Source organism: Nelumbo nucifera, chromosome 5 (genome assembly GCF_055504915.1).
Source record: "Nelumbo nucifera cultivar China Antique chromosome 5, China Antique-T2T, whole genome shotgun sequence".
Classification (NCBI taxonomy): Eukaryota; Viridiplantae; Streptophyta; class Magnoliopsida; order Proteales; family Nelumbonaceae; genus Nelumbo; species Nelumbo nucifera.
The window spans coordinates 76,956,852-77,098,259 of record NC_142653.1 but is presented as its reverse complement, the minus strand read 5'-3'; the positions used below and the strand labels follow the sequence as shown (position 1 = coordinate 77,098,259).

At 37.0% G+C, this 141,408-nt stretch overlaps 3 protein-coding genes across 4 annotated transcripts; all 3 read right to left on the bottom strand.

Moving 5' to 3' along the window:
* Positions 1–13,213: 13,213 nt before the first annotated feature.
* LOC104593919 (uncharacterized) lies at positions 13,214–20,016 on the bottom strand. Its single transcript, XM_010254013.3, has 2 exons — positions 19,715–20,016; positions 13,214–13,703 (listed from the first exon to the last, which is right to left on the bottom strand). Exons 1-2 carry the CDS (start codon positions 19,954–19,956, stop codon positions 13,499–13,501), a joined length of 447 nt encoding a protein of 148 aa, XP_010252315.1. The 5' UTR covers positions 19,957–20,016; the 3' UTR covers positions 13,214–13,498.
* Positions 20,017–54,701: 34,685 nt separating this feature from the next.
* LOC104593920 (P-loop containing nucleoside triphosphate hydrolases superfamily protein) lies at positions 54,702–83,116 on the bottom strand. 2 transcript variants are annotated; one of them, XM_010254014.3, is made up of 9 exons: positions 82,811–83,116; positions 79,745–79,807; positions 79,512–79,589; positions 79,063–79,283; positions 67,538–67,610; positions 67,161–67,445; positions 65,070–65,213; positions 57,618–57,668; positions 54,702–54,880 (listed from the first exon to the last, which is right to left on the bottom strand). In XM_010254014.3, exons 1-9 carry the CDS (start codon positions 83,009–83,011, stop codon positions 54,809–54,811), a joined length of 1,188 nt encoding a protein of 395 aa, XP_010252316.1. In that variant the 5' UTR covers positions 83,012–83,116; the 3' UTR covers positions 54,702–54,808. The 2 variants fall into 2 exon arrangements, with proteins under 2 accessions (XP_010252316.1, XP_010252317.1); XM_010254015.3 differs by lacking the exon at positions 65,070–65,213.
* Positions 83,117–91,173: 8,057 nt separating this feature from the next.
* On the bottom strand, positions 91,174–116,622 carry LOC104593921 (Got1/Sft2-like vescicle transport protein family). Its single transcript, XM_010254016.3, has 6 exons — positions 116,035–116,622; positions 113,153–113,206; positions 107,195–107,268; positions 106,274–106,391; positions 106,120–106,178; positions 91,174–91,599 (listed from the first exon to the last, which is right to left on the bottom strand). The coding sequence occupies exons 1-6, from the start codon at positions 116,167–116,169 to the stop codon at positions 91,521–91,523; spliced, it is 519 nt and encodes a 172-aa protein (XP_010252318.1). The 5' UTR covers positions 116,170–116,622; the 3' UTR covers positions 91,174–91,520.
* Positions 116,623–141,408: the final 24,786 nt, after the last annotated feature.

Genomic DNA, 141,408 nt, shown 5'->3' with positions numbered 1-141,408 from the left:
CTCTAGGATTACATCCAGCACTTCAACACCGAGGCCCTAGAGATTAAAATCCTCAACCAAGTCATTACTATCATAGTGGCCACAAATGGCTTGAGTTCATCAATCGTCTGCTTTTCTCTCACCAAGAAACCACCTTAGAACATGGTTGGTTCCTATCATTAGCTAAATACATAAATCCTGAAGAGGCCAAAGCTAGTAAATGCTTGATGAAAGATGACCAAACTAATAGGAAGAGGAAGGACAAAGACAAGTTGAGGCCTGGCAGCTCACAGAGTAGAAGGACAGGTCATCCAAGTATGCACCACCTTCATACAAGAACTATACACCTCTTAACACCTCCCAAAGCCATATCTTGATACAAAGCATGAAGCAATATTATGTGCAATGGCCTGCCAAGATGAAGAAAAATGCAAAGAAAGGAAATTAGGACAAGTATTATAAATACCACTGCATTGTTGGACATGACATGGATGAGTGTCATGAACTCAAATATGAGATAGAAACTCTCATTAGTAGGAAGGGGTACCTAAAGGACTTCGACTGAAAGATCAAGAAGTTGGGTCGGCCTCGAAACCGACCAACCCCAACCAAGCTAGGGTCATTAATGTCGTAGTAGATGGCTTAGAAGCAAGCAAAGAGAACTCTTCTTCTAGAAAATCCTATGCTCAACATCTACAAATAAGACATAGGCCATAGATAAAAGCTAAGTTAAAGGAAGTTATCACTTTTTTCAATGAAGACCTATAGGGGTCACCACACTCCATGGCAATGCATTGGTGGTCTCTTTGATGATCGCCAATTATGAGGTAAAGAGGATACTTGTAGATAACAATTCATTAGTTAGCATCGTCTTGTATGATGCCTTTAAGAGAATGCAGCTAGCCCCAAATCAACTCCAGCCCATTGGTATACCATTAATCGTTTCTCCGAGGCAACCATCAAACCAAAAGGTAAGATAACCCTTCCAGTCATTGTGGTACCTAAACCCTCAAGTCACTTAGATGACCAAGTTCTTAGTCATTAAGGTTGGATTGCCTTAATAATGCTCTCGCTAGTTGACCTACTTTGCACTCATTGAAGGCAATGGTATCTTTATACAACCTCGTTACTAAATTTCCAACCGACCATAGCATTAGAGCAGTGAAGGGCGATCAACACCTCACTTGCTAGTGTTACATGGAAGTTCTTAAAGGAAAAATGAAAGAGACCTTACTAGTAGAAGGGATTAACCCTAAAGATGAGCAAAAGACCATTTGAGGCCAAAAAGTAGAGGACCTCATTGCTATGCCCCTAAATGAAGCCAAGCCCGAGAAGGCAGTGTTAATCAAGTCCCTTCTCTTAGAAGATCTATGCTCTGAACTAATAAGTTTCCTCAAAGTCAATGCTAATGTATTTGGTTGGTCTATCATTGATATATCAAGAATTGATCCCTCGATCATGACTCACGAGATAAGCGTAGACCCAAGCTATAAGCCAATAGAAGAAGAGGAACTTTGAACTGGAGTGATGGGAAGTGATTAGTGAGGAGGTGGACAAATTTCTTAAAGCTAACTTCATTTGAAAGGATTGATTGCCTCATCAACACCACCTTAGGATATGAATTCCTTATCTTCATGGACACCTCTAATTACAATTAGATCAGAATGCACTTGAATGATGAAGAACAAACTACCTTGATCATAGAGATCATCAAGTATTATTACAAAATTATATAGTTCAAGTTAAAGAATGTAGGGGCAACCTATCAAAGGATAGTTAATAATGTTTTAAAGGATTAGATAAACCACAATGTCGAAGAATATGTGGATGACATGGTCATGAAGACCCTCTAAGCCAACCAACATATTACTGACATCGATGAAGTCTTGTGTCCTAAGAAGGTATCAGATGAGATTAATCTATCCAAGTGTGTCTTTGGTGTGACATCGAGTAAATTTCTTGGTATTATTATGACATGGTGATGCATCAAGGCAAACACCAAAAAGATCCAATCTGTCCTTGAAATATAACTTCCGAGGTTAGCCAAGAAAGTGTAGAAACTCACAAGTCGAATAGAAACTCTTAGCAAGTTCATGTCTTAGTCAATGATAGTGCCTATCCTTCTTTCGGGTGACCAAGAAATTGAAAAACTTTCAATGGGTGGAAGATTTCCGAAGGGCCTTTAATGAATTGAAAACAAAGATAACTTCTTGCAATTGTCGAGTAAGTTGAACCTAGAAAAAGAGTTATACCTATATCTCTTGGATAGGAGATTAGGTAGTCAGTAATCCTAGTCCAAGAAAACACAAGGGAAAAAACTAGTGTATTATGCTAGCAAGGTCATGAATGACCCCAAGGTAAGGTACTCTAACATAGAGAAGATAGTGTTTCCAAGCCCATACCATAGTTTTCCTAACCAACCCTTAAAGGAGATTCTTTAAAGGCTTGAGGATTAGGGTTGATTGATGAATTGGGCCATTAAGCCAAGAGAGTTTGATATTATATACAAGTTGAGGCTAACCATTAAAGCTCAGGCACTTTCATCATCAAGTGTAGTGCAGTGCAACCAAAAGAACTCTTACCTACTTGGATTCTGCATATAGATGGGCCCTTTAATCTTAAGGAGAGTGGAGTTAGACTCATCATTTTGTGCCCAAACAACACATTAGAGTATGCACTTTGGTTTGGATTTCTAGCATCTAATCACAAGACGAATATGATGCATTTTTAATGAGCTTTTCTTTAGTTGAATTGGGGATAGATCAGGTTGAAGCTTTCAGTGACTCCAAGAATTGGCTATTCACTTTTAGCACTTTGAACTCCAGCAAATCTCATGATTGGAGAACATTTGACTCGATGCCTTATCAAAACTAGCAAGCCCAATTGGATCATATTTTGGAAAGTTGGTATTTGTAGAGGAACTACCCCGTTCTAGCATCAAAGCAATGGACAAAGCTATTTTCCCAATTCAATTTAAACCAAGTTAGATAGATCCTATCATGGAGTACTTGTGCCACAGTTGTCTACTTGAAAATGAAGTTGAATCTTGGAAGACTATAGAGGATGATTGGGTCAGCATACATTGATAGATGATAATTTATATATTAGGTCATTCACCTTGTGGTATGCAAAGTGCATGAAACTGGACAAAGGAGACTATATCCTTAGAGGGACACATGAATGCCTCTATAGCAATCATTTAGGGAACAGGGCCTTGGCTCATAAAGGTTGAGGAAATGCTATTTTTGTTTTTCGATGAAAGAGGACAATTCAATTTGTCCAAAAGTGCAATTGATGCTAAAGGTATGCCAATGTACCACGTTAGCTTACAACCTCCCTCACTTTTATTAGTAGTCAATATCCATTTGCATAATGGGAAATGGACATCCTAGGACATTTTCCCTCGACCTTGAATCAAAGAAAATTCTTGATAGTAGCATTTGATTATTTCATGAAGTGGGTTGAGGTCGAGCCTTTAACATAGATCACAACAAAAAGCATTCAAAACTTGTTCTAGAAGAACATTATCTACCACTCCAGTGTACCTCATACATTGATCACAAATAACGGCTACGAATTTAATGACTTGAAATTCATAAACTTCTGTACTTGCCTCATAGTAGAGCAACAACTCACCTCAGTTTGCTACCCACAAACCAACAACCAAACTAAGGATATTAACAAAACCATACTATGTAGCTTGAAGACTAGATTGGACCAAGCCAAAGGCTTATGAGTTAACAAATTTCCCAACAAGCTTTGGGTATATAGGATGATAGCTCATACCACCACTAGCAAAACACCCTTCAATCTCGCCTTTTGAACTAAGGTCGTCATACTAGTAGAGGTCGACCAACCAACCTTGAGGATTAATTCTTATGATGAGGTGAGGGAACAATGAGGAACTTAGAGTCAATTTAGACTTGTTGGAATAAACCTAAGAACAAGCCCATATCAGAGTTGTGGCATATCAACGAATGGTTTCATGGTACTACAACCCTTGGGTCCAAAGACATCAGTTTTAGGAGGATGACCTCGTCCTTTGAAAAGTCATCGTTCCTAAGCCTAGTGTGGAAAAACTTGTACCCAATTAGGAAGGGCCTTAAAGAATACTCAAGCACTAAGACCCATGGCATATTGGCTTAAATGCCTCAAGGTGAGGAGGCCATACCTTGTACTTGGAACACTGAAAGCTTCCGAATGTATTACCTTTATAATTGACACAGATGTAATCTCTTGCTGTTAAAAAAATTTCCTCTTCTTCCCCACTGTTATGTTTATTTCTTCTAGGTATAAAACCTTAGTTTCCACCAAGGTAGCATTTCGGTTCTTTTAAAGCCCTAATAAGGATGGCAATGAGGCAAGTTTGAGGAGGGTTTTGTAAATTTTAGACCCTACCCACCTCCCTAAACCTGCTTATCCAAACCCTCCTCAACCCTACCCTCCTCGCATTCAAGGGTAGGGCGAATTGTATTTAAAATCCACATCTAATTTCCCACTATTACTTGTTATATATAAGAAATAAATAAGTAAAATAACACAAGCAAACAACAGATCTTCCAATTATCATTCACATAAAATTCAAACTATTATTAAATTCAACTCCTAACTAATACATAAAGTTTATATGCTTCCCAACAATATGTGGGTTGGGTCTAGCCTAATACCATACCCATATGGATTATAGAATCCTAAAACCTGTCTCTACCCCAAAACCCAACATTTAAGCAAAAAAAGAAAAATTACCCCCATAGGGTAGGGTAGAAATTGCAACCCCTAAGCCCTCACCTCAATCGGGCGCAATCGAGACCCAAGGTAGCATCTAGTTATATGCTCAACAAGTTGGCTTGATTGGATGAGGAATGTCGGCATATTGTTGGTTGTGCCCTCCAAGTTAACAACCTATAACACTTAAAGACCCTCTATGGCCTTGGACCGGACACCCTAGTCATACAAGAAGTCTAACTGCGAACAATATAGACCTCATCTAACCGAAGCCAAAAACTCCTTATGTATCACTAAGTCAAAGCACTTTCTACTCTCAACTGACTACTAACTAACGTGCTAGAATAAATAATTGAAAAAGAAAGGAGTGGTTCTCATTACTTCAAAAATAAATTATTTACATGACATGGTGGGGGCACCTTGGCCCCAGTTACAAGAAAAATAAAAAAGAGAAAGAGTTCAAGCAAAACAAAGGCTAGTCAACCCAATAAGCAAACATAAATTTGTCTAATGACAAATATCTTGAAGAAGAAAGTAGACTCGGGCATCCCCATCCCTCCTCTTCACTTCATCATTCTCCATGGCATTGACTTTACCAGGAGCGTCATCACTAGAGCCATTCCCGCCTTTTCCATCTCAGACCTCGACCACCCCTGAGCTATCCTTCTCCTCAGTCTTAGTCTTGTTCCAATTATCATCCTTGACATCAGCATAGATGTTGAGCTTGATAACATCGAAGTCCAAAGAGATGACCAATACTTGCTCTTAATAAATGTGAAACCCTTCAATATACGACTTACTACTATAGTCGACTAAGTCAATCTTGTAACATTTAGAAGCTTGGTACTCGACCACACATAGAACCTTGGCCTCAATCAGCTCCTTCGACCTATTTGATGTAGTCATTTTTCTACTCCAACAACTCCCTAGTTTGGGAGAGCTCAATCTTAGCCTTCATGGCCCTCTCCAATAACTCCCTAGTAGTACTAAACTTTCTTCCTTAAACTTGGTCAACAACTCCTTAAGCCAAGATACCTCATCCTAAAGCTTGGTTTGGAGATCCATGACATGGTTTCTTTCCTCTACAAATCGTTAGACTTCAAACCTTTACTTATCAAACGCATGGTGGCAACGGTAGTCAACTTTTTCCTCTCGAAAATTACATATCTACATGTTGAACAAGCTAAAGCTCCCTCAATAAGGAACTAGAAAATGAAACACTTCCCTAATTGGACTTGGTTCAATAAGTTCTTCCTCCCGGTGTTAAGTATCGAAGCAACCTTCTAAAAGTAGAGATCAAGCTTCCCTTATTCCCTCCTCAAGGGCCAGCCCTCAGCATAAGATGCAAAAAGATAACGACCCTTCCAGTCGTGGATCAAAGACAGGAACCAATCCAAAATCTTCTTTCCCAAATTGGGCCATGAAGAACCACCATCCTTGTTGATAAGTGGGTCCTAATAGAGAACAAACTCCTTAAGAAATTGAGGTTTTAGCTAAATGCCTCTTTGGTGGGTTGTGAAAATGCCCCTAACTATGATCTTAATGGCATTCAAATCTAACAAAACCCAAGTTGTAGTTGATGCTCGTACAAATATATTTTGTCCCTCTCTTTTTTTCTTTTTTCTTTTTTGATATCTTCTAAAGGGCTACATATGAGGGTAGCCCATCCACCAACCCATAACCCCTTAACCCAAGTGCAGGTAGGATGAAATCCTAGGTCTCCACTATGATCAACAGAAGACCTTAAGTGATAAGGTAGAGTCCTTATCTAATCTGTAGATCATGATCACTCCTAATCTGATTAGGAGTTTCTAGTTTTGAATCATATTCAAATCTGGACTCTTACTGAGTGGATAGGGACTTTCCTCCGCCCCATTCAAGCTAATCTAATTAGCCCAGCTCGTATTGGGCTTTTGGCCCATTAAATGTATGTGCTCACTTAAGCCTTCTAAATTGCTACCTAGTTGGACTTTTTCTGTATGGCATGGGACCCAAACGTTGATCTACACATCAGGCACAAGGGTTCGGCCTAGCCTCTATCACAAGGTCTAACCGAATTCATTGGAAAGCCCAGTGAACCCCTTGAGCCCATCATATGGACTCTATGGGCCCAACACTTATACTAAGTGGTCCTTGGGCCAAGCCACCTTGTAACACCCAAGGACTGTGGGCAGATGCAAGATTAGCCCATTAGGTTTAACTCTTAAAGGTCTTACACTTAACCTCTCAGCCCATAATGATCAAATACTGCCCGACAAGAGAGGACCTCTCCCCCGACTACAAGGTACAGTGTTGCACTCTCCTCTTACATGGGCCCCGGGGATTAAAACCTTTTGCAAACTGTTTTGGAAACCTATATATTATATCGCATAAATATATTTTGCAAAACAAAATTTCAACGATTGAAATCAACTGCCGGCAGTTTTGGTTTCCATTAGAGAGAGTGCATTTCCCCGATCATTACCTTTGTTTGACAAAGGGACTGATCTTGTCACTATGATTACCCACTCAGATGGGTTCATGAACTATCTCAACATACCTAGATTTTGACCCCCTCTAAGGGGTCTCACTGATCGACATATCAAAGATGGTCTAATCCGCCACCTAGTGCGGTACTATAATCGAGTCTAGGGGTCAGGTGTAACATTCCAGTTTTGCCCACTAATCTCCAAGGTCTAGGGCAATACTGGAATTCTGGTCCGGTTCAAGGTCTCAAGCTGATCCCACACTTCATGTACCTCGTGTCTCACCTTGGTGGAAGAAACAGGCCACCCCAACCGATTTGGCGGCACATTAGTGTCAGCCTTATCAGAATAAGTCTCCCCAGACCGACCCACTGGCTGTGAACGTTCTAAACCAACACAAGTCTCATAAGTGTCCGATTTTAAGGGTATTACACAGAAACACACCACATAACATGAATCAAATATGCACTTTATTCATTTACAATAAATGTCTTAAGTACATCGAACTGATTGGAGCTAAGGGCATACAAAACTGTCTAACAATGAAAATGCAAAATCCTCCTCAACCCCACCCTCCTTGCATTAAAGCGTAGGGCGAATTGGATTTAGAACCCACATCTAATTTCCCACTATTACTTGTTATATATAAGCAATAAATAAGTAAAATAACACAAACAAACAACAGATCTTCCAATTATCATTCACATAAAATTCAAAATATTATTAAATTCAACACCTAACTAATACATAAAGTTTATATGCCTCCCAACAATATGTGGGTTGGGAAAGGTTGGATTTAGCCTAATACCATACCCATATGGGTTATAGAATCCTAAAACCCATCTCTACCCCAAAATCCGACCTTTAAGCAAAAAAAGAAAAAACTACCCCCACAGGGTAGGGTAGAAATTGTAATCCCTAAGCCCTCACCTCAATCGGGCGCAATCGAGACCCAAGGTAGCATCTAGTTATATGCTCAACAAGTTGGCTTGATTGGATGAGGAATGTCGGCATATTGTTGGTTGTGCCCTCCAAGCTAGTAGCCTATATAACTTAAAGACCCTCTATGGCCTTGGACCAGACACCCTAGTCACACAAGAAGTCCAACTGTGAACAATATAGACCTTACCCAACCGAAGCTTAAAACTCCTTACATATCACTAAGTCAAAGCACTTTCTACTCTCAACTCACTACTAACTAACGTGCTAGAATAGATAATTGAAAAAGAAAGGAGTGGTTCTCATTACTTCAAAAATAAATTATTTACATGACATGGTGGGGGCACCTTGGCCCCGGTTACAAGAAAAAAAAAAAGAGAAAAAGAGTTCAAGCAAAATAAAGGCTAGTCAACCCAATAAGCAAACATTAATTTGTCTAATGACAAATATCTTGAAGAAGAAAGTAGACTCGGGCATCCCCATCCCTCCTCTTCACTTCATCCTTCTCCATGGCAATGACTTTACTAGGAGCATCATCACTAGAGCCATTCCCACCTTTTCCATTTCAAACCACGACCGCTCCTGAGCTATCCTCCTCCTCAGTCTTAGTCCTAGTCCAATTATCATCCTTGACATCAGCATAGATGTTGAGCTTGATAACATCGAAGTCCAAAGCATTGACCAATACTTGCTCTTAATAAATGTGAAACCCTTCAATATACGACTTACTACTATAGTCGACTAAGTCAATCTTGTAACATTTAGAAGCTTGGTACTCGACTACACCCACAACCTTGGCCTCAATCAGTTCCTTCGACCAATTTGATGCAGTCCTTTTCCTACTCCAACAACTCCCTAGTCTGGGAGAGCTCAATCATAGCCTTCCTGGCCCTTTCCAACAACTCCCTAGTAGTGCTAAACTTTCTTCCTTAGACTTGGTCAACAACTCCTTAAGCCAAGATACATCATCCTAAAGCTTGATTTGGAGATCCATGACATGGTTTCTTTTCTCTACAAATCGTTAGACTTCAAACCTTTACTTATCAAACGCATGGTGGCAATGGTAGCCAACTTTTTCCTCTCGAAAATTCCATATCTGCATAGTGAACAAGCAAAAGCCCCCTCAATAAGGATCTGGAAAATGAAACACTTCCCTGGTTCAATAAGTTCTTCCTCCTGGTGTTAAGTGTCGTAGCAACCTTCTAAAAATGGAGATCAAGCTTCCCTTATTCCCTCCTCAAGGGCCAGCCCTCAGCATAAGATGCAAAAAGATAACAACCCTTCCAGTTGTGGATCAAAGACAGAAACCAATCCAAAATCTTCTTTCCCAAATTGGGCCATGAAGAACCACCATCCTTGTTGATAAGTGGGTCCTAATAGAGAACAAACTCCTTAAGAGATTGAGGTTTTAGCAAAATGTCTCTTTGGTGGGTTGTGAAAATGACCCCTACTATGATCCTAATGGCATTCAAATCCAACAAAGCCCAAGTTGTAGTTGATGCTCGTACAAATATATTTTGTCCCTCTCTTTTTTCTTTTTTGATATCTTCTAAAGGGCTACATAATGAGGGCAGCCCATCCACCAACCCATAACCCCCTAACCCAAGTGCAGGTAGGATGAAATCCTAGGTCTCCACTATGCCCAACAGAAGACCTTACCTACTAGCTAGTTGGCCCCTTGCAACAGATTTATCACTCATTGCCTATACATATTCTCTCATTGGCCTTGGGTGTTAGACAATATATGCCCTTAACTCCAATCAGATTGATGTGCATAAACATTTATGAATAATATAAGTAGATTATTGTTTCATGATCACATTTGTATGTTTCTGTGAATTAATCCTTAAACTAGACACTTATGAGAATCATGTTAATTAAGAATATTCTCAACCATTGGATAACTTGGGTGTTTATCTTAATAAGACTGACATTGGTGTGTTGCCGAATTGGTGGAACAACTTCTCTCAACTGCTAGGGTTAGATCTTAAGCACAATTAATGTGTGTTTAGATTAGAAGAAACACTATACATAGACCAATTTCCAATTATGCCCTGGACCTTGGAGATAGATGGACAAAATTGGAAAGTTGCATTTAACCCTATACTTGATTATAATACTACACTAGGTTTTAGACTAAACTATTTTTTATGTGCTAACCAATGAGATTCATCATTAGTCAAATATTTTGGTATGTTGGGAAATTTTAGTAAATTACCTAAGTGGGTGATCAGAATGACAGGATTGATCCTTTTGTTAGACAAAGTGAATATTAAGGTTTACACTCTTTCTAATAAAAATTTAAGCTGTTGGTAGTGGATTTTTACTATAGTTGAAACCTAATTTGCAAAATGTGTCTATGTGTTATATTACTATTTTATAAAAAAATTTTGCAAAAGGTTTTAATCTCAACATCCGAATAGGGAGTGAGTGTGATGCTACATTTTGTAGTCAAGAAGAGATTCTTCCCTATGAGTAGTATTTTGATGATTATGTGTCGAGAAGTTAGGTGTAAGAAACCATTCATCTTACATAAGTTTATTGTCCTTAGGGGTTTCTTTTTAGAGTGGCTGAAGCCAAGGATCTTTTATATATAAACGTTGGGCCAAACTGAGGCCAAACTAATTTGGTCAAGGGTTCACTACCCTTGGGTAGTGAATTCGACCTAACCTCTTAAAGAGGTGAGGCTGAACACTTATGGACTTGTATAAGACCTTTGTAGGTCCCATGCCTTACAATGTTTAGACCCATATGGCCTTGCAATGAATAGGAAAGTAAGCCATTAAAGAAAATGGACCCTAATCCCATTATTAATATGATTAGTTAAGTAAGTATATGACAACTTAGCGAATTTGGGTTATAGATATGGGTATCGAGCACCCATTCTTTTAATGAGATAGAATTAGCTGATAAGGATAAACCCTAATCCAAATATAATTTGAATTCAGCTCCTAGTAGGACTATGAGAGTGCTCTATATAAGGGAAGAGAGGGATGGGCAAACCGAGCTATTCTAAGTTCTCTCCAGCTCTCTCTTTCTCTCTTTCACTTTCCTTGCTCCCATAAAAACTAGTTTATTCCAACCCTAGTAGTGACCGATTTCTTTCAGTTCTTAATTGGTTTTTGAAGAAAAACATTAGTCCTAAGAAGGTTCACACTGCTGCATTGATCCCAAGAATGTTGGAGGTTCGAAATGTAGAAATTGTGTTGCTGAACCGACTTCACTTCACTACTTTGCCATGTTCAGCGAAAGGCCGATTCGGGTTTGACATTGGGTGTGAACTACCTTTGGGAGCTGCGTTTGTGGACTCCATATAAGGTATTATTAGAAATTAATCAAAGTTCCAAATCTGTTTCAATTCAGTGCGAGATCGATCTTGAAATTTTAGATTTCAAAATCATAAAGAAATCGGTTTCCAAATTGGGTTAAAAAATTCTTAAAAATTCAACCAACCACTATATCTGATTCGGCCTTGTCTAATTTGATTTTTAACCCTTCCAACATCAGGGAATCTAGTCATGAATACAATTTGAAATGTAATATTGTTGGCACAAGATGCCAAGATCTTAGGCCTATCTTGGAGCTGTTCTCCTTCGGTGCAACAGACCCATTGTTGTATAGTAATGGCAAACTCTCTATTTACCCCTATCATACACTTCCCAGTCTCATCCAAAAGACATGGTAAAGGGAGAAGAAACTTAATGGGGTTGAGGAGGATGAGGACTTCAAAAGACAAATGCTAAGGGCGAGCTGAGGCAAGCTAGATAAGAACTTAACTAACACACGAAGATGCAAATGACGAGATTTTTAACCCTTCCACTCGATCTCTATCTTTTAGGCTCGTCAGAGTTATCTTGTTATCCATTACCACTCTCTTCTAAGTTCCACCCTATAGGCGCTGTCCTTAACCAATATTAAAGCTTGCCCTTTTAGCTTGTGATCAAGAGCTAGATTTTGTTTTCTTGTCAATGAAATCTATACCTCTAAAATATCAGAGATGATAATTTGGGTATCCCATTTGTGAGATGTAGGAAACTTTCTTTTCTCTCTTTTAAATGGTTCATCAAGCCTTTTATAGTTTTATTTGAGCTGATCACCATCTTGTATAGGTTTTCGAAGGGGTAAGGTATCTAAATCCCCCCCCTCTCCTATGCTTTACACCTTTTGAGAATATTAATAAATTCTACAGTGGCCACTCCACTATGAAAAGAGTGTACATTCATTTCCCTATGAAGGTAGTATTAATCTTTTTTTATCTTATATGGTAAAGAAGTTAGTATTAATCAGGGTTCAAAAATATCGATACCACAAAATGTACAAGTAACGTTAAAAATGGCACTTTGGATAACTTTGGATACACATGGAGATCGTGAAAAAGGTACTCATACACATTGAGCATTAAAACGCTGGCACAAAATCTGAGGTTGAACTAACAACAATAAAGTACCAACACATAAGAAACGTCTTTTAATAATCCATATAAAAAAAATGCATTACAATCAACATATCAAGACATCTGATACAGATAATAACTTTATTAATAATGCATCAATCAGGGATGACAGCATATATAGAGATATTAACACATTAAATTTATCCCTCTCCCTCTGTAAATAAACAAATTAATCTACAAAAGTCCACTAATCTGAATTCTTAAAATGATAGCTAAGCACTACACAATTTCTTAAAAATTTAAAATATGTTATTTATTGTAAATTATAATAGTAATTAATAATTTATAGAATTATATACTCTTAATTAAAAGAACACCAAATCTATTAGAATTTCTAAGATGGAAATCATATTATTTATTAATAAATTTTAATCCTAAGGCGTCAGCTTTTGAAATGAATTGATGATGGATCAATGGATTTGATAGATCCATCTTATAGTTATTTCCTTCCATCAAAACCACTTAAACACTGAAATATGTAGATCCAATGAATATTTCAGGATTACTTAAAAATGCATTATTCTTCTTGATTTCAATGAGTTCTCTTTCTTTTTAATGCAAGATCTCAAGTGTTTCTACAGCAAGAACGCTGACAAGTGTCTAGGATGATAAAGCATTCTCCCAGAACTTGGCCTGTATGCTGTACAGTATATATCAACCAATAACAGGCTTAGTATAGCATGATATGGACAATACCAACCAGCATGTGTGGAAGGAATGGGCACCAACCCTTTCCACCCATGTTACATGCCAGTCTCTGTGGCTATAGAACAGGATACATATTATACCCAATGAAAGTATTGATATCTGATACCTTGTTTAAGTAAAATCTATGTCCTAACCAAATATGTGACTGTAGTTCAAATTACACAGTAGCCTGCTACCAAACTACATTTACAAATATGCAGAAGCAGAACTGAACCTGGACAGTACACTACTATTCAAAGTTATAATGCTTGTCGACAGCCTCAGAGACATCCCAGGTGCACTTCATTCCTTTTGGGAACTCAACCAAATCGCCAGCCCCAAACTCAACAAAGTCATTGTATCCATCAGGATAGACTTTCACCTTACCCTTCAACAGATAGCATGTTTCCTTAGCATCATATGTCCATGGGAATTTGCTTGGAGGGCATCCCCACCTAATCACCAAATTATACATTCCACCATGTCAACTGATTATATTTAATATTTGAAAAAATAGATCCTACATACACATGATAAATGCATACCAACACAACAATGCAAGTATAATACAAATAAACTCATATGTGACAGCTACTTTTAGAAATATAGAGTCATGATTGTACAGACACATATTAAGGTTTAACCCTTTGTGGCACAAATCCAGAGTCGGCCACCAAACCAACAATATTGCAATGGACAACGGATATGGGAATTAGAATCTGACATGTAGCCAAGAGTCTTGACTCAGCAAGATGAAAAAGTATATACTACTAAAACAGTTCATATTTTTTCAATTCTAAAATTATGTACCTACAGAAAAAGGACCTAAAATGTTACCAAGAAGTGTCCCTCGGGAACCCAAGGTATGGTGAATCTGATAAATGCCCCACCTAGACACTGTCTATTTAGGAGAGTTCATGCAATACTGCAAATTCTGCCATTCATCTATCAAGTCCAACTAGATTCTTCTCCAGAACTGTTTCCACAGGTATATGTTCAATTAGTGTGTCTACAACAAGGGCTTGCTTCAGAGATTTGCTCCTCTTCCTTCATTTGGGAGGAACATCTAACTCATTTACTTTCTCGTTCTTTTTAAAACATTTGATATCAATATGTCCTGTTTTGCCACATGTCTAGCAAGCAGATGATTTTGTCTTTCTTTTCCACCTCATATGTTTTAGCTAGTTTTTTTTTTTTTTTTTATGTATATGAAACGGTAACATTCATTGAAGAAAAATAGCCTTATAAGCAAGCCGAAAATGCACCCCAAGTTCCCTTGCTAAGCTAATACTCTCTTTTAGAGGCTAAGTGACCATACTCCCACGTTTCTAGATTGCATCCATCCTATTACCAGCTTGGAGTCTCCTCCACTTCTAAGTGCTGCATTCCCCATTGTTTTGCCAATTTCAGTCCTTGGAGTAAGGCCATGAGTAAAGGGCCAAAACTCTTCCTTCCTCATTCTGAAGACACCCCCAACTCACGACAGGCCTGGATTACCTAAGGAGCTTCCATCAAAGTTTAATTTCAACTTGAACCTGAGATGGTGGTGACCTCTTGAACTATAGGGGAAAAGGGAGAGGATACAGCTATAGAACTCTGATTTCTAACTAAGTCAGCTGAGGAGAAGTCCTTGAACAGTTGCTGCACTTTCATCCAATGCAGAATTACCTAAGGAGCTTCCATCAAAGTTTAATTTCAGCTTGAACCGGAGATGGTGGTGACCTCTTGAACTATAGGGGAAAAGGGAGATGATACAGCTATAGAACTCTGATTTCTAACTAAGTCAGCTGAGGAGAAGTCCTTGAACAGTTGCTGCACTTTCAACCAATGCAGAATCTTGATGGTAATGAACAAGTGCTTCCCTGGACTTTTAAAGCCCTTGGAAAATCCTATTGTTTCTCTCTTCCCAAATCGACCAAAGGATGGCTGACTTGTTAATCTTTTTTTGATATCTTTTGAAGGGCTACACAACAGGTAACCCATCACCCAACCCAAGTGCAGGCGGGATTCGATCCCAAGTCTCTTGTTATTCTCCAGATTATCTTACCTCTTTTCTTTGGTTATTGGAAGAAGCTAGAGTAAAAAAGGTTCAGCACACACAAGGGGGGATTCCATCTACAACCAAAAAGAGAAGAGAAACAATCCACAAATAAGAAGCAAAAGAACAAAAAATCAAAAGATGAGTCGCCGTCTCACCACTCAGCAAAGGCAATAGACATGTGGGGAAAGGCATCAATCTGGCCTTTTTCTTTGAAGTACATCCATAGTGTTGATCTTCTGGAGAGCTACTTCCCAGCAAAAAGCCCTAACCTTTGGTGGAACAGGAGAACACCACACTTCTTTAGCAAGAAAGGAGATAGGCACAATAGAAGGCTAAATTAGGGCATTGAAAAAAGAGGAGCAAGAGAAGACCCCTGAAGAGGATTTTGTCCAAATTCTACTGTCTGGGCAAGACTAATCTAGGAAAACTGAACTTAACACAAAGAACAGTTCATCTACACACAACTTCACAAAACTTAATCTACACACGGAGTGAGAAAACTTCACATCATTAATAAAGTTTTTTTGTTACTGATCAAAAAAAAAAAAAAAAGAAAAGCAGTTCATCTACAGACAAGCCAATTTTGAATCCCTCGACCCTCTTCTCAAACCCAAGCCCCAAGTCCCCTCAGACACATGGAGTGTGGAAATGGCTTTGAATTTATTTAGGTAAAGAGAATACATTACCGGGAATCTGTCCTTAAGGGGGGGTATCCCAAACCAAAGATCCTCCCAAAGGACAATTTTATTACTTGAACAGAGAACAAATCTGGTGAAAGGGTGCGCAAGACTCCAACAATGGCTTTCCAAGGGGAGAAATGAAGCCCTAGGGTTGACACCACCACCAAGTGTCACAAATTGTCCTGCTCTAGGGGAACCTCTACAACCACTTTCCTAATAATGCTACATTTCTTAATCTAATATTGACAATTAACCTAATATTGCCAATGTGTAGACCCCCCCTAAATCCTTTTTCCTAGAAACTGCTTCCCACTTCACTAGATGGTCCATTTTTGAGTCTCCCAGTTCCCATAGAAAATCTCTCATGAGCTTATCTATCTTAATAGCAACTTTGAAAGGTAACTTGAAGGTAAACAAGAAATACATTGGAAGGTTGGTCAAAGTGGACTTGATTAAAGTGATTCTACCCCCTAGTAAGATATAATTTCTCTTCCACCCTGCTAGCTTCTTAGTGAATCTTTCCAATTGGAGAAAGAATTGGTGAGGGTAAAGAGCAAGCATGGCACACTACCTAGTCTGATGTGGTTGAGATTTTTAAAGTCTGCTCCAACTAGCACACCTAAGGATGGGATGTATATTCAATGACTAAAAAGGACAATGTCTAAGTTCAAGATTTTATTGGGCAATGTTGACTTTCTAAGAGTCAAAACTATAGAGAAAGTGATTGAGATTCTAAGCCCTGTTTAGATTGTTTCTCAACAGCTACAACACAACTTCAGCTCAAGATTTGAATATATTGGGAGAGAGAAATGCATTATCTATGGTAAACTCCAATCATTACTTTGAAAGAACAAAAAGATAATAATTTGCATATTGGTAAAGAGAGAAATTTTTGACAATGGTAAAGAGAGTGAGAGAGAGAGAGAGAAAGAGAGAGATGGGCTATCATCACTTTGAGTTGTAGGGTGATGGAATGGTGAGAGTGGTCTTTGAGTTGTAGAGGAGCAACGAGTGTTCAAAATCAAATGCCATATCATCACTTTTTTAGAGGATGATATGTGGCATGGGAATTTGGAAATAAACCATAAAGACCAAGACTCTAATGAGCTTCCAATTTCTGCTTGAGCTAGGGCTATATTAATTTACAAAATGCCAGCGCTTTTCCCAAAAAATTACCACCTTCCTTTTATTGGTCCAATTCTTCCTAGAAATCTTGCCCCAAAACTCCTACATCCACATTCTTCATATAAACTCAATAAATGTTCACCATCATCTTTGGCATGGGTTCAATCCTCCTACATAGGTGTAAAAAAACCATGCGATTAGACACGCCATTAGCAATGCAATAGGATAATAGTGCAGCAACATGAATACAAAACCCATTGCAACTCATAGACTAAGGCACAATGAGAGCCACTCATTGCATAGCACTAGCATGTTAGCCTCTTGACAAAATGGTCTCCCAGTGCAATCCAATCAAGCATGTAAATTGACGCTTATCCCCATTGCACTCAACCTTTAGTTGCATTCTCCTTAAGAACTTAGGAAGGGTTTGTAGCAAGCACTACTAGCATGTTAAGCCTCTTGACAAAATGGTCTCCCAGTGCAATCCAATCAAGCATGTAAATTGACGCTTATCCCCATTGCACTCAACCTTTAGTTGCATTCTCCTTAAGAACTTAGGAAGGGTTTGTAGCAAGCACTAGCATGTTAAGCCTCTTGACAAAATGGTCTCCCAGTGCAATCCAATCAAGCATGTAAATTGACGCTTATCCCCATTGCACTCAACCTTTAGTTGCATTCTCCTTAAGAACTTAGGAAGGGTTTGCAGCAACTAGCTACTTGTGTCCTCACATGCACACGTCGAGAATGGGCAAGAGCCCAAGTACCGACATGAACACGTGACAAGACCCCAACTAGTCCAAGTGTCGCAAATTGAGCAACTCTATAACAAACTCTATTATGAACTTTCCAAAAAAGGAAACTTCCTAAGAAAATTCTATAAATAGGGGTCCCCTGAGGGAATCCCCACATGTACTTGCTGCCACATATTGAGAATTTCCACTTCCCACCAAAGAAACCCTTCTCAGATGTCTAATCTAAGATCTGCAACCTCTCCTGGCAATCTCCCTCTCTTATTACAACCCTCACCCCCACGCCATTTGTGTCTTTCAGGCAGTCAGTCCTCCATAGTGTCTAATTCTTCCCTCCAACAGTTACAACACTTGTGGTTCTCGATCACATAGATCACTTTTAATAAATATGCCTACATCTTAGATTTCAAACTTTCCATTATACAAAATTTAATAACAGGCTTCAAATTTAAGCATGAAAGTTCTTCATGAACAAACACACCATCTTTTGATGATGGAAGGGGGATTAATCATGTGCAAGACTGGTTGGAATATCAACGAGCTCAATAATTCCAAATGCATGGTGCAGTGGTAGCAGCTTTGGCACAGGCCTAAGCCAACTTTAATAAAGTCATAACCATGACCAAAGAAAAGCAAGCATGGCAGCGGCTTTGACAGGACTAAGCAACTGAGTGCATCAACTGAGGGAAAAATCAGAATTTGATTGAGTCTTTCAAGTCATTCATTTCATAGTATTACCACTTCAAGTTAGCAAATACCTACTTTTAGTGGAAAGACTAATACCTTTCTAAAACATGAAAAACCACTGATAGGTTGACAACGGCCACACAAGAAAAGCAAACATGGTGGAAACTGGCTATCATGCAATTGACAATAAACTCAACCAATCCATACCTCAATATTGAACTATAAAAAGTCAATCATCATGAACGAGTCATCTCAAAATTTTCAAGCTGGCTAAAGATTAGATATTCTGTTATTGTAACAAACAATGCTAGAAGGTAATCCCCCCAATGACTATTTGCAGTGACCAAGTCAGTATATACATCCAAGTATACCTAGTATAACGAGTTTTTTTCTAGATTTTAATACTTCTACCCAAAGTTTCAATGGCTTCTTTGATGAAAACAACATTTTCATCCTTGGCTTCATCGTGGCAATGGAAGTACACAGTGAAGGGGAACAGGAAAAGGAAAAACATGGTTCTTTATCATACTACTCCTAATTCCCAAGCCGTGTGGAGCAAATAAATTGTCAACCCTGTAACACCCAGAACGCTTTAGCAGTTTGGCTAGCGAGATCCAAGCACCATTGGCATCTGCGTCAAAAGGCAGGTTTCTACTTGACAGTGACTACTTAGTGACACCAAAAGCATCAACCAACGAAGCCTCCCCTCTTTTCCCCTCTTCTCTAAGTTTTCTCCCACCCCCACCCCGCTATTGTTCTATCTTGATTCTTGAGAGACGTATCTTCCCTCTAATTTTTGCAGATTACAACTTCAACCCTCCAAAATTTTAACTGAAAGATATCGACCAACGGACCAAGTGCGATATAACTCATTAAGCCTTTGTCCTAACAGCAATCAAATGTCGTATTCTGTTAAACTCTTACCATCTAAATCAAAGCCCTAAAAGAAAATGACAATCTCCGCATTGAAAAGGCGAGCCCGCAAATAAATTTAAAAAACAAGAAAAAGCACTTTCTTGAATAATACCAAAAACCTACGTAGATTTCTCAATTTTTCACGCTGAAAAGGTAAATGCAAGCAAAGATTTTCCACCGTATTCCACAAAAGAAAAGAAAATTAAAAAGATTGGTTAGAAATACAGAAGCTACGGACTTAAGAAAAAATTAATAGGGTTTGAACGTACTTGGGCCATGATCTGACTCCAAGTTCAGTGAGTTTGGCTTCAGGAGGGTTCTTTTCGATCTTGATCCCCATCTTCTCGGTCGCCATGGTTTCTGCTCTTATAGTCAGTAAACCGCCTCGACTTTGTTTCTTGTAATTGACTCCGGAAAGAGGAACAGAAACCACTGATGCAGAGCTTTTGGTCTGTGCGTTGCAACGAGAGACAAACCCGGAAGCCTGATTTATAACTGCGAGACTCGCCATTGCAACGTTCCGAAAAAAAGCCGTTACTCACTCACAGTTGGACTGTGACTGTGAGTATTCGATTTCATGAATCCTTCTTATCTTCTTCTTCTAATCTCCTCCATTCATTTTCCTAATGGCCATATTTTATCCGCTTCCTCCTTAATCGTGTGGCAAAGAGAGAGTTTCACTAGGTCCCATCATTCGCAACTCGGATCCACTTTGTTTGGACACGCTGGAATATCCCAGCGAGTCAACACCCATGCATGGTCGCATACATCTGCAAATCTTGTTGACATTTTAGCGCTGCAAACGGTACCGAATAACATCTCGGATCCGGTTTGTACGAGAATTCGAACTCCATCCCATTGATGGTGATCCAAATTCAATCCGCCTAGAGGCCCTAGACCCTTTATAAATTATCATGATTTTCAAAACCGGACCGGAAAAACTGGGAACCGGTTAGGTGATCGGTTTCGATTTTCTCCAAAACCGAAAATTTGCCTAAATTGATTGATTTTGGTCAACAAACCATTAACCCGGATGGTTAATCGTTTGAACAGTTTTAACTGTTTTTTGTTTTTTTAATTTTTTTGTCAGAATGGACTGATCGTTCGAATCAACCCAATAACCGGACCCCAAAGGCCCCTGCGTTGAAGGGGGCAAGTGGAAGGTAAAAGAAAATGAAAAATGAAAATCTTTAAATACTAGGATTGGATCATGAAGGAAAGGAAATAAGGAATCACATGCATACGAGCGAGACTCATTTTCCCAGCTTTATGCCATGATCAAACCCGTGTAACCAGAACCAGTTGGGGAGCGTTCATACTTCATCCCTTTATAAATTAGGGAATTGGACAAGGGATGTAAATGGATAGGATCGGATTCGAACCAGGGTATAGCTGAGTCCGATCCAATTCGAAGATCAGACAAATCTTACAAGTGGCGATTCATTTCATAGTATTACCACTTCAATTTAGCAATAAATACATACTTTTAGTATACCTTTCTAAAACATGAAAAAAAAATACATTGATAGGTTGACAACGGCCATACAAGAAAAGCAAACATGGTGGAAACTGGCCTATACTTCAAGCCTAATTTGATTTGGTGGTTGAAACCAAAGATCACTTACTATTAAGTGTTGGGCCCATACTAAACCTAGTTTGATTGGCTAAGGGGTTCACTAAACTGGCCTATACTTCAAGCCTATGTGTTTCTCTATGGGCCAAACCCCATATGGATTGATATGAGATCTTTGTGAGTTCTACGCCATACAATATTCAAGCTTAATTGACTTTCAACTAATGTAATTAAGTAACCACTTATGCTATAGGCCCATTAACTAGTTACATTAGTCACATGACTCCTCAAGTTTTGATGTGCTTATGGGCTATCTTGGTTGAATTAGTTATGGGATTGGATTTGGACCTCTCTCATTACTAATGCAATTAGGAGTATCACTAATCAGAGAACTTCTAATTAGATTAGAAGTTAGATTTAGAAACTCCTAATGACATCAGAATTGGCAACTCTATAAAAGATAGAATAGGAGAGATCTAGGTAGAGATTCTCTTGCATTCTTTTGGTAGCCAAACCCTAGTTTGACTACACCATACAAGAGACTTTTTCTCCCAAAAAAATTGAAGTGGTTTACAGCAACACATAAACTAAAAAGTTGGTATGCAATTCGGCTTTATCATTTTGATTGATAGTTGCATTTTTGTGGTCTCCGTATCAGATATACTCAGTTTAGTTTCACAAAGAAAATTGGATTGTTTTAGGGTTGGATTGATCATAGGAGAATTGCATTTTCCAATGAAAATTTTGATTTTCTTGTAGTTGGACTTTGAAAAGTTTTAAATTTCAGCCATGAAACCCTAGCAGGTTCAGCCTTTATGGGGCTTTTGCAATCCAAACAATAATGTGGTGGTATGGTCTTGATAAAGGGAGAAAAGTGCAAGGAATTGTATTATCTGGTTGGGAATACGATGGTTCCCAAGACCTCAATAAACTACTGAAAATGGAATATATAAGGTAGTGTAGCTATATGGAGAGTCTTTTTCGCATTTGGGGTGGAGACAAGTGCTACATATTTCTAGGATACAAATGATGGTGAGAGGAATGCTCCTGCTAGGAGATAGAAAGTATTTAAGTCCATCTCTAAAATTAACAAATATTATTAACTCAGGTGTAACTATGTAGATGCATTGGCCGTTTTATTTAAATTAGGTGGTGCAAAGACCAAGTGGTTTAGGTTGTGTGTAACTTTAGTGGTTTCTAAGGCCAATGCATGAATGTTTGCGGTATTTATGAATAGGTGGAGGCACAAATGAAAGATCTCCAACATGGTTGAAAAATATGCCAAGATAGAGATTGTTAGGGTTGTGTCTTATTTTTCAACTATTGGATTAGGTTATAATCTAGTGAGTATAATCCCTCCGTTAGATTAAGGTAGATTTTATGTATAAAAGAGTTCTTTTGTATATAAGGTATTTTAAAGAGAATTTTGCTCTTTTTCTTGTTGGAGAGGAAAAAAGAGAAGTTGATAGATGGAGTGCTCTTGGTGTAAGAGTGAGTTATTTCTCTTGTTTTGTTCTTTGATTGAGAGAGGAAAGGGAGAACAAGTGCAAATGGGTTAAGGGGTGGTTTGGGTTACAAGACACAAGGTACTTATATTGTTTCTTGTTTTCTTTCATAGTCAAGAATGGTTTTTGTCTCTCTCATGGACATAAGCAGCAATGCCAAACCATATAAATCCTTTGCTTTCTTGGTTATTCTTGTTTCTTCTATCTTTGCTTGGATTTCTTTATTTTTGCTTCTATTGGATTTTCTTGGTTACTATTTCATTTCAAGCGCCATTGTGAGCCTAACAATTTTGACTAAAAAGTTAAAAAGAATTAGAGTATATTAATTATTTCAAGAAACTTGAACTCAACTTCATCCTATCCTGCTATTCTAAGCCCATGGTTTAATTGATTATGGGTTTAACCTATCTCAACTTGTATCCATTAGGTGGGATATCTCCAACTATACAACATATGTAGATTCCAAGTTGAAAACACACTTTTTCAGCTACGGAATAGCACTCATGCTTGAGCCCACTTGAACTATTGATTTATCAACAACTTCTATTGATACCGAAATTGTTGTCTATGAAAGATTACACAACTGATTGCTTGCATCATTAACTGAACCAATCCTCTCTCAACCTGTTGGATTAACTTCTCAAGAAAAGCAATTCAGTTAAAACAACTATATGGTTCATAATGTTATATTCCGGAAATCTATCTTCTTAGTCCACTTAGAAAAAAGATGGCTCAACTATGTCCTCGTAACAAATCAAATATCTCTTAGATTTCCTTGCACTATTATAGGAGAACCATTATCTAACTTTAAGATGATCCATTATACCCAAGGTTCAAAATTTTGATATGATACACCCCGTATCAGGTATATCGTATCGTATCTTTGGGGATCTGATACACCTATTTATAGGTGTTTTGGGACCCCACTTTTTTTAATAAAAATATGCTTAAATATCTTCCCAATAACCTAACTTAAAAAAAAAAAAACTAAAAAAAAAGTATTTTGTGTGTATCTAAGTACTGATATGCCTCTGCGGATACACAAATGTGTATCGATACTTTGAACCATTGTTATACCTTAAATGGTCTTAACTCAAAGTATGATGCCTTTGCAACTTCCATAACCACTCAATCTAATAAAATCTCATTTAAGAACCTCCAAGGTAAGTTATTTATACATTCAATTCAACTCTCTCACTATCATTTGTCTACATTGGATGGTGGCTTCTCTACAAATGTTGCAATTTGGCATCACAACTCAGCTACGTCATCTCATAGTCAAAACTCAAAGAACTATAAGGGTCGTCAATCTGACCATGGTGATGATGTCAATCACAATACTAACATTTTTATAAAGGAGTCAAAGTACAATAAGACCCCTTGCCAAATTTGTGGTAGCAAGAACCATTTGGCAAGGTATTGTTGTAAACTTCTCTTTTATTGAGTCCTTGAAGTTATCTGAATGAGAACCATCTACATACTATGCATATTCATCTATGGTTTACAAGTTTGATGATGTGTGGATATTGAATTTCAGAGACACTCATTGGCCATCACCTTACCGTCAACCTTAACAAGTTACATTTGATCTCTCATTATGTTGGCATTGGTGAAATCAAAAGTGCATATGGCAAAGGTCCACAAATTTCTCACTATGGTTCCTCTTCTATTTACTTTAAATCCCACCATTTGATTCTTAAGGATATTGATGTTGTCCGATTCGAGGTGTCCCAAACCAAGATCGCAGTCAGATGTTCCTATCTACTAGCGAAGCTGAGGAGGAAGCATGAAGTTGCACACCAAGAACTGAAACAAGAAAGCGACCAGAGGCCCGAGGAGTTGTTCCCCGGGTAGGTACTCCGATGCTCAAACTAGTCAAGAACGACGGGTGGTCGGGCCGAGCAGTTGAGAGAAGTGCTGGTTCGAGTAGAGGCAGAATAATAGTATGGGTGTTGAAGAGTCAAAAGTCCTTTACCTTGAGTAGGAGTTACCTTTTTATAGCCAAAGATTTGTGTTCTATTCGGATGAGGTTTCCGGGGTTGTTGGGATGAGGTTGTCCGTCGAGGTCTTCGGGATAAGACCTAATCCCCGATAGAGCTGTCCTCCTTAATTGTATGGGGTTCTCCTTTCTTGGTCACGCTTATCCACCTTGCGTGTCTCCGATGTGGCCGAAGAGATAAGACGACCCATAGAGGTGACACGTGTCACTCGAGGCCAGCTCAACCATAACCCAAACACCACTCCCCAAGTTCCAACGTCAATGAGTGTAGTGATCGGTGGTAGCATGGCATGAAAGAGCTTCTTCAGTTCTTGGCTAAGGAACTTGAACTTGAAGTTTGGTTGAGCACGCTATCTGGGCTTAACGGTTTGGGGTTGGGCTGGTTTTTTGGGCGAACCGGCCAACTCGACGCCCGTACCATTTATGAGGTGGGTTGGCTCGAGTTGTCAGAGGGAAGAATTTGACCTATGCCATTGATTTGCCTCGATCTGGGTTGTTGGGAGCCCTATAAAAGGGAGTGAAGGGCATTTCCACTTTGTCATTTGCGAGGGAGTCCTTGTAGAGCTCGGTGAGAAGTAGTCTTCGGCTTGGTGTTGCTTTAGTTCCGTAGTCTAAGCTTTCGTAAATTTGGTAAGATGTCTTCTTCTTCGTCCATTGATTCCTCCCACACATCTTCCTTCTCTTCTTCCTCTTCTTCCTCTAGTAGTGGGTCTGAGTCAGGGTCTCTCATCGAGGCTGCCTCGTTCGTTATCTATGAGGCCGATGGCCAGGGGGCCGAGGCCGAAGAGTTTGAGGCCTTTGATCTTGAGGGGGCCCTGGATTAGGAGGTTGAGGCCGAGGAGGCTGAGGTTGAGGTAGTGTCTGAGGAGGGGGCTGAATTCCACCACAGTATGGCAACCAGTTTTCAACCACTCCATGCAGCCTAAATCCTGGGGACATGGCCCGAATTAGGGCCTTGTACTGAATACCCGAAGAGTTTGAACTTAGGTGTCTAGGTGTTGGTGAGAGAGACACCTCGGCTCAGCCAGGCAAGCTTTGTGTATACAAGCATAGCCTAATAGTCGAGCTAAGGTTTCCTTTGTGTGAGGGGATCATTGAGGTGTTCAAGTGGTACTAGGTCATGCCTGTTCAATTGATGTCAAACTCCTTTAGGTTTGTGGTCAGTCTCCTTTGTTATTGTTTGGTCCACGACATTGAGATTTCCCTGCCGATGTTTGCCTATTTTTTGAAAGTGAAGCATCACCAGCAGCGGTATTATTACTTCTCAGCTCAACAACGTAACAAGGTACTAGTCGGGGGGCCCATCTTCGGTAAAGCACTGGAAAGAGAAGTTCTTCTTTGTGTGCTACCCTGGGGGCTGGTCGCTCCCTATTGAGCTCCAAAAACCGAGGACCAAAGTGAAGGAGCCGAGTGTGACTATGCTCACTAGGTTAATTGAGAGGATCGACGTGATGGAATGCACGCCCTTCTCGATGTTGATCTGTGCTAGGATGGCGAATGAGGTAGCCGATCTGTGTGCTGTTTTGGTTTTTCTGGTTTCTTCTTTTTCTGAGCTCTTTTACTTGGTGACTAAGTTTTTATCTTGCGTAGGTGTTGAGATGGCCAACCGTGAGGAGATGGCTCATCGTATGAGGGCTACGATAGAGAGGACGCGGTTTGGAAGGACCCAGGGGACTCAATCCTGGGTTGTTGAGACGCATCCGAGGTCTGCAAAGTGCATGCCTAACAACAGAAGAGGCCGAGACAAGCCAAGAAAGAAGTGGTGGTGGTCGACCTAGAGGGGGGTGCTCGGGTCGACCACTCCTCTCCCCCTCAAGAGAATGTGCTAGAGAGTGGCCACGTTGCTGTCTACATGCCGTAGTGGAATGTTCGGCCCAAAGATGGGCTCAAGACGGAGGGCGTTCCCGAGCAACTGGTTCGGGGTCTACTAACGCCGACCATTAAGCATGAACTCGTTAGCTCAACAAGAAATTCTCTGGAGAGCACGGCTTTGCATCAGGCCATAGTAGTAAGTCTTCTTGTTCCTTTGGTTACTTTGCTTTGGTTGATTATTGCTTCTGTTGTACTGATAGTTGGTTTCTTTTCGCAGAATGTTTGCTTGGTGGTCGCAAGTAAGTAAATGGTTCCATGATAGAGAGACAAGGATACTATTTCACTTAGATATAAAAAGAGTGCTTGTATTGATAAAAGGATAATGCTTTTACATGTTAACCATCATGAACCCATCAAGTAGTAGGAACCAAAAGTCTCCCATCGTTGTAGGAGTGCCAAAGAAAATGAGTCATGTGCAAGTTAAGGTAGTTAGCTAAAATAAAGTTGGGACAAAATCTCATCCTTTCTATAAGTTGGCTAGTTACTCTTGATGCTTAGATAGTGATTTTGTTGTTGATGATGTACTTGGTTTCTAAACTATTTTTAATCATGCTTGGGTACCATGATTCAAGACATGATCAACGTTAGCACAATCAAGTGAGAAAGTAGTGCTCCTAAACAAAGATTTTAGGTTACTCTCTTGTATGGAATTCTTTAAACTATCTCCTAGTTCCTAGATAAGAGCTTAGTGGTGATATATTTATTCTAGAATTAATTGTTGATTAAACATTAATCACCTAACATGGAATTATTTAACTATATCTCCTAGTTCCCAGATAAAAACCAAGTGGTGATATATTTATTCTATAATTAATTGTTAATTAAAGATTAAGCACCTATCATGATGCAAGATGAGCTCACATCACTAGAAGAGGATGTGAATGTCTTAACTAGTTGAAAGAGAAGTAATTTAACTCTCCTTTTTTTCATAGGATTATATTGAGTAATGAAGCATGTTTGATTTGGAAATGAACATTCAATATGATTGTTGTGTCTAAGTATAAGGTTATTTCAGATTGAAATGATTGATTTGACCATGAAAATCTTCTAGGTGGTTGAACTGCTCGACCCAGAAATTGGTTACCTATTTGGTTCTGTTTTTACCTTGACCCACATTCTACAAAAAAAAAAAAAAACATGAATTGGTCAATAAACCATTGACCTGAATGGTTTGACCGCTGAACCATTTGACCTAGACAATGGTTTGTAGTTAAATATAAAAGAACATTTATTTTTTTTAAGAAATTATAATACCAAAAAAATAAAATTAAAAATTGAATACTAGATCTAAGATTGAAAGGAACCAGGGAGGAGGGAAAAAAGGGATAGGGATTGAGGAAGAATTGGGATCTGAGTGATCTCAGATCTTATATCTCAAGGAAAGAGAGAGATCTGAGAGAAACGAGATCCAAGCCGTTGTAACGCCATCCATTAAGCCACTACAACGCCAATGATAATGAATAATGTAATATGAGAAGTAAAATACAACCACTATCGCCTCAAATCTCATAACATAATCATCATCATCATCATCATCATCATTGTCGTCGTCGTCGTTGTCGTCGTCATCATGATCATTATGATCATCATCTTCTTCTACTACTACTTCCTTCAATCTTTTTCTTTTCTACTTTCCTTTTTCTTTCTCTCTTAGCCATTTATCACTCTCTTCTCTAAATCTCTAATAATAAATAGTATTCTAATATTCTAATATGAGGGGCTAGGATGTAAAATGCATTGGATATTTTATACAATGGTTTGAACTGTTCAACGTGGACAATTGAAGAACTAATCCAAAAACCAGTAGCCAAAGTGGTTCCATTTCTAGGTTGGTTTTTAAAACCTGGGTCCAACATGTGTACCATTAACTATACCCTCTGTTCCAAATAAAAAAAATCATCCCATTCATGTTAGTCATATCTTATTGTGATTGCATTCATCTTTATGCTAGCTACTAATCCACTAAAATGGCTCCCAATGGTCAAACAAGTTGTTACTCAAGTAAAGGGTAGGCTGTCATAACAACAATGTAACAAAATTAGTTAGAGTTGATTACGAATCATTGAAGGTTAGTTGTAGCTGAGTTGTAATAGCTTTTCTCTCTCTAATTGTGTTGTATAAAACCCAATTGAAGTATTGAATTGAACATGCAATAACAATTTCAAAAATTCAAAGATCTCTCTCATGATTTTGGGTCGTACCTAGAGAGCTCGTACCGGCTTTAGGTGTATCTCAAAAATCTCCAAGTTACAGTTCAACTGTAACAAATTGGTATCAAAGATGGGAACCTTGGCCATGGTGATGCTACACAATCGAGAACAAGTGAAGAATCCCTGAAGAAGGTGAATGAAAATCTTGTACATCATCGCAAATTGTGGAATTGGGTTGTAAGGTGGATGCTTGACACTACAAATCATAGAATTAGTGAGGTCCTTGATGATAGACAATCAAAAAGAAGGAAGAGGAGAATCCACCTCTGCCCAAGAAGGTGCCCAATGGTAATTGATGCTCAAGATAGTAATCGAGCCAAGTCCAATTCAGAGGGACGGTGTTCCAAGAAACCTAAGATGGAGTTCCATATGTTTGATGGAGAGAGACCATGGGGTTGGATCCACAAATGTAGAAAGTTCTTCCAAATGAACCCAATGGCAGAGGAAGAAATGGTAGAATATGCTTCATTCTATCTGGAAGGACATGCAAAATGGTGGTATTCGAACTATCAAGAAGGTAAGACTCATATCACATGGCCAAATTTCATTTCAGATCTTTCCGAGAGGTTTGAAATGGGGTATGATAATGTTGTGTGGGAATTTAATAAGATCCAACAACTATCTACAGTGGCTGAATATCAGGAGCGATTTGAAGAATTGAAATGCTATATGATTCTCGAAAACAAGGAGCTTTCTGAGCAATATTTCATTGATAGTTTCTTGAGTGGTTTGAAGGAGTAAATAAGGAGAATGGTCTTGATGTTTAACCCCATTAACCTCTCACAAGCCTTCAATCTAGCAAGATTACAGGAAACCACCATAGATTCCTTAATAGAAGGAACAAGACTTTGTCTCGGGACCAGGGTTCACCACTTGGGCAATTGAATTATCAGCCCCTTTTGAGCTTACCTTCACCTAAAACTTCAAGGTCATCCCTTACTAATGCCAATCAACAACCCAAAAATTCTTTTTCATCCTTTACATTTTAATCCTAATTCTACCTACATCTCTACTGCTCAGTCCAAACCCAACCCACTAAAGTCTCCAAATGAAACTTTGCCTACCAAAAGATTGCACTACTTAGAAATGAAGGCCATAAGTGAGAAAGGCCTATGTTTCTATTGTGATGAAAGGTGGCGGGCTGGCCATAGATGTAAAAAAAGCAGGGACATATGATCATAGCCACAACACATGAGGAAGAAGAAGATGAAGGTCTTGGGGAGTCAATGAGTATAGAGGAAGAAATTGTTACAGATCTAAGGGGACATGGAATTGTTTGTGCATGAACTAGCAAGTAGTATATAGCCCAACACACACTCAAGGTTCAAAGATTGGCCAAGAGGAAGCCAATTACCATTCTCATCGATGGTAGGAGAACCCACTATTTCTTGGATTCAGAGGTAACATAGAAAATCAGATGGCCGATCAAGGAAGAAGGACCGATTTTAGTAATGGTAGTTGATGGTAGCAAGATGGTCATTTGAACCATGTGCCCTAGATTTATTTGGAAGATGCAAGGGATTGAATTCTTAGCAAATGTTAGAACCATTAGTTGGGAAGGATGTGATATGGTCCTTAGAATTGATTAGATGAAAACTCATGGTCTAGTAATTTTTGGTTTCAATAAAAACCAGTTGACCATTACTTAGAAGGGTAAGAAGGTGACATTGAAAGGTCTGATGGAAGAGGCAGAGCTACTATTTATCAATGTTCATTCACTAGGTAAGATGATCAAGATAAAGGCTTATGGGTTTTTCAGACAATTATTCTTAATGAACACCACAATAGAGCAACACCCATAGGTAACACATTCTTACCAAATTTAGGGATTGTTACCAGAATTTTCTATAGTGTTTGAAGAACTAACTACACTACCACCACATAGGCCTCAAGACCATCAAATACACCTTAAGCCAAATGCAACCCCTGTTACCTATAGGCCTTATAGGTATCCATATTACAGAAGGCAAAGGTAGAAAAATTGGTGAAGGAAATGTTGAAAACTGGCATTATCAAACAAAGCACTAGTGCTTTTTTCCTCACTTGTCACCTTAGTAAAAAAAAGGTGGCAGTTGGAGGTTTTATGGTGATTATCAGGCCCTAAATGACATAATGGTTAAGGATAAGTATCCTGTTCCCTTGATTGATGACTTGTTGGATAGGTTGGGGGCACTAAGGTATTCTCCAAACTAGATCTAAGGGCAGGCTACCACCAAATTAGAATGAAGGAGGATGTGCACAAGGCTGTATTCAAAACACATCAAGGCCATTATGAATTTAGAGTGTTGCCCTTTGGTTTCACTAATGCCTCATAAACATTTCAATCTATTATGAATGAGATATTTGTGCCTTACCTTAGACATTTTGTGTTGTTTTTTGACAATATTCTGGTCTATAGCGTGGACTTCCCCACACATATGGAACACCGAAGAGTGGTGCTTATAGTGCTTCAATAGAATCAGTTTTATGTAAAAAGGTCCAAATGATCCTTTGCACAAAGACGGATTGAATATCTTGGCCATATTATAAGATGGGGTGGCCACAAACCCAACTAAGGTGGAAAGCATGGTATCCTGGTCCAAACCAACTAATGTGAATGCTTTGAGAGGATTCTTAGGCCTAACTAGTTATTATAGGAAGTTCATCCAAAACTATGGAGTAATTAGAAAGTCCTTAACAAAACTGCTCAAGAAGGACAATTTTCATTGGATTGAGGCTGCTGATAAAGCCTTTGAGTCTTTGAAAAAAATTATGGTTATAACTCCTGTTCTTGCCTTACCTGATTTCGAAATGGAATTTGTGGTAAAGACTGATGCATGCCACTCAAGCATTAGTTTTGTCCTTATGCAAAATGGAAAGCCATTAGCATATCTTAGCAAGGCATCGAGCCCTAGGAATTTGGGCCTCTCTATCTATGAGAAAGAACTCATGGTAGTCGTTTTGTAGTCACAAGATAGAGGTCTTACCTTTTGGGACAATAGTTTACTATACAAACTGACCATCAAAGCTTAAAATAATTGTTATAATAGAAATTGTCTACTATTCTACAACAAAAGTGGCTTGCTAAGTTGTTGGGATTCAACTAAAGAATTGAATACAAGAAGAGAGTGGAGAATAGAGCTATTGATGTTGTTTCTAAGCTAACTGAAGATCAAGGTTGTTGCAATGTTGTGTCTTGTGTTCAACCATTATGGATGGAAGAAATCAGCAAAAGCTATGAACAAGATGATAAAGCAAGGCAACTCATTGCAACCCTTTGCATCAATAAAGATGTTGAACCCCAGTATCAGTATCGCCAAGGCATTTTGTAGTACCAAGACAAAATTTATGTGGACTTTAACAACACTCTAAAAGCACAAATTCTTAGTAGCCTACACACTTCAGCTGTAGAATGCTATAATAGGATTAAGTCTCTTTTCTATTGGCTTGGCCTAAAAACAGATGTTCAGAAGTTTGTGACCGAGTGAGATGTATGTCAGCAAAACAAAGAAGGAGACTGTCCCTTATCATGGGTTGCTTCAACCACTATCCATACCCGACCAATCATGGAGCCATATTTGCATGGACTTTGTTGAAGGACTTCCTAACTTAGCAAGCAAAAACACCATCATGGTCGTCATTGATAGATTTACTAAGTATGCCCACTTTATTCCCTTAGCACATCCCTTTTCTATTGAGTCCATTGCTTTCTTATTCCTAGATCACACCCACAAACTTCATGGATTACCCCAAAGCATTATTACAAATAGAGACAAAATCTTTTTTAGTGAATTTTGGAGGGAGCTCTTTAAACTATTAGGGACTCAGCTCCATTTCAGTTCAACCTATCATCCTCAAACAGATGGGCAGATTGAGAGACTTAACAATGTTAGACAGTGTATGCCCTTAGCTCCAATCAGATTGATGTACTTGATAACATTTATTGTAAATGAATAAAAGTGCATAATTGATTCATGTGTTTTGGTGTGTTTCTGTGTAATACCCTTAAATTGGACACTTATGAGACTCGTGTTAGTTTAGAATCTTCACAGCCGTTGGATACATCTAGGGAGATTTATCCTACCAAAGCTGACACTGATGTGCCGCCAAGTTGGTTGGGGTGGCTTGTCTCTACTGCCAAGGGGAGACCTGAGGTACATGCAGTGTGGGTTTTCTTGAAACCCTGAACCGAACCAAATACCAGTATTACCTTGTGTTAGACAGTTTTGTATACCCTTAGCTTCAATCAAAATGATGTACTTTATGAGTTTATTGTAAATGAATAAAAGTGCATATTTGATTCATGTTCCCTTGGTATGTTTCTGTGTAATACCCTTAAACTGGACACTTAATGAGACTCGTGTTAGTTTAGAATGTTCACAGCCAGTGGATCGGTCTGGGGAGACCTATCCTGACAAGGTTGACACTGTAGTGCCACCAAGTTGGTTGGGGTGGCGTGTCTCAGCTACCAGGGTGAGACCCTAGGCACATACAGTGTAGGATTAATTGAATCCATGAACTGGACCAGATTTCCAGTATTGCCCTAGACCTTGGAGATTGATGGGCAAAACTGGAAAGTTACACCCGACCCCTAGACTCGATTATGATACTGCACTAGGTGTCGGATCGGGCTGTCTTTGATGTACCAATCAGTGAGATCCTTAGCGGGGGTCAAAACCTGGGTATGTTGGGTCAATCCGAGAATTCATCCGAGTGGATGATCATAGTGACAAGATCAACCCCTTTGTCGGACAGAGGTAATGATCGGGGCTGCACTCTCACTGATGGAAACCAATACTTCCGGCAGCCGATTTCAACCGTTGAGATTTGTTTTGCAAAGTATATTTTATATGAGATATAAAAGTATATATTATGGTTTCTAAAATGTTTGCAAAAAGGTTTTAATTCCCGGGATCCATATAAGTAGAGAGTGCAACACTGTTCCTTGCAGCCGAGGGAGAGGTCCTCTCTTGTTGGGTAGTGTATGATCATTATGGGCTGAGAGGTTAAGTGTAAGACCATTGAGGATAATACCTGATGGGCTAATCTTGCATCTGCCCACAGTCCCTGGGTGTTACAAGGTGGCTTGGCCCAGGGACCACTTAGGGTAAGTGTTGGGCCCATAGAGCCCATTTGATGGGTTTCAGGGGGTGCATTGTCCATAACAGTGTATTCGGCCAGGCCTTGTAACAAAGGCTGGGCCGAACCCATGTGACTGATGTGTAGATCAATTTTTGGGTCCCACGCCATACAAGGAAGCCCAACTGGGCAGCAGTTAGGAAGGTTAAGTGAGCACATAAGCTTAATGGGCCTAAAGCCCATTTCGAACTGGGCTATTTTATTAGTTAATAATGGGGCAAATTCTGAGATGGATTAGCAGATAGGATAGGGTTTTGACCCTATCCACTCATAGAGTCCAGATCTGAATGTGATTCAGATCTAGAAACCTCCTAATGAGATTAGGAGAAAGCTAATCTAATCTGCAGATAAGATAAGGGTTTATCCCTATCACTTAAAAGGGGTCTTATCCAAATATGATTTGGATAAGCAGCTCCTAATTGGATTAGGAGCTGATCTTTTAGGTTAACAAAAGAAGGAGGGGGCGGCAGCCTTTAGGAGAGACACATCAGATTTTCTTTAGTGCTGAAATCAAGGAGAGAGAATTCTGCACCCTGCGAATACTCTCTTGCCGCTTCCTTGTTCTCGCCACCCTGTTTGCCAGTTCAATCTCTAGTTGTGGGAGAAGTCAAGATTCGATCTTGAGATCAGTTCTTTGAGAAAGAATTGACAGGAAGTTGTGCTCACGTGCCATCCTGCTGATTCTTGCGAAGGACAGAGTTCTTGGAGAAGAACACTACTGATTCAGCTCCATCCTGCACTGCGCCATCTTCAGTGGGAGCAGTCTTTGGATCCTTCCTTGGGTGTGAACACCTCCATTGGGAGATACTACTTCTCCGTATCATGTATAATTCTCTCCTACTCCTTTTGGTTCAGATTTGGTTCAGTTTAAGGTTCAAGAATGATCCTTGAAAATATGATTTTCTAAATAGGGAATGTGATTCCCAGTTGAAGGGAGAGAAAAATTTTTGAAATTCACCCTTTATTCCGCAATCTTTGGGCGTCCATGGGATGGATCTCTCATCCCTCACCTTGGACCTTGGAGATAGATGGGCAAAACTAGAATGTTACACCTGACCCCTAGACTCGATTATGATACTGTACTAGGTGTCGGATTAGGCTGTCTTTGATATGCCAATCAGTGAGATCCTTAGAGGGGGTCAAAACCTGGGTATGTTAGGACAGTGCGAGAATTCACCTGAGTGGGTGATCATAGTGACAGGATCAGCCCCTTTGTCAGACAAAGTGAATGATCGGGGAATGCACTCTCTTTGATGGAAACCTAAACTACCGGCAATTGATTTCAAACGTTGAGATTTGTTTTGCAAAATATATTTATATAGAGATATACTTATATATATTATGAATTCAAAATATTTGCAAAAGGCTTTAATTCCCAAGATCCATGTGAGTAGAGAGTGCAACACTGTTCCTTGCAGCCAAGGGAGAGGTCCTCTCTTGTCGGGCAGTGTTTGATAATTATGGGCTGAGAGGTTAAGTGTAAGACCATTGAGGGTAATACCTGATGGGCTAATCTTGTATCTACCCACAGTCCTTGGGTTTTCATAAGGTGGCTGAACCCAATGACCATTTAGTGTAAATGTTGGGCCCATTAAGAGTCCATAGTGATGGACTCAGAGGTTCACTATCTCCTATAGTGAATTCGGCCAGGCCTTGTAACAAAGGCTGGGCTGAACCCATGCGGCTGATGTGCAGATCAATGTTTAGGTCCCTCGCCATACAAAGAGAGCCAACTGGGCAGCAGGTTAAGAGGTTAAGTGAGCACATAAACTTAATGGGCCTAAAGCCCAATTCGAACTGGGCTTAAGTTAGTTAATTAAAAGGAGGCAAGATAGAATTTATAATTTGATTAGGATTGAATGAGGGATAAGATAAGTCTTATCCATTCAAGAGTCCAGATCCAAATATCAGATTTGGATTAAGGGGCGAATTTCAAAGATTGTGGAATAAGGGGCGAATTTCAAAAATTTTATCTCTCCCTTCAACTGGGAATCGTATTCCCCATTTAGAAAATCATATTTTCAAGGATCAATCTTGAACCATAAACTGAACCAGATCTGAACCAAAAGGAGTGGGAGAGGATTATACCTGATACGGAGAAATACTATCTCCCAATGGAGGTGTTCACTCCCAAGGAAGGATCCAAAATCTGCTCCCACTGAAGATGGCGCAGTGCAGGGTGGAGCAGAATCAGCAACGTTCTTCAAAAGAACTTGATCCTTCGTAAGGATCAACTGGACGACTTGAGTACAGCTCCAACCAATCTTTTCACAAAAGATTGAAATCAAGATCCAATCTTGATTGCTCCCAAGAACTGGAGATCGAACTGAAGGAATGGCAATGGCAGGAAGGTGGCGGCAGGAGAGAATTCGCAGTATGCAGGAAATCTCTCAATCTCTCTTTCTTTAAGAGAAGAATGCTGTTGATGATGTAAAAGGCTGCCACCCCCTTCCCCTTTTATAATCTCAAAGGGATCAGCTCCTAATCAGATTAGGAGTTGCTAATCCAAATCATATTTGGGTTAGAAGTCCCTTAGTGATAAGGGATAATCCTTATCTTATCTGCAAATCAGATCAGCTGTCTCCTAATCTAATTAGGAGGTTTCCAGATCTAAATCTTATTTAGATCTTGGACTCTCTGAGTGGATAGGGTCTAAGCCCAATCCTTTTAGCTGACCCACTTCAGAATTCGCCCCCTTTAAATGACTGATCAAATCAGCCCAGTTCGAAATGGGCTTAAGGCCCATTAAGGTTATGTACTCAAAAACCTTCCAAATTGCTGCCCAGTTGGGCTTCCTTGTATGGCGTGGGACCCAAGCATTGATCTACACATCAGCCACATGGGTTCAGCCCAGCCTTTGTTACAAGGCCAAGCCGAATGCACTGCTGAAGACAGTATACCCCCTGAAACCCATCAAATGAGCTCTATGGACCCAATACTTACACTAAGTGGTCCCTGGGCCAAGCCACCTTGTAACACCCAGGGACTGTGGGCAGATGCAAGATTAGCCCATCAGGCATTATCCTCAATGGTCTTACACTTAACCTCTCAGCCCATAATGATCATAAACTGCCCGACAAGAGAGGACCTCTCCCTCGGCTGCAAGGAACAGTGTTGCACTCTCCACTTATATGGATCCCGGGAATTAAAACCTTCTTGCAAACAATTTAGAAACCATACATATATACTTTTATATCTTATATAAAATATATTTTGCAAAACAAATCTCAATGGTTGAAATCGGCTGCCGGCAGTCTTGGTTTCCATCAATGAGAGTGCATCCCCGATCATTACCTTTGTCCGACAAAGGGGCTGATCCTGTCACTATGATCACCCACTCAGATGAATTCTCGGACTGCCCCAACATTCCCAAGTTTTGACCCCCGCTAAGGATCTCACTGATTGGTACATCAAAGACAGCCCAATCCGACACCTAGTGTAGTATCATAATCGAGTCTAGGGGTCGGGTGTAACTTTCCAGTTTTGCCCATCAATCTCCAAGGTCCAGGGCAATACTGGAAATCTGGTCCAGTTCAAAGATTCAATTAATCCTACACTGTATGTGCCTAGGGTCTCACCCTGGCAGCTGAGACAAGCCACCCCAACCGACTTGGTGGCACTACAGTGTCAGCCTTGTCAGGATAGGTCTCCCCAGACCGACCCACTGGCTGTGAACATTCTAAACTAACACGAGTCTCATTAAGTGTCCAGTTTAAGGGTATTATACAGAAACATACCAAGGGAACATGAATCAAATATGTATCTTTATTCATTTACAATAAACTCATAAAGTACATCATTCTGATTGAAGCTAAGGGCATACAAAACTGTCTAACAGACACTACCAATGACAGACTTGGATGGTCAATTACAAGTACAGGCAGTAGCAGTACTACAATGCCGAATGATCAAACGCCCATAATGCTCCAATCACACAAGTATTGATTCAATGGTCACACACAGCTCCAGAGGATGCTACATGGGAAGACTGGAGCTCCATTCACAACCGGTACCCAGATTCCAACCCTTGAGGACAAGGGTTAATTGGTGGAGGGGGGAGGTATTGTCATAACAACAGTGTAACAGAATCAGTTAGAGTTGGTTACAAATCGTTAAAGATTAGCTATAGCTGAGTTGTAATAGCTTTTCCCTCTCTAATTGTGTATTAGAACCCAATTGAGGTATTGAATTGAATAGGCAATAATAGTTTCAAGAATTCAGAGTTTTCTCTCATGATTCTGGGCCATACCTAGAGAGCTCGTATTGGCTCTAGGTGTATCTCAGAAATCTCCAAGTTACAGTTTGACTATGACATAGGCGCTTTGAGAATATACTTAGACCTAGGAAACTCATGGACGTCAGAGCTTAAGTGGCAATGGAAGGTTGTTTTACAAAAATCCCTGAATGCCAAGACTTATTAAGTTGACTAGTACAACTTGATTGCACAAGCAGTAAACTACTTGAATCAAGTAGTCAACTACCAAAGCCAATTGTCTCGAGTAGTCGGCTACTTAGGTCTAGTAGTTGACTACCTCAATGGTAACTAGGAAGACTATTATAGATAGCAATCACACGACCTATGCCTTATATTCAACCCTCTTGCTAAAAAGGGGTCTCTTGCACTAAAGAGCCTTTCTCCTTCTCAAGCCTTCTTGATCAAAACCCCCATCACTCCAGTTGTCTGACTTCATGATGACCACAAGCGGAAGAAGAAAGAGGTTCAATACCTTACAAGGATGACCCAAGTACTCTTTTGAAGAATTTGAACCAAGGTATTTACAATATTTCTCTAATAGGGAAATCCTTGAGGGGCGCATGGTAGATTTTATCTCCCTTCGGCAATAAAGATTTGATGTAGAAATCCCCTTATGCTATCTATGTAGGATGGTAAATTTTGATTTAGTTTCATGTATAAATTTACCCAACTTTGGTGCGCCACTTCTATGCAAATGTTAAAAGGTTTTAGACTAAGACATTTGTCAAAGGAGTAAAAATACAAGTTACTTTAAAAGAGCTAGGAGAAGTTCTATGCATAAGTAGTGAAGGACCAATGATATATGAGAAACGCAAGTGGCCTAACCTTACATTGAAGCATTGCAAATAGTCATTAATGGACTTATTCACGGGTCGGGCCGGGCTAGGTTCGAGCTGAGCTTTGCCTTTACATTAACAAAAAATGTTCAGGCCTGAGCCCGAGCCCAACTAGAAATTTGGAAAAAAAAAAGATTTTTCCTTTTTAATTCAATTAAAAGTTGTTTTATTATACTAAAATACCTCGAAACCTAAAAAAAATGAAAAGTATCATTATTACTTGAAAAAAGAAGAAAAATATATGATATATATGCTTTTTTATTATATAAAATATATTTTTATTAATATAATACATTATCAAATCAGGCTCGGGCTCGGACTAGGCTTTTTTGAGAAATCTCGAGCCCAGACCGAAAAGAAGTCGAGCCTGATGTAAACACCCCGTTTTTGCACTCTTTAGTCTTTCTGCAGCACTTTGAGCTTCAAGCATGCTTCAGCTAACCTCGCGGTCGACCTGGGAGTATTTTTGGAATTTTACAAAAGCTGGGGCCTCGAGGATCCAAGACCATAGGTACGTAGAGCCTAGAAACCTAAACCCATTGACACCAAGATCACCCGAATCTGACACCATTTACCCCATCATCCTAAGACCCGAAGTCGGGACCAATTTCGATCATTCGATCGGAGTCATTTTGATCATAAAACTCATTTCACATCAAAACAGAAATCCGAGACCATAGGTACGTATATCTCGAAAATCCAAATCTGATGATACCAAGATCACCCGAGTCCGACACCATTTACCCCATCATCCTAAGATCCTTAGCCGGAACCGATTCCGATCATCCGATAGGAGCCATTTTGATCCTAAACCTCATTTCACATAAAATCAGAAACCCAACACCATAGGTACGTAGAGCCAAAAAATACAAGTCCGACAACACCAAGATCACTCAAATCTGACACTGCTTACCCTTTCATCTCATGACCCAAAAGCGGAACTGATTCTGATCGTCCGATTGGGATCATCTCTGTTCCTAAATCCTATCCCCCAAAAAATCAGAAATCCAACACCATAGGTACGTAGATCCCAAAAATCCAAGTCCGACAACACCAAGATCACCCAAATCCGGCACCATTTACCCCTTCATCTCAAGACCCGAATTCGGAACCGATTTCGATCGTCTGATCAGGATCATCTCTGATCCTAAATTCTATCCCCCAGAAAATTTGAAATCCAACCCTGTAAATGGATAGATCTCGAAATTCCGAGTCCAACAGTACCAAGATCGTCCAATTCTGACATCATTAGCCCTTCCATCTTGAGACCCGAAGATAGACTCGATCCAGGCCCTCTGTTTAGAATCCTCTTCATAATAACTTCGAACCTAGGGCATTCCACGACCAAAACTTCCTCTCAGCCTCTAGAAGCATCTTAAAAATCCAAGATTTGACCAGCTATAGCTTTCGATCAATCAAACCAATCACCTAAACTTGGAATGTCCAATTTAGGTAAATTGGTAAAATCTTTCACTCTTTGTCTTGGTTGATTGAGAGAATCTCTCACTTGTCTCTCATCAGCCATTAATCTCCCTTGTCTCTCATCTCAACCCTCCATTCCCCTCTCAAAAAGTTTATAAATACCACCCCTTTCTCACATCCTAGACACACAATCTAACCTGACACAAGCTAGCTTAGGGAGAGAGCTCAGCTTCCACAGCCATTACCCATGTCCCAAAGCCTCCCCACTCACTCTTCAGTGTCCATAGAGTCCCCCGTATCAATTTGAAACCAAACAACACCCTTGAGTCCGGCCTCAATTCTCAAGCTTGGGGATCACTTAATCCAAAGAAATGCGGCAAGAGTGGCAATCAAGGTCAATGGTTTTGATTGCATGTTTGAGAAATGTTGAATGTTACGTTTGGAGTAGTAAGGCAACCTTCGCAAGTCATTTCCAAGGTGCGTTTTCTTTATTTGAATGGATATCCTTTGCAGATTTTAGGAGTATGTTGGTTATAGAATTGCTTTTTTATTTTAATCGCAACATGGTTATTCTTCTTCCATTTTCTTCACGATTTCTGATTTATTTTCTTTTTTCTTTCTCTAAATAGAATAATAGATATTACTCCAATCTATTTTCTTGTTTTATGTCTCTTTTTATTATTTTTTTTTGGTTTCAGTTGATTACACTTAATGTCAGTTCATTATATGTCGTTTAGCCCCTTGCACTTATTACTTATGTTTGTGTATTTGTTTATCATAATAAGATGTTAGTGCTCTCATTCACATTCATCAAACATTTATGTCCTTACTTCATGGAAATCCACCACATGGTAGATAACATCTATTAGATGCCCTCACCATTCATACCATGCATGAAACATTTAGTAATAGGACATGCAATCTCACAGGTCAGTGAGTCCATTCCAAATCCCCCCATCCACGGTCACCATTCACGTAGCCATTGCATATTTAGGCATACAATCCACTACATGTTTTAGATTATATGTATATCTACTTTTTTATATTGCTTCTCACAATTCCAACATATGTAGCTATCTAGTTTCAATAGTTTTCAAATCTTTGTCTTAGTTCGTTAGTTAGTCTTTTGTTGATTTAGTCCTTTTTCTTGCAATTTGGTAATTGTTTGGATCATTTGTTTAGTTAAATAATTTATTTTGTCTATTATTTTTTTAATTGTTTTTCTCCTTTCTAGCATCATCTTGTTGTTTATGGATAAACCTTCTTTTTTTCTATTAGTTAGCTAATTTATTTTTTTAAGCCCAAATATATTAAGTTTTCCTTGGAATATTGGTGAAGTAGAGGCCGGTTTAATCGGACGAGTGTGGGGTGCCTAATACCTTCTCACATCGTACCTTGGTCCCCAGACCCTAAGAATCTCATCCTCATTGGGCAATGAGTCACCAAGAAAGCAAAATGTTTTTCTTGAAAAATCTCAGGTTTTCCTAAATTCCCAATTCCAAAAATTTAGGTGGTGACTCCAAACCCCATATCCAAATCTGTCCCCCCTCCAGGTTGGGTAGCCACACCCGATATTTTAGGCCCGAGCCCATGGGCCTGCAATCTTGTCCAAGCCCAACTTAGATCGGGCTGGGCCGGGCTGGCCCGTCGGGCTACCCGGCCCATGAACAGGTCTAGTCATTAATGACCCAATTCTTGACCACACTTACAAACCCAAAGATTAAGGGTATAATTCCAAAGAAAGGCTCTTTTGGTAGTATTTCTCAAATGGAATTCTTCTTTTTCTATTGCATCAGGACCAACATACAAGTCAATCTGCATTTATCATCATGAACCATATGGTTGAAGGATCCATGAACACCTCAAGTCCCTTGCCATATGGAATGACACTCACATAAGTTTTCCATCAATTAGAGGTTAGTCTTACCAAAGAATCAAAGATCACCCATCATGAAAAATTCACAAATATCTATATCCATGTTTTAAAAACTGGATTGGACCGGATGGTCGAACTGGAAAAACTAGGAACCGATCAGGTAAATGGTTCCATTTCACCCCAAAACCGTAGTTAATTTGGTCAACGACCCACTAACCTGAGCGGTCAAACTGTCGAACCATTAACTTGAACAATGGTTTTTGATCATTATTTATTTTTTTAAGTCAGAATGGGCCATCCATTCGAACTGGATGATCGGACCATTTGACATGGGGGCTGGTCCCTAGAACGGTTCCCTGTCTGGTCTAGTTTTAAAAACCTAGACATATGGGTTGATGTTATTGATGGCTCGGATAAGGAAGAGTGTAGTGGCCATAATGCAAATAATGAAGAGGACCCTCAAAGCCCAATTTCGTAGTAAGTAACCACAGGCCTCACTCTTTGGTGGATGCTCATATGGAAAATGTTGAGCTTATATATATTCCATCTTCTCACGGTCCTACAACTTTGCTTGATATGAATGATCTCCTCTCGATGTCTTCACAACATTTCCAGTCGCATCTCATATGTGATGAATAGAGTGGTAAGACTGGATGCTCGAGTTGGTATTTTGGAGGATCATGTAAATGTAATTTATGAGAATGAATGACAAGCTGCTCACTCTGTTGGGATGATACATATTGGAATTTTTGAACTTCAGACCCTTCAGGAAAGAATGGCACCTATCTCTACAGCCCTAGTTGACCAAGTTGTGGAATGTCCCAACCATACAGGGCAAGAGATATAGAGGGAAAGGCAAAAATTTAATGCATGCCTTTCAAGCAAGACTACAAAGGGCAATTGAAGATTTGATTATAATCTCCTTAAAAATCTAAAATCAAGTTAATTGTCACCATCATCACTAATCAACTCAAACCAATTCTTAACTCTTGTACATCCATTATCCCTTTCCTCTCTCAATATGATGAGCAAAAATATGAGAGAAAGTCCATATTTACACCAAGAGCACCATCTTTCTCTCAACCTCATTTTTTTTTTCTCTCCAAGAAGAAAAAAGTAAACTTCTTTCATTCTACTAAACCCTACATAAATAAAACACCTTTTATATATAAAATCCACCTTAACCTAAGGATGGAACACGCCAATTGTTAGATTAAAAGACTAATCCAATAGTTTAAAAGAAAAGTAAGACACAATTCTAACTGAAATAAGTTGGTATTTTCCTTCCAAATTCTAGGACTTCCTTAGCAACTTCTTCACACCTTTGGATTGATTACTTTAACTGTTCCTTTTGCTTAATCATAATAATCACCACTAGAGATGATAATTCTTTACTAATATAAATTTTCAATTGATGATCTTTATCTTTTCCCCCACTTCTATCACAATCACTAATTGTCCTCCCAGTCCAACAAGCCTTTGTCCTATTTAAAATCATGATGAAAATTTTCACGATTAAAATTTGGTATTGCACCTCTATTCATGACTTCATTTACTCTTGCAACGTGACCACCAATTGTCCTGCCAATCATATCATCTCAATGATAGCACCAATTTCAAATCTAAGTTTAGTTAAAAATAACAAATTCATAGCATTTACCCATACTTGATCATTTAAATTTGTTGTATTTGACTAGGCATCTTTGACGTTAATTATTGATTTGAAGGGCTTTGAGTTTTTGCTTAGTTTTTGCTTCTATATTTGTATTTTGGATTCTACATCAACTAAGAAAAGCCATTTTGAGTCTTTGACGAGTGAAATAATGAGATGAAGCCTTTTATTTTTTTTCTCTGTGTCCAGTGAAGCCTATGGGAGTAGTTGTTGACTAATGATATGCGATCTGGTGCTCTCTACTGGCAAATAGCTCGGATGTCGTACTGAGTAGGTCGCCTAGTTGAGTTGCAAAGAAGAGATCAGAGTATCTGGGTTGCTTTATCTAGGTGGCACTCTAGTGCTTAAGTCAGCAATGAGTTGTGAAAATCGAAAAGCTTGAGAGCAAGAGAGTTGTTAGTGCTGAATCACGCACACATTTTCTGAGGAAGGGGATGCCTTTATATAGGCTAACAGTCGTGAGCTCCATGAACCATGTTTGGGATCTCCAGGCTATCTGGTTTGGAGATGATTTCAAGCCTAGAGATCGGCTCCACATAAGCAAGTAGTGCTTATCCGGTCATGCCTGAAACAAGCGGGCAGGTAGTTAGCTCCGTTGATGTGGCTTTGTGATCCCAGGGATGTTGGAGGCAACAACTCGCATGAGGAGGTTGTCTATTGCGTCACACAGGCCGCTAGCTAGGTTGACAGAGGCAAGTTGCCTCTTACGCCGACTTGACATCGGCCAGTCTATCTGTAGTCCGACATGCTGCCAAGGTAGGCTTGAGGGTCTACTAGGTTAGCGGAGGCAGGTCACCTCTTACATCGACCAGACACCGGTCGGTCTATCTACAGTTCGACCTGCCAAGGTGGGGTGAGGAGTCTGTGACGGATGCGAGGTGTCTGTCATGCTCCCGAAGTCTACTTACGTGGAGTTGAGTTGTCGCTTGCTAGGTTTGTGGAGCCACGTGTCATATTGTCACTAAAGGGTTGAATCACCCCTCATCGATTGCCCCCACTCCCGAATCGATGTTGGTTCGGTGAAGGGAGTAGCCCATTGCCAATCCCTGGCTCATGGTGACTTGTCAGGTTAGTTCACAACTCGCTTGACCTGTCTGCCCGGCTCAGCTTAAGGTCAGACTAGCGCATGTGACAAGTTCAAATTTTAAGTTGGGTGCGCATTAAAATCCAAATTTGCCTACAAGCAACATGATCCTCTTGACCATCGATTTTCCTCCGCGACCACCAAGAACCTCCTCTGCCCAGTCGCAGGTGGGAAGGGACTAAGGATATCTATCCCCCATTGTGCAAATGGCCATGGGCTGGCAAGGTAACTCAGGTCGGCAATGGGCTGGTGTTGTATGCTAGTGTGCCGCTAACACTTGTCGCACTTCTAAACTAACTCCACTTCGTCTGCCTTCATTGTGAGCCAATAGTAGCCTTGTCGTAGGGCTTTCTGGGCCAATGCCCTACCCCCAAGTGTCCTCTGCAGAGAGCTTTGTGGATCTCACGTAACACTTGGTTCACTTTTGTGGGGCACAAGCAGTGCAAGTAGGGGAGCGTGAACGATCTGATATATAGCTGCTCGCCAATGATAACATAGCAAGCTGACTGCCACTCTACCCTCCGAGCTTCATTGTGTTCTGGTGGTAGGGTCCGTGATGCAGATAGTCAACAAGCGGAGTTATCTAGTTCAGTTCTATGGCCACGATGGGAGTGACCTCTTATGCCACCCTTTCTATGCTAGGTCATGGCAGGTCTTCAACATAGGTTGTCCTCTTCGTAATATTTGTCGCATCGGCCAGCTTTGAGAGTGTGTCGGCCTTGGTGTTCTCAGGTCTTAGAACTTGTCGGATATACCAAGAGTGGAAGTTGGGAAAGAGCTCTCTATCCTTGGCCAGATAGGTAAACATGGCGGGCTGCTGGGCCTCACACTGCCCATTCACTTGGTTCACTAGATGTGAGTCGCTGAGATGACGAGATGTTTTGTGCTGACCTCCTTTGTCAGCGATAACCTAGCTACCAACGCTTCATACTCGGCTTCATTATTCGATGCTCGGAATGCAAATCAGAGGGCGTACTCCAATTTGACCTCGCTAGGTTCATAGAGAATCAATGTGGCATCACTTCCTCTCTGGTTGGACGCACCATCCACATGGAGGATCTAGGCTCTTCATCCTAGGTCGGGGCAAGTGCCAGACTAGTTGAAGCCTCTGAGGTGCTGATGGGCTCGTCCCCAGGGGTCAGCATGCTGAGCATGTACTTAGTGACGAAGTTAGCTAGGACTAGGGCCTTTATTGCAGGACATGGCTCAAATTGAATGTCGTATTCGCTGAGCTTGATCGCCCACTTTGTCAACCTCCCTGACACCTCAGGCTTTTGCAAAACTTGCCTCAAGGGTCTATCGATGACGAGAATGATAGTGTGCACCTGAAAGTATGGGTGCAACTTGCGAGTTGCTAGCACCAACAATAAGGCCAACTTCTCAATGTTAGAGTACCTGGTCTCAGTGGCGTGGAGGACCTTGTTGACACAATAGATAGGTTTCTGCACTCTGTCCACGTCGCAAATTAAGACCGAGCTGACTACCTCGTCACTCACGGAGAGGTAGAGTTTTAGCTCGTCTTCGAGTTCTGGGCTGGCTAGCAAGGGTGGTGAACTCAAGTACTTTTAGTCTTTGAACTTGGACATAAACCAATCAACTTTGAACCGAAGTACTATTAGTCTTTGAAGTTTTGATTCTTTTTTATGGCTTTTAAGAATGGAAGGCACCGCCTAGTCGACTTGGACATAAACTAGTTTAGGGGGGCTATCTGACCTGTTAGTCTTTGAACTTCTTTAATTGACCTTGGGGGCCTTATGTCTAGGATGGCCTGGATTTTATCTGGGTTAGCTTTGATGCCACGTCGATTTACTATGTACCCAAGGAACTTGCCCAACGTGATTCTGAAGATGCACTTGTTCAGGTTGAACTTCATGTTATATTTTCTTAGAATATCGAAAACACGGTTCAGGTCAAAAATTAAAGAGCTCGAAAATTGGGTTTTAACAACCATATAATCAACATAAAATTCTACTTTATTCCCAATCAGGTCAAAAAATATTTTATTTACAAGGCGTTGGTAGGTCGCCCCAGCGTTTTTTAAACCGAAGAGCATAACTTTGTAACTGTACAAGCCTGTTTTAGTTACAAAGGATATTTTTTCCTGGTCGAATGGATCCATCTAAATTTGGTTGTAGTCAGAGTAAGAATCCATGATGCTCAATAGCTCAAACCCTTAGGTCTCATTTACCAAGTGATCTATCCTTGGGAGTGAGAAGTTGTCCTTTGGGCAGGATTTGTTGAGGTTGGTGTAGTCGATGCACATGCGCCACTTGCCATTGGCTTTCTTCATGAGCACTGGGTTTGCAATCCAACTCTGGTATTGGACCCTCTCTAATGAAGTCTGTTGTGAGGAGCTTCCCTACCTCCTCATATACTACCCTCCATCGCTCCTAGGTGAGGTTCATTTTCCCCTACCAAACTGGTCTTACTAAAACATCTAAATTCTAAATTAAAAAACTTACCAATTTTGATGCAGTAGCTCCTTAAGGAAGGCTCCAATTTGCACTGTCTTCATGGGGTTGGTATCTAAGACCGGCACCAGAACGGTGTCCTCCATGGGGCGAGCTCTCTCGTCACTGTTCTCCAAGGGCGGTTCCAAGTCAATGTCAGTGACCTACTTGCCTTTCCCTTTCAACGCTACCACTCAGCACTTGCGAGACTCGAGTTAGTCACCTCGCACCACTCCAACTCCATAATCTATCAGAAATTTCATCGATAGATGGTAGGTCGACACCACTGCTCTGAGGGCATACAGTATCAGTCTACCGATGGAATTGTAGGGTGAGGGAGTTGCTACCACCAAGAAGTCATGGTCGAACCGTACTTGGTTTGGTGGAGAACCTGCTGTTACTAGAACCTTAATTCGGCCTAAAGACTGTACTGCCTCTCTGCTGAAGGCGACTAGGGGGACGTTGGCTAGGATCAGGTCCTTCCTCTCTAGCTCCATCCTTTTGAATGCCTCTAGGAAAATGATGTCTACTAAATTGCTGGAGTCGACCAGAATTGACTTTATCTCAAAGTCGTTTATCACTAATTTGACCACGAGTGAGTCATCATGTAGATATTAGATCTTCTGAGCATCATCCTCAGTGAAGTAGATCACCTCCTCCACTCAAGGGTGTTTTGTTGGGTTCTCATCCTCGTGCATGAGCTCTCAAACTGACTTCTTCCCGACTGACGTGCTACAACTTGCTATGATGGTCCCGCTCATGGTCATGTTGATTATACCATGGATGGGCCGCTTTGCTGGTGGTGGGTCTTGTAGGGGTTGGTCCCTGTTTTGGTCCCTGCTCGACTATGGCACTTCTCTTGGCTGGTTGACAGGTTGGCTTCGGTCTTCCTGCTAGATGAATTTCTTTTTGTAACCTCAGCGGATTAGCTCCTCGATCTCATCCTTGAGGTTACAACAGTTGTCAGTATAGTGGCTGATGCCCCAGTGGAAGTGGCAATACTTGTTTGGGTTCTTGTTGGCAGGGTCCCCTCTCATCCAAGGTGGCCACTTGACATACTCAGCTGTCTTGATCTGCATAAGGATTTGCCCTCTCTTCACATTCAGTTTGGTGTAGTTCTAGTTCTAAACGGGAGGGGAGCGAGAGCAACGACCTGAAGATCTACTGCTTCTATATGGGGACCTGCTTCTTTAGCGAGGTAACCTTCCTCGCCGATTACGGGGGGACCTGTTGTGCCTCGACTAGACCTGTTCACAGGTTGAGCTTCAGGCCTAGCTTTACACTGTGTTGGATTCAGACTTCGGGCCGAGCCCATTGAAATTTTGGCAAAAGCCAAGCCCGGTCCCAACCCATGAACATGTCTAGCCTTGACGACCTGCTCTTCTTCCTCTGTTTTGTGTTCCCCTATTCATCTTTTAGCCTCTTTGGTTTTTTGCTCAGCTTTAACTGGGATCCGAGTGCTTCCTTAGCCTTCGTGAACTTGGTGGCCCGGTTCGACCTCCTAGTGCAAGTCAAGATGTCAGATGCCGTTAACTGCCACAGTGAGCTGGATGATCGAGTCGAGATTTTGGATCTGTAGCCGCTCTAGGTTGAACCGCTTGATGTAATCCTAGAGCTTCTCATCGAGTCGCTGGATAATGTTCAAGAGTTAGGTCACTGACTTCGGACATCGCTTGCTCGTCACAAAGTGGGTGGTGAAGAGGTCGGTGAACTGGCTCCAACTCCTAATTGAGCCCATGGCCAATCCCAAGTACTACATCTGAGTTGTGCCTCGGAAGGTGGTCGGAAAGGCCATGCAAAGGCTCGCATCATTGGCCCCGTGAAGCTGCATTAAGGCCTGAAAGCTATCAAGGTGGTTGACCGGGTTGATTGTTCCGTCGTAGGACTCTAGGCTGAGGGCCTTGAAATCCTTAGGCCGTGGGGCCATAAGGATTTCAATGGCTAGTGGCAAACTACAGTTCACCGGTTGTGCTGACAAGGTGGTGATCTAACTCACCTCTTTCTTCTCCTCTTCCTTCTTCGTCTCCTCATTATCATTTGGGGCAAGGTGGCTCCTCCCTACGTTATGGTGTGTACGTCTACAATGCCTCTTCTAGATCCCTCAATAGAGTTGGTTACTTCGGCCCCAACCAACACTGTAGCCAGCTCAGCTCCTCAACTTGGACCTGGTTTGGCTCATCGTGATGGCTAGGTGGATCTAGTTCTTGGTTCTGGTCGATGGCCTAGTGCTGATGTTGTTGTTGCGCCCCAGCTATTGCTGCAAAATGGCCCTCCCATGTTCCCTTCTACAAGTCTATCCCGCGGACGAACTGCACTAGCTTTTAAAATTGGCAGCCATCAACCCCAATAGGAACCGTAGAGGGCTTGACCACCAGGAGAGTCATGTTTACGGTGGGCAGAGGAACATTTATGTTCTGTGCAGCGGGGATGCCAAATAAGGTCAAGGGCATGGTGAATTGCCTGATAGTAAAAGAGGGGACCTCAGTGTGCATCGTAGGCTAGTCCCACCCCTTGTGACTACGCTGTCAACACATGCGTTGTTGACGGGGTTATTGCTTGAAGATGCCATTGAGTTTAGGACTCTAGAGACGTGAGAACTGGGCTTTTGCGTAGCAAGTTCCCACAAACGACGCCAATTGATTATACGCGACCTGGTGCTCCCTGCTGGCAAGTAGCTCGGACACCGAATTGAGTAGGTTAGTTGAGTTGCAAAGAAGAGATCAGAGTATTTGGGTTGTTTTTCCCAGGGTGGGCATTTTGATGCTTAAGTTAGTGATGAGTTGTGAAAATCAAAAAGCTTAAGAGCAAGAGAGTTGTTAGTGCTAATTCGCACATACCTTTTTTGATGAAGGGGACACCTTTATGTAGGCTAATAGTCATGAGCTCCATGAAATGCGTCCGGGATCTCTGGCCCATCTGGTTCGGAGGTGGTTTCACACTCAGAGATGGGCTCTGCGTAAGCGGTTAGTGCTTATTCGGTTGCGCCTGAAACGGGCGAGGCGGTAGTTAGCTCCGTCAACATGGAAATTTGATCACGGGGAAATCGAAGGCAACAACTCGTTCAAGGAGGTCACTCGTCATGTCACGTAGGCTGCTAGCTAAATCTCTACTAGGTTGGTAGAGGCAGGTCGCTCTTACGCCGACTTGACATCAGCTAGTCTATCTGCAATCCAACCTATCGAGGTAGGGCCAAGGGTCTACTAGGTCAGCAGAGGCAAGTTGCCTATTATGCTGACTTGACATTAGCTAGTCTATCTGTAGTCCGACTTGCCGAGGTGGGGCCAGGAGTCTACAGTGAATGCGAGGTGTCTGTCGTGCTCCCGGAATCTGCTTACATGGAGTTGAGTTATCGTCCGCCAAGTTTGTGGAGTCACGTGTCGTATTGTCACTAGAGGGCCGAATCACCCCTCATCACCCACAAATGGCGCACTGGCTATAGAGATGATTAATGCTTATGAAGGCTATTATTCAATAATGATTAATATTATTTTGTAATTTCCTGATAACAAGTTTTAGTTTTGAGAGTGAACGAAAACACAACTTGTAATGGTAAGAGGTGACTAGAGCACCATTGGAAGCACTTAGTTTGAGTGATGAGGTGAACTACCGAGGTTCCTACATTCAAAGGTTGAAGGCGATTTAGACAAGTTTTTTTGTGTAATTTGAGTAGAAACCATATAATCCGAAATTTAGCCTTAAGGACATATTAGTCTTTTTCACTCCATCAGAGATAAGACTTGTAGGGGAAGTCTTAGTCCAATTTAAAATGAGATGTATTTTTTTTTTTAATTTGATTATAAATCCATATATTTAATATGAGATTTAAGGCATATTAGTCTTGTTCACTCCTCCATATACATACATACATGTACATACATACATACATACATACATATCATGCATCTCTTTCCTCCCTACCATTGATCTATTTTGTGGTCTTTTTTAAATTTTTATTTTAAAATTGAACAAAATAACTCAACCAATCAACGTTAAGTCTTTAAGACTTTGTTTCTCCTCATTAACTCCATCTTCTCTTTCTTATTAACTCCTTTAATTTTCTCTCCTCATTAATCATTCCATTAACTCTCTCTCCTCCAATAACTCATTCCACTAATTCTCTCTCCTCTCAATTACTTCATTAAATTCTGCTTTTTTTTTCCTTTTTATTTTATATTCTTTCCTCTCTTCATTAATCAAATAAACCAAAAGCAATTTGCTTAAGGATAATCATTTTTGTCTAGCTCGGGCCTTGGCCCCATCAGGCCCACAAATTTTTAATGAGAGAGAGAGAGAATTCTAAGACATAGTTCCCACTCCTTTCATCATTAACCTATTTTAGTATATTTCTTTAGGCCTCTTCCATTATTAGTCTATTGTATTCCAAAGAGAGAATTGTACTCTCATCCAAATTTTTATTTCATACTCAAATTCTTTTTAATTGGTTAATTGTCATAAAATAATAACTTGAAACCTAATAACTTAACTTAATAAAAAACTACTAAAGTTGATAGAAATAATTAGACAGAGAAAGTTTTATCTAGCAACTATTAAAAATTAATAAATTAACAAAAATTAGTAGTTTATACATTAAAAATTAAAATACAATTGAATTCTATTTAAAAATAATTAATATTTATATGATAATTAAAAATTAATAATAGCCTAACTAGAAATATCATAAGACTCCTACTTAGGGATGACCATTTAAACTTATCCCAATACGGCTAGACCTAAAAATTTGCAAGCTCAAATAATTATTTTCTTCTAAGCTAAGTCTAACTCGAATTTGCACTAAGCCACACACAATGCATGTAGTAGGGCTTTAAACGGATTAGATTTAGATTGGATCCAGCTATATTTGTATCTGCATATGCATCCGATTATGACATCCCTAAACACTATTGTGTTTGAAATGACCAAAAAAATTAAAATAGTTAAGAAACTAATTATTTTTAATTAGGTTAGTTTAGGCAATAAAGCAAAGAATAGGTTAATTCTCCTACTTTTAAAGTATATATGTATAACAAATGTATATGAATATAAAATATATACAAAGTATATATGGATTAAATTTGCATCCAACCCAATTATTAATCGGATGCTAGTTCTAACATCCAAATTTGGATTATTGAATTTAGAGTCTAATTGCATATCAAACGTTTGGAGTCCAATGATAGCCCTAGTGGAAGGCCACAAGCTAAGCAACCCCTAAAATAACCTCTAAGTTATATACATATATGGTAAATACTATTATATAATATTTAGATAATAAAATTTATATTAATATATATATAGAAAATTTTATAAATTTTTATAATAGACTAAAATTAAATAAAAATTTTAATTTGTAAAAAAATTATAATTGTATAATTAACACAAGAAAGCCCGTCCTTGTCATAGGCCTAGACAAACATTATTACGCTTGAGGTGTGGGCCAAACTGGGCCAAACAACCTTAAAAATTGTTAATACACTACCAAAATCTGGCTTAAGATCTTTTATTTATTTATTTTTGGTTCATTGGGCTACACAAATGGGGGTAGCCCATCCCCCATAGCTTCTTCAACTTTAATATTATCTAAAAATAGTTAAACATCCAAAAATAATGCATGCATGAGTCATACTCGATTTGTTTTAGTCCAATTACAAATATCACATTGCTCTTAGGGGTGCAACTTGGATGGGTTGGGTCAGGTTGAGGATCAACCCAAGCCAAACCCAAAGTCTTAGATTAAGTTAATTATGACTAAACAATTAATTTATAGATTAATTTAATCATGATTACAAACTAATTTTAAAAATTTACTAATATTTAAGTAATATTTACAAAAAAATGTAACATTTAATCATTAATAAAGTAAAATAAGTAAAATAGAACACTAATAGATAATATGGAAAAATAATTATTTTTAAGTAATTAATAATTTATTTTTTGTTAAAAATTATTAATATAATTAATCCAAATTATTAACTTGTTTTTGTAATAAATTACTAAAATAATGATTAATTATTTTAAACAACATTGCATTCCTTATAATACTTATCAGTTTCTGTCCTTTCATTTTCTCTTGACAAATCCTTTGCATTGCTCTGGTCCTTGCTAATTAGAGATAATAATTGCAGGGGGAAGTCTTAGTCCAATTTAAAAAGAGAGAGGATGTTTAGTATTTAGGAGAAAAAACTCAAACGAGGTTTAAGATTTCTACCCTTTTCATTCATAGTAGTGGGTGAGCAATAATTAAGGAAAAAGACTGCCTTTTCTTGATTTAATCCTTCAATATTCAACAAATCTACATAATTCAGTGTTTGAAATGTAAGGATATATTGACTACAAAAAATATGCAAGGATATATTCAATTATTGTTGGATCTTAATGTTTTTGCTTGTATTAGTAGATCTACGGATTTTCCCCAAAAAATAAAGAAATTAGAAATCCAAAATTTATAAGGAAATATATTTTAAATGATTTTGATGGTATAGGAGAACCATAGGATGGATCTATGAATGATATATCATCCATTGATTCATCAACAATTTATGTAAAGATTTTTTTTTTTTTAATTTTGTTGTAACTACAGAAACAAAAATAATTATTTCCTACAATCTTTCTTCCAAGTTCCAACACTCTGTTCTAACCATTTCGTCTTCATAGTCTCCATATTTTCATTTTATTGATTAATAGGGCCTGATCAAGCTGAAGTTTTAATAGAAATTACTGAATATTGGTTTAGGAGTTTACACAAATAAGATACTGAAGTAAATTACATAAGCGGCAGCTGCATAGCATGTTTTTTTCATAATCAACATATTTTAAAATAAATATACAAATAAAGATGTACATGGAAAAATACATGACAAAATAGCCACTAACCTATGGAATCCATGGAAGCCTATAAGCAAGGTTCAGAGTATCAATACACCCGATACACATGGACATGCATATTGGGTGTTTCCAAGCTACAAAACTTTTTAAATTTTTTTTTTTTTAACACTGATCGGGTGTTCAGTCTTGGATCTGCCTACCCCATGAAAATAGACAAAACCCCAAAAGCTTTGTAAGTTTGTATTTCTTGTGTCAGGTATTTGTCATATAATGCAATATGCCCGATATTGTATCAAGATTTTGAACCTTGCCTGCAAGCTTCAAAGGCATCATGATAGATGGAAAAACATTTCATGTAGCAATTTGTACATAATAAATTATCAATAATATGGACGCCAAGGACCCCATAGGAGTGTAGAGTTATTATCTTTATTCTCTTTTATCCTTTACTAGCTGAGCTGGCAATATTCCTTTAGTTTTCTTTTCTGTCAAGTTTGTTAGTTAGTTAGGGATTATTCTTGTATATAAACACTGCTTTTGTAACCTTTTCGGATGTAGAGTATACTGGAATTCTCTCCATTTTCTTCTTGCTTTTACTTTTGTTCAAGGAGTATACAAGCTTTGAGCCCAGAGGATATTAACCACTTCGGAGCCCCTCTTAGAAATACATTAAATTCCGTCCCCATCATATGCCTTCCATCTTTCAATTACAACCTTGAATTGATCATCCCTCTTCCTAACCTGCAAAGAGCAAAATTGATTATAATTCTAGCCAAAGCTGGAACCTGAGTATAACATAATTAATAGCTGTTATATGTGGTTACACCCTAAATCTTGTTAACAACAAAAATGCCCCAAAACACATGGTAATATTTCCACGCTGAAATTTTCTCCATTAAACTAGTGAAGGATGGACATATGTAACCCACGTACTTTGACTAGGCTTTTTTAGAAACTTTATTCTTGTGTATTTAGTCGGTAGGGTTATATTGGAATTTTTCTTTCTTTTTTGTTTTACTACTTAAACAGGGTCAAAGTTATAATTTTAACATTCTATTGTAAACTAATAAAAGAGGGCGGTAGTTGTGATCAGTTTGTATGATCTCTTCTGCTCTTCAGCCTTGGTTTCTACTCTATTCCTCTCATCTTCTTCTCTTATTCTCCTTTATTTCTGCATTAGTCCAGGTTGATTTCTGGTTGTTTACCAGGTTTTTAAGACCTTATTCTAGGTCTGATCACAGCTTATTTCTTAAACAACCCAATTAGGAAACCATGGAAAAGCCTAAGACCATCCCAACCTGGAGTGGACACAACCTGGGCCAGATGTGTTGCGTCACAACAGGTTTGTGTTTGGACATTCCACATGAATTACAAATACATAAACAGTAGACCTTTTCTAACACCAAGCAGATAAGGGTTGGACCAAGCTTGGGTTGGACTAGGCTACCCAATCCCAACTTAACCTAGTATCAGTAATGAACTTTCAGGTTTAGGGCCAACTTGCAGCAAAAATAATACCAGCTCGACCCTTGGAAAGCTCAAGGTTAAATAAATAGGTTGGGGTTCAAGTTGGTCCCATCCAAGTTTCAGCACTGCATTTTACAAATTTAAACTTGAATGGTAATTGCATCAAGTAGTTAGGTTTACTTGACTAAGCATATTGGAAAATAAATTTTAATACTGTGATTGTATACACTGCAGAGTAATAAAGATAAATACAAAAGAAAAATGGAGAGGATACTTAGAAATTCATGTGCAATAGAAATTACTTTTTTTATTCAAGAGTAAATAGCATCAAATTCAAAAACAAAGAATATTCAGCACTAAATCCTTGAGGAAAAAGGAACTACTGCCAAGAAAATACCTGGGACTTCTAATCATCATGAAACTCAAGCATGCCTAACCAGTGTTCCATTTGAAACCCAAATGTTGGATCTCCATCAAATTTCATTCATAGTACAGTTTAAAGTCCAAGCATCACTGCCGGGACAAATGTTATGGTAGCAATGCTTTCCTAGGAAAGCATTTTGGAACATGGCAGCGCTATTATTACCAGTTTAGTCTGTTCATTATTGCTGGAATCAGTCTTGAGCCTTATTTGTCTCACCCAAAAGCCCCTATCTTCTCTGCGAATCCTTTCCTGCTTGTGGCCCATCTTTTCACCTTAACTAGTAAACAAATGTCCCCACCCAAAGTCCACAATCCAGGTGCAGATTAATTAAGATTTTGGTGGCACCCCTCCACCGGGAGTAAAGTTTAGGATAAGAAAAACCTCTACAATTTGTTTTTTCATAAGTCCTATTATTTGTCAACTAGTTAACCACCCAAAGTTGAACTTATAAGTATTGGTATGTTTAATACATTTATTGAATCAATATTATTGGAAATATTAACTTTTACTTTTCTTCCAATTTTGTATTGGTCCAACTATAGTTGTCTATAATTTATTCTCTTATTTCTTTTAATTACATGAGAAGTTCTTGTCTAGACCTTTTCTTTTGACTGCTTTTGTTTTAGCTGATATACATAAATGGTATATGAGTAGGGGTGAGCAAAATAAACCGAAAAACCAAACCGACCGAAACCGAACCGAAAACTCGGTTAACCGAACTGGTCAGTTTGGTTTCGGTTTGATATTCTTAAAAAATCGACAATTTTGGTTCGGTTTCGGTTAACCTTTAAAAAAAACCGGCGGTTAACCGAACTGACCAGTATATGTATATTAAATATATATTTTATTTTTATATTTTTGAAAATCGAATAGGCTTTTCGGCATTCTCGCTTCTCTTTGTTTTTTCTCTTTTAAATCTGACTTTCTGTTGTTTTCACCTTTTCTAATCTTCCATTCTTCCTCTCTTCGAGTCAACCTTTCCCTTTCTCTCTCACTCTCAGATCTCCACCTCTCATCTCTCTGATTTTCTTCTTCCCCAGATCAACCGACGGCCTCTGAGTCTCCGACCGACGACCTCCGGGCTCCGACCAACGGCCTCCGAGTTCAGTTTCTCATCTCTCATCTTTCTTCTTACCCAATGGGAAAAAATCCCAAATCGACCACCGACCTCTCTTTTTTTTTAATTTTGAGTGCATAAAAAACCAAAAAACCAAACTGTGGTTAACCGGTTGCATCGGTTCGGTTTCGGTTCGAATACTCAAAAAACCGATCAGGTCGGTTCGGTTCACAAAACCGAACCATGAGCATCCCTACATATGAGAGACCAAAGAACTAAAGACCTGAAGACACTTTAAAAATAGTTAAATCATAGACCCCTTTGATTAGAAATATATAGCAGGTATTGGTTTCTAACCCAATTATTTATATAGCAAAAAGGTCTCAAAGACGGAACATGGACATGGTTGGAAAAAATATTGAAGACAAATGGAATCTACCTTCAATCAAAATGCATGGTAAATCAACAAGGCTGCTAACACAAAACTGTTTAAAACACTGAAAAGACAAACTGACGACCAGTGCAATTACCTCAACCAGTGGCCTTTTACCATGAAGCAACATATCCACACTTCTTTCTGTCTGCAAAAGAATAAAATGAAAATTTTAGATGAATTTAGATAGTGTTAACACATCGAGGGCACTCCATCTTTAACATATTTCTACATCAGATTGAAGATCAAGACTCTATCAGGGAATCTGAACCTGCACTTTTAACTTGTTTAGAAATTACTGAACAAAAATTACATTTTATATATTTGTAGACCTTTGCATTTATAATTACTCCTTTAGTAGTTTTACATTAGCCAATTATTTTAACATTACATACATTTCAAATTTCTAGAATTGTTGCCTATATTTCAAAAGGAATGACAGTTAGAATGTAAAAGAGAAGTAGAGGATAAAAGTAGTATTCCAATTATCTAATGTAGCTTGTGAACTTCAAAATTGATGTTTCTTTTACCTTTTTTTTTCTGACAGGGGTTTTCATCTGCTATGGTGAAACTTAACCATAGGTCTTGCTCAGTACTCCCAGACCCAAGTTCCAAGGAGGCCTTTATGTTGAAACCACCAATGTGGCTTGTCCCAGAAAGACTTTTTGGAAAAACAGCTATTGATAACGGATTTTACTGAAACTTCTGGATCTCCAAATCCCTATAACCTCTAATAGGTTACTTTCTGTACATGTTTGAATTTACACCTTTTCATCCATTCCAGCAAGAAAAAGCTCTCAAACCACAGAGATCGAGATCTCTAATTTCCCCATGTATCGGTTAATGGGGGTGGATGCAACAAAATCTCTATAATGAAGGATCATGTCATTTGCTAGAGAACATTCTCAAAAAACTATTATAAATAATGTTCAAAGGTACATTAGCCACTTTCATTTATTAAAATTGTTTTTGGTTGATTGTTGTACCTCAAAAATGACATGTCAATATTGATATATTTGCAACCAAAGGGTGGGTAACTTCGATAAGTGAACGGAGGAGGAAAGTTGACTAACAAAGACTAGTCATAGTCATTGATGATCCAGGACTGCACTAGTGCTTAAAAAAACTTATTTGGTCCCAGTTGATGGTTCTCAGAGGCAAAGGGGAACTACTAAGGACATATGTTGAAGCTTCAAGCAAAGACCGGATGGCATACGAGTAAAGTTTTAACAAATAATATGGTCTTCCAGAGTGAAAAGAAAGCAGGATTTGAGTAGTAAATCCCTAATAGATGGTATATAATTAACATATCAATTTATTACCCTTCTAGGTGATTGAAGAATGTACAGTAGGTGTGACATTATCCCATGATAGTGTACATTCTATTTGCTATATCTATGTCTATTACATGGAAAGAATCAAATCAATTTAATCAAGAATAAGGAAGAAGTAAACAACTGAAAACTTTCCTTTATTTTTTTTTATCAATAACAGTAACTTTTATTAAGAAATAAGATGGAAAATTACAACCAGAATGGAGGGGTAAAAAGTCTTAACCCTCCCTGTTAAAACTGAAAAAACAGATTACAAAAGAGCCCAAAAGAAATTTGCCCTTCCCACCCCCTGTTTAGCCAAGTGTCTGCCATAGAGTTAGCACTCCTCTTGGTCCATTGAACCCTTATATGCATGTTTTGAGTTAACTGATTAATTTTCTTTTTTTTCATTTGAAAACTTTCCTTTATGCTGTGTTTGGTTTGAAAGAAAAGGTTGGGAAACCTATATAAAACTTGTACAGGTTTCTGAAGAAAACTGAAGAGAGGAGAGCTTGAGAGTTTGGATAAAACTTGTACAGGTTTCTGAAGAAAACTGAAGAAAGGAGAGCTTGAGAGTTCGGCAATGAGGGTCTGAGAATGAGAGTTTGGAACCTACTCTCTCTCAGCACCCTAACACTATTTTATTAAGATATATTTGAATAATTACAAGGAGGCCCTTAGTTGGGCAAGAATTTACAAAGAACTTAATATAGATAGGATGGGCCCAGAATAAGGCCCATTACAGAAAAACATAAATAACAAGAAAGAATAAACAACCTATGGGCCTTCTCTACACTCCCCCTCAAGTTGAGCATAGATGTCAATCATGCCAAGCTTGCTGGTATCATGCTGAAGTTTTGCCTTGGGAATGCCTTTGGTGAGAAAATCTGCCAACTGTCCTTCAGATGTGATGAAAGGAAGACACACTTCACCCGAAGAGACCCTTTCCCTAATGAAGTGTCGATCAACTTCAATATGCTTGGTTCTATCATGTTGCACTGGGTTGTGAGCAATGTTGATGGCAGCCTGATTATCACAATACAACATCATTGGCTTGTCATATTCAACTCCAAGTTCTTCCATCAATGATTTTAGCCATAATAATTCAGAAACTCCATGTGCCATGGCCCTGTATTCTGCTTCAGCAGAAGACCGAGCAACAACCGATTGTTTCTTGCTTCTCCAAGAAACAACATTACCAGCCACCAAGCTGCAATACCCAGAAGTAGATCTTCTGTCATCAATATTTCCGGCCCAGTCAGCATCGGTGTAGGCTTCAAGTTTCATATGACCATGCTTGGCAAACAGAATACCCTTTCCTGGGGAGCCCTTCAAATAACATAGGATTCTCTCTATTGCTGCCATATGAATGTCTCGGGGAGCATGCATGAATTGGCTAATGCAACTGACTGCATATGCAATATCTGGCCGAGTCATGCATAGGTACAAAAGTTTCCCAAGAAGTCTCTGAAAGATTCCTTTGTCTTCTAACAATGCCCCTTCTGAGGCTGAGAGTTTATGACTCATCAATAGGAGTAGCAACTGGTCTAGCACCCGTATTTCCAGTTTCAGAGAGCAAGTCAAGAACATACTTCCTTTGGGAGATAAAAATCCCATCCTTGGATCGAGCCACTTCTATGCCAAGAAAGTATCTCAATTCCCCCAAATCTTTAATCTCAAACTCTATATGGAGAAAAGGTTTTAGATCATGAATTCCTGAAACATCATTACCAGTCACTACAATATCATCTACATACACAATGAGGTATACTGCCAGATGTCCACTCCTCTTCACAAAAAGAGTATGATCGGACTATGTCTGCACATAACCAAAGTTAACAAGTGCTGTTCTAAATCTCTCAAACCATTCTCTAGGGGACTGTTTTAGTCCATAAAGAGATTTCTTCAGCCTGCATACCTTCCCTTTCATATTAGTTCCATACATCCCTGGAGGAAGAGACATATAAACCTCCTCATGTAATTCACCATTTAGAAATGCATTCTTCACATCCAATTGATAAAGGGGCCAGTCAAAGTGAGAAGCTAAAGATAGAAGAACCCTCACAGATGTCATCTTGGCAACAGGTGCAAAGGTCTCTAAATAATCAATCCCATATGTCTGTGTATAGCCTTTTGCAACCAGCCTGGCCTTGTACCTTTCAATGGTGCCATCAACTCGGTATTTGATAGTAAAGACCCACTTGCAACCGACTGGATCCTTCCCTTCAGGAAAATCCACCACTTCCCATGTGTCATTCTTGTGTAGGGCATCGATTTCAGATCTCATAGCATCCCTCCATTCTGGAATCTTAAGAGCTTCTGACACAGACCTGGGAATAGGATGAGAAGCAATAGAAGAGAGATAGGCAAAGTATGAAGGTGAAAGCAAACTGTAAGAAAGGTGCTTGGAAATGCAGTGTGCAGTGCACTTCCGTTTTCCTTTCCTAATAGTAATGGGAATATCAAGGTCAGGGAAGGATGACTCCAAAGGTGCTGAAACAGTACCTGTTGTCTCTTCTGTGATTGGAAGTGTATGAGGCTCATATGTTGTAGGAGAAACAACCTGCACATTTCTAGATCTTTGCCTTTGATACACCTTGGGATTGAGGATAGGACGAGAAGGTAGAGTACTGGGACAAGGAGAATGGAACAACTGATCCACCCTTGATACATTTGAAGGAGAAGCAGACACATCAAGAGACTCAACAGGGACAGGAAGAGGACGAGCAAACACCTGTGACAAATCCTCCCCCTGTGGACAATGTGGTCACAGTCAATAAGGAATCACTTGGAGTCCCCTGAACCAGTCTATATTCAGCACCACTTTTGTTTTCAAACTCTGAGAAGTACATCATGTAAACACTCCAAATATGATTTCAGATGACTTCTACAAGTATACTGAATGAGGACAAGCAAGAACAGAGTTCAGCCGACCATAAGAAGGCAACACACTGAGTTCAGCCGACCACAAGAAGGCAATACACTGAGTTCAGCCTTCAAGAAGTAAACAGAAACTTCTAGGCACTCAGCCAAAGTACCTTTTCAAATCTGGACTTCAAGGTAAATACCACTTGGTATTGCTGAAATAGCCCTTTTTACAAACACAGTGTGGGCAATAGAGACAACCCCACTGTCAAAAAGAAAAAAAAAGGCCACAAGAACAGTTCGTACAGCCCCCAAAAACAGCCAAATATAAGTAACAATCCACAGCCTTGTTACAAGGATGTTTCGGCAGTTTTGACAGTCCAAGAAGGAGTGAAAACAGCCCAGAAATTTCTGGGTTAAACCAGATTCAATGGCAGCCGAAGGTAGTACAGAACAACCAGAGTTTTCGGACACTTCAACAGTCCAAATACAGCCGAGAGTAATACAGAACAACCAGAGATTTTCGGACACTTCAACAGTTCAAACACAGTCGAAAATAATACAGAACAACCAGAAAACTGAGCACAACTTACAGTTCGAGCTTCAAAACAGAACTGAGCTGTTCCCCTTCCTTTTTTTTTTTCTCTGATTCTTCCTGGCCACCGAACCACTTCTCCAAGAGATTCTAGTCTTGGGCACTTCCAATGACCTCCAAGAATCAGGCAATATGAGCCTAAGCTTCCAGCCCTAGAATATTGAAGTTCGGGTATGCTCTGATACCATGAAGAAAACTGAAGAGAGGAGAGCTTGAGAGTTCGGCAATGAGGATCTGAGAATGAGATTTTCGAACCTATTCTCTCTCAGAACCCTAACACTATTTTATTAAGATATATTTGAATAATTACAAGGAGGCCCTTAGTTGGGCAAGAATTTACAAAGAACTTAATATAGACAGGATGGGCCCAGACTAAGGCCCATTACAAAAAAACATAAATAAAAAGAAAGAATAAACAACCTATGGGCCATTCGGCCCATCTTCTCTACAGTTTCCCTACCTTTCCCTTCCTTTTCCTACCTTTTCTTTCAAACAGTTGAAAAACAGCCCACTTGGTGTATGAAACTGTTTGAGATTAGATGCAAACCAGAAAATGAACAAACAAGAGAAGAAAAGAAGAGAGAGCTGGCGGCAATGAGTGTTAGAGAGTAAGAGGTTCGAACTTAACCTCTCTCTAACACTCTAAACATCTTATTAATAAGTTAATCTTTGACAAATTACAGAGAGGCCCTTGAGTGAGCAGGAAAATACAAAAAACAGACTATTACAGAGTATGGGCCCAGAATAAGAACCACAACAGAAAGAAACATAACATAACATACAATGACAATCTATGGGCCATTCGGCCCATCTTCTCTACACTCCCCCTCAAGCTGAGCATAGATGTTAATCATGCCCAGCTTGCCAGTGTCATGTTGAAGCCTTGCCTTGGAAATGCCCTTGGTGAGAAAATCTGCCAATTGTCCTTCAGAAGTAATGAATGGAAGACACACTTCACCGGAGGAGACTCTTTCACGAATAAAGTGTCTATCAACCTCAATATGTTTGGTTCTATCATGTTGAACCGGGTTGTGAGCAATGTTGATGGCAGCCTGATTATCACAGTACAACATCATGGGTTTGTCATGATCTACCCCAAGTTCTTCCATTAAGGACCTTAGCCACAACAATTCCGAGACTCCATGTGCCATGGCTCTATATTCTGCTTCTGCGGAGGATCGAGCCACAACTGTTTGTTTCTTACTCCTCCAAGAGACAACATTACCAGCCACCAGACTGCAATACCCTGAAGTAGATCTTCTATCATCAATATTTCCAGCCCAATCAGCATCAATATAGGCTTCAAGTTTCAGATGACCATGTTTGGCAAATAGAATTCCTTTTCCTGGAGAGCCTTTCAGATAGCACAAAATCCGTTCTGCTGCTGCCATATGGGTATCTCTAGGAGCATGCATGAACTGGCTAATGCAACTGACAGCATACGCAATATCTGGCCTAGTCATGCACAGGTACAAAAGCTTCCCAAGAAGTCTCTGAAAGACCCCTTTGTCTTCCAACAAAGTTCCATCCGAAGCTGAAAGTTTGTGACTCATATCAATAGGAGTTGCAGCTGGTCTTGCACCCAATTTGCCAGTTTCAGACAACAAATCAAGGACATATTTCCTCTGGGAAATAAGAATCCCATCCCTGGATCTGGCAACTTCTATGCCAAGGAAATATCTCAATTCCCCCAGATCCTTAATCTCAAATTCTGTACGGAGGAAAGACTTAAGGCCCAGAATGCCTGAGGCATCATCACCAGTCACTATAATGTCATCAACATACACAATGAGATACACTGCTAGAGACCCACTTTTCTTCACAAAAAGAGTATGATCTGACTGTGTCTGAACATAGCCGAATTTAACAAGTGCAGCTCTAAATCTCTCAAACCAGGCTCTAGGAGATTGTTTGAGGCCATAAAGAGATTTCTTCAGTTTACATACCTTTCCTTGCATATCTTTTCCATACATTCCTGGAGGAAGACACATGTAGACCTCCTCATATAAGTCACCATTCAGAAATGCATTCTTTACATCTAACTGATAGAGAGGCCAATCAAAATGAGCTGCCAGAGATAAAAGAACCCTCACAGATGTCATCTTAGCAACAGGGGCAAAAGTCTCCAGATAGTCAATCCCATATGTCTGTGTGTAGCCCTTTGCAACAAGTCTGGCCTTGTACCTCTCAATAGTCCCATCTGCCCTGTATTTAATGGTAAAAACCCACTTGCATCCAACTGGATCCTTCCCTTCAGGCAAATCCACCACCTCCCAAGTACCATTTTCATGTAGTTGGCTGAACTCGGCCCATAGATTGTCACAAGAATAGCTTATTGAATAGCTTATTGAAACTGCAATAGATCATTCTGAATGTAGACATTAGGATGGGAACAGGAACTGGTGCAGATATATGTTAGACAACATCATGCTTCAGTTCATATCAATGATCTTGAAGTCCAAAATCAACCCAATCAGATCCAAACAAACCAATCTATACCTAAACATAAGCAAATCAACTGGTGCATATAAGTATGGGTAAATTACATAAACCTAATTGGGTCAAATCATCCCCAAAAGAGCTCCTTTCAACAACTCCAGTATGTCTGCCATAGACACAGGTTGGACTCAGAGGATGACATGTTTCTTTTAGACAACTGATTCTTTTGCTGATGTTATGTCACATAGAATGCTTCCATGGGTTTTTACATAAGTTTCTGACTTGTGATAGGAAAATAATGAGAACAACAAAGAAAAGAACAGTCTGTACAACATACACGATGAGTAACCCAGTAATGCCTTTCCCTCATCTCAATCAGAAAAGGAAATGTTGGAGGAGCTTTCCTCTCGAGTATGCTTTTCTGGCAACGTCTTGCTCGGGCTTCCTCATCTCCTAGAGTAACAGTTTCTACTCCACCTATCTGGATATTTTGCACGAGGAACAATATCAAAATTTATATGTTATCCAAATTAACAGGCTAAATTCAGCATCTAATTGTCTTATCAAGTCGAAGAAAATCCACCTCAGTCTATAGCAAGCAAAGTTAAGATTAAGAACCAAATCAACTTGATTTTTTCTTTTATGATAAAACATTATTCAAGCTTTATTCAGAGTAAAAGGACTGAGATCTGATCCAAGCAAGAAGCTTTCGACCAGTGACTAGATTTCTGTATATTAATTTCACACCTGGAAGCACATGTCTAGAAAGAAATACAGATGCATAGTTGGAATAGAAAAAAGAACCCAAACACTAGAAGGGTCCATGAAGCATGGTAGAGAAAAAAATAAACACATAAGAAGGCTTTTCAACTGAACTAGAAATAGTAGTGATGTTTATAATCACCTAGTATTTCAGATTAGTCTATGTAACTAGTCCAAGAAACCCACATTTGTCCGTTTCAGACATCATGACAATAAGGTACAGAGATTGAAATTGAGCACATAACATGATAATGTATTTTCATATAAGTGATGTTAATGAATGGTGAATTATTATGTGTTAATAAGTTTGCAGAATCATAAAGTCTTCTCAACAACAAAAAATTCTCTAAAACAGAAAACTTATAAAAGAACTACTTACTAGAAATCAATCTAAGAACACAAAAGTTATTTACCAAAAAAAGAACGCAGAAGTTAAGATAGATAACCCTCCCTATAGCAGTCAGCTATAGAGAAAATTAGAATAACTTCAGAGATTTATTGAATAAACCAGATAATAGAACAACATTTGTAAGGCAAACAGTCTGGACACTAACTTTAGGAGAATATAATTTCCCATAAAGCCTACAAAACTTCTAAGGTAACTCCCTTGCTTCAGTGAGACTAATTAGCGACATTAAAATCTACTAATTTTATCCCCTAAAATACCCTTACATTGAAATAGTAAACCAAAAAGGTAAAATTGGCCCTCTTTCTGTAAATCAAAGACACAACTATAAATAAGTCATGCTTAAACCAAAACAAATGAGACATGAACCAAAAATACTAGACACTTGGGCAACTCAATATGTGGGGTCTACACAGTCAAGCTTTAACTCTGATGGTTGATCACTATTTGCAGTCCACAAATTCCCGTAATTAAAAATATATCCTGAGTTAGGACTGTTGACATGGACAGTCTTTTCTAGCCTCATCTTTTGAGGCTAAGTTACTACTTACTGGAATCCATATTTATCACATCAAATACATGAAAGTTAATCCTTTATTAAGGTTTTTAAAGAATGAAAATTTGGCTATTTTGGCCCCTTGGACAAATGCGATAGTTGAAAATCCAAAATAAATACCTTGAATGACCATTAAGGCCAACTGAAAACCAAAACTTGTTAATGGAAATTTTGGTTATTTTGAAACGTTTCAAAATTTATGTTAATTATTCCAAAATATTCTTACATAACTAATTCTGAAATTTTGGACAAAAAGACATGGGAAAAATATTCAGTAACTTTTCAACATGGCTCACTGAAACCAGGGGCAGAACTACTATGTCCTAACATTAGTGAATAAAGATTCACAGGAAAGACAATTGGTTCATTGATTGTGGATGAGGTAACTAGTCCTAGCCTATGACAAAAGAAGGGTGCTTTGCACACTTTGTATTTTAAAAAAATCATTTTTTAAATCAATGAAATTTTCTGTTGCTGATAAAAAAAGGAAATTGGTTCATTGAGATATTGTCAACCAGCATCTCTAAATAAAATTCATAATTGGGCTTGGAGAACTCTCATTTTGTGATGCCCAGATGTTGTATATGAATCCAAAATAAAAGGTAAAAAAAAACAAATAAAAACATGGCAAGAAAAAAGTAGAAAATATTGTTTGGAGAACAATGTAAAAAATAAAGAAGACAGAAACGGAAAAATAAACAAACCAGATCACAAAGTGTATGGTTCTTTATTATGTTCTCAAGTCGCTCCCCATGAGCTGTACCAATGAGCATGACTCCTCTTTCTGCAATTGAACGACAAGCAAGTGCCTCTGCCTCAGTGCCAATCTCATCAACAATTATTACCTCTGGCATGTGATTCTCTATTGCTTCAATCATGACTTTGTGTTGCATGGATGGTTCTGGAACCTGCATTCTTCGTGCACCACCAATTGCAGCATGTGGAACATCACCATCCCCTCCTATTTCATTGCTAGTGTCAACAATTACCTGTCCAAACCATCAGTACAATTCGATGATGTGTTTGGTAAATTTATAACAGTTAGGAAAGGAGATTATTCATAATCCAATGCTTAACACACCACTCGTTTGTGAAGCTCATCTGCTAATGCACGTGCAATTTCCCGCATGACAGTAGTCTTGCCTACCCCAGGCCTATTACAGTCAAATTCAGAAGTAAAGAAATTGCGGACAAAGGTTTTTGAGTGGTAGGCAAAAGCAGTTTAGTGCACAATAAACAGGTACATTTTTTGTATTTTAAAGTTCGTACAAGTAATGGAAGTAGAGATTGTCAAATAGAAAAATAAAAGAGCAGAAAGTTATAAGTAGCAATTGATAAATAATGATTAAAGAAGAAAATTATAAACTTCTTTACAATAGCAATCTGCTAAAGATCATTCACAATCATAGAGCATGGAAATTGAAGTGAACGTTGAATAATAATATTTCTCTACGAAAAACATCCATATTTGTAAAACAAGCACGCTGATTACTTAGAACAACCTTATTTCTAATCTAAGAGCACAGCCACTTTATGTGAAAGATGCCAAAGGTCAGGTCTGTATCCAGTGCACCCCTCCCAAAACAACATTGGGTAAATGGTCTTTTTATTAGAATTAGGAAACTACCCAATTCTTGACTCAAGTGAAGAACCATCCATAACTCACTTAAGGAGGGAAAAGAAATACTCATTCAACAATGAGGATGTAGAAGGGATTTTTGAAGACCATTTTCAACAAAAGCTATTAAATTGCTAGAACCAAAACGGCCAGGTGATGTCAATAAGACAAAAGATCCAAAATATTGTCCCTATCATAGAATGGTCAGTCATCCCTTAAAAGAGCGTTTTGTCCTTAGAGATATCATTCAAAAAATGATAGATAAAGAGGAAATTGAAATAGCAGAATCTCTTACAAAAGAAACTACTGTAGCTGCAAACAATATATCCCTTGTAGAAGAAGAAAATCCAAATAGTCCCTCTTTGTATGAATTGATGAATGAGCCAAGCATTTTGTGTTTCAATGATTTCTCCACATCAAAAGAGGAAGAAAGTTGGAAGACAGTGGTCAACAAAAAGCCAAAAGGGATAATTGAACCCTTAAAAATAGAAATCTCTCCATCTCCAGGCATTAAGTTCAGGGGTCAAAAAATTCCAAGAAGAAGAAAAGCCAAGAAGAAATCTCTAATGGTTTCAGAGAATGAATATGAGCAGCCCTTGAGATTTCCTATTACTCTAAAAGAGTATATGCCAAAAGAAATACTCAATGAAGGCTTAGAAAAAGTGGAAATAGCCCCAATAACGCCATGCTATATGGTATCTTACAAATAAGAAGAGATACAAGCGAATGAAAAGGAAGTGGACCAAATCACCCTGCAATACATCTGACGTCATGTTCCTCCACAAAAATCATCTTCAAACAAGAAGGCAAATGAAGATGACAATGATCCAAATGAGCAAACGGAAATTGAAGAGGAAGGATCCAAAGAGAATGAGGAGGAATTAAAAGTAGATGGACAAAGTAAGGCAAGAGACCCTAAAACGGATATACCAATAAGAGTTCAGCCTCATGTTCAAAAGGCAGTGCGGGAATCCCGATTACTTATTAAGTATGATATTCTGGCTCACTTAAAATGTATCCCTGCATTTTTAAGTGTTTATGATGCCCTTCATCTTTCCCCATTCAAGCATTACTAAATCCTAAACAATTCAGGAATGAAGTTAGTCAAGTTGAAATACAACCCAATTCCCCTAATGTATGTGCCTCATGTATGGCCTGCATTTCTTTTGATGATGAAGATCTTCAACTTGGGATGGAATATCACAATTGTCCATTATATGTGTCAGGCATAGCAGGGGATACATCCATTAACTGAGTGTTACTTGATTGTGGATTCACAGTAAATCTCCTACCCTTGAAAACTTTGTTAATTATGGTATGACACCCTGCCAACTATCTCCTTCATATCTCACTATTCAAGGGTTCAATCAAGAAGGGCAAAAAGCAATGGGAACCATTGCTTTAAAAGTTAAGATTGGAGAATTATATTCAGATGCTCTATTCCATGTCATTGATGCAAGTACCTCATGCAATGTCCTTCTAGGATGCTCTTGGATGCATGCATATGGAGTAGTTCCATCTACGCTTCACCAATGTTTTAAATTCAGCAGGGATGGAGAGGAAAAGAAAGTTGTTGATCCATTCTAAGGGGACAGGTTCACTATGCAAATGCTAAGTTCTACAAAGCTTCTAATATATCTACACCTGAAGCCATGAGAGACAAAATAAATGCACAATTAAAGTCAGCAATAGATAAGGCTTCGTCGGTGACCCCAAAAGTCAAGATTACTAGGCTTCCTCAAAGTGAAGTAAAAAAGAAACAAGGTTGTCAAATTGACTCAAAACCTAAAGCCATCTTTAGGTATATTCCAAAGAGTCAAAGAAGGCTGGGGGAAAAGACTCTTACATCATTACAAAGCGTCGTGATGTCAACGCTTACAACAAGTTACACTTTCCCATTGAGGAGGATTGATCAATCTATTCCTCAAACTCAATTGATTGTGTCAACTTCATTTCAAGACAGGAATAGAAGGAATAAAAGGATTGTCTTTTGCAAATTTAAGCCATTATCTTTCGCAAATAAAGGCATCGACAATCTTACATGTAGTGATGAGACATCAACTTCAGAGACACCGATCTTTACAGATTGAGAAAAGGCTATACTTAGCCTAAGTGAATTAAAGCCATGAGTTTCTGTGCTCAAACGACTCAAAGGCTTGAAGGATGATGAGCTAAAGAAGCGAGTTTTTGTATTCAACAGACCCACATTTCTATCCCAAAAAATCATAAAAAAAGAAAAGCGACCAGAAATCATCATTAAAAACTTGACAAGGATGGAGAGTCCAAGGTTGAAGTTAACCACATCTCCATTTAAGGAAATCAGAATATAGATCTTCAAGGTCAAGGTATGAGTCTTATTCCAGAATCTTCTGGATATACAAAATCACAAAATCAAAATATGCACCTTAATTTTACAAATTTTGAATAGGTAGAGCCTCTTGAAGAAGCTCCTCAGTTAACTGATCTTCTTGATGTGGATCAAGCAGCTAAAGAAATCAGAGACATTCAGCTAGCTCCACTAAAGCTTGAAGATGGGGGTTAAGAAATTTAAGATAATCTTAGTGAAATCAACCTCGGTACTGTTGAAGGCCCCAAGCCCATCTTTGATAGTGCTTCACTTACTGAAGAAGAATTTAAGGCATATGAAGTATAACTCCGAGAATACAAGGATGTGTTCGCTTGGGGGTATCAGGATATGTCAGGACTTGATCCTAAAATAGTTGTACATAGGTTAGCAATATCTAAGGATAAATGTCCTATAAACAAGCTCAATGCTGCTTTAGGCCTGAGCTTATAGTGCAAATTGAGGTTGAGGTTGATAAATTAATAAATGTTGGCTTTATTAAGGAAGTTAAATATCATTTGGTTGGCTAATATTGTTCCTGTTAAAAAAAAATGGACAAATATGCATATGTATAGATTGTAGGGATCTTAATGAAGCTTGTCCTAAAGATGAGTTTCCACTACCTATCACGGAATTATTAGTTGATGCTACAACAAGCGTTATCCTTCATGGATGGCTTTTTGGGTTATAATCAAATTAAAATGACCCCGGAGGATGAAGACCTTATTGCTTTTTGTACCCCAAAAGGGATATACTATTACATAGTAATTCCCTTCGATTTAAAAAATGCAGGGGCAATCTACCAACAGGCCATGATAGTCATATTTAATGACATGTTGCATAACACTATAGAGTGATAGTTGATGATATGGTTGTGAAAACCAGAAAAAGAAGCCATCATATAGGCAATCTAAGAAGAATCTCCGAAAGACTTCGAAAACATCAACTCAAAATGAATCCTTTGAAATGTGCATTTGGGGTAACATCAGGAAAATTTCTCTGATTCATTGTTCGACACCGAAGAATTGAGATTGACTCCACTAAAGTCAAGGTGATATTGAAGATGCCTCCTCGAAATCTACGATGCTTTGCAAGTTCACATGACTTACAATGAAGACTCGATAAAGACATTCCCTTAAACATATCGAGAAACAAGTGACTCAAAGTAGAAAAAGGTAAATGACCAAACCATAAATGACATAACATGACTATCAATAGACTCTGACAAAAGAGATTCCAAGTCTACTCCATTAGGTGGTCCAAGACTCCTATCAGGTGTGTCTAGCAAGTATATCCCATTCGCCTCATGGCCACTCCCAATCATCCTCTGAGATTTCAAGTCCTGAAAAACACAATGAATAGGAGAAAAGGTTATGCTATAGTTCATGGATTTAGTCAAGCTACTAATAGATAAAAGATTGGTATTAAGCTTGGGGACATGAAGAACAGAAGATAAGACAAGAGTGTCAAGGGCCTTGATATCCCCATTGCCAGAGATGGGAGCAAGAGACCCATTAGCAAGGGATATCTTCTCTCTACTGGAGAGGAGCTGATATGAACAAAAGAGGTTAGATAAACTGGTCCAGTGGTCATATGGTCTGATGCACTAGAATCAATAATCCAAGGGATTTTATGATTACCTGAAACAATAGCATGATTTGCAAAAACACGAGTACCTGAGTGAGCAAATGTGGATGGTGAGGTGTTGCCTAAGGGGTTGGATGTTGAGACAGTGGTCTCCAAGTGGCTAAGTAATCTCCCATACTTTTCAAACCCTTCCTTTATTGTTGAGACTATGACGACATTAGCATTCTTAGGCTTCTTAGTCTGACCATTCTTCTTAAAAATGTTGTTATTGTTGTTGTTCCAAAACCTATCCGGGAGAAGATCTGGATGAAGTTTCCAACATGTATCCTTAGTATGCCTCAGTTTCTTGCAGTATTCATATATCACTTCTTTCTTTTCAATTGGACCCTTCAGCTTTATTCCAGCATGTGCAAAATGTTTTGTAGGTGGTCCCTATAACTGTACTTGCCGCCTACTCTCTTCACTATTTACCATAGCATATGCTTGAGCAAGGGTGACCTCACCTTTGGCCAGAATGTTCTGCCTAGTAATGTCGAACCCAAGGTCGAGTCCTGTAAGAAACTCAAATACCTTGTTTCGTTCCACCAGTTTTCTAAAGGTCTCTGCATCCTTAGTACTCTCCCATACCACCGTCTCCATAACATCAATTTCCTACCATAGTGACTTCAACATGGAGTAGTAAACAGCTACACTTTTCTCCCCCCAATCTCAGATTGTTTACATCACTCTTCAACTTATAGGCTATAACAACATTTAACTTCTGTGAATATGTTTTTGTAACATTGTCCCAAATTTCCTTGGTTGAAGTCATCCAGAGGTAATGCTGACTTATATGGGGCTGCATAGAGTTAACCAACCATCCAATCACTGTGTAGTTCTCATGCATCCATTTCTCAAATGTAAGGTCCGTCTCTGTAGGTTTCACCTTACTACTTGTGAGATACCCTAGTTTACCTCTACTGCAAACAAAAATCCTTATAGACTGTGCCCAAGCTAGATAATTGGTTCCATCTAGTTTAATTGTGGTCACTCCAGTCAAAAGGGAATCTATCGAACTAACCCTGCATACCGGCATCTGCTTCATTTCACTTCCGTATTGCTCCATTGATCAAAAAATAAATAAAAGAACTAGTTTTTCAGTCTTTATAGACCTAACTATTAGACAATGTATGCCCTTAGCTCCAATCAGCATGATGTACATTATGACATTTATTGTAAATGAATAAAGTACATATTTGATTCATGATATTATGGTGTGTTTCTGTGTAATACACATATGAGACTCGTGTTAGTTTAGAATCTTCACAGCCGTTGGATAGATCTGGGGAGATTTATCCTGCCAAGGCTGACACTGATGTACCACCAAGTTGGTTAGGGTGGCTTGTCTCAGCTGCCAGGGTGAGACCTGAGGTACATGCAGTGTGGGTTTTCTTGAAACCCTGAACCGGACCAAAATTCCAATATTGCCCTGAATCTTGGAGATAGATGGGAAAAACTGGAATGTTACACCTGACCCCTAGACTTGATTATGATACTGCACTAGGTGTCGGATTGGGCTGTCTTTGATATGCCAATCATTGAGATCCTTAGAGGGGGTCAAAACCCGGGTATGTTGGGACAGTCCGAGAATTCATCTGAGTGGGTGATCATAGTGACATGATCAACCCCTTTGTCGGACAAAGTGAATGCTCAGTGATGCACTCTCTCTGATGGAAACCTAAACTACCGGCAATCGATTTCAACCGTTGAAATTTATTTTGCAAAATATATTTATATAGAGATATACATATATAGATTATGGTTTCAAAATGTTTGCAAAAGGTTTTAATTCCTGGGATCCATGTGAGTAGAGAGTGCAGCACTGCACCTTGCAGCCGAGAGAGATGTCCTCTCTTGTCGGGCAGTGTTTGATCGTTATGGGTTGAGAGGTGAAGTGTAAGACCATTGAGGGTTATACCTGATGGGCTAATCTTGCATCTGCCCACAGTCCTTGGGCCTTCATAAGATGGCTGGACCCAAGGACCATTTAGTGTAAATGTTGGGCCCATTAAGAGCCCATAGTGATGGATTCAGGGGTTCACTATATTCAACAGTGAATTTGGCCAGGCCTTGTAACAGAAGCTAGGCTTAACCCGTGTGGATGATGTGTAGATCAATGATAGGGTCCCACGCCATACAAAGAGAGCCAAGCTAGCCAGCATTAAAGTGGAAGTGAGCTTGAAAGCTTAATGGGCCTAAAAGCCCATTTCGAACTGGGTTAATTAGATTAATTAAATAGGAGCGGATCTGGGATTTGGATCAGCAGATAAGATAAGGGATTATCCTTATCCACTTAAAGAGTCCAGATCCAAATAAAGATTTGGATCAAAGGAACTCCTAATTTGATTAGGAAAGCTGATCTTTATCTACAGATAAGATAAGGGATTATCCTTATCACTTAAAGAGTCCAGATCCAAATAAAAGATTTGGATTAGGAAACTCCTAAAGGTATTAGGAAGTTTTCTCTTTAAGGCTATAAATAAGAGAGCAGGGCGAACCTCCAAAGACACATTCGCTGAATACAGAGAGAAGACAACACACTTAGACTGCTCATGCCTTCTGCTCTTTTTCTTCTTGCTCTTGCCGCCCCACCCTGTTCGATCTCCAGGTCTTGGATTGGATCAAGATTTGATCTTGAAATTGTTTCTTGCCAGAAGAAACAACTTAGAAGATGTGCACACTGCCCCATTCGATTCTTGTTGAAGAATCACTAGTTCTTGGTGAAGAACTACCTGCTGATCCTGCCTCACCCTAAGTTGGGTCATCTTCAGTGGAGGGAGGATTTGGTACTCTCTTTGGGCGTGAACACCTATGTTGGAAGGAGCATTCTTGCGTAGATTCCGTATCAGGTATATCCCTCCCTTATTTTGGTTTCAGATTTGGTCCAGTTTGGTCACAAGAACGAATCTTGAAAATGCAATTTTCTAAATTGGGAATAGGATTCCCGGATGGGAGTAAAGAAATTTTTGAAATTTCACCCAACCTTCCTGCAGGGTTCGGCCATCCATATGATGGATCTCCCATCCCTTCACTAACTGAGGTCAGTACAGTACTCAGAGACTTGAAAACTAGGGTTTCATTGCATCTGGTTGTCGAGGAGGAAGAGAGAAGAGGTAGCCAGTCCTACCAGAGCTTCCCAACCTCCTTCAAATCTCAACCGCACACTTCTAAGGATCAAAATATACCTCCCAACCCCTGAGCACCACACCCAATCCTTCTCCTTGACCTGTAACTAGAAAACTCTCTAGTCAGCAAGGGTTTTGGGAAGAAAAATTACAGCTTCACTTCTTGGCAAATTTTGACCAGATTCTAACTCTCCAAACCCTCTACCAACTAGGCAAATGGTACTCTGATTTATCAAGAACTCATCTCTCCATACGCTCTTCTGGTCTTCTAATCGAAAGGCGTATGAGAAAAAAGAAAGGAAAAAAGAAAAGTGGAAAACCTTCTCTAATACCAAGATGCAAATCTGACCTTCAAATCTGATATAAAGAATTTGATTAAAACAGAAAAGAATGAGAGAGAAAAGAGGAATACAGCAAAACAAAAGAAGAAGATGGAGAAGAAGAAGAAGAGGAAGGAGAAGAGATTTTGACAACCTCCTCTCTCCCTTCACTAGTCTTTTATTAATCTTCATTAACTAGGCTAATTACAAGTCTACCCTTAAGTGGGAGACCAGCTAAGCAAGAACTTAAAAGAATTTAAAAAAGAGATTAACAGGCACATTAACATACAAAACAAATAGTAACTAGGCTTAAACATAAAACAGATACTAGGGCCCATTCGGCCCAATCTCTCTACAAAGGTATTGGACATGAAATTTACACTAAAGATTGAAGTATCCAACATAGTATGGCACCCTTCTACAGGTATCCGGGTATTATAGATATTAAAGCACCTTGAAGCACTTTTACTTCTATTACAACAATGATCTTAGAATTCATGCCTATGTTGCACTCTTTCATTGATTTTCCATATCATCATCAGAATAATTCCTCCACCTCTAAGGCCCCTCATTATTGGTAATGCACATAAAGAATTCTCCAATTAGGGCAGGATTTTGTGCCTAGGATCAATATGAGGTGTCAATGATGTAGGACTAGCTGGGAAATTTTATCAAACAGGTCATCTAATATTGAGACTCTGTAAAAATTAAGAACTTCAAAAACTCCATTTAGTCCAAAAGTAAGACAAAAGAATAATTTGTAAGTGAACAACTTTGGGATGGAAAACACCAAGAATTCCCTATCTATTGAACATATGAAAATGAAACTTGAGAGTTGACACTTAACTAAATTGATGAATGGTGTCCTGTAATAAAAGGACAGCGAAATAAGAAAATGAGGGGGAATTCTAAAAAAAATTTTGCACTGCACAAAATTAGAGATTCAGATGTAACACTAACCTGCTAAAACTAAAGAAAAATTAGGCATGGACAATATTTAGTTTTCTCATAGATTACTAGTTAGGCCATATACATCTAGGGCACATGCAAAGACCGGTACATAAACAGGAGGTGAAAAAAGAATATGTATATATACAAGTTTTATAAAAATTTAGAAAAAATAATTATTAATTTTAAAAAACTATACAAGGGATATTAATAGGTAAGTTGGAATAAAGGACAGCAATAATTGTGTTCTTACTACATGGATATCAGATGGATGATACCATTAAGATTAAGAAGACTAATGTTGATTTCTGGAACCACAGCAATGAAAGTGAAAGCAATTCATCCAATGAAAAAAGGAAAAGAAAAGAAAAACTGTAGAGAAGATATTGGAGAATATTCATAAATGAAGATGAATATTCAATCTTGTCTTCTAATACAAAGACATCATGAGTTATAGATAAATAGAAAGCCTTCAGCTTCTCACCCTTACTGAACTTATAAATGAAAGACTGGATAAAACCCTATTAATTAGAAAAGTAAAATATAGGAAAAAGATACATGAGAGTAGAATAAATTGGAAGCATTTTATATGATGCTAATGTTATAACTATACTCTAACACTCAAAGCTACAAATAAGATGGCTCATGGACACAATCAGATAATATTGTCTGATTGTGTCTTAAAAGAATTAAAGGATTCCAGTCAATGTATAAGGGGCCATTAGATAATAGCTGAAGTGGGTGAACTGAATGACTTAATGCATTGATTTTAGTGGACAAGCCATAAGTGGGTACTCAGCTCTGCAATGATTGAATGTAATGTTTATTTGAATACTATACCTATCATCATAATCATCATCATCTAAGCTGTATCCTAACCATAGTTGTCAAGGTGACATATTGCTTCTTTGTCTCTACACTTGTAACATATTGCTTCTTACGGGTGCTGTAGGTGCTCTCCCATGATAAAGCCATCTTAGTCTACTTTCTCTCATTATTGGAGCTACTTCCAGTTCCTTCAAATGACTTCTTCTGGTTCTATCCTTTCTAATCTTTCCACTCATCCATCTCAACATACGCATTTCTACCACACCCATTTTTTGGACATGTTGTATTTTGACTGCTCAACACTTTGCTCCATACAGCATAGCTGGTTTTACAATTGTTTTATTGAATTTTCCTTTCAATCTAAGTGGTATTCACCAATACATAAGACTCTAGATGCACCACTCCATTTTGCCCATCCTGCTCTAATTCTATGGAAGACATCCTCCTCAATCTCTCCCTTGTTATGAATTATCAAACCAAGGTAGGTCACATTGAGTTAGCTCTTGAACTTCAAACCCAAGTGTACCCTGATTTGCACTCCTATTATCATTAAACTTACATAGCATATATACTGTTTTAATCATACTTATTTTAAAACCTCTTGTTTCTAAGGTATTTGTCCATTAACTTAATTTCACATTTAAGCCTTCAATAGTTTTATCAATTAAAACAACTTCACATATATTTTATTATATAACTACTCTGTCCACCGAAAGACAAAGCAATAAGCCTTTTAGTTCAGACACTTCAATTGTTATAAAATGGCCCCTAAGTATTAAGGATAATGAGTTTGTTTTTTTCTCCATTAAATCTGACATCAGATTTTCTCTTCAAAATACATTGAGGAATGAGGCAAGGCACTAGGATCTTTCAGTGCACAAGGTCTAAGCCTTGAGGTATCAGGCTTAACCCAAATGAGATCTCATTCTTCCAAGAAAAAGCATGAACTAGGATGAGATAAAGTATAGAACTATGCACAAAAGAACTATAACTTTACATAAGTAGCATGCATCTATGAATTAATCATCATATAAACAAAGGCTACAAAGTTTTATTTTAATCAATTAATATCATTCTTTACTTCAATCAATAAAGTTTTCAGTTATTGATCATAGAAAACAAAGGTTACAAAGCATTAAGTGCTTTAGAAAAAAATAGTTAACCCTCATAAATCTTCTAAGAGAAGGTGGGCCTTGGCGCAAAGGTTGGGTTACTCCAATGTGACCAAGGCTCAAATCTTGGAAACAGCCTTTCAGTGTATCTACAGGGGTAAGGCTGTATCATCTGTCTCTCCCAAGGCCCTGCAATTGCAGGGGCCTTATGCACCAGGATACCCTCAATAAATTTTCTAACTGTTAGAAGCTTCTCAATGTAAATAAAACTTCAAATAGACGTTAAATTTGCTTTTTGACTCAGTCTTGTGATGAGATCCCTAATCCAGTTAATGCATGAAAACATGTTCTTGACATGAGGCATCTGAAGGTGTTGGTATGTTTCTTACATAAGTCTCAAGGTTCTCTTCTAGGTAGGGATCAGGAACAACCTGTGATTACACCCCCACACCCAAATCAAAAATGAAAAAAAAAAAAACAAAACAAAATAAGAAAAGGATCAAGTGGACAAAGATGGAGGAAAAAAAAGAACAGTGCATATATGGAACAAAAATGAAATTAACACATTAGGGAGTTAGATGAGTTTATTTCTTAGTAGCATTGGTATTTTCTGCAAAAACATTTTAATCATGGCACTTTTTTCTATTATGAGACTTTTGTTCAGTGTGAATATAAGAATACTCACCGCCCAAGAAATAAGATGCTTTCCCTATATTGAAGAAGATCGCGGACCATGTCGATATGACCACTAACTGCCCGTCCAACTCTGCATGTCAAACCTACAATCAACCCTTTCCGGCTTCTAATTGCAGAGATCCTGTGCAGGGTACCCTCAATGCCAGCTCTGTTGTCCCCTCCAAATTCTCCAACAGCATTTTGAGCTTCTTCTAATTCTTGCATTGATACCTAAGCTAAAAGATATTATGGTTAAGTAATAAGATCTGTGGAACGAAAATAATTCAGAAGTTGACATGAGGGTACATAAAAGGAAATAAAGAAAAAAATAAAAAACATAATGGTAGATTCAATTGAGGGAGAAATGAATGACTTAGAGTTCCTGACTTATTTATAAAGGTTTAACAATAGAAAGGAGAAACAAATAAATGTATTTGCCACGTGAGTTCAGACCTTTACCTCTGTACTCCTTAAATATTGCCCACCACATTCACCCAAGTAACGTGCTTCTGGCAAGCGACCCAAATCCAATATAACCTATTGATAAGCAGAAGGTTACTTATGTGTAGTAAACAACTCGTCATTTTTCTGAGTGGCATAGATGATGTTAGAGGACATTAAACTCTATAGTGATGCACCACTGCAGGAATTTTACAGAAAACTAAATGATGAGCATTTCCCTGTAGAATCACCTCTAAAAGTTGAGATCTTTTGGGTTCATTGCAAAGATTCTCATGCAAATCTTGTGGCAGAATCTGCAAAATGGACAAGATGGATGCCTTAGTTGATTTAGTATAATGTAAACATGAATTAGTGAAAACTGAAAAGGATATATAATCAATGCTACTTCTCAAGTGACAACCAGAAAAATAAAAACAAAAACCATGTTTCATGGCAAGATACTTGAAAATTAGGAACAAAAAACTGGAGTAAACAGTGGCATACTGCAAACCATGAATAGCATAGTTGTCAAGGTGTCACCTAAGCAACCAGGCGCCCTTGGCTGGGTGCCTTGTCCAAACCCCTTGACTTTTAGCAACTAGGCACCCTTCTAGATGACTGGGCACCCACCTAGGTGACTAAGTGCCTACCTAGGTGACAAAAATGACAAGGCGGACACCTTTTATAATATCATTTATATTGTTGTATCTTATTAATGTATGTGTTTATACATTTTAGGGAAAATTCCCAATTAGTACCCTGTATTTTGGGTCTAGTGTCACTTTGGTCTCCGAACTTTAAAATGTGACAATTCAATACCCGAACTTTCAAAATGTGATAATCCAGTACCTGCCGTTAACTAGCTGTTAATCAGCTGTTAATCAGCTGTTAAGTGACATTTTAAAAAGACACAAATGCCCTTCAAGTGTCATCTATTTTTCTTTATCAAAAAAATTAATAGTCCCAAATCCTTGCCTCTTCTATTCAAGAAAGTTGGGGTCACTAGAATGCCCACTCAAACGTAACCCCAACTTTCTTGAATGGAAGAAGCAAGGATTTGGGACTGTTAATTTTTTGTCAACGTTTAGATGGTTGATAAAGAAAATTAAATGACACTTGAAGGACGTTTGTGTCCTTTTCAAATGTCATTAACGGCAGGTTAACTGCTGATTAATGGCAGGTATTGGGTTGTCACATTTTAAAAGTTCGGGTACTGAATTGTCGCATTTTAAAGTTTGGGGACCAAAGTGGCACTATATATATGCTATAGTGCATATATATATGCTATATATATGCTATATATATCAATATAATATATGCTATATATATATGCTATATATATCGCATTTTTCCCTACATTTTATTATATGCTATATATATCAATATAATTAGTTTTAATGTTTTACTATTGAAATTTAAAAGATCAAAGGGTTTTGAGGAGAGAAAAAGAAAGAAAGAAAGAAAGAAAGAAAGAAAGAAAGAAAGAAAGAGTAGAATTATAAAGAGGTTCTGTTTTTCTCTATTCTCTCTTTCTAATTAAATAAAAAAAAAAAGAAACTCCATCCTTGTTTTTTCTATTTTATTTTCCATCTTGAATATTTATCATATAAAGTTAACCTTCTTTAGCTGCTAATTGATATGAAATTTCTCTATTAAATCCTTCTTATAGCAATATTATTTTTTAAAATAATGAAATTAATATATGTAAAAGATTTTTATCTTTTAGGTGTGATGATTTGCCACATTTTTAGAGGAAATTTAATGTTCTTAATAAAGAGAATTGCTGTTTTTTCAATTAATATGCATGCTGAATGGTATATAAAACTAGGGAACTAGCCAAAAGTTAGATTTTTATATTATAAAATTTTTATCACCTAGGCAACTAGGCGACTAGGCACCCCAGTGTCGCCCAGAATCGTCTAGATGCCTTGAAAACTATGACAAAGTAATAGTAACTAGGCCATGTTTAAATGCACCACTAACCACAGATTTTAAGAAGGTCAAGAACCATGAGTTGCTAAAGTAATCCCTCAGTTCTCTCCTGCATACTTAGAAGCATTCTTTAGTTATTAGTTAGATTATCCCAAAGGCCAATTAGCATCTGACAATGAGAATGTTCTGAAAGCAGCCATGTAGTTACGGATTCTGTACATACCAGCACACTCTTGATCTTATCATCCATATGTAACTGTAAAATGGTTTAAATGTTTAGTGAGATAAAACAATTTGTGGTAGAATGGTCAACCTATTATTCTGCAACTAGGGGCATGTTTAACTGGTAATAATTGAAGCAAGATTGGTTTGAGGCATAGTAGAGCACCAACATGTTTCACTACAATGTCTTTATGGCTAGTCGATACAGAAACATCAAACTGTGAAGAAAACATAAAGTAGTGCTATAGATACAGCAGGGGAACAGTTGAGCACCAATATATTTCACTGCAATGTTTGGATAATTTGCTCTGATCCATAAATATAAACTACTAAGAGAAATTCCCAGTAGTTCTATAAACAATAACATAAGATAGTTCACAGGGAAATTTTAACAAATGAATAAGAAATAAGGGATAACAATAATTAGAACAAAAATAAGACTAAGGTTATGTTTGTAAAATAATAATATGACATAGGCAATTTACTTTCATAATATTAACAGAATAGAGGAAATAATACAAGCTGCCACTGAATAGAGAGATGGCACCAAGACTAAATAAATTAATGATGAAATATTTAATCAAGGACTCAATAAAATTAAGAGACTGTGTTTCCAAAATCATTAACATAATAATCAAACAATAATATAAGAATTTTGCAGAAAATGATTAGACATAAATTTCTAATCAAAATCCTTGGGATTCATAATTCTTTCCTTTCTTAGCTTTTACTCAAGTATAGAAAAATAGAGATAATTCAAAAGGCTAAAGACCACACCCCACACCCATCTTGTTCTTCTTTCAATTGCTTATGGCCGTCAAATGCTTCATCATCCAGCACATAAAGAGATACTAGTTCATCAGGGTTGAGAAACAGTGAAAGATTTTATTTAATCTAAAATGCAAAATAACAACAATAAGAAGAACAACAACAACAATGAGCATACAGTAAAGCATTCACTTAAGACTTCAGATCATGAAATTACCTCCAACAAGGCATGCAGAATGACGAGTAAAAATGACAATATGAACAAACCCGTTACAGTAAAGCATTCAGAAGCTCAAAATATAGGACACGTGGTTGATAAGCAGAGAATTCTGTTGAGAACAAAACGAATCCATCATTTTAAAACATTCACTTAAGACTTCAGATCATGAAATTACCTCCAACAAGGCATGCAGATCGTCTTCCACAACTACAAATCCGTTATCTGATGCTTTTAAAGATGAGAAACTTGGATTTCGCCTAAAATGGAGAGCAGAATTGCTCTGCTGAAGGAATAAGCTCCATTTGAAAGGCTTGGAATGGAAGATAGAGGATGATTTGATAGACACTGCGTAAGATGATACTGCAATTACAGACATATCTTCCTCTCTTCCGTGAAGTCCCCCAAAAGAAGAACAACAACAAATAAGAAATTATTTCATAAAAGATTTCAATATTTTTTGTATTTACAACAGCAAAGAGAAACCCACATAATCGCAGTTGTATTTTCAAATTTAATTGAAAACAACGAAATATCCGTTGCTTAAAGCGTATCAATCGCTAGCACTATCACCAGACTGAAATATCCGAGCTCGGATCTCCTCCTAACAAATCGCGCCGCACACCGACCTCACAGAACGTTTCATCTGTGCATCTGAAACATCTTTCCATGTATTAGATATTTACAAGTCCGAGATGTTTCAGGTGCACGGCCGAAACGTGCCGTGAAGTCGATGTGAGGCGCGCTAGTGAGGAGCAGATCCGAACTCGAAATATCCTGTCTCGATTAGATATGCAACTTATGGGGTCCCAACGGGAGCTTGCCAAAAGGTTGGGCTTGGATTTAGATTGGCTTGGGCCTGGAAACTAGGCTAGGATTTATCAAAACTGGAGAAAGGGCTTTAAATTTATAATTTGCATGAAAATCAAGGCAAAGTACTCATCTTATAGTAAAGATAGATATTATGTATTTGCATTATTATATATATTTTGAGTAGGGGTGGAAACGAATGGAACTATTCAAGTTAATGAAAAGCTTGATTCAGCTAAGTCTAAATCGAGCTTTAAGTCGAGTATAAGCCTAATATATAAATATATATATATATATATATTAATAAATAATTTTTATTATATATATATGATAGTTTTTATAATTCTTAAATGTTTGTATATAAAATAAAAAATATATAATTTTATATATGTATAATTTTTACTTTTATGGGAAACTTGGCTCACGTTCAAGCTCAAGCCAACCAAATTTGAACATATGAGCTTTTGAGCCAAACCAAATTCGAACTCAAGTCTCTAGCTCAAATCGAGCTTGAGCCTCATAGATTTTTGGTGAGCCAAGCTCAAATAATCAAATATTTGGCTTGGCTCAACTCTAATCCACCCCTAATTTTGAATAGATTTACTATATGTACATTAACTAGCGGGGGGCATGCAATGTGTGGGATGGGGCACCCTCCTTGTCCCTCGCCCCCATAAGTCAAAGCACTCTACTCCATCCTCGCCCCAACCCTAGTGGTGGGGTGGGTATGGGGTAAAGCACACATTCCCCATTGAGGATGGGGAATCCCCAAATATTCCCAACCCTAAGGCAGCCACCTAAAAAAATCTAATTTATGGATATTTTACAAATAGGATTGTGGGAATTGGGGAGTATTTTAGGAATTGGATTATGACAATTTGGGGGTATTTTATAATTGAAATTATTGAATCCTAGGGTTATAAGAATATGAGGAAAACTTAGAGATATTTTAAAAATCAATATTAATTTACAAATATTTTACTAATTTACCATCGGGTTTGGGGAATTATATGTAAACCCCATCCCTAATTTGGTGCAAAATTATTTTTTGTGTCCCCATCCCGTCTTTTCCCTATTCGTTTAAGATTTGAGAAAATTTGCCTCGTTTGCGGTGGGGTAAGGTAGGGCCCCAGTTTTATAGGGAAAAATGCCATCCCTACAATTCTAATAATTTTCTATAACTAATTAACTAATAGTAAATTAAATAACAATAAATTAATGTAAATTATTTACTATTAATCAAAGTAAATGTAATTATAGTAAATTAATGTAATTATGATAAATTACATTATTTTTAATTAAAAGTAAACAATTTGTTGTTAATTAATGTAAAACCAGGTATGATCGAAGTTAACCAAGTGGTCTAGATCGGTGTGGATAGACTTAATAATTTCCTAAATTTCCTTATAAATTATTTATTGAAATAATAATAAGGAGTTGTTGTTTAAATAATTATGAAATAATTTTTTGATAGATTAATTTCCTAATTTAATTTTCCTAAACTTTTTAATAATTAATTTAGTTCAATAGTAATGTATTATTATTTAAATAGTTTTGGAGAATATTTTTTTCATAGATTAATTTCTTAGTTTTTTAATTACTTATTTAAAAAATAATTATGGATTATTAGTTAAAGAGTTTCCTTAAATTACTTGAAAATTGTTAACTATAATTATTGATTTTATAGACATTAGTAAATTACGCTAATTAGTAATATCTTTTATCAATAATTATTATTGTAAAAATTTAATGAGAATTTATTAAATTACAATGGTTAATGTAAATTACACTAAACATTGAAATTTTGAACATTTATTAATAACAAAAAAATATTAAATAATGGATTGTTTATTAATTTTTGTTAAATAATGAATTATTTCTAAAATAATTATTTCATAATTTTTGGTAGAATATTTTCCAGAAATTTTTAATAATTTTCATAACTATTGACTTATTTAACAATAAGTTATTATTTAAGAATAAATTATTTAATAATAATAGAAGATACCATGAATATATATAGGAAACATTGAATTCCCCTTATTCCCCTCTCTTTGCTTGAAATCCGTCTATATTGATTGATTTGAAAAACCAAATCTTAATAAATTATGGACCTATTTTTTTATGGGAAAGTGAAGAGAATAGAGGGTAATTAGAGATGGAAGTAAAGGAGGGGATAAAACATATATTGAGCTAATTAAGGAGAGAAGCTAAATTGTTATAAAAAGTGAGAAATGTGAGTTGGGGGAGTGAGAAAACCCAATGGGAAGGGAGAGGAATGAAGAAAGAGGGTGCTGAGATGGTAAATTGGGAGTGGTGGGAAGGGGGAGAGGAGAGAGAGTCAAGGAGAATGTAGAATTGGGGTAATAGAGCAAGAAAAAGCAAGATGACATGGAATTGTGAACCCTCTTGCTATAGATAGATAGATAGATAGATAGATAGATAGATAGATAGATAGATAGATAGATAGATAGATATTTACATTAATTCAGGTCCACACTCACAAACATGTAAGTACTACAAATATGTACATACTAGTAAGACCTGGGCTAGAAGGACAAGCGGAAAACAAAACCTTCTCCATCTAGATCTAGTACTAGCACTACATAAAAAAGTATATATATCGACGAATATTGACAATCAAAATCCAATAATCCAATATGCCTATACCAATGGATTTTTTATCTTTTACCAAGCAGTATGTGGAGAGAGAGAGAGTGATGATTTTTCAAACAGAATTGCGAGATTCTTCTCTTCAACATCCAAACCTTAGAAATCAGCATATTACTTTTTGCAAATGACCAGAAGCAAGGAAACTTAAGATGAATGTAGATGGGAGGTTTTGTGTCCTGGGAATTCAGGTTTTGGTGCAATACTAAGGAATGCTGATGGAATAGTGATAGCAGCAGTTTTTGGCAAATCAACAGCTTTATCTCCCATCAAAGCTGAAGCGATGGCGATTCTCAACAGTTTAGAAGTTTTGACTATGTACAAGGAAGAAGATATATCAATGGAATCTGATTGCCAAACTCTGGTGCAGGGCTTTGAAGACAGGAAACTTTGATATGGCTTTGGACACAAACTTTCTGTGGATGGATATCAAATTACTGACTGATGACTTAACTATCTTTTTTAATCATGTAAATAGATCTTGTAATAGTGTCGCACATATGCTAGCTAGAAAAGGTCTAAAAAAGTCTGAATTGTTTGTCCATATCCACCTAGGTGGGTCCAAGACTTAATTAGACCTTAATTTGTGATGTTTTGTTATACCACTACTTGTTTTCAGGGCATACAGCTTGAGTGACATTTATGTTTTCAGGGCATCTCCCTATCTTTCCTATCAATCCTCATTCAAGAATCATAAGGCTGTTTGGTTGCAGTGCAATTTAATTTGCTTTAATACAAATGCATGGGAGTGCAAATGAAAAAAATGTAAATTTTCATTTAATTTTGTTTTGGGTTTACTTTATTCTGTTTTATGTCTTAATTTACTACATTTGTACTGCAATCAAACAAAAAAAATAAAATTGAAATAAAAATAGATTAAAATTTACACTCAAATCATTTGCATTATCATAATTTTGCATCAGTACAAATTTATTTGCATTGCAACCAAACACAGCTTAATGAACAAAGCTAACTGTGGAGATTTTTGGGTTGATGTTAGACTTCTAATCTCCATGTGAATCACGAACTCAACTCAAGACCGAATCAGCCCCCCACAGCACATCCCCGTCGTGTATTGGGGAACATCTCCCGATGGATGTTCCCAATACATGGCGGGTATGGGCTGTGGGACGTTGTGGGGGGCAGTATCATCGGGAGATGTTCCCAATACATGGTGGGGATGTGCATTGTGGGGGCTGATTTGAACTCAACTCATAATGCATCTCAACTCATCACCTGGGTTCATCTATCACTTTTTCAGTTAAAGAAACATTCATCCTTGATGATGCTTGCTTAACCCATTTCATCACCTTCTCAGCCTCCATTTGAATCTCCTTCTCCTCCTTTTTGGCGTTCTTCTTGCACTGAAAAAGCTATCTGTATTTCTGTTTTCATAAAAAAACTCTGTCATGAGCATATGCTACCGATTCCAAGCATCAACTTCCATACATAGAAATCATAGCATTTGAAACTACAACGTCCAACGTGTACGGAGTTGACGGACCTCTCTAAAACCCTTCAACGACTGAGCTTGAAAGGTAAGTTCTTGGAGAACACTGAACTGAATCTGATTCTTCATTAAATTCAATAATTTCACATGTACCAGAAGATGCACCTAACATGTGGGGAGACCTATTCTCCATTGAAGTTAATTGGGTTTTATTTTAAAAATTTTAAGATAAATCGAGGGCAAATTCAACATTTGCTATTTTTCATTAATGTTTTCTGGCCATGCCAATTATCATAAAAATTAACGAGTATTTAAGTAATTCTTTAAATAGTCGAATAAGTTATTGTCTATTTACTAAACCATGAGAGTAGTAGAGGTTGTAATGAAGTTGTAACTGTAAATTCATTTCTTGTCAAAAAGGGATGATAAATGCAGTTTGGATGAATTGGAGACAAAATTATACACACTTGGCTTAACTACTTATCACGGTTGAACACACCAGTGCTCATTGTGGGCCCCATTTGGGATCCAGATGTACTGAACACTGGCGTGTTCAATCGTGATAAGTAATTCAGCCAGGTGTGTATGTTTTTGTCTCCAGCTAATCCGTCCCCCTGATAAATGATAGTTCTTGTCATGGTTTTCAAAACTGGACTGAACCGGATGGTCGGACTGGAAAAACTAGGAACCGGTTAGGTGACCAGTTTTGGTCTTTCCCAAAACCGAATTTTCTTCAAAAACTGTTGATTTTGGTCAACAAACCGCTGATCCGGGCGGTTAACTGTTCAAACGGTTTTGACCGTTTTTTATTTTTTAAAATTTTTTATTTTTTGTCAGAACAGGCCGATCGTTCGGTTCAAACAGTTGGACTGTTCGACCCAGTAATCGGACCCCTGACCGGTTTGGTCTCGGGGTTGGTTTTAAAAACCATGGTTCTTGTTAGCTTTGTCAGTGCAAGGAAGAGCCAATTGGTTATGCTATTGTGTTTTGTCATTTACCTCGGACTGTTAGATTTGCACTTTTGTGTTCTTAGGTAGTAAAACAGATGTTTCTAATTCTTTGGGTACATGGATCAGACCTCTCTTATTCTAGGTTTAAAACCAATGTGGATGGTGGTTTCAAAGATTCAAGCTTTAGCCTCTTTTGGTGTAGTAGCTTGTGACTGGAATGGGAATTTTATTGGTGCAAAATTAGGAAAATGTCAAGCTTTCTTCGCCCTTGCAAGCTAAAGTTTTTGCTGTCAAGGAAGGTGTATCTGCATCTAGGTTTGGGGTATTTTTTGAAATTGAATTGGTAGTAGTGGTTTTAAAAATCCTTGAACCGAAACAGAACTGAATTAATCAGTAAACTGGTTGATTGGTTTTGATTTTTGACCAGTTCAGTTCTTTGGCTCTTCGGTTTTTTTATACTTATAATATATATTATAAATAGATAATTATAAATATAGTATATATATATATATAGATATATATAGGTCTGTTCAATTAACTGTTGCTTTTTAGTTAATAAAAAATCGAATCAATCCTTCATTTTTTAAAATATCGAACCGAAACCAAATCAATCAGTTCAATTAACCAGCTTTTTTTGTTCGATTTAGTTCGATTTTCTTGGTTTTTCAGCTTTTATGAGCACCCATAGGTTTGGATTGTTAAAATGTTGACATAGAATGTGATAACCAGTCATCAGTTGTTGCTTTTCTGCTTAATCAAAATTCGGGGTGCCCTAATGATTTTTGGTTTGTCGTCCTAGATATTCCTTATTCTCTTTTTGCCATTCCTTTTTTGCTGTTAAACTGTTTTCCCATTTGATAGTGAGTTGGTGTTTCAATAGTCTAGGTCAAATGAGTTAATCAATTATACCATAATTAAACAATACAATTTAAAAAATAGATAAAAGACACAAAAATCTAGAAAAATTGGACACATTTTTAATATCATATATTCATTATTTTAAAATAATTATTGCTAAAATAGAACTATTTTTATTAATGATGAAATGAAATACAAAATTTAAAATTATTTGGAAACGAAATAGTTTTTTTCTTTGGGTGATGGAGGATTAATGGTTCAGTTGTCCGAGTCAAATGAGTGAAGCCATAATGTCATAATTAAATAATAAAAAAATTAAAAGTAGATAAAGATACAAAAAATACAGGAATTTTGTAAAAAAATAGGCCATCTATAATATTATATAGTTATCATATTACACGAAGTAAGTGTGATTAATAAGAATTATTTTTATTTTTTTTGATAAATAAAGAATTATTTTTATTAATGATCTAAATAGAATATAAAAGTTAAAATTAACTCAAAAAAGAATCTGACTTGGAATGAACTTGTCTCAACCATTGCATATAGAATTGAGTATTGACTGATTTAGAAGTTAGAATATATAGGATTAATTAAAATTTTAAATTAAAGTTATAGAGTTTTAGTAGCTTCACAATTTTGTCAGCATCAACTTAAAGTTTGCTTTCTTATTAGAAGTACAATCAAAATGTAATGGATCAAAAAGTTAATTTTTAGAAAATATATTTAGATTTGTCAAATTGTAAAGTGATTGGGAATCTTTAGATGAAGAAAACAAGTCTTTGGAAAATCCATGATGCTTACTCTTATAAAAGAGAATGACAAGATTATTTATAAATATGACATTTCATTATTTTGTGATGCTCAATACTTTCCTTTTTTAAGGGTCAGTTACTAGAACACTCCCTATAGTTTCACATATTTACTTAAACATACTCTATAGTTTGCATTTTACTAAAACACCCCTTATATCTTGCAACCTACTTACTTAATCGACCTTTCATTAAGAACTATTTGTTTTGCCATTTTAAAATAACATGATCACCTAAACTAAGTGGAAAATGTTCAAGGGCATGGACCCATGGTTATTTATTCCAAAAAGTACCCTAGCTGAGTGGAAAATGTTCAAGGATACGGTCCATGGTTTTTTTATTCCAAAAGTACCCCTAACATATTTTTGTATAGAAAATAAAATTGACTAAATAGAGAAAAATAGAATGTCTATGTTTTACTAAGGGCAAAAGTGGAATTTTTGTTTTTTGTTTCTTTCGAGTAAATTTATTTGAATAAATGTTAGGGTTAAAACTGTCATTTTCCACTTTCATCTAATAGAAGGTTGATAAAATAAATTAATTGCAAACTATAAGGGATGTTTTAGTAAAACAAAAATTATAGGGGGTGTTCTAGTAAATGACCCCTTTTTTTTTTAATTTAGTACGACCAATTGTCTCATGTTGAGTTTGGAATGCTATCACACTTAATTCTGGAAGAGAGATATGGCTTCTGGAATTCCATCATACTTTCTATCTCCCTGTCTTAATCAGTCCTAGTCCATCCTACATCAAGTTCTCTTGCCTAAAATCTTTGGGTGCATTCATGTTCTTTGCCAAGACAAGGCGGTTCCCAGATTCTAGGCCAACTTACAAATCTTCCACGGGGTATCCCATGTGCAGAATAAAGGAATATTGCTTCTTTCTCATGAATCACGAAGTCGAGTTTTAGCAACCCAAAGGCTCAGAACCAGGCTAAGTTGATGGAAAGAAACATAGTTCCTCCACAAGAGAAACTCAAGAATTCAAAACAAACTCAAAAACTCAAGTTGAATATCATATGCTAAATACCAAGGCATTTCTACAACACTGAAGTTTATCCTATGGTACTAAAAGCCCTTTGGTTGATCCAGAACTTGGCCAAACCAACTTCATTACAAGGATTTATAAGGCACGAACAGCAATATAGGAAAGAAATGTGTATCTTTAATCCTGAAAAAAGATTTACAGTTCACTCACTATCATGTGCACTGAGATATGGAAAGATCCTTTGCTAAGTCAAGAAATGTGAAAAAAAGACGGTGTCTACCATTGAAACTAAGAGCACCTCTCAAAATCAAGCCTTTCATAGCTTACAACATCTTTCTCATCAAAAGAAGCCTAGAACTCAGTGTCAAAGCAAGCCATCATGACTTTTGAAACCATGGATCTGGCAAAAGGAATGTAGCTCAAGCTATACCTGCAAAATAGAACAAATATAACAAATGAGATAGGAATAAAGATGAAAAGGTAAGGGAATTGCAGCTTGTTGCTTAGTTGATGGATATATTGCATTCCAAATTTGCAACTACTAGGTTGCTAGTCCTGTGTCGGCTTTCCCAACAAAAGAAAAGGACAAGAGAAATAATCACAAGAACAACCAGGGTACAGAGCGTAGACCCCAAATAAGGCTTAACACTCATATACTGAAGTCATGGTGAAAATGCAGCAAAAAGAACTACAGAGTAGTATACATTCAATATGATTACTATCATAATGATAACTTTTCTTGATCTATATAGTATATTATATGGTAACTTGGATACATACAAATTCTTAAATGGGACCTCCATGACTATTTAAGTCTCACCCCTCTGGAAGCACCAGATGTGCTGGTCACCAACTCCCATGAGTACCAACAATTATCACAACTTTAGAAAGGCAGCAACAGAATAACTGTAACAAACACTTTTATTGCATTATTCCCCACCTAAAAAAAACAGTCCCAACTTTTTTGGCAATTTGAACTTCTTTTTCAACCAACACTTATATCCATGCCAGACTTGTTTTTTATGATTGAACGCCATGGACCATACGCTTGGAAATTCATGCCCAAGAGGCCTTAACCATTTCTTATAATGCCACATTTCTCCCCTCTCTCCTTAAAACAAACCCATCCTCTTTTTTATATAAAGACATTATCCCAAGCAATCAAAAGGTCCTTTATTGAGTCTCCAGGTTTCTAGAAGAAGCCCCTCTGAATTTTCTCATGTTTGTTTTATTATTTTGACTTGAAATGTTAGCATGAAACACGGCAATATAGACTTTGACCATTCTACTTTAACCTTCCAAACAAACAGTTCCTCCGAGTAGCCAATTCTTTTATGAAGCTTCTTCATCATATGTCCCTGAAAATCATTCTAGTCTACTTTTTTTTGATAGATAACAAGAAATTTTATTAATTATAAACAGCAAAGATGTACAAGCCTTACATACACCATTTGAGAGCATACTCCCTGCCATCTCTTCCCATAAAGTTTATGTTGTTATTTTAATGTTAGTGCTGGTAGTGAACTGTTAGAGGGCTGTCCCATGTTAGTTTATGTTATTTTGTATTAGATTGTGCTGCTAGGGATACTGCTTTAATTTACCTCTTTTATTTTGTCACCCTGTTATAAATAAAGAAGAGGGCACCACCAGCCCAATTTTTTGTCTCTCTAATTTCTCTCTTCTCTTCTCTTCTCTTCTCTCTTCACCTTCTCTTCTCTATCTTCTTCTATTTTTCTAGTAGTCACATGACTTGTATGGAGAGGTATTCGATGGGCTCACGAAGGGGAAACTCCCCTTCTTCAACTCAAGGTAGGATCTATGGTGTGTCGGAATTAGCAGTTGCAGAAGCATCTCCACAAGGACCCAAGGACGACGATAAGATTGGTGATGCAAATCATCCTGCAGCTCTGGCAGACAAGAAATCTGGCCTGGAGTCTATATCTGGCACTCAAGATGCGGAGAAAGATATGCAAAATGGCAGGAAAGAAACTCAGTCCAGGAATAGAAAAGAACACAAGAGGAAGTTTTTAAGGCTCAAAAACTCAAACTTGAAAAGAAAGGGAGTGATAAGAAGGAATATCTTGGCTGAGATTAGAAAAAAGAGAGGAAGAGAAGTGGGTCTGGGTGATGGGCAGGTTCAACAAATACAGCAAGAAAAGGTTCCTTGAAGGTACAGAAGAGACTTTCATTGACTGTTCTCATTTGCCGATGTCTGGTGATACCGGAAGTTACCCTCAGGTCAGGAAGTGATTCGGCGAGAGTTATGTTCCCTTTGAGTCCGGGGCTATGAGTATGACAACTTCAGAGGATAGGTGTGATTTGGGATGTCTAGTTGTTCCAAGCTCGGAAGAGCTAGAGTTCGCTGAATTGGAGAAACTAAAAAGAGGGGAGACAACAATTTGGAAAAAGAATGTTAGTATCAGTGCCGAGCCAGAAAATGAAGGCAACAATGGAGGTAAGGTTGGAGGAGAAGAAGGCTTTAGTTGATGATGACTCTTCTGGTGGAAAGGCTGAAAGTCAGGATGAAGATGGCCTGCTTTATGAGGAGATGAGATTGGAAGGTTGGGTGTAGATCTGGGTCGAGGGAACAAAATGGAAGAGGAGGATCAGAATTGTGGGATAGCCAATGGGCACTAAACACGGGGATATCAGTGCAAGCTCAACCACAGACCCTCCTTTCATTGAAGGAACAACAGATAAATAAGGTGATTGATGCCGAATCTGAATCTGGTGTGACACGGCTAATACAGGAGAATGAAGTTATTGATGAAGATTCAGGCAAGGTGGCTATCCAAAAATTAGTTGATAGGGAGGTCATAATTGGGAAAAGCTTGGGTTTGTTCTTCTGGGGTGGGGAGGAATTTGCTAGGAGGGCTTTTGAAGAATTTGAAAGAAAAAAGGAAGAAGAGAAAATGAAGAAAAAAGCATAGTTGAAAGGGAGCAAGGACTGGGACGAGGAATTTTCAAATCAAGAGGATGAGCTTACAGATGAAGATTGATGAGGGCAGCTAGAAAGGTTTTTCTTTTGGTTAGAGTTGGGCGGTTGCTCTTGTTTTAATGGAGATTTGTATTGGGTGATCTTTATTCGAAGTTTGTTGGTTTTTTCTTTTGCTTGTAAGGTGAGGTTTTCTTAGGCCTGTTTGGGTTTCCTGTGGGTGGTTCTTGCTCTAGGTGATTTCTTATCACCTTCTGCTGTAGTTTTTCTTTTTCTTTAATAAATTTTCCTTTTATTCTTCAAAAAAAAAAAACAGCTTACATTACAACTGATCCCAACAAAGGAAAAAAATGATTTCTCGTTTTGGCTAGTATATAATCCAAACTGTATGCTGACCTTCATACCCCATTGAATTTTTACTTGTAAATCCCTAGTCATCCATATGAACTTTTGGGATCATTCTTATAGGACCAAAATGCTCTCACACAGTTCACCAGTTAGCCAATCTTCACCTTTGAGTCACCTTCAATGATTAGTTTACCAGAGTTCATTGCATTAGCTCTCTGTAGTCCCTGATTAACCACCATTAATTTCGGCTCATGTTGAATCTCCCACTCCAGGTGGGTCAAGAAAATTGAAACCACATGACCCTCTTCATTTCTAAATACTCCTCCTACCCCTGACAGCCCTAGATTCCCAAAGTTTCTGCCATCAAAGTTGAACTTTATAAGACCCTTTAGGGTGGTATTCTGCTCCAAATTGCTTTCACTGGAAAGGAATTCACCATAGTGTGGGGGCGTAGAAGCTCATTGATGGAGGCACAAGTGAAAAGACCTAAAGGAGATGCTGTCCAAATCTGACTATCCATGTAGGAAGGGTCTAGAAAAGTGCTATCAAGAAGCTTTAGGAAGTAGACTTCTTAGAGTCAGCAGGCAGGGGCATTCTAGTCCTTATACATTGTTTTATTAGATGTTTTGTCTATTTTGTTTCAGTTTAAGTAATGTGCCCCATACTTAATTAGGGACATAAGTGTCTTTGTACATGCTTCACAAACCTATAAATAAAGCTCTGGTAGACTGAGAGACAGATTGAATACTCTAGCCAAGACTATAATTTTCTCCATTCATTCCTCTTCTCCTTTTCTCTTTTAACCTAGAACTGCAACCAGTGTTAACTGAACTATTAACATGGTATCAGAGCCTTGGTAATCAGCCCAGAAATCTTTTTATTGCTTCCAGCATACCGTTTTTGAAGAGAACACATCAGTTACTTGGAGAATCAGGGAGAGGCTACAAAGGACCTATTGTTTTTCTGTGTAGGAGGTATTCATGCTTCCAGTGGTTGTTGGTGTTGTTGTTTCAGTGGGTTACTAGAAACCCTCTACTCGATGACTCAAAGAGGGACTTTTAGTGGACAGATTGGTTACATCTATTTTCTTGTGTGGTGATTTGTTGGTTTAATCAATTGATGCAGTGGAACCTAGACCTATTTAGATGGCCGACCAGCAGGTATGTGTAAGAGGTGAATACCTTTGTGTTTCTTGTTGTTGAAAGTTGGAGATAGTGGTGAATCTTGTTGCTGAAACCTGTGATAGTAGATGTTTCAGCAATAATTGAGTCCAATGGCTTCTCTAGTATATTATAATTCAGAAAACCAAAAGATTATTTAACTATCAAAGTCTCTAAAGTTTTTCCCAGGTTAAAAGGTCTTTTCAGGATTGGGCCTAGCAAGAAAGTAAAGAAGCCAAGAAGAGCTAGCACGAGGAGCAAAGAAGTTTTTCCCTGCACCATTCCCTTTTTCTGCTCAAAGTGAAGTCCTTCCCCCATCGTCTGTACACCCTTCTTTCGTGGAAGACTTTTTTTTTTTTTTTTTTGCATCTTATTCTCCCATGGATAGACTTGAATCTCCTATCAGCACACTGGCTCCATTCCCACTCACCAAGAAAATCCAACATCCTAGATCAACTCCTACTCATGATACAATTGGAAGAAACAAGAAGAAGAAGATTTTGATGATTGGATTGAGGTATCTAATAACAACAAAGAGGGCCAGGAGAATCAGTCAAGCATTGGAAGGGTTGAGACTAAACAGGTTGGTGTAGGGAAGAGGACATGGGAACAAAGGTTCTATTCATCGAAGAATCAATAGATCAAGGTATCAAGATGATCTAGACAAAATATAGAAGGGATTCTGATCATTGACTTCCTTCGCTAGTGAAGAAGATGATATACCTTGGTTACTATCCACTATTGGCAAGGTTCATGGTCCCAATTTTTGTCTTGTTTACCTATGCCTAACTTCTTTTAAATCCTGGTTTAAACCATTTTTAAACTTCCAAGCAGCTTTGAACTCAAATCACCATGTGCCATTGATCCCAATTCACTTGCTGTTTTAAATCTGACCACCTTTGCATAAGATTTGAATTGAGCCATTTAGTCTACCTTAAATGGCTCTCATGAACCCTTACTTGGGCCTTCTTTTTTCTTCCTCTATTCATTTGACTCAGTTATTTCATTTCTTGTATACGCCCACCTACCCTCCTGATTATCCACTGAGGGAATGCCATCTATTAAGATTTGCACCATGTCATCATTTACCGTGTGACTAGTTCCCTAGATAGCTGCTTCAACAAAGGAGGCAATCTAAACTTTGTAGGTTACTACTCTTGTAAACACTTCATCATACAAGGGATCAATTCAAGTCTCAATCCATTGATCCTCACTCCTACATATCAGAGGTTTGTGCCTTCTATTGTCTCACTATCAGCCCTTATTTCACCATCGCAAAGATCCCCTAGCTTCTTGAAAAATATCTCCTTCCAAAGGTGAAGTGGTAACCTAATGTTTTTTCAATGTTACATCTCCCAACTCCAGTGATTTGTGCATAGTAGAAACAAGAAACCATTTTGATATCAACAGAGGCCTCTCCAGTGACCTGATGATTATCACATTAAAATTTGGGAATGCTTCTTGGGTATGTATGATTTCTTTCATTTCTCCGACAGCTACCAGCTTCAAATCATATCCCATTTTCAGGTTTTCTTTAATAGATTTCTCCAATCCTTTCCAGTTTGCAATCATTTAGTTCATTGTTACAACCAATTTCTCCTCCCAACTATTTTTTTGCATCTGCAGTCATAATTTTTGGATTTAGTATCATGAAAATTTTGGGACCTCAATAACCTCTACTTCTCTACAATCTTAGTTTTCTTCTCTTGTTCTTCTACCTTCTTCACCTTCACTGTTAACAAATATTATTGCAAGATTAAAAGTTGATTCCAACCTTCCAACTTTCTCCCTCCCAGTATGCATATTGGCTGTACCTTGCCTGGTCCAAGAGTTTCCTCCAACCTCACAAATCTTCCTTGGCATTGATTCAAGCTCTGATACATAGGTTTTCGTTGCTTTTTTCATTGTGTGTTTCAGTTCCAATCTAGCCTGTGTGTACAGCTCCATCTCTGAAAACCTTGAACCAAAGGACAGCTTCTCTCACAAATAGAATGGAACCCTTCCTTCCCTAATCTTCAGTGTTGGATGACCATGGTTCATCATTTCCTCCAACAATTCCTTAGCTTCTATTCTTACTATTTTTGTCCATTTTCTCGCTGGTGAAAACTGCTTAGTCTAAACTTTCTCTCTCGACTCAATCCGAGATCCTATCATTTTTATGGTATTACGTCTTCAACAATATAGCATCAATTTTTCTAGCGCAAGAAAGCCCAAGTGCTTCACTGTTGCCCTTAAAACAGTTTGAAGAAATTTCATTCCAATCTTCAGATATTGAAATTTCTTTGTTTTCTCTCTCTAGAAATATCTGCACATTGCTTGGGTTGCTTTGGTTTGGACTGTTTGGGAGGAAATAAATACCAGATTTTTTTTATGAGAAGGAGAGGGATGAGGTCAGTGTCTGGGAATGGTTATTTAATAGAGCCGTCAACTAGGCGAAGGCTTTGGAACTCTTTTCTACTTTCTCCTTTGATGATTTATGGAAAAATTAGGAAGTGGTTGCCAAAATCTCTACCGTGAGGATTAAACCATCAGTGGAATGGAAACCTCCTGAAGAGGGTGTCATCAAACTCAACTTTGATGTTTAGGCAATCCAGGGCCTTCTGGTATTGGGGGAGTGTTTAGAAATGCGGAGGGACTAATTGTTGCGTTATATTCTGGTTCTATTGGAGTGGGGACCATCCCAAACCTCTTACAAAGGAAAGGGGTGTAGTGGAGAGAGAGGCAAAGTCAAGACCCAGAAAAAGAAAGCATAGGAGAAAAGACCCAAGGGATGAGGAGTCCAAATACAACCATAAGGCTTAAGAGGATCCAAGAAAATCCCATCCAGAAATTTCAAGAGATTAACTACATTAGGGAGCTCCAAATCTCGAAGGCCCCTTCTAAGATCCAAATTCCAATTAAACCAAGTAGAAGAAGGGAGTAATAAGTCTTGAAACAGGCTTCCCTTTAAGAGAAGACAATGAGAACAAGGTAGGAAAATGATCTTTTAAAAGTGAATCCCCATATCATACTTGATTTAATGGAGAAAGACAAGAAGAATGCCATGTATTGCTTTCTAAGGAGATGCTTGTGTATCTCTAGCAGATAAACCAACATCCTATCCATTTTCCATCAACCCATCAATGCATTTTTTTTTCTTTTTGTTTTCTGAAGAAGGTAAGATAATATTTTTCTTTTTGATCAATAAAGAAGGTAAGATAATATTGTATTCATTATATCAAAACATATGTGTGTCTGTACAATGAACTTCTGTACAACCACAAGTATACATGTATCTTCAAAATAGTTAACAGCCAAAAAGGATGATGAAAAATCATTTTACTTGAATTGGCTGAGGTTGATAGCCATTACCTTATAGCCTCAATTATAGCATTAATCGTTCAAAAACTCAAAAGCCTCTCCATCCACACAAACCATAAGACTGCCAAAGGGATAATAGACAAAAAATAGCTTCCTTTTCTGCCCATTCCAGCCACCTTTTAACGCTATAACAAAGCCTGAGATTTTGGCAGACATCCCTGGTAGACAGCAAAAGGAATCATACTCCAGAAAATCTTAGCTTTTTTTACCACCGAACTGACTTGGCCATTTCGTAAAGATCTCTAGCAATGTAGCACAAAGCAGCAAGTTAGATGGACTTGCCACCACAATCTTGAATAATTCAGAGAAGGACCACACTAAAACTGCTACCATGTAATAATGAACAAATGGCTTGGAATTTCCTCCTGTTCTTTGCACATAACATACCTGTTTGGAATCTGAAAACCTCTTGGTTTCAATTTATTCACAGTCCAATGAAAGAAGCCAAGCAAAAGCATCTTCCCTTAGGGGAACCAGGTTATTCCACAAACCCGAAAAATTACCTGGATTCAGCTGATCTCAGGTCAAAGCATTATAAAATGACTTAAACGAAAATCTTCCATTTTTTAACTCCTTCCACCATCTAGCATCAGGTTTGTTGGCATCCACTTTACTTCTTCCAGCTTAGCAAAAACATCTAAGCATTTATCAAATTCCATGCTCTGCAGTGGTTGCCTGAATGTAGGACACCAAATAACTTGATCTCCTCTTCCCTCAAAACATTAAGAGACAACAATGTTCTTTAAATTTAACATATACATCTTTGGGTGCAAATCACATAACCTTCCATTTGGAATCTTGTAATTCCTTTCCACACACTAACCCCATATGACAAAGACACCTCCATTATATCCCACTCAAAGTTCACAGCACCATATCTGCTTAAAACTACTTTCCTCCAAGCATCCCTCTCCTTCCCAAACCTCCAGGAATATTTACCCAACAATGCTACTTTTAAACACCTTAACCTTCCTCAAACCAACATCCCCACGTTCTTTGACCTACAATCTCTATCCCAACTAACTAGATGCAAATCCTTATCTTTCTCATTTCCGTCCCACATAAAATCACTCTGAATCCCCCTGCTTTATACCCCTGGAAGCTTGAAAGAATTCTGTGGAGGAACCATTAACCAACACTGTAAAGGTAACTGATGACATACAACTTTGCCATTTCTCTCCAAACCCCATAATCCTCATAACCTCTTCTAAAAAGCCCCGTTCAAAATGAGGATTGAATCTCCATGCCAAGAAAGGCCCAAGGTCCTTCATCTGAAAGGAGTGTTGAAGAATGAGTACCAAATCCTAGAGTGCAGCCAAAAGGCTGTTTCTTATTTCTCCTATTTTCTTTTCAGATGAGTCAGCTGTTATGCTGTCTTCTCTTTCTTCTTAGAACCATCAATGAAGCTCCTTGATTATGGTTATTGATAAGAAAATCAATGCACCATCCAATATTTTCTACACCAAAGACCATTTCCAATGATAGTCCAGACTAACTGTTGAGTGGCCCGGTTTGTCTTTAGTTTGCTTTTATTTAATTAGGAAGTTGTTGGGCCTTAGGCCCATTAGTTTTTTATCTTTTAAAGTTGTGACTATTCAGTTTTAGTAGCCGCACTACTAAGGGCATCTTTGTAATATCTCATCTTTAAGTTAAATATAAATATAATGAGGGGCTGGCAGCTAGGGTTAAGTTTCTCATAATCCTAGTTGACCTCCTACTCTTTTCTTCTCCTTCCCTCTCTACTGCTGAAATATTCATCTTCCTCCTCTTTCTTTCACAAGAAGCTTGACCGAATCAGCAAATAGTGATCTCTACTTGGTATCAGAGCAGGTTGAAGGTTCTTGAAGTTGTTCTCCCATGCAGCCCTAGATCGGCCGACTGCATGGTGATTTAAGAGGCTGATCGAAACTCTCAGGTAAGCCCAGTTTTTGGATTTTCTTGATGGATCTATGTGCCCTGTAGCTGGTCTAGGGTTTCTCAACAGAATTAAGAAAAACTAAAGAAAGGGGAAGAGTCTTGTTTTTGCTAGACTCTTCAATTTTGACCTAGGAAGAGGCGCCCTAGTTTTTTAGGGTTCCTTGGAGTTTTTTGTAAGGGGCAATTCAAGTCCCACGTGGTTTGGAGGCTTCTAGAGAGGGCGGTTGTCTTTTCTCTCTCTTCTCCCATCCCATAGAAAATGAATCTTTTGTGGAAAGAAAGCCCAGGACACCAAGAAAGTGTTGTTGGTTCCAAAAGGTGTCTTGTTTGATCTTGCTGCAATTTTTAGTTATTTTCTTTACCTTTTTTGAGAAGCATGGAGGGCCACAAAGTTGAAAACAAGCCCAAGAGTGAAATGGGACCAGTGGGAGGGGGTACTGGAGACCCTTTCGGGGCTGGAACCATTAATACAGTTAGGTTGGATGGTGCAAACTACTTGGAATGGCCACAATTTGCAAAGATGGCCATTGGGGCTCGTGGGAAATTAGGGTATATCACTGGTGAAGAGGTGAAACCCGAAACTAGCAACTCCCGGTGGGTGTAGGAAAATTATATGGTGATGACTTGGTTGTGTAATTCCATGTTGCCACATATAAGTAAATTTCATATGGGCAAATACTGTTAAGGAGATATGGGATGGGGTTGTAGAAACCTATTCACAAAGGGAGAATGTTGCTAGGGCTTATCAACTGAGAAATCAGATTATTGCTACAAGGCAGGGAGATAGATCTATTGTAGCCTATTTTTCAGCCCTTAAGACCCTGTGGCAGGAGATTGACCATTTGGAGACCTTTGCTTGGGAAACCACCAAGGATGCAACTACCTATCAGAGACATTTAGAGAAGTATAGGGTATTTGAATTCCTTGCTGGCCTTAACCCTGAGTATGATATTGCACGAAAACATCTTCTTTCCAGGGATAGTGTCACTCTCTCCCAAGCATATGCTTTTGTGTCAGGGGAGGAGTGCAGGAGGAATGTGATGATGAAAACCCAAATTTTTTATCAGTCTGCCATGGTAAGTGTTGTAAAACCTAAACAAAGTGGCGGTGAAATCAAGAAGAAAGACAAAAGAGACTTGGTTTGTGACTACTGTAAGAAGCCTAAACATACAAGAGATACTTGCTAGAAGCTTCACCCACATCTTGTGCCGACTAGATTGAAAAATAAGAAGGGAAATGCGCACATGGCAGTTACCGGTGACACTCCGGCCCCTCCTACTACAACTGCTTTGGAGTCTATTGCAGCTATTGCAGTAAGGGCCGAACTTGAGAGGTATGGGCTACTTCTGAACCACCGGGATACAGCTAGTTCCAATTCAGCCGCAAGCGGACAACAAGGTACAGGTGGCACTGGTGGAGCTCGCTCTACCTCCTTTGCTCACACAGGTAGTTCACACGTCACTGCAAATTATGTTTCCACTTCAGGTAAGGTGGGACCTCCTTGGATTATAGATTCTGGAGCCTCAGAGCACATGACCCATAGCTCCACTATTTTTTCCTCTTACCAGCTGTTCTGGCAGAGATAGGGTCTCCACAGCTGATGGATCCCATGTTCCTATTGCTGGGAAGTGATCTGTCAAGATTAATGATTCTATTTGTTTACCCTTTGTCCTTCATGTTCCCAGATTGAGCACTAATTTGTTATCTGTTAGTAGTTTGACTAAGAATCTGAACTGCTCAGTAATTTTTTCTCCTGGATGTTGTATTTTGCAGGATCTGGATTCAAAGAGGACGATTGGGAGTGGTCGTGAAGTGAATGGAATCTACCTTCTGGATGTTCTTCCCCCTCACCAGAGTCATCATGTTAGCAGGGACAGTGAGTCAGGATCTGTGAGTCAGATTATGCTTTGGCATAATCGTTTGGGCCATTTATCTTTTTCTTCTTCGAGTTCTTTGTTTCCAAAACTTTTTGAGTCTGTTAGTCTGTAAAGTCTGGAGTGTGAAGGTTGTCAACTTGGAAAGCATTGTAGACATTCTTTTAAACCTAGTAATAAAAGATGTTCTTCTTCTTTTGATGTTATTCATTCGGGTGTGTGGGGCCCTTACCATGTTCCTTCTATGGGAGGCTATCACTATTTTCTCCTATTTGTGGATGATTTCTCTCAATACTCTTGGATTTACCTGATGAAATCCCGCGATGAAGTATTATCCTTGGTGAGGCAATTTCATCAGATGGTACTAACACAGTTTGGAACAAGAATAAAGGTGTTCAGATCTGACAATGCCAGGGAATATTTTGAAAGACATCTTGCCTCGTATTTGTTAGAATATGGTGTTGTCCATCAGAGCAGCTACTCCTATAGTCCACAACAGAATGGTGTTGCAGAAAGGAAGAACAGACACATTGTTGAGACTGCAAGAAGCATGATTATCACATCTACAGTTCCGGTTCGGTTTTGGGGTGATGCAGTTCTCACAGCAGTATATCTGATTAACAGGGTGCCTTCTCGTATACTTGGATTGAGCACTCCATTCAGCCTTCTTTTTCCTCAGGGGGAGATGTTTCATGTTCCTCTCAGGGTGTTTGGGTGTGTCTGCTTTGCACACATCCTTGGTCCTCACCGCTTGAAGCTTGATCCCAAGGCAAAGAAGTGTGTCAAAGGGTATCGCTGCTATGATCCAGTCTCTGGGAACCGATATGTTACCATGGATGTCACCTTTTTTGAATCCACGTACTTCTTCTCACAGAATCCTTCTCAGGGGGAGTGTTTTGGGGAAGTAAGTCAACAATCTATCCCTCTCCCAGTTCCAGTCCCTGTGTCACCTCCTGTGCTTGACCACCACCCAGTGCCACCTACCTTGCCACCTCCTTTGCGGTCTGTTTCTTAGCATTACTCACGACAAAGACTTCACAAGGCGGTTCATTCCACTACAGCATAACTCACACCACTTCCTGTCGATCCCTTGGAGACTCCAGATTCGACTGATATGGATTCAGGTATTCCTCTTGATCCTACTACTATTTCAGTTCCCATTGATCCTACTAACTCTGTTACAGATAACCTTGATCTCCCTTTGCTCTTAGAAAAGGGAAGATAAAGTGTACTGCTCATTGTATTTCACAGTACTTATCCTATAGTGGACTTTCTCCTTCCTACCGTGCTTTTCTCTCTTCTCTTGATTCAGTGTCTATACCCAAGGGTGTTAGTGAGGCTCTCTCCAAACCTGAGAGGAAGACAACTATATAGGAAGAGATGGAAGCTTTAATTAAGAATCAGACATGGGACACTGTGGACCTACCAGAAGGCAAGGAGACAGTTGGATGCAGATGGGTTTACACAGTAAAATATAAGGCAGATGGAAGTATAGAGAGGTACAAGGAAAGACTTGTCGCAAAAGGGTACACAGACCTATGGCATTGATTATTTAGAGACCTTTGTGCCAGTTGCAAAGATGACCTCCGTTTGGATACTCCTTTCCCTTGCGGCCTCATACTCTTGGCCCTTGTTTCAACTGGATGTGAATAATGCTTTCCTAAATGGGGATCTGCAAGAAGAAGTGTATATGGATCTTCCTGCTGGTTTTTACAATGATACTGAAAAGGGAAAGGTATGCAGGCTTAAGAAGTCACTATATGGCTTGAAACAATCTCCTAGAGCATGATTTGACAGATTCAGAAAGGCCTTGATTGATTTTGGCTACACTCAAACTCAATCCGATCACACTTTGTTTGTGAAGCGCAGGGGATCTTTGGTATCAATCCTAATTGTTTATGTGGATGTTATTGTTGTCACTGGGAATGATCTGAGTGAGATTGATAGTCTGAAGAGGAACCTACATAAGGAATTTGAAATTAAGGATCTTGGAGAACTAAGATACTTCTTAGGCATTGAAGTTGCAAGATCGACACATGGAATTTTTATCTCTCAAAAGAAGTATGTTTTGTACCTTCTTCAAGAGACAGGGAAGCTTGGAACAAAGGCAATTAGCACCCCTATTGATCAGAACCATAAAATCAGTGCAACAGAAGGTGAACCAGTAAAGGACATTGGGAGATATCAGAGACTTGTGGGTCGGCTGCTATACTTGTGTATGACAAGACCAGACATCTCCTATGCAATGAGTGTAGTAAGTCAATACATGCATGCCCCACGAATCCAGCATTGGGAGGCAGTTGACAGGATCCTTGCTTATCTGAAGGGACACCCAGGCAAAGGCATATTGTTTACTGATCATGGACAGTTGAAACTAGAGGCTTATACAGATGCCGATTGGGCAGGATGCCTTGATGACAAGAGATCAACTTCAGGAGTGTGCACCCTAGTTGGGGGTAACCTAGTCTCATGGAAGAGTAAGAAACAAAAGTGGTGGCAAGATCAAGTGTTGAAGCCGAATACAGGGCCATGGTGCATGGAGTTTCAGAACTTCTCTGGATCCGTTCTCTGTTAGAAGAAATTGGTGTACAGGCAGAAGAACCCATGATGCTATATTGTGATAACCAAGCAGCAATTAACATTGCCCATAACCCAGTCCAGCATGACCGAACTAAGCACATTGAAGTGGATAGACATTTTATCAGAGAAAGGGTAACTTCTGGAGAAGTCTGTCTTCCATACATTGCTTCTGATCTGCAGCTCGCTGATGTTCTCACAAAGGGTGTTGCAAAGAACAAGCTGGAGCATGATTTACGCAAGTTGGGAATGTGTGACATTTACTCCCAACTTGAGGGGGAGTGTTGAGTGGCCCGGTTTGTTTTGTTGAGCGGCCCGGTTTGTCTTTAGTTTGCTTTTATTTAATTAGGAAGTTGTTGGGCCTTAGGCCCATTAGTTTTTTATTTTTTAAAGTTGTGACTATTCAGTTTTAGTAGCCGCCCTACTAAGGGCATCTTTGTAATATCTCATCTTTAAGTTAAATATAAATATAACGAGGGGCTGGCGGCTAGGGTTAAGTTTCTCATAATCCTAGTTGACCTCCTACTCTTTTCTTCTCCTTCCCTCTCTACTGATGAAATCTTCATCTTCCTCCTCTTTCTTTCACAAGAAGCTTGACCGAATCAGCAAATAGTGATCTCTACTCTAACCAAGGCCTTTCCAGCCCAAGGTTTTACCATTACCAAGCATAAACATATGGATGAGTTAGAGAGATTAACCACATAGCAAGGGCAATGCAAATGTGTAAGCCAGATATCTATCATTACGTTACAAGGGAGTGCAAGAGGCTTCTGACATACCAAACAAGTCCACCAAACTCTAAAATGATTGCCAAAAGTGTTAAGAACTTGTTACGGACCTGCTTAATAGTAAAGAATGAAGATAATTAGACAACTATAATAACAAGAGAAATGGATTTGTCCATGTATAGAAAAAAAGATGCTAAAGACTTACATAAAGAGCACAAAAAAGGGCAACTATAATGCTTGCAAGGTATATTGCTGTTGCATAGATACGAACAGGATCAAGCATCATTGTCACTTGCCGTTTAGGGCCTATGAGGAAGGCTGTGCTGCCATACAAAAGACTTCAACTTTAGCATCTGAAAGACACAAGGACAAAGGTAGAAAGTTATAGAGTGGAGAATATATAAAGCAGAAGCAGGATTAGGTAACCATCAAGCCATGATTCCGTGGAAAAGAAATTCTGCAACAGAAAGAATCTATAGCACACTTCTTTCAAAATGCAAGAAAAACAACCTTTTTTCAATCAACCTTATTAAAATGCATAAAGTTCGCTTCCAAAATCAAGTTCACATGCTATATGAGGGACAAAAAAACATCAGATGATAAAAACAACAAAAAAAATGAGAGGAATTATAGTTTATCATTTTCATTTGTAAAATGGATAAACTTTTCTCCAACACCATAACCATAACCCCCTCCACAAAAAATAAATATATAAACAAAAATATTTTTCATGATTTATCTAGAACATAGAAAATAAAAGCTCCAATAGATAAATTTTGAGTGAGATCCTTGAGCACATAATGAACCATCACTTCCACAGTTAGTTTGGAAACCCAACTATCTTCTTGATCCTTGAGCACACAATGAATCATCACATTCCTACCAACTCCATTGCCAAGTTCAGAGAGGACACTAAGAACCATACAATAAATATAACCATGATAAGTTTCTGCACTGTTACAGGTTCTCAGAAGTGCAAACAGCCATATAAAACAAAATATGTTTGGATTCTCAGAAGCAAGGATCAATTAGGAATTACATTTCTCACTTGCACTACAGTATAGAAAAAAAGAAGAATAACTCTTTTACTTGCATAGAATATACAAAATATGAAATATTAACAAACCTCCCAAGTGAGAGCAGATTGCCAAAGGTGAATGTAATCCCAAACTTGACTGGGTTGAAGAAAACAAGCATAGACTGCAAACCAAAGATAAAATAATGAAAATCAAAAGTAGTCACTTAAAAGGCCTTGCATATTGCAAAAGACATAAAGTTTTACATTGACTGTAACTATAACGAACATGAATGGAGGAGCAAAAGAGTTGATGTTTTAATTTCCTAGCTTTTTACGTATTTCTGTTTTCTTTTCCTACAGTAGGGGTATTTTGGAAATTTTAGCATGTGTCTGTGGAGTTGAACTTGTTAGTTTGATTTGTCTGGTCATATCTTAGTCATGTTTAAATGTTTCAAGTCATTGGTTAAGTCTTATTTAGTTTTCCTTAAGTTGGTAAGTGGCAGAATTGTAATTTTGAGTTTTCCTAATTTATATAGTTCGGCTGACCCTAGACTACATATATATAAATACACACAAAGTTGCTGGTTGCTACATGTGGGAAATGAATATTGGAGAAAAAAGAATGTTAGGAGTTTATTTTCTGCTTGTGGGACTTGTGGTGACTGATTCTAGGAATCCAAGGAGTGATTCCTACTCTTCTTTCTTTCACTCTTCTCTGGTCTTCTCTCTCAAAGTTTTTCAGCTTTTTAAAAAAAAATAAATAAATAAAAAGAACATTCAATAAAATTCAGAAAGAGATACAAGGGGTGATGAGAGATCACCCAATAAGAAGAAGAAAAGACAACCCCCCATTTCCAATTTTAACGAAGACAACAAACCACCCAAAACAATCTTTTGAACCCCCAAGAGCTCTGGTACAATCAAAATCCAATCTAAGATCTTCCCAATGGGTGAACAAAGCTCCTCTTTTCTTCTTGAGTTTCCTTCAAAAATTCTTCATTTTCTTTCTTTTTCTCACCTCCCAACAGACCACAAACAGGACACATGACCAAAAACTTTTGGCTTTTTTGTTGCCTTGTAACACCATCCATGAAGAAAAGATTCTTCAGGGGATCTTGGTTCCAAAACTCTGAGCCAAATAATCAGATGAAGAACCACCAAATAAATTTCGTAAAATAACCATAACAAATATGAAGAACATTCTCCCTATCCCATCTACTTCACACAAATAGAATCTGTTAGCCGTCTGAATTCCCTTTTCTCTTCAGACAATTTTGAGTAAGAATGCTGTAGACTGACAATAGACATTCCATTTTAGTTGGATGAATCTCTTTTGGGAGCTGAACTTCCGCATTCTTTCTTGATGAAGGATTCAGGCATGCAAAAAGATGGAGGGAGGGGCTACAGGTGGAGGCAAAGAACTTCATTTTCAAAGAGACCAGTGCTAAGGGTTTGGAGCAGCTGAAAATACGATAAAGGAAAGAAGGCCATGATTTTTCTAGCAGAGGAAGTCATGTTTGGTACTTTGGTTTAAGTGCTTGTTGGTGGGAGCCTGTAAATCAATCAAACTACAGGAATGGATGAAGGATATCAAAAGTTTTGGAAAGTTATACGTAGTAGAAACAAGAAAGAATGGGAAGGGCTGGTATATTACATTAACAGAGCATTTTGGGAAAAACAGGAAACAGCTGGTTTGCTTTCCGATGGGAAAACAGAGAAAGGGATGAAATCTGATATTGGAGATGATTCAGGACTACCAGACGGGAAGAAAAGGTGCTCAGGCTATGGCCAGTACAAGAGCACAGCAAGGAACCAGAACTCAGCAAGGAATTAGAGCCTTAGTGTCTGACAAGAATGTTATGCGGAGTGACGACAAAGAAGAAGACAAGAAGATCAAATGTACTGTTGTGTTAAAGCTCCCAATCTCAGGACAACAGCTACAAAAGATATTTGGAGTAAAAGATTTTTCGTAGCTGCTAAGCAGAAGGTTTGCAACTGAAAGGAGATTGCTGAAGCTTTAAGAAGGAAGTTGAAGATCGAAGGAGATTCTTTAAAACCTTCTGGCAATTTTTACCTCGAGGTTCCCCTAAAACATGTATTTGCACTTCAAGTCCAGACCAGAGAAGGTTTTGTGGATGTATGAAGATGGAGCTCAGGGTCCAACTCAGTTGATCTAGGTGAAAATCCTGTGGTAATGATGGTTGGTTTACCTTTTCACCTCTGGTCTGAATCGATTTTCCAGAAGATTGCTCAGTTATGTGGAGGTGTTCTTGCAAATCTCAATACCTCTAACCTTCGAGTAGCTTCGGTTAGGCTGGTGGGGGTAAGGATGGAGAATGTTGCTTGCATGATAGAAGTGATGGTAAATGGATTAGCCTACAAAACATGGATCCTGTCAGCAATGGACATTGAGCTTTGGAAGGGAATGAAGGATGAAGATGATGAGCTGGCACAAGGAACCTTAGGTGGAGATTGCTTAGTAGCTGAGACAGTAAACGGTCAAATGCTGAGAAAAGAAGGGTGGTAATTTACTACTAGCTGGAAGGGCGCCTAGGCGTCGCCTGGGCAATGGATTTTTTTTAGTGTATCCTAGGGTAGTTCCCTAGGTTCTATAACCATATTTCCTTAATAATCACCCATAATTTTCATAAGTATAAACTTCATGTTAAAGTAAAGAAAATAAACATATTCTAATATATTCATGAGAAGAAAAGGAAAAAAGAAAAGAAAATTCAAAAATATAGGGGCTGAACCCCTATTTCTGTTACAGGAAAAGAAGAAAAGAAAAGGTGAAGAAGAAAAGGTGTTGATCAGACAACATTTTATGTTATTCCTTGTTGGTTCAGGTTTTGAAGTCTTTGATGGTTCAATACAGCATTTAGCAATGTTTGTGTTGATTAAACCGTAACAATAAGAAAATAATAAAAAGAAATTAGTAATATAAACACACAAAATTAATATTTTAGTTTAATAATGTCTATTTTATAAGTATAACCTCAAAAATTATGAATATAAAAGTTTTTTATTACACACTATCACTATACAAAACTGCTTGGCGATTAGGCAAGGTGAGCCCCCAAGGGCGCCTTGTCGCCTAGGCATTGCCTTGACAACTATGCTCTAATACCATGTTATCAGTTTGACCAGATCTGATTTCTGCCCTAGAGCAAAAGAGAAAAGGAGAAAGAAGAAGGGGAGAAGAAGAGGAGAGAAGGAAAGAGAGAAGAGATAGGAAAGAATGGTCATAGCTAGAGAGATTTGACTTGCTTCTCTCAACTGACCAGAACTATATTTATAGGTTTGTAATCCTTCAAGTACAAAGACTCTTTTGCCCCTCATTATGTATGGGACACCCTACTTAAACTTAAATAAAATAGACAAAACATCTCTAAATAAAACAATGTAAAAGGACTTGAACCCCTGGACTGTCAATTCTAACAGGAAGTGCAAGAAAAGAAAAGTAATAAGAAGTGTACTAAGGAAAGAGAAGCCAGATGTTTTCTTAATTCAGGAAACCAAATCATTAGAATTAGATAGAAGGTGGATTAGGAGTATTTGGGGAATCAAAGGCTTAAGTTGGGCTTTTGCACCTTCCTGGGGAACTTCAAGGGGAATTCTCACTATCTATAAAAATGAGGATCTGGAATGCCCGGAGGAACCCATAGGGAACTACTCGGTCTCAACAAAATTCAAAAGAGCTAGTGATAGGAAGGAGTGGGTGATGACCAATGTTTATGGTCCTAACTATTACAGAGAAAGGGTGCAGTTCTGGGAGGAGTTGAGTACAGTTAGAGGATTGTGGGAGGGGCCTTGGTGTCTTGGAGGGGATTTCAATGTCCTTAGATTTTCAAGGAAACAAACAACCTAGATCAGGGCCTCTCTCTTAGTATGAGGAAATTTAACAATCTAACAAAATTCTCCGAACTGAAGGAACCGCCAGCAGAGTTCATTGCAGCTACCAAAGCCTGAATTTTGAGCAAAGATAAGTAATAAATCAGCAGATTATAAATAACACTTTTGAGAGAGTATTTCTGACTCCAAGTGATAAATATTTCCCCTTCCAACCAACCAATATTTGATCAATTCTATCTAGCACCAGGTGCCATTTTGATGGAGCAGAAGTGTTTGCCCCAATTGGAAGTCCCAAGTATGAGCACCTGCACATTCCTCTAAAAAGATTGAGCAATATCCCCTACTCCAATCATCACACTCTTATCCAAAATTATTTTCTGCCCAGCAAGCAATTCAGAACATTTAAGAATGGCTCTCAACTTCAAAACTTGATCTACCAAACAATCCAGGAAGATCAAAGTGTCACATGCATATTGGAGATGTGTGATAGTTAAACCTTCCCTTTCAATCTTGAACTGTCCATTCAAGCCAGCTTCCACCCCTCTATTCAACATCCTGCTTAGAACTCCTACCACCATAAGTGCTTGTAATTCATCTAGAACTTCTCTTCCAATCTTTTCTTGGCATAGAGTTATGAAGCTAAAGGAAAAAGTGTTCATATTACAATGCAAGTACAGTCCAGATCTTCTCAAATAGACAAGAAAGTAACTTGCAACGATATTTATGGAGTCATACTTGAAGTTAGATGATAAAGGTCATGAGCCAATTGTATATATTCATACATCTCAAAGGTTCGTTAGCAGGCTGACTTACTTGTAATTTACAAGACTAGATATTATCCATGCTATTGGTGCTGTCAGTCAGTTTATACACTCATCTTGTTCTACACATCTGGATATAATGAGTCAAACACTGTTATCTTAATGCTTCACCTAGCAAGGGATCACTATTCTGTAGGAATGGTCATACGAATTCCTCTTTTATTTTTTCTTTGTTAATAGTAAAAAGTAAAAAGTTTAGTATTTACAATGATTTACGTACAAGTAATTGCTTCCTCTTTAGAGCCAACTTTCACCTGCCATTCTATTAATAAAGAAAAAAGGCCACTACCAAATGTTGGTCCCAGCTATCTGGGGTCTTGGGATGGGTGGACTGGATACCTCACCCCCCCCCCCCGAAATACATTTGCTCCCTACTTGTTCCTTGTTTTTCTGTGCATCAGCCATATGGTTTACTGATCTAGGTACCCATCCAGGACCCTCTCGCTTGCTACATGCTTGATTCCTCTCAAAGTATTCCAGTACTGCCATGTTGTTTGACCATCATTCTCAGCCAACCCAGTATTGTCTCAGAATCATCTTTCACTATTATGTTTCTCACATATGGGTACTGAATCTTACATAAATGTTGACTGAACAAGACCAATTATTGACTAATGATCTATGTTTAGGTATTGCACTTTTGTAGGTGGGATCTTTGTTATTTGGAGTAAAAAGCAGTCCGTAGTTGCTAGATTAAATGCTGAATCAGAACAGAGGAGAATTGCTTATGGAACATGCAAGCACTTTCACTAAGAACACTAATTCAAGGGCTTGGATGTCTAGTACAGGGTCCAATGGATCTTTATTGTAATAACAAGGCTACAATCAACATTTCTCACAAATCAGTGCAACATGACTAAAACAAGCATATCAAGGCAAAGTTCACAGACATTTTATTTGAGAAAAAGCTGCTTCCAAAGATATTGGTTTACCATTCATGAAGACAAATCACAAATTATCAGTTCACTGATAATGTTGACCAAAGCTGTAGGGACGTTTCAGTTCTCTAATATTCTTATCAACGCCACATGCTTGACATCTGTGAACCAACTTAAGGAGTGTTATCAGATGTGTTGTGTTGGACCCATGTCCATGTAAGTTGCATGGTATCAAGGGCATTTATGTCTTCTTACACTTAATGAATTAAGAGAGTGACATAGGGGTCATGAACACATTCCCCAATTTTCTCCTTTTGTTTCCTACATTCTTCACTTCTTTTCTTCAACTGCTAGCTAGTATCTTAAAACCTACCATAAATTGTATATATCATCTTCAAAACAGTTAACTACTTTATAACCCAAAAAATGGTTCTTGCATATATTGACTAAAACAAACAGAAGATTAAGAAGGAAAGAAAAGGACAATGGAAAGTTAAATGCAGTAAGGAACTCACCAGGAATGTACAAACTATACCAGCAACCAAGCATGTCACAAAACCATATAATCTCTGATTAATGAAATGAAAAGATATTAAAAAAGGAGTCAGGTCAAAAGACTATAACAATGAAATCTTAAAGTTGTAAGAAGCACATCTCCTACAGATTAATAAATTCTGCTCCAGAAATACTGGGGAACCAAAATAAAGGTGAAACCATTCTTCTATAATTGTTCAAATGTACTTCTTACTCAATGAACAATCTTAACATAATTTATAAACAAAGATGAATTGTTTTTTCACAAAAACAGGTGAAGATGAAACAATTTCTAAGTTTGCGACAGAAAACCCTTTACCAGTCTATGGGTCAAGGAAATGGGGGCAGAAATGGAACTTAATGGCCCCAATTCCACAAATTCACAGACATTATTGGGGTATAATGAAGAAGAAATGAGACAAATGTGGAACTTTCCTAGTTTTTATGTACTTATGGATAGTAAGGTATTTTTTTAATCAGCATGGATAGTACGGTTATTTTAATGATTTTTCAGTAACTACTATATAATTATTTGAGATTAATAGCTTTCCTAGTTAGATTACAAGCTAATTGTATTAAGAGATATTTTAGTAAGAGCCATAGTTATAAAACAAGTATGCTTTGTCTTATTTCTAGTATTAAGTCAACTAGAATGTAATCAGAGGTGGGAACTGGGAACTACTGAGCTTTAGCTAAGAAGGTAGAATGAAGATCACCAGTTGGAATGTAAGAAGGCTGTAGTGCCAGGAAGCAAAAAATAATCAAACTCATGCTGAACTAAGAGAACCCAAGGGTTGAAATTAGAGGAGCTGAACAGTAGCTGGGTTAGAATCCTTTGGTCCTCTAGGAATATTAGTTGGATCATGACCCCATCATGGGATGCTTTTAGAGGAATTATCACTTTGTGGAAGAACAAAGTGATTTCCTATAAGGAGAAACTCATTGGAAAATTTTCAATTTTGGTGAAATTAAAAGGGTAGATGATGTATTTCAATGGGTTATGACGAATGAGGTGATTTCCCATATAGGAAGGAGATTTTATTTATTTATTTTTAGATAAGTAACTCAAATACGTATTAATTGTAATAAAAATGTAAATAGTCTACTAGAGGGCCGACTATGGGTAGGGCCTCTGCTGGGGTTAACATTGTTAGATTATCTTGTAAATCCAACTTAATCAGGTCATATCTACTAGCATCAGAGACTTCAACACTGTCATCAATGATATTATGCTCTAAAAGATATCCCATGCTCCTAGCCAAATTTACATGGTCTAATATCCAAGTGCCCCCTTCTTGCTTCAAGCTGGATAGATTCACTTCCTTTTTGGATTGGGAAAACCACTGATCTAGCCTATCCTGTATAAGCACTCCCTAAACCCATTTCAAATCATTGTCCCATTATGATTTAAAATGAGGCCATGGGGGAGGTTGAATACCTTTTTGGTTTTGAGAACACCTAAATTAAACCCATAACATCAAAGAGTGGTGGAATGAGGAAATGAACTCCTACTAATTCTTGTAACTCAAGTTTCTCCTCTAGGATTAGTAGAAACCACTATCTGCTGATTCGATCAAGCTTCTTGTGAAAGGAAGAGGGGAAAGTTGTAGATTTCAGCAATAGGAAGAGGAAGAGGAAGAAAAGGAGAAGAAGGTCAACTAGGATTGTGTATCATAACCCTAGCCCCCAGCCCCTCATTCTATTTATATTTAACTTAAATATGAGATATTACAAAGATGCCCTTAGTAGGGTGACAACTCAAACTAAATAGTTACAACTCTTTTGAAAATAAAAACTAAACAACTTCTTAATTTAAAAGAAAATAAACTAAACACAAATCGGCCCATTCAACAGGATTATAGTACATCAAATTCTGTTCCCATTAAGTAGAATTTTGGTTGAACAAACTGCTATGGTTCTATCCTCAAAGTAAATAGCATGTTCAATGTTATCCTATTATTTATAATATTTTCAATCTCCCATGAGTCCCATCTCTTCAGAGTTTGACAATTCAATCCTTTTTTTATTCACCTTTCTTAGTGATAATTCTGGTTTAGTGAAGAAATCATGAAAATAGGCCACAAGACCCTCTATGTGCCTTGCATGTGGACAACTACAGTAATGTTTGTATTTATGCAGAAATGATGTTGCTTAAAATAAGACAACAAAAGATTATTACTTTCAGTCATCTTACCAACATTAGTAGACAGCTTGAATATGTGTGCAAGTTCATTGCAACTTTGCTCTAGAACCATGGAGCACCTTAGGCTCAGGTTAAATTAGGCCTAGAAGGCTAAAACTTGACATGCAACTGTATGCCCAGTGAATAAACGCACAAGCTTTGAGCTTTTGATATTTTCACTAAAAGGGCCGATCCTCCCACCACAAGTTGCTTGGACGTTGGAAAGGAAGGGGATTTATTCTTTTTCTGTTTTGTCCCAAAACAAATTATAACAGGCTAGAAAGTAGATACATCAATTCCAGGATGGTCTCAAGCACATTCCAGCCCGGCCTACATGCAACCTCTGTTACTCCATAGGAGCGGAATGAATAAGAAACCGGATCTAAAAGAATACCTATGCTGAGTCTCTGATATCATACCCTACAGTTAAAAGTTTTCCGAGAAATCAGTGAATATCAATGTGACAAATCAGCATGAGATATACACCAAAACACAGAGGATTATATAATTATCAAATCCAATCTTATGAATTTAAATAAAAATAAAAGGAAATCATAAGCTCTTAATACAAGGAAATAGACTGAAATTGAAGGAGACCTAGAAGTTTAACAAGAAACCAGTAATTTGATCAAGTAAAGCTAAACTAAGGACTTGAAGAAGAAGAGGGGGAAATGTAGGAACCTGCTTAGTCGATAATGTGCACTCACGATTGAAGTCGTCCAATAAAGAGGAGTTGGTCTGTGCAACTTCTTCCTCGTCCACCTCCATTCCCACCAGAATCTTCACCTTCTCCAGTGCTTGGTTCATTTTCTCCATTCACGACGACAATTACGCAGAACCCAATTGAAATTCTTGCTTTTAGAGGGAAATAGTAAGTAGATCTGTCGCAATGGAGCTTCTTCGTCCGTCGGGAATCTCTGGAGTTTCTTGAAAACAATGTACAGAAGAAGATGAAAATTCTCCAAGCGGAGTGGTGCAAATGTTATTTCCTATTGGAGATGTTAGCGTCTACCTGTCTGGTAGTGGTAAATGCGAATTGGGGCCTAGCTCCGTCGCGGATGGGTTGTTGGAACTTGGATGACGAATAACGTACGTTTTATTTGTTTTTTTGGTACTGAATAACGTACGTTTTAAGCGAGTCCAGATCTGTAGCAACTAGCAAGGCCAAGGCGAGATCACATCTCCGCCCCAACAACGGCCGCCCCACAACGCCCCACAGCACATCCCCGTCGTGTATTGGGATCATCATTGGGATCATCTCCCAATGATGGATGCACGACGGGGATGTACTATGGGGCGGACAAATGAACTCACGCAAGGCAACCTCCTATTTGTAATTTGTTTGTTTGTAATGCAATTTCATTTGTATTAATATATGCAAAAGAGTGCAAATAAGAACAATGCAAATTCTGGTACACTGTTGCTTCAACTTTTACTTTAGTTTTGTTTGACAAGTCTTTCTAAAAGGATCTTTTAAAAGCTCAACGGTTTCTCTTTTTTTTATTTTATTTTTGTGAAAGATCTGCTGAGAGCTGGTCTTTTTCACCCTTCTATAATGTAAACTTTTGAGAAATCTTCTCAAAAGGCAAAAAAAAAAAAAACCATTTGGAAAGGGCTCATATAAAAATTTATTATTGTTATTAGTTAATTTAAGTGCCTTATTTGTAATATTTCAATTATTTAATACATATTAATTTTAAGTGTTGCATTTTACTTATTTTATAATTGTTATTAATTAATAATAATATTACTATTTTTAATAGTATTCACTAATAATATTTTATAATAATAATAATAATATTAGTATTAATTGTTGTTAATCCTTATGTTAATATTAATAATACTATTATGATATTAAAATATTAAATTACTTTTAAATATTGCATTTCACTTATTTTATAATTTTTTATTGATTATTAATTAACAATATTATAATATCAGTATTAATATCCTCATCATCCAAGCCTTGTCCCAATTATAAGGGGTTGGCTACATGAATCCTATTTTGCACGTTTGTATGTTTAATGTCATATCCATTGTTAAATTACACATGCTTAAATTATAAACTTCTGCCATATCATCAGAGGCTTATGTGGTTGTTGCCAACATGAGACTCTTAATCTAAGTTGGACATAACAAAAATCTTATACCGAAATTTTCCTTTAATGTTGTGTGATTTGAAAATAGTAAAAAGGTTTTTAGTTTCTCTCCCCTCTCTCTCTCTCTCTCTTACAGTTGTCTCTCTCTGCTCAATGACTATGTCATATGAAAATAAATAAAAATGGTTTTCAGTTTCTATATTTACATTCTCTCTATCAATGTCTCACATTCTCTTTTTGTGTTTCTCTACCTATCGTTCTCCCTCAATCTCTCTCATTCTCTTTCTCGGTCAATCCCTCATCCCTCAGTCTCTCTCCCGTTCTTTTATTTTTACTTCTTACACATTTTTATGGTATTAACTAGACCGTATAAAAGAATATGTGACCACAACTTGGTATAGTTTCAAAATCATTACACCAAACTCTTGACTATAAAATTTACACCAACTTGATAGAAATTTATAACTTGATTTTAGGTCTTTTAGTCCTTTAAATGAATGAGTCTTTTGGTCTTTCGGCTTTATAACTTATGATTTCAGCTTCAAACAAATCTAGATCTATATTAGAAAGAAGAAAGAGGGGAGGCCTAGGGTCCTCTCTTACCATATAGCTTAATCAGACCTCCCTCTTCTCCCATTTCTAAGGCATGTGATTATTTATTTTTAAATTAAACTATTAAAATATAAGTAGTAAAAATAGAAAGGCATGGTCATATGGTCACTAATAAAATCAATCATTACTTTTCTCCAATAAGATTGGTCTTAAAATTCTCCCCCTCCTCTCTCTTAATAGTCAATTTTTATGTAGCATCTCCCCTACCTCATTAAAATCATCCCTTCTTAAATCTCTCTTAACCCCTTTCCCCTTTTGGCTCTCTCTAAAAAAGTAAGAGTATAAATTTGATAGATTAGAGAAAGTTAAGAGTCAGCCTAAGACCAACCTTAAATATGGGCCCTACCTAGAATCCAAATTGATATTAAAACTCAAATTTTCCAACTTAAACCTAACTAATTCTCTATTGAATCTTATGCATTGCATGGGCTTATTTGTTAGTAACTAGAAGAAGAAGATGTTTCAAGGAGTGTATTTTCAATGTGAATACGGAAGAATAGAATAAGAGAAAGACATAAAGGTCAAACCTTGATGGTGGCAAAGGTGAATTTAAAAAATTCTTGAAATTAAAAGAGAGAGCAAATCTCTCATGAGAAACCACTTTTCCTTAAGGATCGATTTACAACACTACGCCAAATTGATTTCCAATAGTTAGGATAGAAAGTTACCTGATACGAAGCCTACAAATGCAACTCCCTAGGAGGTCAGCATGCCCAAAGAATTAGTCCAAAAGTTCCCCAATGCTGAAGATGGAGTAACCCAAAAGTGGAGATCAAACTACTAGAATATTGTGAGAATCGATGTTGAATATAGTAAAAAAGTGCAAAAATTTCGTTTTAATATAAAATCTATGAAAAAGAGAAAGAACAAAAAAAAAGAAAAAGAAGGTTTATGTAGAGAAGAATAAAGGCGAGAAGTTGAAGAGAATGGGAAGAAGCCAAAAATCAGGTTTGGACACCCCTTTCATTAGTTTAGATACTCATATATAAAACTAAATACAAAGACAAGTATGCCCTTAATAAGCGGACTACATGTAAAAACTAAGTAAATACTTTTAGTTTAAAACATACTCTAATGGACCTTGGGCCTAATAACTCTCTAACTATGCCTTGTAAATAAAAAAAAAAATGTTATCAACCCAAAACTCAACACTCCCCCTCAGGTTGGGAATAGATGTCACACATTCCCAACTTGCACATATCATGCTCTAGCTTGTTCTTGCAACACCTTTTATAAGAACATCAGCAAACTACAAATCAGATGCAACATATGGCAAATACATTTCTCCGAATGTCACCTTTCCCTTATAAAGTGTTTATCCACTTCTATATGCTTTGTCCTATCATGCTAAACAGGGTTATGGGCAATGTTAATTGTTGCTTGATTGTCATAGTATAACATCATAGGTTTTTCGACTTCAATTCCAATCTCCCTTAATAGAGATCGGACCTAGAGGAGCTCTGAAACACCATGTGTCATGGCTTTGTATTCATCTTCTACACTTGACCTTGCTACAAGTGATCATTTCTTACTCTTCCATTAAACTAGATTACCACTAATAAGAATGTCTGCCACATAGGCACCTTGTCCAATCAATATATATGTTAACTTCTAACTTCACATGTTTATGGTCAGCAAACAGTATGCCTCTACCTGGGTGTGCCTTCAAATAGGAAAGTATCTTGTCAATGGCCTCCCAATGCTAAACTCGTTGGGCATGCATGTATTGACTCACAACACTCACTGCATAAAAGATATATGATTGTGTCATACATAAGTATAGCAACCGACCCACCAATCTTTGATACCTTCCAACATCCTTTACTAGTTCACCTTCTAAAGCATTTATCTTGTGGTTTTAATCAATAGGTGTATCAATTGCCATTGCCTCAAGTTTTCCAATCTCCTGTAGTAAGTCAAAAACATAATTCCTTTGTGAGATGAAAATCGCATGATTGAACATTTCCACTTCAATGCTTAGAAAATACTTTAACTCTCCAAAATCCTTAATCTCAAACTCTTTGTACAGGTTCTTGAATATGTCTGTTCTTTCTTTCTACTATACCATTCTATTATGGAGTGTATGTACAATTTCTCTAGTGGACTACTCCATGCTCCAATAAGTATGATGTCAGGTTTTTCTCAAAGTATTCCTTACCATTATCTGATCTAAACACTTTCACTCATACTCTAAACTACATCAATACAATCTGATATAACTATTGAACTAAAAAAGGTACCTGGTCATGGGATCTCATCAAATATATCCAAGAGTATTGAGAATAATCATCCACAAATAGAAGAAAATATTGATAGCCACCCATCGATAAATATGATATGATCCCCACACATTAGTATAAACAATATCAAAAACAGAAAAACATCTTTTATTGCTTGCTTTAAAAAATGTCTATAATGCTTTCCAAGTTGACAATCCTCACACTCCAAGCTGGACAAATTAATAGATTCAAACAGCATTGGAAAAAAAACACAAAGAAGCAAAAGACAAATGTTCTAACTAATTATGCCAAAGCATAACCTGACCCATTGACTTTGACTCATTATTCTCACTGACATGATGACTCTGATGATTAGGAAGCGCACCAAGAAGATAGATTCCATTCACCTCATGACCACTCTTAATACTCCTCTTTGATTTCAGATCCTACAAAACATAGTGGCCAGGAGAAAAAAATCACTAAATAATTCAAATTCTTTGTCAAGCTACCAATAGATAAAAGATTAGTGCTTAGTCTAGGGATATGAATGATAGAAGGTGGGGTAATGGTATTTGTTATCTTGACAAACCAACCCTTTTCCAATAATGGGAACATGTGATCCATTAATTGTGGAAACGTTATCTTTGCCAAAGCAGAGGTGATATGAGGCAAAGAAGGTGGAAATATTGGTCAAGGGATATGCCTGAGAGAGAGTTTTACTATCTTGGGAAAGAATATGCTATCGTATGATGTCATATTTATGGTTAAGTCCTACTAGAAACTCAAATACCCTATTCTTCTCTACCAGCTTCTAATAAGTTGTTGCATATTTGATACTTTCTTAAACCACAGTCTTCAAATAATCTATCTCCTATAAGGTTTTGAGGGCTAAAAAATAAAATTGCAATAAACTTATCTCCCTACCTAGTAGCAATCACCTGGTTTCTCAATTGGTAGGCTTTAGCAACATTCTCACTTTGTGAATATGTTTCTTTTACTCCATCCCAAATCTCCTTAGTTGTGTTAGCCGATAGAAAGTTTTTACTTATATGGGATAACATGAAATTGCATAGCCAGGTCATCACCATGTAGTTCTCTTGTACCCACTAAGAGTAGTTAGTCTCAGGTTTTTTCTCTTCATTGGTGACATAGCCCAATTTTCCATAAGCTCCAATGGCATCTTTGCAGATTGTGGCCATTCTAAGTAATCTGTACCATCAAATGGCTATTCTTGGTAATGATTCAAAATTGCTCCATCTTGATAGAAGGCTTTCTAAAGATGACAATAGCCATTAGAGCCTTTAAATGGTTAAATTTTTTCCAAAGTAGTTCACTATCAAAATTGTTAGTCGTATACTTCATGAATGGAGGAATCATTTTTTCTATCCTAGTCAGTTGGTTCCCCATGTCAATTGATTGATACCAATTTTGTACTCAATTTGTCTGGGTTAGTCAATTATGAATTTTTAAATAGTCGACTATGACTCTTAGATAGAGCATAATTATGTCACGACTATCACAGGTAATCGACTATGCCTTTTGGGGTAGTCAACTATGTCTCATAGTCTTGGCAATTCATGGTTTGGATATAATAGTTAGTTGATTATACTATAGAGCCTAGGCAATCTTTGCTTATCAGATAGTCCAACACCCAGAGACTTTGGAAATTTCAATCCAAAGGTTTGGAATCCATTAGCTTTCAAAATGATTTTTAAATTGTAAAATTCTTTTTAAGTCCAAGAAAACCTAGGAATGAAACCTATTCTAGCCACTTGGATTCTAAGGTTGCCTAACCCAAGTTCAGTCTTCTTGAGCATTAAAAGAGTGCATAAAAAAATTGATTACATCAATTTTCTATATATTGATACAAATTTTCATAGCTTGATGTAGTCTTCCTCCCTAATGAGTTGTTGTAGCAAATGACCAATTAAAGCAATTCCAATACTTTGAGATTTTTAGTAGCCTTATCATGCTTGATTTGCTGGAGCTTCCTCGGTTGGAAAGAGTTGATGGTGATGAAGTCATTAGGCTCAAGCAACCAACTCAACAAAACTTCCACCTCTTCATCTTTGTAAGCCTTATAGCTTTAATTCAATTTAGGTAGGACCTTTCATAAGATATTTGCATACTTAGTCGCACCATTAGTACTCTCATTGAATTTGTTATCATCAAAATACATAAAGTCAATGTATAGATCATTCAAGTTCCAACCAAACTAGCAATATAGATGTCAATAGGAAAAAGGAGGAAATGTAGGTGAGAGAAAGGGGAGGTGGCATGTGACCATGAAGCTTAAACACACATTTGATACATGTTGGAAATTGCATCCACTCCTTAGAAGATGGGGATCACTAAAAACACTATTGCCACTTCTAGTGATGCTCCCACTTCTATGCCTCATCCTCCTAGCACATCTACCCACTCTAGTATAAGAGCCATTACAAACTTAGCTTTAGTTATAGGTATTTCTAACATACCATGGATCATAGACTTGGGAGATTTTGATCATATGATTAGTATCTCTACTTTGTTTCATCACCATCATAAATTGCTTTTAGGTGGGGATAAAGTCGCTATTGCTAATAGGTTCCTTGCTCGTGTGTTTGGAAAAGGAGAAATTAGGATTTTAGATGGCTTACTCTTGCTTTGTTCTTTATGTTCCTAAGTGTTCAAGGAAGATAATTGGCAATAACCATGAGAGAGATAGGATCTACCTATTTGAGCCTATTACTACAATCTATTAGAGTTAGCTTCATAATAGTAATGTGTTATTTGAGTCTATAAACCTGGAATGAAGATTGCATCATGTTTCTTTTTCTTCTTTAGGAGTATTGTTTGTAGATTTGTTTAAGTTTGTTAGTGTGTCAAGTCTTTAGTGTGGAGGGTATTAATTTGCAAAGCATTGTAGTAATACTTACTTTAAATGAAAGAAGTACTTTTCCCTTGATATCATGCATATTAATTGGCGGGGCCTTGTCATATTCCTTATATAAGTGGCTATAGATTTTCTTACATTTTGTTGATAACTTCTACCATTATTCATGCTTATATTTTGTGCATTCTTAAGATGAAGTTTCTATCCTTGTTAAGAAATTTCATTAGATGGTACTTAGTTTTCTAAATACAATAAAGTAACCTTGCTACATATTTGTTAGATCATGGATTCATTCATCAGAGTAGTTATGACACATCCCTCAGCAAAATGGGGTGGCAAAGAGAAAGAACCAACATATACTTTAAGTTTCTTGTGCCATAGTGCTTATCTCTCATGTTCCTATCCAATTTTGATGGCTTGTATTGCTATATTTCTCATAAACTATATTCTCTCCTGTGTTTTGGCTTTCAAGACTTTTCAATTTCCTATACCCTAATGATGACCTCTTTACTAGCCCTTTGCATAAGAGTGACATTCTTGGCCTAGCCTAGCTCGTAAATTTTTGGGCCCATGCCCAAATTTTTGTGTGAAAGCTCGACACTACCTAAGCCACATTAAGCCTGAAAATTCTAGATTGGGCTTGAGCCTAACACTTCAAGCCTGGCTCGACCCATAATATAATATAAAATATTCTTAAATATATTACATTTTATATTATGCATAATATATAATAAATTATACACTTAATATTATATATATTATATATATGCAAATATATTTTATTTTATATTAAACATTATTATTTTATATAAATATTCATGAATTGGAACGTGTAAACAAATGAGTCAACACGTGCCTACACATGAGTCAACTCAAGTATGAGAGTTGTCCTCCTAAGCAAGACCTTTTATAGGTGAAGGCAAGGCCTTGATTCCTATTCTTGAGTTGTGGGACTGGACAAAACTAAATGGTAAACACATGAGTCAACACTCAATAGTTTAAGCTTGTGCTATGTTTTTTCTTCTCATTAGGCTTGGAAAGCTCGAAAGCTTAGCCTAGGCCCAGGTTTGTAATTTAGGCCTAGGGTGTGGGTTGGGCCAGGCTTGAGCCTAGACTGAAGCCTTTATCTTGGGTGCTAAACCTAGCCTGAACCATGATCACCTCTACCTTTACTTGTCTTTGGTTGTATTTGTTTGTCCATATCCTTGGTCCCTTTAGATCGAAATTTGATCACAAGGTAGTATAATGCATATTCTTGAGAATGAACAAAATCAAAAGGGTTATTATTGTTATGATCTAGTGGCAAGAAAGCGGTATGTGTCTATAGGCACATAAAATTTTTGTGCCATGTGTTAACATCCTAAATGGGCTAAAATATTTTGTAGAATTGGGCTTGGCTAAGGCCCATTTAATTTAGACTTGAGTTTCTCTTTACAGTAAAAATATTTTAATCACAATTTTTTTTTTTTGTTTTAATTACTCAAATATTATTGACTAAGGTGCCGTTTGGCAAGTCTTTTTTGAAAGATCTTCCGGAAGATCTAATAGCCAAAAGACATATATAGGGCTGTTTGGCAAGTCTTTCTTGAAAAATCTTCTAGAAGCTCTAACAGTCAAAAGACGATGTAAGCTTTTGCATCAAGATCTTAGCCGCTTGAAGACCATTTGGTTAAGGCACATCTTTCCACACAAAGACAAGTTGAAAAAAAAGACAAAAAGCTCCACTTGGATCTTCACAAACCCAAAACAGGCTTATCACGTCTTTTCGAGGTTGCGGCTTTTGGCGGCTAGATCTTTTCTCAACCAAACGATAAAAGACCAAAATGTGGGTTGTTAGGCTTCTAAAAAGTTGATAGTCTATGTGAAAAGATGTGCCAAATGGGGCCATAGTGAGCTTTTACATAATGATCTTGGTAGCCTAAAGATCGTTTGGTTGGAGGCGTGTCTTTCTGCATGAAGATGAAACGAAAAAAGGCGAGAAGCTCAATTTCTAGGTTCTCGAAATAAACTCAAATCGTGCTTCTCACATCTTTTTGGGTGTAGTCTTTCAATGAAAAGATCTTCCCCCAACTAAACAGAGAGAAAGACTAAAAAGTGAACTACCGGGATTCTAAAAAGCTGATAGCCTACACAAAAAGGCATGCCAAATGGGACCTAAGCTGTTATGATAATGCCTGCCCTACTGACCAAATGTCCTAGATCTGCTAGTACTGCATTGACAGTCTTAGGTTAGATGATGATGATGATAAAACCAAAGCCATGCTTACCTAGGATTTTTGGCTAAGGTCAACCAATGATCATGGGAACCATCCAAGTTGTTTCCTTGTTATAACGTACTCCATTTTAATAGAGATAATATATACTTTGCATATGTATTCAAGTACATATACACCTTCAAAGAAATGCACCACAACTTGATCTAGAGCCTCAACATTCATAAGACATAACCATTATGACATAGAGATAGGGATAGCAAATTGTGTTCATGTGTCGTGTCAAGCTGGGATATTTGGATAGGTAAACATGAAAACGTCACGATTAATTAATGTGTCAAAATTTCAAACACAAATATAACATATTTATTATACTTGTAACATGATACGGCCCGCTAACCCAAATTAACATGATCAATCTATTTAATTCTATACTAAATAACACGTATAACTCGAATTAACATGGAATTGATACAATTAACCTATTGAATAGTATTTCAACCAAATTAAGGTAAACTCAAACCCACTAACTTTCATATTGTGCTTACGTGTTGTGTCTGTTGATACTCATTATTTGGTTAATTGAACCATAGGCCTATTTTCCAAATTGAACCGGTACCATTGTTTTTTTTTTGAAAAACTATGAACTAAAATCGAACCAAAACCAATCGGTTAACCAATTGATTAGTTTAGTTTTTGACCGGTCGGTTATTATGTTTTTTGGTTTTTTGATATTTATAATATATATTATAAATAAATATATAAATACTAGAAATACATATAATATATTATATTATAAACAATAAATAATATATTATATGTAATGCATATATATATGTTTATGATATATATACCAACTGGTTTAGTTAACCAAAATTTTTGATTTGGTTCGGTTTTCAGAGTTTTTGGTTCTTGATGAACACCCTTAATCACGTCAAATATTAACAGTCCTATATAGTGGAATATCCATACATACATGACCAACATGCAAGCTTTAACCAATAATATAATATTTAATTAGATATAACTAGTAAAAAGAACTCCTTTCCAATCAATTGATTTTACGACAATTTTTTCGCACCTCTCCTTCATTATCTTCTTTAACATCAAGCATACACATTTTCACCATTGCTTTAGAGAAATCATAGAAAAACATTGCTTGGTTCATCGCATAACCCTTCACGATTCCCCTGGTTCTAGAGCTCGTAAACAAGGTTTCGTCAGAGGTAAGTACCCCCTTTTTCTGCTGTAATGCATTATAGTACACATTGTCAAATGTATTTTTGGTGGAATCCAAGGGAAATTTTGCATTGTCTCCAGCATTGCATGTTTTGGACATATCTTTTGCAAGGTTTGGATCAAGGGTAGGATCTACATCAGAGGTAGAGTTGAAGTTGCTCAACCTTTTTTTGAATGTACGACAACCTGCCACTCCTAGTGTGTGTGCTCCTATACAACCAAGGAGATGAATGGTGAATCTACAACATTCAATTTTGTCCTTGACAAACCCAAGGCTCCATTTGTAGCAGCATAAATCCGAATTTGATGGATAAATTGCACCGGTTCAGATTTCCATGTATTTGTTTGTAACTATGATTTACAACACTTACTTGATGGAGAATTTGCATTTTGTCTCATTTGCAGTCATTTATGGATATGTAAAATTTGTACAACCCCCATTACACTTTGATTTTCTCTCATTTAAAGTGGGGATCACATCAATTTGGTTGTTACTCCTCCCAATATTCAATCATTTTTTTTCTTTCACTAGTAAGTGTGCACGTGCGTTGCATGTGGCAATCTTTTATATATATATATATATATATATATATATATATATATATCTTATTTGTCACACTTATTTTAGTTTAATATGATGAATATATGATATTAGAGATGTGATTAAATATTTTCAACAAATTTTTGTGTTTTTTATAATTTCATGTGTTTTCATCTTTTTTAATTATTATTATTATTATTATTACTTAATTATGACATCAAGGTTAACACATTTGACCCAAAAGGTGGAATTGTTGACTTGCCACCAAATAAAAAAAATCATCAATTTTGGGTTAGTTTTAAATTTGTATTTCATTTCTTTTATCAATCGAATTATTTATTCTTTGTCACACTTACACACACACAACTTTAAAAAGCACAAATAGCCTCAAGAATATTTTAGGAGTTTTCTAAGGACAAAATTTACCTTCCATATTTAAATTTATTAATAAAAAATGGGGGCAAATAGGGTAATTGGTTATCAATATTAAATGAATTGAAAAGTGATAATTTTAAGATATTTAATGCTTTCAATTTTCTCCCATTAAATCCAACATTTAAGGTATTAACTTACATTCACCTTTATTGAATCATATACTTAAGTGTTTCTTCTCATCATTAAACTCTATTAATCAATTCCATACATAATAAATTAATAATTCCAATAATATAAAAACTTGTACTTTTAAAATCTACCTAGAAAAAATAGTGTTTTCATCTAGGCAGTGTTAAGAAATTAAACCATTTTGGGTCAAATGGGCCAATCCATGTTGCCGCAATTAAAATAATAAAATTCAAAATTATATCAAATGCAAAAAAATATAGAAATGAAACGATGTCATAGTATACTGTATGAAACAAAAATAAGTATATTCATTATATTATATTTTATTTTCATTAGAGAAATTAAACCATATCTCTAATATTGTATATTCATTATACAAAACAAAAATAATTATGAAATGTAAGAAGTATTTTTTATTAATTATGAAAATGGAATGCCAATTTTAAAATCAACCTAGAAATGAAATGATGTCATAGTCAAATAATAAAATTTTTAAAAATAGAAAATACAAAGAATCGAAAAAATAAAAAAAGTGAAAATTTTGGGCACATATCTAATGTTATATATTTATAAAAAATAAAACTTGGATACATATCTAATATTATAAATTATTATATGAACAAAAATAATTAATATACATAACAAATAAGTTTATTAATGATGAAAATGTAATACAAAATTTAATGTCAACCTAGAAACCAAAACTATTTTCCTTTTGGGTTGGTGGTTTAGTGGTTTGGGTCAAATGGATTAATCGATGATATGATAGTTAAATAATAAATATTTAATAAATAAAAAAATATAAGTAATTAAAAGAGTATATAAAAAATTATATGTTAAATATGTCAAAGAAAAATTAAGTGTGATGAGTAAAAATTATTTACATAATGTAAATAAAATATATAATTTAAAACTGATCATAAAACAAAGATATTTTCTTATCTAGATGGTTTGTCAATGATCTAACATTTCAATGAAACTCATGTTGTCATAGATGAATAATAAATATTTAAAAAAATAGAATACAAAATTTAATAATAATAATAATAATAATAATAATAATAACAATAATAATAATAATAATAACAATAATAATAATAATAACAATAATAATAATAATAACAATAATAATAATAATAATAATAATAATAATAATAATAATAATAATAATAATAATAATAATAATAATAATAATAATAATAATAATAATAATAATTGTAGTTTAAAATTTCCACTGTAATGCACCTGCACATTTACTACAAGAATTTAAGCTGAATTTTAATCATATTGTTATTTTTGTTAATTTTCAATTTCTATCTTAACTATAATGTATCTAAAATTGAAGTAATTAATATGAGGAAAATTTTCTCACGTGCAACACACATTCTTAATTACTAGTGTGTGTGTGTGTGTATATATATATATATAACATTAGAGATATGCCCGGTTATTTCTATTTTAAAAGTTTTTTATTTAATTATGATAGTATTGGATGTAGATCTAATTGATAAAATTTATTTATTTTTGTATAACTAATAGCTTAAATATAGGATTCAATGAAAGAATGAGAGTTAGTACCCTAAATATAAGACTTCATGAGAGTAGATTGAATGAGGAGAAATGTTGTAGTTCATATTACATTTTATGCTCTCATAATCAGAGAGGGATCAAATTAAAAAATAAGGGCATTCTAGTCAACAATAGGATGCAATAGTTGTTAATGAGAGTTAATACCTTGAATATAAAATTTAATGAGAGAAATTTGAATGAGGAGAAAAGTGTTTGTTCAAAATTACATTTATGCCTTTATAATTAGATAGGGACCCAAATTCAAAAATTAAGGTATCTTAGTTAAACAAAAGTTTTACACTCTCATTCACACTTTTAATAGAAGTATAGATTTACTCTCGTATCGTAGTACTTCCACTTTTTACTCATCCCAAATTTAACACACAATATAAATTAAAGTAGAGCTATCAATGGGTCGGGTTTGGTTCGAGACAAGGTGTATACTAGTCCTAAACCAATTATTAGTCAGCTACATATGTTAGACCCAGAACCATTCAATCGAAACAAGTGGGTTTGACCCAATTAGACCTAATTATAATTGATACATATAATTCCCTATAGTAATAACAACAACTTAATGTTTTATTTTTAATAATCATGACAGTAAAATAATAAACTATTCATGTGTTGATAAAACAAATTCTTACCAAAATTATCTTATATATTATCTATAAAAATTACCCTTTTGGAAACAAAATATAACAAAAATGAGAAACAAAACCAAGTGGTCTTTATATATTAATCTATCTATATATATAAAAATCAAGGTTGTCCACGACACCATGCCTCTTCTAGCTCCAAACCCCCTTACGAATTTCCTTTTTTTGAATTTATTTTTATTTTTTTAACCACATAATTGCCTATTAAACAAATACGGAAACAACATAGGCTAACTTATCTCTGACAATCAACAAATAAAGAAAGAGGGATTTGCTTTTCTAATATCTAGCCAAGTGGCACAACTATCCTCCACTTTCTCCTAAATTATCTATAATTCTTATTTATCTCCTAAATTATCTTTAATGCCAATTTATTCTCTCCCCCACTTTTTATTTATATCTATCTAAACAAAGTTTGAATTAACAAATTTAATAATTATTTAAATATTATAACAAAATTATATAATAACTTTAAATAATTATAAAAACACAAAAAACAATTATAATAGATTTAATAATATTCATATTATTAATAAATTATATTTGTATAAAATTCATCACGAAATAATGTACTCATAATATAAATTATAATTTTATGGATTATTCAATTTAAATGTTATTTAAATGATATAAATTTAACATAAAAAATAAAATATTATTTAAATATTTCAAGAACTAAATATCTTAAATAAAAAATATAAAGAATAGCTAAATAATCATATAACATAATAATTAACATTATGTAATAACTTTAAAATAAATATAATTCAAATGATAAAAATTTTAAATTTTATTTAAATATTTAAATATTTAACATTATTTAAATAATTAACATTATTTAACATAATTAAATTTTAAATAGTTAAAATAAAGAAATTATGTAATAATAGTATAAATTATAATTTTATGGACTATGAAATTTAATAAATTATTAATACTTTAAAATTTTAAATAATTATATTATTTAAATAACTAAATGATATTGTAAACTAATTTCACTTATATCAATTAATAATTCTAGAAAATAACTTTCAAAAAAATTAATATTTATTAATAATAATTTGAAAACCATAATAAATATTTATTATATATTTATGTATACTAAAATTAATATTTATTGTATTTTATGAAATTAATTATTGTTTTCTTTTTGTGATAAATTTATTTTCAATAATTATGTATAAATCTAACTTTGTTTTATTATTTAACAAAAAATTTTCAATAATTATTGGAGATTAAGCTACGACTATTTAAATTTCTAAATTTAATTTATTGTACTTATTGCATTTTTATTTGAAATTTATTTTTAGTAATTATGTATTTTTGTTATAATTTATTGATTAACATTTATTAGAGACTAAACTGCTATTTGAGATTACACTATTTTTTGATTAATTTAATATATTTTTAATATTTATTATAGTTTTGTAATTATTTTATTTATTATATTTTTATTAGATATTTATTGTTTTATCATTATAAATTTATTTTTAATAGTTGTGTATTTTCACTATAAATTTTCAATAATTATTGGAGATTAAATTATTGGTATTTATTAGAGATTAGACTATTAATTTAGATGAAATTAGGAGTGTTTGCGGGTTGGTTTGGTTCAGTTGTAGGATGTTTGGCAGCCAAATTAACCTAGTTAGGTTTGGGAGTTGATCACTGGAAATTGATTGACAATTAGTGAAAACCACCCCACTCAGGTTGTATCAGTTTGGGTCCATAAGATTTAGACTTAAAAATTAAATTTAAATTTGAAAAATTATAATGGTATTATTAAAATTTTAAACTAAAAAAATTAAATTTATGATATAAAATATTTTAGGTTAAGGAATATGGGAATTTTCCCACTTTCCCATATAAAAAAATATATTTAAAATACAAAAATATGAATATATATCTATGGTCAGGTTAGTTTGGTTTTGGCCAATTTACAAATGCCAAACCAAAACTGGTCCACCTTGGTCAAGTCGAATTGGATCGGGTTGATCGGTTTCATCTGTTTTATGAACAATTCTACCTGAAATTAATTATTGTTATTTTTAAATTGCAAAAAATTATTAAAAGTAGTATATAAAATAGTAAATAATTATTAATTATTTAAAAAATTAAAATATAAAACGATTGTATACCCTTATGTGTTTTTATTGTTTAGCTTTCGCTTAACAAAACCCGTGCATCGCATGGTCCCCGTTAGTAGCTATATAATTGATTCGGAACAGTAAGAACTAGAGTCCCGGCCCAATTGTTAATTTGAACAAAACCATAGAACTACAAACCGACATTAGTCGGTTTGGTTTGTGTTAGGTAGATCCGATCCTTTGATAACCTTAAAATAAAATAATCCTAAAACAAAAGTAAACCAAGATTTGCACTCAGCCCATTACTCCTTCACCAATGAAATCTGCACTGCAAATAAACTGAGCCTCTAGCTAATAATAAAATCTAATGAATCTTTGTAAAAGCAATACCAGATAAAGCCAGCATTTCTTTAACACTGAGACCATGTTCTCCAAAGGTCTTGATAAGCTGGGAGCTATTGAATTCGGCTGGGGGGATGTTGATTGCCTCTTCTATTTTGGACTTTCTCCCGTCTTTTCTTCCTTTGGGAATGTCATACAAAGGACCTCCTGCCTGAAGTTACAAACCATCATTTGAAAATAAACAAGTGTCACTAATTAAGGTGGTGTCCTTGGAAAAGAGAGAGTAATTTAGTATATGTTTGACATAGATGCTGCAGTTGCAACGGTGCTGTTGATGTGTGCTTTTATTTTTGTTTAGAATTATTGCTGTCAAGTAGGACGTTTCCTGGAGCAACAATAACTTTTTCTGTTTGCTACTATTGTTCCAGAAAACATTTTCAGCACTGGTACCCATTATCCAGTGCCACATCACTGCCCTGTTGGCAGCAGCTCCAGGAAACGCCGGCGTCTGTTTGGAACCGTTGCTGTTGCTCCAGAAAACGGCGCCACATCAGTGCCATGTAGGAAAAAACGGTGCTCCAAGAAACAACCGTCTGTTTGGAACCGTTTTTCCATAGAAAACAGTGCTCCAAACCACGCCTTGGAAATCGGGAAGGCATGGCTTGGAGCAACACCAACTTTGGTGTTTCTTGGAGCTGCAGCTCATTGCTGCCAATAGGACAGTGATGTGGCAGTGGATAATGGGTAGAAGTGCAGAAAACGTTTCCTGGAGCATTGGTGCCAAATAGAAAAATTTGTTGTTGTTCCAGAAACGTCCTACCTGGCAGCAACGATTCCAAACAAAAAAAAAGCACCATTTTCTGAGAAAACGGTGCTCCAAGCCACACATCAGCAAAATTGATGCCAAACATATACCAAATTTGGTGTTGCTCCAAGCCATGACTTCCCAATTTCTGAGACGTGGCTTGGAACACTGTTTTTTATGGAAAAACGGTTCTAAATAAACGCCTGTTTCCTGGGACACTATTTTTTCCAATGTGGCACTGATGTGGCACCGTTGCTCCAGGAAACGACAACGATGCCAAACAGCCCCTTATATATCTGAAAGGAACACACATAGGAAGGAATAACTCCTGGGCATTGATTCTCGACTTCCTCCTTCACTTTGTCAATGATCTCAAATCCACGCAAGCTCAAATTTATAGGGGAGTCCTTTTCTGCTTTGTTATTCTTCGTAGAATCAATAAGGATTGATGCATCACATCCCTATGATGTCCAAAGCAAAGTCCAAGATAGAAAAGTTTAATTTTCCCAAGTATTTACACACACAGAGATCTACAGAGAGAGAGAGAGAGAGCACATTCATTACCTCTACAAAACAATCATGGAAGTGTAATCTGAGAAGAACGGCTGCAAGAGCAGGATTTTCTTGCAGAGCTCCATTCACTGTGTTCCTCACTATTGTTTCAGCAAATTGGGTCGAGTGGCCTGTGGTCCTCGATTTCATCCTTGATGTGTAGGATTATCCGTAGGCCAACCAGAAATAACCACATGATTGACGGAGTATTTTCTCTATGTGGACTAGCATGCACACACTATCAATACCCTTTTTCAATTGTTGTTGTTATTTTCTTACAAGAATAAAATTTGTTTTGGCTTATTCTTTTTGAATTCGGTCCATTAGAGCAATTATTTGTTGAAAAAAAATTCTAAACAAGTAGGGACAAGTGTCTCATCCTAGTGGAGGCTAATCACAACTAATTAGAGAGATTTCTGGGCAATTCCTACCTATTAGAGCAAACTCAATGGTCATAAAAGAGTCTATAAATAGAATACAAAGTAATGAGAAGTACACTTGAGCTATTGTGTACATATTGCCCACTTAGCATATGACTCTATCTTAATCTCTCTACAATACCTTATCTTGGTTATAAGCCATTTTTGGTTGTGGCAGAACATTGCCTCCACTTGAGTCGTTGAAAGAGTTTGGGCAAAGTGTCCATACTTAGTACTAGTTCTTAAGACATTCCACTTGGGCTGTAAAGGCAAAAGGACAAAACTTTATCCTAGGACATCACCTAACAATTAACTTAAGATTTTAGGTTAAATGGTTCCTTGAGATGGTATCTAGAGCCCGTTTGACTAAGTAGTCTAGTGTTCAATCCCTATTGCCCCATTATAATTAATTAAAATTTAGCACAAGGTATGGGTGGGCTTGTACTTGTTCACACTTCAAGCCCAATAGGCTTTTTATGTGAGGGGGCATGCCAAAGAATAACCTCACAGCTTATGCTTTTAGGTTGAATAGTTCTTTAAAAATTCTCTATGTATTTGCAGGGTAAGGTTGCATGCATTAATTCCTACCCAGATCCCACATTGGCAGTAGCCACATGCATTGGGCTTCCCATTTTTTTTTTTATATCATTTTTAATGGGCCCTCTATTTTATATAAATATCTTATGTAGTATGTGCACTCCCAACTCATAAAAAGTATTAATTTTAATAATAATATTAATTAATTTAAAATGCACTAATACAATGTCATCTAATGGAAGAAAAAAGAATAAACAAAACAAAATGCAATATTAGAACACATGTTTTATGTGCAATATATCTTTTTTTTTGTCGGCATGTGCAGTATATCAAACCCATGTTTATTATGCCCAATGGGTTTTAAGTCATAATATTATTAAGACTATCAATTAATACTTTTTATTGTATTTAAATATTTAATTTTTATTAGTATTTATTAAGTTTAACTTTTAAGTGCAATTGAAATGTTTTAAATTAACATTCTAAGAATACCAATTTCTTATTTTTTATTAACTATTATAACATAAATGTGTTTTAATTTTTTTATTAGTGGATTTTAAATTAATAATTTTTTAGAATAATATTTTTATTAACTTGTATTATATTTTTATTGTTTAACATCAACCTATTTAGATTTGATTTGTTAATATTTGATTGTATTATATTACATTACTATTACCTCTTTCTCACTCTCTTAAATGTGTACCTACTTCTCCAATCAAAATTGACAATTATTCATTCTTATATTTTAAGACAAAATAAAAATAAGAAAAATTCAAAAAAGGAGAAAAGAGATAGATAGTTAACCTGAAGAAAAAAACATTTCTTTAGAATCAAGAGATACAAAATATGCATTTAAGAACATGAATAATCATCAATCACAAAGCTTATTCCATTTTTATTTTCTTTGGCTTTTCCTTAGTAGTCAATGGATTCAATGTCATATAGCATTTAATGGTATATCAAAATCTTATCCATCACGAGCATTGTGATCATAGTATTCTATACAATATTGTTACAATGTTGTGTCCAATTAATTCATTATATTATTTTTTTAGAAAATGTTTGAAGGATAATTAATCCATGCAGCTTTGATAAGGAAAAATGAGAGTCCCTTACAATATAGGGGGTAGGGAAATTTGGAACCCCTAACCAAGTATGTAAACAAAGAGATAAGCCATACTTTGCTATAGTATGTGCAGCACAACTTGCATTCCTATGGGCATAAGAAACTAACAAGAAGGAAAGTGGGCAGCAAGTAAAATCTTTAAATTGGCTAACACAGTGTAAAGTCGCCATGGAGGAGTGAAGTGATCTACTAACAAGTACTTGACAATGCATAGTGTGTCACCTAAGATAATAGAAGAGGAGAGATTGAGTTACTTGGCAAATTTAAGGCCACAAAGAAAGGCTAGTGAGCTCCACTTCAGTTGGAGAACAAAGAGGGGGAGTGGATAGGCATGAACGTAGATGAAATTGCCAATTTGATCCCTGACCACAAGCCAATGTACGTCAAGAAACTCACAATAATGCAGTGGAATGTAAGGAAGAAGGAGAGTCACACACTTTGCTAGCTGAAACAATAGAAGCTATGATAGAATTGGCCCAAATGTACCTTAGATATACACAACCTTTAAATAACAACTTTGGGACATTGTGGATATATGGCCACCATAAAGATAATAAGTCCACTAAGGCTATGTTTGGTTTAACTATGATTCTTTCTCATTTTTATCCAAGATGAAACTCTAAAATAAACAAGAATGAATAAAAATGGGTAGAATGAGAAAATATTACTATGAACCAAATGCTTTTTTCTATAAAATAAATTCTTTCCAAATCGGAAGTGCCTTATGTTTCCCATTTTCATTCTTCAAAAAAACTTTGTGCCAGTCATCACAAACTGCCAGCTCAAGTCTCTAAAACCATTGGATTAGATGTTTACTGGCGGATGGTTGGCATTCAATTGTCGGCATAAGTTTCCATGACAATCCACTAGTAAACATCTATGGCGGTGGTTTTGTAGACCTAGCTAGGTTAGTGGTTTATGACTGCCGGCATAGAGTTTCTTTAAATAATGAAAATGAGAAAGATGGGACATGATTATTTTTCATGTTGTAAGCTACCTCAATTTTTGTGCTATGGGTTGATTTTTAATTATGAAAAGAATGAGACTCATGATAAGAATTTTGTAACCAAATACTTTAATGTTATCCATTCTTGCCCGGAATGAGACTTGGAACAACAAACCAAACTTGGCCTAAATTGCCTCTTTCATAAACAAATAAATGTAACAAATCTTCTTTTGTTGTATGACAAATTGGAAGGATAGTCTCAAATCCATAACAGAGCATCAAATATGAAAGAGCAGGTTGAACTAGACACCTGAGTGGATTGGAGGAATTTCATTCCAAAGGTAGTAGAATGACCCAAAGGAGATAGATTCTAGGTTAGGATATCCATTAAATCAATAAATTACTCTTGGGCGTTTTGGCAATTTGATTTGATTACCACAGATGTGATACATGTAGGTAAACTATCATCCAACATATCCACATTTGATTTGATTACCATAGATTTGATTACCCTCATTCAGGGTAAGGGTTTCTCTCTGCGGGAGGGTTTTTCTCTCACATTTATGGATGTGGGTTTTTCTCTCTCACACTTTGCATGAGGGTTTCTCTCTCACATCTATGGATGTGAGCTTTCATTTATTTTTCTTCATATCGGTGTTTGTTGAAGAGGTTATTTGGGCAAATTAGAGAGACGACAGTTTTGATCAAGGCCTATGGAGTAGAGTTGGGATCTTTGGTTCTATTCATTCTAATCTTCATTCTCCCTCTGCTCCTTTTCTTATTTCTGTCGGGCCTTGGTTGAATTTGTGTGTGGTGTGCCTTTGGAGTCTACATGGGTATCCATTTGTTTTGCAACAATGTTGTTGTTCTTGGCAAGCCTTTTTCTGGCCGTCTTCAAGTTCTCTCTGATGACGTTCATGCTCCAACTGTTTTGGTTTCTATAACGACATGGATGGATGGTTTTTTTTGCACATTTTACGTCCCTACAGTTACAAGTTACAACTTCTTTTGTGCACTTTTGGCTTTTTGTGGGGCCCATTCCTTGAATGTTTGGATGGTAGAGCGCTAGGGAGAGTTTTGTAACAGGAGGCAATCTTGGGCCTCTCTCGCTTTCACGCTTTCAATATTGACATGGATTGGGTGCCATGGTACCTGTTTTCTCTATACCCATTGAGGGTTTTACGTAGTTGATCCAAACTCATTTGGTAAGGAGACACACTTGCTGGCTTCATCTCTATTAGAGGCATTTAGTCGACATTTTTGGTGTTTCTTAAATTTGCGTCAGTTGTAGAGATTTCTCAAGTCATTTTTCTCCCGGTGCTCGTGGTTACCTATTTTTGTCTCAACATGCTTAACCTGTTTTTTTGGTTATATTTTTCATTGTTGTTAATTTTTCTACTTTGTAACCTGAGCATTTATGAATGAACTAACCTTTTAGGCATAAAAAAAAAAGAAAACATATCCACATTGCAATTGGTCATACCATTAATAAGGAATTGGGCCACAGGCAAATGTGCAGGCTTACCAATGGAATAATCATTTAAGAAGATATTTAGACTGCATCATGGGTCATGGAAAAAATCTACCGACCAACAATCATTGAGAATTCATTAAGCACTATAAGAGAGAAGAGTTTGCCTTCACTGTACTAGACCAAATAGCTAAAAGAGAAGATTTCAAATTGGTGGCCCAAAAATTATCATCACCATTTAAATTATTCACCTTTAATATCTTATCCCACAGCGCATTCGGTGAAATGAGAAATCTCCAGCTAAGTTTTGTTATAAGTGCTTTATTTCTCAACTCAATAGATTGTAACCCTAGACCACCTACACATATATTGGGAGTGGCGTAGCAGATAATATAATCAGTAGGTGCACAAAGGAAAGAAAATGAAATAACAAACAACCAAAAAGAGAGAAAGTGAGAGAGAACCAGATTTAACATGGTTCAACTAAATTGCCTACGTCCATAAGCAGCAATTTGGAGATTCTTCTTCACTATGAAAACAAGAGAAAATACAATAGAACCTCACTACAAGCCCTACAATCCCCAACATTCAACACTTTATATACTCGAAGTATAGAGAAATGAGCTTATGAGATGATTTTACAAAAATATGGGTCACCCCTATTTATAGTAGCAACGAAGGGTATAATAGGTATTTTTAAAAGATTTTACACCATTTGATCAGTTGCCCAAATGGAAAGCTAGGATTGGAACTACTTTTCAATCCATTGTAAATATTGGTTGGTTTTGTGAATGCAAGAGGTGAGAAATGGTTTTCACCTCAACCTCTTTTATTCGGTGGGACATCTTATGGGTAAAACTAAGGTTACATTTGGTAAGTCAGTCGGTGGGACTGACACCACCTCAGCAACAACAACATATATTAACAATTTTATATATAATATAATATAATATAATATAATATAATATAATATAATATAATATAATATAATAGTAGGGACCCGTGCGATGCATGCTTCCATTAGATGACAGTGGAAAATGACAGTGTTGACCCTAATGTTCATTTAAATAAATTTAATCAAAAGAAAATAAAAATAAAAATACCATTTTTGCCCTTAATAAGACATAGGCAACCACTCTATTGACTATATTTGGTCAATTTTGTTTTTTGTATAAAAAAAGTGTCAAGGGTATTTTTGGAATAAAAAATCATGGGCCTAATGGCAAAAAAAAAAACACTCCTTAATGAAAGGTTGATTAAGTAAATAATTTGTAAAATATATGGAATGTTTTAGTAAAATGAAAACTATAAGATAGGTTTAAGTAAATATGTAAAACTATAAGGTGTGTTCTAGTAAATGACCCTAATAGAAACACATAAGAGTATACAATTGTTTTATATTTTCAACTTTTTAAATAATTAATAATTATTTATATTTTATATACTACTTTTAATAAATTTCTTATAATACAAAAATAACAATAATTAATTTCAGTTAGGTTTATTCATCAAACTGATGAAACCGACTAATCCGATCAACTTGACCCGAGTTGGTTGGTTTTCTAGTATTTTAGGTTGGCTTTGGTTAAAAAATTTCCCAATTTGACCAAATTAGATCAGTTTCACTTTGGCCATTTGTAAACCGACCAAAATTGAATGACCTAATTGGGATATATATATATTAATATTTTATATTTTTAATATGCAAAAGTGGGAAATTTCTCATATTTCTTAGTCTAAAATGTTTTATATCATAAATCTAATTTTTAAATTTATTTTTAATAATTGCATTATAATTTTTAAACTTAAATTAAATTTTTAAGTTTAAATCTTTTGAATTGACTGACCAAACCAAAAAATCAACCCAAACCGGTACAACTTGAGTGGGTCATTTTCACAAAAGGTTAGTCGGTTTCAGTTGACCAACTCACCAACCCGACCATGTCAAATTGGTTGGCCAAATAGCCTACAACCGAACCGAACCAACTCATGAACACTCATAATTTCATCTAAATTAATAGTCTCATCTCTGATAAATAACAATAGTTTAATCTCCAATAATTATTGAAAATTTATAGCGAAAGTACACAAAATTATTGAAAATATATTGATAATGGAAAAAATACAATAATTACAATAATTACAAAAATACAATAAGTACTAAAAATATATTAACTTAGTCACTAAATAGGTATAATCTCAAATCATATTTTAATCTCTAATAAATATTAATCAATAAGTTATAACAAAAATACAATAAATATAATGAATTAAATTTAAAATTTTCAATAATTAATAGTATTTTAATCTCCAACAATTATTGAAAGTTTTTCTATTAAAGAACAAAAGAAAATAAATTTATACATAATCATTGAAAATACATTTATCACAAAAAATAATAAATAATTACTAAAATATAATAAATATTAATTTTAGTATATATAATTATATAATAAATACAGATTAAGAGTTTAAAATTATTATTAATAAATATTAAGTTTTTTGAAAGTTATTTTCTTGAATTATTACTTGATAGAAGTGAAATAGTTATTTACAATATTATGTAAAAATATTAAATTATTATTAGTTTCAATATTAAGTCATAATTATTTTTCTTCTTTTTATTTTTTTTAAATTTATTACATAATTTCTTTATTTTAACTATTTAAAATCTAGTTATATTAAATATTTTATTATTTAAAATATTTAGTTTTTTAAATACTTAAATAATATATAAAATATTAATTATTTATTGAATTTAATTATCTATAAAATCATAATTTATACTATTATTATATTATTTCATTATTAATTTTGTAATATATTAAATTATTATTAATTACATATATATATATATATATATATATATATATATATATATATATATATATATATATATATATATATATAAGGTTGTTCTGATGAGTTAGATTTCCCCAAGGGTGTTATGTTGAAAAGGAGGGGAGGTAAGGCTGTTCGGATGAGTTAGATTTTCACACTGACTCGCACCATGGCAACCTTGTGCAGTCGACCGAGTGGGAGGGTAGCGTCGATAACCTCTATGGGGATATGGTGGGTGTGGAGCCATGGGATATGGAAGGTTGTTCTGATGAGTTGGACTTTCACAAGCGTGTGTTATGTTGAAAAGGAGAGGGAGGGACTTTGTTCTTGGCACAC

Excerpts from the sequence above, each read along its gene's own strand:
- LOC104593921 (XM_010254016.3), bottom strand. The coding sequence starts at position 116,169 with ATGGAGAAAATGAACCAAGCACTGGAGAAGGTGAAGATTCTGGTGGGA. Across the intron at positions 107,269-113,152 it reads GTATAGTTTGTACATTCCTG|TCTATGCTTGTTTTCTTCAA; the intron begins GTGAGTTCCTTA and ends TTTGGTTTGCAG. Across the intron at positions 106,179-106,273 it reads CCCTTTTTTGTGCTCTTTAT|GTCCGTAACAAGTTCTTAAC; the intron begins GTAAGTCTTTAG and ends ACTATTAAGCAG.
- LOC104593919 (XM_010254013.3), bottom strand. The coding sequence starts at position 19,956 with ATGGCGAGTCTCGCAGTTATAAATCAGGCTTCCGGGTTTGTCTCTCGT. Across the intron at positions 13,704-19,714 it reads GGAGTCAGATCATGGCCCAA|GTGGGGATGCCCTCCAAGCA; the intron begins GTACGTTCAAAC and ends TTTGGTGATTAG.
- LOC104593920 (XM_010254014.3), bottom strand. The coding sequence starts at position 83,011 with ATGTCTGTAATTGCAGTATCATCTTACGCAGTGTCTATCAAATCATCC. Across the intron at positions 79,284-79,511 it reads AATATTTAAGGAGTACAGAG|GTATCAATGCAAGAATTAGA; the intron begins GTAAAGGTCTGA and ends CTTTTAGCTTAG. Across the intron at positions 65,214-67,160 it reads ACCATACACTTTGTGATCTG|ATAGGTGGAGTAGAAACTGT; the intron begins GTTTGTTTATTT and ends CAAAATATCCAG.